At 44.3% G+C, this 144,179-nt stretch overlaps 2 protein-coding genes and 2 long non-coding RNA genes across 4 annotated transcripts in view; 2 read left to right on the top strand and 2 right to left on the bottom strand.

Moving 5' to 3' along the window:
- The window catches only part of sirt2 (sirtuin 2 (silent mating type information regulation 2, homolog) 2 (S. cerevisiae)), a 37,599-nt gene extending 30,480 nt beyond the window's left edge, over positions 1-7,119 (bottom strand). The window contains exons 1-2 of the mRNA XM_087983926.1: positions 7,052-7,119; positions 1,007-1,044 (exon numbers count right to left, since the gene is read on the bottom strand). Of these exons, the coding sequence (XP_087840052.1) occupies positions 1,007-1,044; positions 7,052-7,067 (54 nt within the window). The 5' untranslated portion in view covers positions 7,068-7,119. The remainder of the gene's footprint in view (positions 1-1,006; positions 1,045-7,051) is intronic.
- A 42,814-nt stretch (positions 7,120-49,933) lies between these two features.
- On the top strand, positions 49,934-62,454 carry LOC122542770 (uncharacterized). Its single transcript, XR_015754766.1, has 6 exons — positions 49,934-50,061; positions 54,524-54,548; positions 55,704-55,757; positions 57,544-57,624; positions 60,231-60,335; positions 61,368-62,454. It is a non-coding gene; the product is annotated as an uncharacterized LOC122542770 (long non-coding RNA).
- Positions 62,455-69,658: 7,204 nt separating this feature from the next.
- On the bottom strand, positions 69,659-77,462 carry LOC148135984 (uncharacterized). Its single transcript, XR_015754681.1, has 2 exons — positions 77,104-77,462; positions 69,659-76,490 (listed from the first exon to the last, which is right to left on the bottom strand). It is a non-coding gene; the product is annotated as an uncharacterized LOC148135984 (long non-coding RNA).
- Positions 76,716-87,186, top strand: h3f3c (H3 histone, family 3C). Its single transcript, XM_043680789.2, has 4 exons — positions 76,716-76,830; positions 81,974-82,126; positions 84,901-85,054; positions 86,484-87,186. Exons 2-4 carry the CDS (start codon positions 81,999-82,001, stop codon positions 86,610-86,612), a joined length of 411 nt encoding a protein of 136 aa, XP_043536724.1. The 5' UTR covers positions 76,716-76,830; positions 81,974-81,998; the 3' UTR covers positions 86,613-87,186.
- Positions 87,187-144,179: the final 56,993 nt, after the last annotated feature.

Here is a 144,179-nt window from a genome sequence, read left to right as displayed (position 1 = left end):
ATTAGAAAGTAAGGAATAGGAGCAGGAATGGGCAGTGTGCCTCCACAAGCCTGCTCTGCTATTCAGTTAGATCATGGCTGAATGTTCCATAAGCCTCACCCCCTTCCCTCTCTCTGGAACCTCCTTCAGCCCCACAACCATCCCGAATCTCTGCACTCCTCTAATCCCAGCCCCTTGAGCATCCCCAATTTTAGCCGCTGCACCATTGATGGCTGAGCCTTCAGCTGCCTGGATCCTGACACTCATCAGTTCTCCATCGCTCTCCTCCTTTAAGGTGCTGCTTTATACTTGGTAATTTGCCCTAATTTCACTTTACCTGCTTGGTATCAATTTGGAATTACCACTGGAGTACACTGACAAGTTTTATTTCTTTAAAATCACCACATCAGATTGTACAAACTTATGACTCAAATCATTGAGCTGTACAACATGGAAAGACACCTTTCGGTCAAACTCATCCATGCCAACCAGATATCCTAAATTAATCTAGTTCCATTTGCCAGCACTTGGCCCATATCCCTCTCAACCGTTCCTATTCATGTAGCTATCCAGATGCCTTTTAAAACCAACCCAAAGAAACCCATACATATAAAGAGAAAGCAGGAATCATCAGCAGTGCTTCGTCCGGAGGTTCACTGAAGATGTTACCGAGTATGGTGACAAATCATCTGAAAGTGAACCTTCCAGCACAGTGAGCAAACCTACATCCAGAGCCTTTTAAATGTTATAATTGTACCAGCCTCCACCACTTCCACTGGCAGCTCATTCCATACACACACCACCCCCTGTGTGAAAAAGTTGTCCTTTAGGTCTGTTTTAAATCTTTCTCCTCTCTCCTCATCTTGTAATTAATCCTGACCCCTAAGATATTCATTGTATTTCAATATATAAACCTATGCCGTCTATCTATTGAAATACAATGAATATTTTAGGGATCAGGATTAATTACAAAATTCTAGAGTCCATAAGCTGCATTCCAGAATAAATTAATATACTGTTTCGGTACCTCACTTCCAGAGTCAGCGCCTGTTTTCGGTTCTGAGGCTAAAGAAAGACAAGAAACACATTTCAGATGAGTATTTTGCATCACAGGTAAATTAAAGGGGTTAAAGGCATACCCACTAGCTTCAGAATAAAAATGAATTGACAGCCTGATTTCTCAATTCACTTGCACAATCACATCAACTGGAACAATACTGGTCCAGAATCACAGAACTGTTCGAGAGCAAGAGGCGGCCATTCAGCCCAACACATCTGCATTGACTTTCCAAATGAGTAATTCACTTAATGCTCACCTTCACCCTGCACCTCCTTACTTTTCAGCTTACATAATTCCCTGCTGAAAGCCTCGATTGAACCAGTCTCCACCACACTTTCAGGCAGTGCATCCCATACCTCGACCTACAGTCTACAGCACGGAAACAGACCTTTTGATCCAACCAGTCCATGCCGACCATAATCCCAAACTAAACTAGTCCCTCCTGCCTGCTCCTGGTTCATATCTCTCCAAACATTTCTTATTCATGTACTTATCCAAATGTCTTTTAAACGTACTAACTGGACGCGTATCCACCATTTCCTCTGGTCGTTCATTCCACACATGAACCATTCCCTGTGTAAAGAAGTTGCCCCCATGTCATTTTTAAATCTTTCTCTTCTCACCTTAAAAATGTGCCCTCTCGTCTTCAATTCCCACTCTAGGGAAAATACACTAGCCATTAACCTTCCCTAAACCCCTCACGATTTAAAAACCCTCAATAAGGTCACCCCTCAACCTTCTAAACTCCAGTGAAAGAAGTTCGAGCCAATTAAACTTCTCCTTATAACTCAAACCTTCCGTTCCCAGCAACCACTTAGTAAATCTTCTCTGAACTCTCTCCAGTTTAATAATATCCTTCCTAAAACAGGGCGACCAGAGCTGGACACTACTCCAGAGGAGGCCTCACCGACAATCTCAACATGATGTCCTACACACTATACTCAAAGATCTGAGCAATGAAGGCAAGTGTGCTAAATGCCTTCTTAGCCAGCCTGTCTACTTGGTCAAACATGCTTTTTCTCATATCACATTTGCTTCTTTTGCAAATGGCTTTAAACCATTGCCCTCTCATCTCAGTCCTTTCATTAGAGCCAACAGTTTTTTCCTATGAACGCTGTTCAGATCCCTGATGATTCAAACATCTCAATCAGATCTCCTGTCAGCCTTCTCTTCTCTAAGTAAAACAGTCTGAAACTTCGCCAACCTATCCACAGAACTGAAGTGAAAAACGACACTTCTGTCTCTTTTGGAAAATAACACAATTTCCTCCCTCCCAACCAAACCTTCAAAGAAATGGCAAGAAAAGCAGGATATCCTGAAGAGGATCAGTGGAGAGACAAAATAGTTAACATTTCAAACAATAGGAACAGAAATAGGCCATTCGGCCCCTCAAGCCTGTCCTATCATTCAGTATTGTTACGGAGTGTTCTCCGTAACCCTGGATTCCTCTACTGATCAAAAACTAATCTATTTCAGCCTTAAATGATATGATTTATTAACAAAAACCATGCCACAAAAGTCCTACTGTTCCACATAAATCACATTGGACTCAGAACATTAACACTGTTTTTCTCTCTCCTCAGATGCTGCAGACCTGATGAGTTTCTCCAGCAATTTCTGCTTTCATTTAATCTTTCATGTATCTGCAGCACTTGGCTGTTATTTGAGTGGTGATGGGGCAACTGAAGAAAGAACAGATCAGACCAGAGGAAATATACAATGGGATAAACGAGACTCATTACCAAAGGTTAGTTTACAAAAGGTAAAAAAAAATAGGTTTGATGCAGAGGTAACGTCCTGGAATTGTTGGAACTCAATATGGAGACAGGAAGACTGTAAATTTTCTCATCCAATTCCTAAATCATATTCTCATTGTTGTGATTATAGCATTATTACAGCACAGGAGCAAGACATCTGGCCCATTGAATCTATGAAGAATTTACATTGGCTAACACTAGGAAAACAAGAGGTGGCCAAGGGCAGAGACTGGGCTGGACAGGAGAATTAACTAATGGAACAGAAGGACTTCTAACACAAAAAGAAAAACACTGTGAATGCTGGAAATCTGAAATATAAACTAAACATCATGCTGGAAAAGCATGATGAACAGCATTGATGATGAGACAGAAGAGAGCATAAAGACTTAACACTTCCCAGATATCCTGATCTGAAGTGGATGATTTATCTCCAATTTCTAAAATCTAACATGCAGGCACAGCAAGCTATTAGGAAGATAAATGGTTTGTTGGCATTCATCTCAAGGGGATTGGAGTACAAAAGTAAAAGTAGCCTTGCAACAGTTGTATAGTGATTTGGTGAGACCTCACCAGTAGTACTGTGCACAGTTTTGGTTGCCTGAATTAAGGCAATATACACTTGCCATAGAGGCAGCACAACTGAGGACTCCCAGATTAACCACAGGATGGCGGCATTGTTTGATAAAGAGGGACGAAAGTGGCTGGATCTGTATTGCTGAAGAGTTCTGAAAAATAAGAGATACCTACGTTGAAGCCTACACAGGGACAGGCTGGTAATGACATACCTAAAGCCTGGGAACATTAGCATGTGATAATGGGCAAGCCATTTAAGACTGAGGTGAAGAGGAATTTCTTCACTGAGACAATGGTGATTTTTTGGGGGGATTCTGTACCCCTAAAGAATGTGGAAGCTCAGCCATTGGGTTCTGAAGGAGGAGATGAAACATTAACATTGTTGTCTCTCCACTTCAAGGCCTGTTGAGTTTCTCCAGAAATGTCTTTGTCTCAATCTTTGAGCAGTTTCAAGAATGAAATAGACAGGTTTATAGAGTGTAGGGTCATTGAGTGATGGAGATATGGTTGGAAAGTGACGTTATCACAAGAGATCAGCCGTGGTCTCAGACTGACAGAGCTGGTTCAATGGGTGGAATCCATTCTTCTCCTGTTTGCTCTGGGGTAAACAGCCTTCTCCTTGTGACAACATGCATCACGGCCTCCTCCCTACTGACTATGGCCTCCATAGTCCCTCCCCTAGTAACTAGGGGCTCCAACGTCCCCTCCCCTAGAAACTAGGGGCTCCAACGTCCCCTCCCCTCCCCAGTGACTATCGCCTCCAACGTCCCCTCCCCAGTGACTGTGAGGTCTAATGTCCCCTCCCCAGTGACTGTGGGGTCTAATGTCCCCTCCCCAGTGACTGTGGGGTCTAATGTCCCCTCCCCAGTGACTATCGCCTCCAACGTCCCCTCCCCAGTGACTGTGGGGTCTAACGTCCCCTCCCCAGTGACTGTGGGGTCTAATGTCCCCTCCCCAGTGACTGTGGGGTCTAATGTCCCCTCCCCAGTGACTGTGAGGTCTAATGTCCCCTCCCCAGTGACTGTGGGGTCTAATGTCCCCTCCCCAGTGACTATCGCCTCCAACGTCCCCTCCCCAGTGACTGTGGGGTCTAATGTCCCCTCCCCAGTGACTGTGGGGTCTAATGTCCCCTCCCCAGTGACTATCGCCTCCAACATCCCCTCCCCAGTAACTATGGGCTTCAACGTCCCCTCCCCAGTGACTGTGGGGTCTAATGTCCCCTCCCCAGTGTCTATCGGCTCCAACGTCCCCTCCCCAGTGACTGGGGTCTAATGTCCCCTCCCCAGTGTCTATCGGCTCCAACGTCCCCTCCCCAGTGACTGGGGTCTAATGTCCCCTCCCCAGTGTCTATCGGCTCCAACGTCCCCTCCCCAGTGACTGGGGTCTAATGTCCCCTCCCCAGTGACTGTGGGGTCTAATGTCCCCTCCCCAGTGACTGTGGGGTCTAATGTCCCCTCCCCAGTGACTATCGGCTCCAACGTCCCCTCCCCAGTGACTGTGGGGTCTAATGTCCCCTCCCCAGTGACTATCGGCTCCAACGTCCCCTCCCCAGTGACTGTGGGGTCTAATGTCCCCTCCCCAGTGACTATCGGCTCCAACGTCCCCTCCCCAGTGACTGTGGGGTCTAATGTCCCCTCCCCAGTGACTATCGCCTCCAACATCCCCTCCCCAGTGACTGTGGGGTCTAACGTCCCCTCCCCAGTGACTGTGGGGTCTAACGTCCCCTCCCCAGTGACTGTGGGGTCTAACGTCCCCTCCCCAGTGACTGTGGGGTCTAACGTCCCCTCCCCAGTGACTGTGGGGTCTAACGTCCCCTCCCCAGTGACTGTGAGGTCTAACGTTCCCTCCCCAGTGACTGTGGGGTCTAACGTCCCCTCCCCAGTGACTGTGGGGTCTAACGTCCCCTCCCCAGTGACTGTGGGGTCTAACGTCCCCTCCCCAGTGACTGTGGGGTCTAACGTCCCCTCCCCAGTGACTGTGAGGTCTAACGTCCCCTCCCCAGTGACTGTGGGGTCTAACGTCCCCTCCCCAGTGACTGTGGGGTCTAACGTCCCCTCCCCAGTGACTGTGGGGTCTAACGTCCCCTCCCCAGTGACTGTGAGGTCTAACGTCCCCTCCCCAGTGACTGTGGGGTCTAACGTCCCCTCCCCAGTGACTGTGGGGTCTAATGTCCCCTCCCCAGTGACTGTGGGGTCTAATGTCCCCTCCCCAGTGACTGGGGTCTAATGTCCCCTCCCCAGTGACTGGGGTCTAATGTCCCCTCCCCAGTGTCTATCGGCTCCAAAGTCCCCTCCCCAGTGACTGTGGGGTCTAATGTCCCCTCCCCAGTGACTATCGGCTCCAACGTCCCCTCCCCAGTGACTGGGGTCTAATGTCCCCTCCCCAGTGTCTATCGGCTCCAAAGTCCCCTCCCCAGTGACTGTCGAGTCTAACGTCCCCTCCCCAGTGACTGTGGGGTCTAACGTCCCCTCCCCAGTGACTGTGGGGTCTAACGTCCCCTCCCCAGTGACTGTGGGGTCTAACGTCCCCTCCCCAGTGACTGTGGGGTCTAACGTCCCCTCCCCAGTGACTGTGGGGTCTAACGTCCCCTCCCCAGTGACTGTGGGGTCTAACGTCCCCTCCCCAGTGACTGTGGGGTCTAACGTCCCCTCCCCAGTGACTGTGGGGTCTAATGTCCCCTCCCCAGTGACTGTGGGGTCTAACGTCCCCTCCCCAGTGACTGGGGTCTAACGTCCCCTCCCCAGTGACTATCGGCTCCAAAGTCCCCTCCCCAGTGACTGTGGGGTCTAATGTCCCCTCCCCAGTGACTGTCGAGTCTAACGTCCCCTCCCCAGTGACTGTGGGGTCTAACGTCCCCTCCCCAGTGACTGTGGGGTCTAACGTCCCCTCCCCAGTGACTGTGGGGTCTAACGTCCCCTCCCCAGTGACTGTGGGGTCTAACGTCCCCTCCCCAGTGACTGTGGGGTCTAATGTCCCCTCCCCAGTGACTGTGGGGTCTAACGTCCCCTCCCCAGTGACTGGGGTCTAACGTCCCCTCCCCAGTGACTATCGGCTCCAAAGTCCCCTCCCCAGTGACTGTGGGGTCTAATGTCCCCTCCCCAGTGACTATCGGCTCCAACGTCCCCTCCCCAGTGACTGTGGGGTCTAATGTCCCCTCCCCAGTGTCTATCGGCTCCAACGTCCCCTCCCCAGTGACTGTGGGGTCTAACGTCCCCTCCCCAGTGACTGGGGTCTAATGTCCCCTCCCCAGTGACTGTGGGGTCTAATGTCCCCTCCCCAGTGACTGTGGGGTCTAATGTCCCCTCCCCAGTGACTGTCGAGTCTAACGTCCCCTCCCCAGTGACTGTGGGGTCTAACGTCCCCTCCCCAGTGACTGTGGGGTCTAACGTCCCCTCCCCAGTGACTGTGGGCTAACTCTGCTATCAGCCATTTCAATTCGCCCCTGGAAGGAAGTTGTGGTCATGTCCAGCCTCCCTGCTCCTTTGATTGGCTCAAACGAACCGGAAGACGGCCGCAACCTCGCGTCCATTGGGCTAGAGCGACCGTCAATCAGGTTCCGCCCGGCTCCATGGAGACGGACCAGAGGCGGCTGTTTGACCGGGGGCGGCCCGTGCCTCCCCCGCACAGACACTGACAGAGGCCGCAAGCGCCCTCACGCTGCGGGCCTCCGGCCGCCTTTCACCTTTCGGTTCCGACATCGGCAATGTCTCTCTCTCTCTTCCCGCCGCCGCCGCCTTCGTCTCCCCTCCTAAACTGTTCGACCCCCAAATACTTCCGGGCGGAGGGACGTGGAACCCGAGGAAAGGTTCCGCCCTATGGGTTGGTGTGGTACAGTTGGATGCTGTGCTGGGACCTGACCCTGGTGGCTATGTCCATCCGGTCGATAAGGAAGAGGACAGAGATAAAGATTATAAAGAATACAACGGCTGCGTTAGAGAAAACAATCATAACGTCCATGGAGGGGGGGGGGGAGAAAGCCTAGTGGCACCAGTTTTTTTTACACATTGAAACATCTTGGCAATGCCTAACCTGGGGGTGAGAAGTGATGGCACAATTAGAATTGTGACCTAGTCCCTGCATCTCTGCTCAGGAGGGTGTTGGGGGATGGCCTTAGTTCCAAAATTACCAACATCAAGGAAAATGCATATAATCAGCAAGAGAATCCCATTTTCCGAATCCTAAACAGCTTACCATTAGAATCCCTACAGTGTGGAAGCAGGCCAATAGAAACATAGAAGATTGCAGCAGGAGGAGGCCATTCGTCATGATCACTTATGATCGTCCAAATCAATCGTCTAATCCTGCTTTCTCCCCATGACCTTTGATCCCATCACCCTAAGTGGTAGAAGTAGCCACCTCTTGAATACGTTCAATGCTTTGACATCAACGACTTCCTGTAGTATTGAATTCCACAGGCTACCACTCTCTTGGTGAAGAAATGTCTCCTCATCTCCATCCTAAATAATTCACTCCTAATCCTCAGTGTGACTCCATTCAGCCCAGCAAGTCTACACTGACGCTCTACAGGATTGAAGACCATCCTATCCTGTAAGCCGCCTCCTTGACCTAACCTTTCTTCCTTCCCACCTATCCACTCCACTGACTTATCATAATAAGTTCCTACTTGCATCCACCTATCACTGTCCCACATAACTTACCCCTCCACCCCACCAGCCTCCTCTGAACTCCTTCCCTATCCCCTATTCCGAAACGTCGGCTTCTCCTCCTCCTGACGCTGTCAAGCTTGCTGTGTTCTTCCAGCCTCCTGTTTGTCTGCATTTCCCATGGCTAATCCACCTAGGCTGCACATTCCTGGACAGTATGGGGCAATTTAGCATAGCAATCCACCCTAAACTGCACATCTTTGGATTGTGGGAGGAAACCAGAGCACCCGAAGGAAACCCACGCAGACACGGGGAGAACATACAAACTCCACACAGACAGTCACCCAAGGCTGGTATCGAAGCTGCATTCCTGGAGCTGTGAGGCAGCAATGCTAACCACTGACACCTAGTTTTGGATTCTCCTACCCTGGGGAAAAGACCTTGTCTATTTACCTTATACATACCCCTCCTGATTTTATAAACCTGCCAATGCTCCAACCTATTCAGCCTCTCCCTGTAGCTCAAACTCTCCAACCCTTGCAATATCCTTGTAAATCTTTTCTAAACCCTTTCAAGTCTCCGATTGAAAATTTGGCATTGAGCGCCATGGACCCGGTTTGATTCCAGCCTGGGATAACTGTCTCTGTGCAGTTTGCACATTCTCCATGTGTCTGCGTAGGTTTCCTTTGGGTGCTCTGATTTTTCCCACAGTCCATAGTTGTGCAGGTTAGGGTAGATTGGCTGTGGTAAGTTAAGGATTATATAATAGGGAGTTGGATCTGGATGGTATGCCCTTTGGAGGGTCAATGTAGACCCAATGGGTTTAATGCCCTGCTTCCACACTGTGGGGATTCTGAGGTGGTTTTTATCGTAGTGAGGCATAAATTACCCGTGGTAACACGGTAACTCCACTCCTTCTTTGCAATGCGATTCAATCTTTTACGTCCACTTGTGAGGTGAATGTGTTGGGGATCTTGATTGGTCTTTAATGATCCGCTAGTATCCACAGAAAGAGGATTTCAGATATTTAGTGTAGCTTGCAGCATTTCTCCCTCTTTAATTGGCTGTATAGTTGATGGCCATGCCCAAAACTCTGGGATTTATATAATTCCAAACCTCTTTCCCTCTGCAGAGAGATCTAAAATCTCTCGCCTTGATCAACCATTGGATAATTGCTATAGTGTGCATTGGCTTGGGTCGAATTTCAAACCACAATGATTACAGTTCAAAAGGAAGTCATTCAGCCTATCAAATCTGGTCTTCTCCCCACAAGCCTGCACTTTCTACCATTTCCAATAACAGTCTAGATCCCTTTGGATTACCTCAGTGGAATCTGCCTCCACCACCCGCGCAGCCAGTGCATTCCAGAACCTCACCATATGATGCCTAGAAAAGCATTTTCTAATATTCCTTTCTTTTGCCAAATACTTTAAATCTGTGCCCCCTCTTGTTCTCAATCCTTCTGCAAATAGGCACAGTTTCTCCCCATCTCCAGAGACCAATAAAGGTTTACAGAACAGAAAAAGGCTCAGCCCATCAAGTCTGCACCTATCAAAAATAAAATCACCTCACTGTTCTGCCTCTAACCCTCCCCTTACAGACAGTGTGTTCAAGATACCACCACCCTCTTGGTGAAATTAGTTTTTCCTCAGATCTCCTCTCAATCTTCTGCCCCTTCCCTTAAGTCAATGCTCCCGGGTCATTGATCTCTCCACCAAAGTTCCTCCTGACTACCCTTTCATAATTCGACACATTAATCATGTCTCCTCTCAATCTCCACTGTTCCAATCAATTGAATCTCTTCTTAACTGAAATAATCCATCGTAGGCCACACCCATTTGCGAGTACTGAGATCTGAAACAATACAGAATTGCTAGAGAAATCTAGCAGATCTGGCAGCATTGGTGTAGAGAGAAACAGAGTTAACATACAGAGTCCAAGTGATCCTACTTCTGGTAAAACCCTGTTTCTGGTAAATGGCAGTGACGTAGTTCCTGAACCTAGGTCTTGACCACTCTTTCCACTTGTTTCTTTTCTATTTTTCCCTCTCCTTTTTCTTGTAAATTTTACCTCTTTTACTTTATTTTCCTCTCATTGAAGAGCTCAGTTGCAGCAGCAGGTAGGCCCAGTGTGAACTCGAGGGCTCGGCATCTTGGCAATCTCTGTATCACCGAGATGGTCCTACCACCGACTCATGACGGTTGTGACAGAGGAAAGTTTGGGTTCCTGTCCAATGCATGCTCATGGACACAGTGGCGGAGGGGTGTTTGGGCCCAGTACGGGACCCATCGACAGCGGCTTCATCGGCGAGGTAGGCCTGAAGTGGAGTGAACTTTGGGCCGGTGCAGTTCCTGGCAGCATCAGTGGCATCTGCATCAGAGAATTCCAATAGTGTGGAGCAGGCCATTCAGCCCAACAAGTCCACAATGACCCTCTGAAGAGCATCCCACCCAGACTCACCCCTGCACCCTATCCCTGTAACCGTGCACATCTTTGGACTGTGGGAGGAAACTGGAGCGCTCAGAGGAAGCCCACGCAGACATGGGGAGAAGGTGCAAACTCCATGCAGACTGTAGCCCCAGTCCTGATGAAGGGTCCTGCCCGAAACATCGACTCCTCCTGTTCTTCTGATGCTGCCTGAGCCCCAGTGTTTTTTCCAGCTCCACATTTTACTGACTCTGACTTTCCCTCAGTCTCCAAGTGATGTCACATCCCTCCCATACAGTAGTTTCTAATAACTCCTACCTGTGGACTTGAGTCTCCTAGCTCAGAGGTAGGGACACTACCACTGCACCACAGGAGATCCTGCACCCATAACAGGTTTAGATGTTTCTTGTCCACGAATTCAAAGATAAATGTTCCAGACCTCTGGAGCAGAAGGGGCCTTTTTTCCCCATTGACTCTGTACAGCTCATTAAAAAAACTTCGGCCGACTTTAATTCATTCCAATGTGATCCTTTTAATGCTTAAGGGAAGCAGTACACACAGGACGCCCCGCCTATCCCTTGCTGTGATTGGTCTGTCTGCTCGCACAGGCGTGGATCCGATTGGTTCCGGGTCCTGTCAATCATTATGCGTCAATCGTCTGCTCCCCGAGGCGGCGCCATCTTGTTTCCTCGAACTACCGCCCCGCGGGTTAATTCGCTTCGGGCGCTTTAAAGAAACATCCAGGATCGCGGCTTTTATTAACTTTAAACTGTTGGATAGCGGTTTTCGTTTACTCGGTACGCCCCCACCCACTCCGCTTCGCTTCGCTCTCGTCCCGCGGTGAAATTATGTCCCCTCTCGCGACGTTTCCGGTCCACACCCCACCCGCTCCCGAAGGCCTTCCGGGTAGCGCATGAGGCCGAAGAGCAAGGTTCCTACCTAGAGTACAGCCTGAGGTTCTCTCTTGGTATGGGTTGGCTGGCATATTTCAACAGGTCAATAACATACCGGATAATGAAGTAGAGGATTAAGTAAACAATCAGCGAGATGGCGATCATTGCTGCTGCCCCTTGAAAATAGAAGCAGAACAATGGCAATCCTTACATTTGTCAGAATTGGTGGCCTAATTTGCTTCCCAAATCCTCTTGAAGTCATGGTTGAGCTAAGCCTTGAGAAGGTTGACCTGATGAAGGAGCTGCGCTCCTAAAGCTAGTGCTTCCACATAAACCTGTTGGACTATAACCTGGTGTTGTGTGATTTTTAACCTTGAGGAGATTACGCTTCAGTGACTGAGTTGGGCCCCATATTTTGAGAAGCATATATTAGCTTTGGAGGGAGTGTGTTGCAGGTTGACCACATTGATCCCTGGATTCCCAACAGGAATACTGTCCAGTTTTGGTCGCCCTGTTATAGAAACATAGAAGATAGGAGCAGGATGAGGCCATTCAGCCCTTCAAGTCTGCTCCTCCATACATCATAATCATGGCTAATGGTCCAAACTCACAGCCTAATCCTGCTTTCTCCCCATAACCTTTGATCCCATTTGCCCCCACGTGCTACATCTAACCACTTGAATGCATTCAATGTTTTGGCATCAATTTACATCCCATGGTAATGAATTCCACGGCTCACCACTCTTTGGTGAAGAAATGCGAAGGATATTATTAAAGCTGGAGAGGGTTCAGAAGAGATTTACCAGGTTGTTGCCAGGTATGAAAGGTTTGAGTTATAAAGAAAGGCTGAGACTTTTTTTTTACTGGAGTGTTGAAGGTTGAGAGGTAACCTTGTAGAGGTTTATAAGATAATGAGGGGTCTAGATAGAGTTAGTGGCAGTTGTCTTTTCCCTAGGATGGAGGCTTTCAAGACCAGGAGGCACATTTTTAAGGGGAGAGGACAGAGATTTTAAAAAGGCATGGGGCACAAAGGGTGGTTCACGTGTGGAATAAATTTCCCAAGAAAGTGGTGGATGCAGGTGCAAATACAATGTTTAAAAGACATATGAATAGATTCAGGAATCAATAAGGTTTGGAGGGATATGGGCCAGGATCAGACAGATGGGACTAGTTCAGTTTGGGATTATGTTCAGTGTGGATTTGTTGGATTGAAGAATCTGTTTTAATGCTGTATGACTCTATGATTCTATGACTGTGTGAGTTTTTATCTTCTGGAAATGCCATTGTTGTGTCCCCCTATTAAATGCCCTCTGGAAATCTACAGTGCATTCACCAATCCCCCATTATCAACAGCATGTGTTACCTCATCAAAGAAGTCCCCACAGATTGAACAAGGATGATTTCCCTTTCACCACACCATGTTGGTTCTGCCTAATTACTCTTAACCTATCTAAGTGCCCTGTTATAATATAGAGATATAGAGACATAGAGTCATAAACATGTATAGCACAGAAACAGACCCTTCAGTCCAACCCGTCCATGCAGACCAAATATCTTTACTAATACCTTCTAAGATTTTCTGTATGGCAGCTATTAAATGGCCTGTAGCTTCCAGCTTTCTGTCTTCCTATCTTATTGAATAAAGAATCACATTGGTTGTTTTCCAAGCAGGTATTATGAGGTTAAAAACAAACGTGGCTTAAAAGAATATAAGTTTGGCAAGCACCAGTGGTTAAATTTGTAGGTGGCACGGTGGCACAGTGGTTAGCACTGCTGCCTCACAGCGCCTGAGACCCGGGTTCAATTCCCACCTCAGGCGACTGACCGTGTGGAGTTTGCACGTTCTCCCCGTGTCTGCGTGGGTTTCCTCCGGGTGCTCCGATTTCCTCCCACCATCCAAAGATGTGCATGTCAGGTGAATTGGCCATACTAAATTGCCCGTAGTGTTAGGTAAGGGGTAAATGTAGGAGTATGGGTGGGTTGCACTTCGGCGGGGCGGTGTAATGTAATCTAATCTAATAAAAAAAAATAGAGTCCGATACGGCTCTTCAGAACTCAGGTGGATCTCCCCACAGATGCTGCCAGACCTACTGAGTTTCTCCAGAACTTTCTGCTTCTATTTCAGACCTCTAACACCGACAGTTCTTTACTTTAAAATTAAGGTACTCTGATAAATGAGGTTAAGGCAGATAAATTAAGTCAGGTCACAGATGAGATCTCGAATTAACAGAACAGGCTGAAAGGGCTGAATGACAACTGTGAAAACCCCTGCCGACTTCTCATGAAGTTTACTCTGTTTGTTTATCGATGTTGGTTTGGAGCTTGGACTGGGGAGCTAAAGATGACTTTTGGACTGGGGCTAACAGTTTGTGTTCAAAGCAAAACAGATCAACCAAACTTGATTTATGAGGCCAGACCTGGGAAGTTAATTGCAGGCTGGCTCCTGATCAAAAGATTCTGCAGATGCTTCATCACCAGGAAACAGCCTTACGTTTAAACAGCAGAAGTGTAAAGTTATTAACAAGGTCAGTACTTGGGAATGGGTTCCAGCAGGTCTGGAAGGATCCTTCTGTTCAAGCAGATGGCAGATTTTGAATGATAACTGAAATGTCATGGAAGAGATCATCAATCTTCATGGAATGTTCAGACTTTAAACTAGGTTTTCTATGGAGAAAAAGAAGAGTATCTGGCTAATGATGCTCTAGCAGGAAGATTTAAAAGCTCCCTGCCATCAGCAACTCTTGGAAGCTCAGAGAATAAGAATAGAAAATTGAGTGACAAATATTAGTGGTTTTACCTGAGTGAACTGTAAAAGTGACCCTGATCAACCAAAAAAAAATCAACCAAGAAACCATTACCAATACTTATGCATCATAAAAAACCGTTAAGTTGTCAGTTTTAATTATCCTTTAAATGTGTTGGTCTGTCTTTTATGTGAACGGGGTTGAAAAAAGGTTTTAGGTTTACAGCATAGACAGTCCAAAGATGTGCAGGTTAGGGTGGATTGGCAATGCTAAATTGCCCATAGTGTTCAGGGATGTGCAGATTAGGTGGGTTAGCCATGGGAAATGTACGATTACAGAGATAGGCTAGGCATCTGGCTCTGGGTGGGATGCTCTTTGGAGATTCAGTGTAAACTAGATGGGCCAAAGGCCTGCTTCCACACTGTAGGGATTCTATATAAACAAGATTACTTTGTTGTCTATCTTTGTTCTGCCGAAGTTACTGTATTGTTAAAAAATTACTAACGCTTTTGTTAAGCGACAAGCCAGTGTTGAGTTTCACAATTTATTCAAAAAGTTGAGTTCCTGGACCATGGGGGTCAATTTTGAGGGTCGTTGAAGGTTTTAATTTTACCGTGTTGTGCATACAGAAGTAGAAAGGCTGGTTTGGTTTGGCCATTTGCCTCTGTGTCGCAATACCACCTCCAGCTCACCTGTGCCTGACTCATGAAAGAGTAGATTGCAAAGATTACAGTAACAAAGGTGCTAGTTTTCTCATGTATAGCTGACTAACCTGCTCTCTTGCATTCTCCACGGCTAGCTGAAACCTGTTGGAAAACCTGTTTGAATACTGTAATCCCAGCTGTGATTTGGTAAAGAGACAATAAAACTACAGATGCTGGAATCCAAACTGGACGGTCAGGAGGCTGGAAGAACACAGCAAGCCATTTGTGAAGGGTTACACCCAAAATGTCGACTTCTCCATCTCCTGATGTTGCCTGGCTAGCTGTGATTTGGAAAAGGCCATTTTACCCTGGACATTACACCCTAAATAGGAAAGAGGAGGACTGGACAGACTAGATGCAGGGAGGTTTCCCCTGGTTGGGGGAGTCTACAGGGACCCAATCTTAAGATACGGGATTGATCATTTAGGACTGAAATGAGGAAAGATTTCTTCACTCAGAGGGTGGTCAACCTGTGGAATTCCCAACCACAGGAAGGACGAGACGTTGAGTATATTCAAGAAAGAGATTGTTACAGATATTAAAGACACCAAAGACTTTGGAAGATGGGGGAATGTTTAGTTTGTGTTGTCCAAGTGTCAGCTGTAACTCAGTCGGGAGCACTCTCATCTCTGATTTGTAAAGTTCTGCATTCAAATCTCACTCCAGGCTATGAGAGCAGGCTAGTGAGGACTGCAGAGGCTGGCGCTGGAAAAGCACATAGGTCAGGCAGCATCCGAGGAGCAGGAGGGTCAACCTTTAGGCATAAGCCCTTCATTAGGCAGCACAGTGGCTCAGTGGTTAGCAGTGCTGCCTCACAGCACCAAGGACCCAGGTTCGATTCCAGTCTCAGGTGACTGTCCGTGTGGAGTTTGCATGTTCTCCCCATGTTTATTTGGGTTTCGTCCCACAATCCAAAAATGTGCAGATTAGGTGGCCTAAATTGCCCATAGTGTCAGAGGCGAATATAGGATAGGGGAATGGGTCTGGGTGGATCACTCTCCAGAGGGTTGGTGTGGACTTGTTGGGCCAAAGGGCCTGTTTCCATGCTGTAGGGAATCCATTCTAATCAGGAATGAGGCTTGTGGGCCGGAGGCTGAGAGATAAGTGCCCCTGGCCCACAGGCCTCGTTCCTGATGAAGGGCTTAATGCCCGAAATATGGATTCTCCTGCTCGATGAGAGCTGGCTCTAAGGCTGTGAGTGCTGCATTGGTGGAGGTCATAGAGATGTACAGCACGGAAACATCACATCCTCTGGCAGCTCATTCCATACACGTACCATCCTCTGCATAAAAAAGTTGCCCCTTAGGTCTCTTTCCCCTCTCACCCTAAACCTATGCCCTCTAGTTCTGGACTCCCTGACCCCAGTGAAAAGACTTTGTCTATTTATCCTATCCTTGCCCCTTATAATTTTGTAAACCTCGATAAGGTCACCCCTCAGCCTCCAACGCTCCAGGGAAAACAGCCCCAGCCTGTTCAACCTCTTCCTGGTCAGGTTGGACCGAAGAGCCTGTTTCCATGCTGTACATTTCTATGACTCTATGTGCAGGTCAGGGTGGATTGGCTACACTGAACTGCCCTATTGTGTTCACGAATGGGCATGCTAGGTATCTTAGCCACGCCCATAGTGTCCAGGGATCTGCAGGTTAAGTGGGTTAGCCATGGGGAAACGCAGGGTTACAGTGACAGGGTGGGATACTCCCTGGAGGGTCAGTGTGGACCTGATGGGTTGAATGGCCTGCTTCCATGCTGTAGGGATTCTATTCTATCTTCATAATGGAGCAGCTCAGAGAAGTTGGGCCTGACTCAATGCTGTAATTTTGACATAATACACAAATACTTTACACAGTCAACCTCAATATAAATTCTAATGGAAATAGAAAACAGGACATTGAAACAGAAAGTGAATTTTACTCGATATTCTGGTGCAATTACTTCCTACCCTCCGATTTTACTTGATTTTAAGGAAATATTGAGTTTGGTTTTTGTCTGTATCCAATTTATTTGGGGTAAATATCAAAAGCTCTCTTTGACATTGTGATCCATCATTTATTTCTGTCACTCTATAAAGCATCCAGAGATGTTGGAGGGAACCGACGCTGTAAATTCTGCAAAGTTGTGCCATCGCTCAGGGTCTGTGAGGAATATAGGACTCACGGGAATTGTTTGGATCAAATCATCCCCTGAGGAACGACCCAGGGTAAACCTGCTGGGATATGGGCCAGGTGCTGGCAGGTGGGACTAGATTGGGTTGGGATATCTGGTCAGCATGGACAAGTTGGACCGAATGGTCTGTTTCTGTGCTGTACATCTCTATGATTCTAACTTCCCAAAGTGGGAAACAGTCACCCAATGAGTATTTGCGAGACTGGAGGCATCTGAAGTGGCTGATGCCCATAGTTAAAATGGTTAAGGAAATAACAGACAACTGAAGGAAGGAACCCTTGGAGTGCAGGTTCATGGTTCCTTGAAAGTGGAGTCGCAGGTAGATAGGATAGTGAAGAAAACGTTTGGTATGCTTTCCTTTATTGGTCAGAGTATTGAGTACAGGAGTTGGGAGTACAGGAGTACATCTTGCGGCTGTACAGGGCATTGGTGAGGCCACTGTTGGAATATTGCGTGCAATTCTGGTCTCCTTCCTATCGAAAGGATGTTGCGAAACTTGAAAGGGTTCAGAAAAGATTTACAAGAATGTTGCCAGGGTTGGAGGATTTGAGCTATATGGAGAGGCTGAATAGTCTAGGGCTGTTTTCCCTGGAGCATCGGAGGCTGAGGGGTGACCTTATAGAGGTTTATACAATCATGAAGGATATTGATAAGGTGAATAGACAAAATCTCTTCCCTGGAGTCAGGGAGTCCAGAACTAGAGGGCATAGGTTTAGGGTGAGAGGGGAAAGATATAAAAGAGACCTAAGGGACAACTTTTTCACGCAGAGAGTGGTACGGGTATGGAATGAGCTGCCAGAGGAAGTGATGGAGGCTGGTACAATTACAACATTTAAAAGGCATCTGGATGGGTATATGAATAGGAAGGGTTTGGAGGGATATGGGCAGGGTGCTGCCAGGTGGGACTAGATTGGGTTGGGATATCTGGTCAGCATGGACGGGTTGGACCGAAGGATCTGTTTCCATGCTGTACATCTCTATGACTTGCATTTTTATAGTGCCTTTTAGGACTGACAGACATTTCAAGTCACCATTGTCATAGATAAAATGCAGCAGGCAATTGTTACAGAGACAGGCCCTTTGGCCCAAATTGGTCCATGCCAATCTTGTTACATAGCAAGACTCCAGAAAATACAGGATGATCCTGACCAGATCATCTGATTTTGACAATGTTGGTCAAAATGATTAATGTTGGCTCAAAGCAGGGAGAGGTCCATAGGATCTTTTCCGCTTGCCCCAAACAGGCAGGTACAAGGCCGATATGCTTAACATCTCATCACGCAGAGGGTGGTGCGTGTGTGAAATGAGCTGCCAGAGGAAGTGGTGGAGGCTGGTACAATTGCAACATTTAAAAGGCATCTGGATGGGTATATGAATAGGAAGGGTTTGGAGGGATGTGGGCCAGGTGCTGGCAGGTGGGACTAGATTGGGTTGGGATATCTCTTTGGACTGTGGGAGGAAACTGGAGCTCCTGGAGGAAACCCACACAGACACGGGGAGAATGTGCAAACTCCACACAGACAGTCACCCGAGGCTGGAATCGAACCCGGGTCCCTGACGCTGGGAGGCAGCAGTGCTGACTAGGGATAGGGAGAAACTAAAAAGATTGAGAGTGAGAGGGCGGAGTTGTAATTCAAAGAATTCAAAAGTAATTCAAATCTTTTCTCGCATTGAATCACCCATGTCTGAGATGCCTGTAACTGTGGTGGAGCCTGGCTGACTTGGGGATTTCAAAGAGGGCATTTGATGTACAGGGTTACAGCAGGAAGGCAGGAGAGTGGAACGAAGTGAATTGCTTATTCAGAGGGTCAGTACAGACACGATGGACTGAGTAGCCTCCTTCTGGTGTGTAAACTTCATAAGATCCTACTCCCAGCCCTCTTGATTTCCCCATCTCCTTCTATTCCTTCCTTGTGCTGACTATCCAGTTTCCCCTTACTGTATCACCGAGTCATACAGCGTGGAAACAGACCCTTTGGTCCAACCCGTCCATGCTGAGAATATACAAACTCCACTCACGGCCACCCACGACCTGTACTTTGGTCTAACGTGTCCACTCCGACCAGATATTCAACATCAATCTAGTCCCATTTGGCCCATATCCCTCCAAACCCTTCCTATTCATATACCCATCCAGATGCCTTTTAAATGCTGTAATTGTACCAGCCTCCACCACTTCCTCTGGCAGCTCATTCCATACACGCACCACCCACTGCTTGAAAAAGTTGCCCCTCAAGTCCCTTTTAAATCTTTCTCCTCTCACTTTAAACCTATGCCCTCAAGTTCTGGACTCCCCCAACCCAGGGAAAACACCTTGGCTATTTACCCTATCCATACCCCACATGATTTTATAAACCTCTGGAAGGCCACCCCTTAGCCGCCGAAAATCCAGGGAAAATAGCCCCAGACTATTCAGCCTCTCCCTATAGTTCAATCCCATCAACATCCTTGTATATATTTTCTGTACCCATTTCTATCCATTTCCATTTCCCTAAACCACTCCCTGTGCTAGTCAGTTCTACATTGTTCCCACTCTCGAGATAAGTAAGTAAATTTATGGGGAGGTGATGGCCTAGTGGTATTATTCCTGGACTGTTTATCCAGATAATGTTCTAGGGAACTCATATTTGAATGCCGTCATGGCAGAATTTGAATTCAATCGAATTATGAAATTACGTGTCAAACAAATAACCATGGATCAATTGTCAGGGATAAATCCATCTGGGTCACGCTAGACAATAGACAATAGGTGCAGGAGAAGGCCATTTGGCCCTTCAAGCCAGCACCACCATTCATTATGATCGTGGCTGATCATCCACAATCAGACCCCAACACCAGGGATATATTTCCCTCCCCATCCCTATCAGCATTCTGGAAAGATCACTCCCTCCACGACTCCCTCGTCAGATCCACACCCCACACCTACCCAACCTCCACTCCCGGCACCTTACCCTGCATCCGTAAGAAATGCAAAACTTGCGCCCACACCTCCCCCCTCACTTCCCTCCAAGGCCCCAAGGGATCCTTCCATATCCGTCAGAAATTCACCTGCACCTCCACACACATCATTTACTGCATCCACTGCACCCGATGTGGCCTCCTGTACGTTGGGGAGACAGGCCGCCTACTTGCGGAACATTTCAGAGAACACCTCTGGGACACCCGCACCAACCAACCCAACCGCTCTGTGGCTGAACACTTTAACTCCCCCTTCCACTCCGCCAAGGACATGCAGGTCCTTGGCCTCCTCCATCGGCAGACCATAGCAACACGACGCCTGGAGGAAGAGCGCCTCATCTTCCGCTTAGGAACCCTCCAACCACAAGGGATGAATGCAGATTTCTCCAGCTTCCTCATTTCCCCTCCCCCCACCTTATCTCAGTCCCAACCCTCAGACTCAGCACCGCCTTCCTGACCTGCAATCTTCTTCCCGACCTCTCCGGCCTATCACCCTCACCTTAACCTCCTTCCACCTATCGCATTCCCAACGCCCCTCCCCCAAGACCCTCCTCCCTACCTTTTATCTTAGCCTGTTTGGCACACCCTCCTCATTCCTGAAGAAGGGCTTATGCCTGAAATGTCGATTCTCCTGCTCCTGTGATGCTCCCTGACCTGCTGTGCTTTTCCAGCAACACATTTTTAAGCTCTGATCTCCAGCATCTGCATTCCTCACTTTCTCCATTTAGATAGTAATCTGCCTTCCTGTTCTTGCCACCAAAGTATATAACCACACATTTATCCACATTAAACTGCATCTGCCATGCATCGTCCACTCACCTAGCCTGTCCACGTCACCCTGCATTCTCATAACATCCTCCTCACATTTCACCCTGCCACCCCAGCTTTATGTCATCAGCAAATTTGCTAATATTACTTTTAATACCTTCATCTGTATCATTAATGTACATTGTAAACAGCTGTGGTCCCAGCATGGCACCTTGTGGTACCCCACTGGTCACCGCCTGCCATTCCAAAAAGGACCCGTTTATCACTAATCTTTGCTTCTTGTCAGCGCTTTAGGGAAGGAAACTGCCATCCTTACCTTGTCTGGCCTACACGTGACTCCAGGAGAAAGTGCTGGATGTGGAAGGATCTTCTACATCTACTACAAACCGACCGACTCCCACAGCTACCTGGACTACACCTCATCCCATCCTGCCCCCTGTAAAAACGCCATCCCATTCTCCCAATTCCTTCGACTCCGCCGCATCTGCTCCCAGGAGGACCAGTTCCAAAAACGCACAACCCAGATGGCCTCCTTCTTCAAGGACCGCAATTTCCCCCCCGACATGGTCGGCGATGCCCTCCACCCCATCTCTTCCACTTCCCGCTCCTCCGCCCTTGAACCCCGCCCCTCCAACCGCCACCAGGACAGAACCCCACTGGTCCTCACCTACCACCCCACCAATCTCCATGTACAGCGCATCATCCGCCATCATTTCCGCTACCTCCAAACGGACCCCACCACCAAGGATATATTTCCCTCCCCTCCCCTATCAGCATTCCGTAAAGACCACTCCCTCCGTGACTCCCTCGTCAGATCCACACCCCCCACCAACCCAACCTCCACTCCCGGCACCTTCCCCTGCGACCGCAGGAGGTGCAAGACTTGCGCCCACACCTTCCCCCTCACCTCCCTCCAAGGCCCCAAAGGAAACTTCCATGTCCGCCACAGATTCACCTGTACCTCCACACATATCATCTATTGCATCCTCTGCACCCGATGTGGCCTCCTCTATATTGGGGAGACAGGCCGCCTACTTGCGGAGCGTTTCAGAGAACACCTCTGGGACACCCGGACCAACCAACCCAACCACCCTGTAGCTCAACATTTCAATTCCCCCTCCCACTCCACCAAGGATATGCAGGTCTTTGGACTCCTCCATCGTCAGACCACAACAAAACGACGGTTGGAGGAAGAACGCCTCATCTTCCAGCTAGGAACCCTCCAACCACAAGGGATGAACTCGGATTTCACCAGTTTCCTCATTTCCCCTCCCCCCACCCTGTCTCAGTCAAATCCATCAAATTCAGCACCGCCTTCCTAACCTGCAATCTTCTTCCCGACCTCTCCGCCCCCACCCCAGTCTGACCTATCACCCTCACCTTGACCTCTTTCCACCTATCACATTTCCGACGCCCCTCTCCCAAGTCCTCCTCCCTACCTTTTATCTTAGCCTGCTGGACAAACTTTCCCCATTCCTGAAGAAGGGCTTATGCCCGAAACGTCGATTCTCCTGTTCCCTGGATGCTGCCTGACCTGCTGCGCTTTTCCAGCAACACATTTCCAGCCCTGATCTCCAGCATCTGCAGACCTCACTTTCTCCTGTGGAAGGATCTGCCAAAGGCCTTCCACATCCACCAGAAATTCACCTGCACCGCTACCAATGTCATCTACTGTATCCATTTGCACCATCGGGGAGACAGGACACCTAATTGCGGATCGTTTCAGAGAACATATTTGGGACACCCGCACCCACCAACTCCACCGCCCAGTGGCTGAACACTTCAACTCCCCCTCCCACTCTGTCAAGGGCATGCAGGTTTGGGCCTCCTCCACCGCCAAACCCTTACCATCCGACGCCTGGAGGAGGAACCCCTCATATTCCACCTTGGGACCCTGCAACCACACGGGATCAATGTGGATTTCAACAGCTTCCTCATTTCCCCCTCCCCCCACATTATCCCAGTCCCAAGCCTCCAACTCGGCACGCCCTCCCGACCTGTCCTTCACCTTTCTTACCTATCTGCTCCATGCCCCCCCCCCCGACCTATCACCTTCTCCCCCGCCTTCACCTACCTATCATGTTCTCAGTTACCTTCCCCACCCCCCTCCCATTTATCTCTCAACCTCCGGCTCACAAGCCTCATTCCTGATGAAGGGCTTTTGCCCAAAACATCGATTCTCCTGACCCTCGGATGCTGCCTGACCTGCTGTGCTTTTCCAGCACCACACTCTCAACCAGATGTGACTGCAGACCCACAGCAATGTGGTTGACTCTCAACTGCCCTCTGGGTAATTAGGGATGAGTAATTAATACTGGCCCAGCCCTCATTCCGTGAATGGGATTCTCGACGGGAGTTATTATTTATCATGACTGGTTTATGTTTTATGCACGTGTGGAAACAATCTCTCTCTCTCCCCTCAAACCTTCTTTGGAATATTAGGATCTCGATCAAGTCTCTCAAATGACCTCAGTCTCTTCAATACAGAGTGAAAAGAAAATGCAGGAAAGTAAATCTCACAGCGAGATTATAAATCTATGTCGGCAATCACACAAACAATGCTGAGTGGGAAAAGATTGCATTACTGACACTCCCAATATTGACAAAAACTGGCTTCCCTCCAGGGGCTGTGATCAGTGGGTGAGATGGTAAACAGCTCAACCTCACTATTATTCGCCACCATTACTCAACACTAGTTTAATGTAAAGTTCCCCCCTTCAGCATCGGAGGTCAGCTGTTAATTTTAATCGTCTGGCAAGTCTCCAATGTGACTTATCTGTCACCACTTCTGCCTCCCTGCTGCCTCACAGCAACAACCACCTGCATTTTTATGGCACCTTCAATGTAGTAAAACACTCCCGAGATCCCTCACGAGAGGTGGGGTTGATTATTTTATGCACAATTTGACTAAAAGTTTGCGAGCAGTTTGAAGGAGTGTCTTAAACCAGAGGAGAGGTTATTATGAGACAGGATTAGGCCATTCAGCCCATTGAGCCCACTGTAGGAGATTTTTAAAATTTCATTCACAGGATGAGGGCATCACTGGCTAGATCAGTGTTCATTGCCCACTTCAAAGAGCAATTAAGCGTTAACCACTTTGCAGTGGGTCTGCAGTTACATGTAGGCCAGACCAGGTAAGGATGGCAGATTTCCTTCCCTATCGGACATTATGGGCAACTCAGTGGTTAGCACTGCTGTCTCACAGTGCCAGGGACCTGGGTTCGATTCCAGCCTCGGGCGCCTGTCTGTGTGGAGTTTGCACGTTCTCCTCATGTCTGCTCTGGTTTCCAAAGATGGTCTCTTTCCTATCGGAAAGATGTTGTGAAACTTGAAAGGGTTCAAAAAGATTTACAAGGATGTGGCCAAGGTTGGAGGGTGTGAGCTATAGGGAGAGGCTTAACAGGCTGAGGCTGATTTCCCTGGAGCGTTGGAGGCTGAGGGGTGACATTATAGAGGTTTACAAAATTATGAGGGGCATGGATAGGGTAAATAGGCAAAGTCTTTTCCCTGGGGTCGGGGAGTCTAGAACTAGAGGGCATATGTTTAGGGTGAGAGGGGAAAGATATAAACAAGACCTAAGGAGCAACTTTTTCACACAGAGAGTGGTACGTGTATGGAATGAGCTGCCAGAGGAAGTGGTGGAGGCTGTTACAATTGCAACATTTAAGAGGCATTTGGATGGGTATATGGATAGGAAGGGTTTGGAGGGATATGGGCCGGGTGCTGGCAGGTGGGACTAGATTGGGTTGGGATATCTGGTCGACATGGACGGGTTGGACCGAAGGATCTGTTTCCATGCTGTACATCTCTATGACTCTATGTGGAGGTTAGGTAAATTGGCCATACTTAATTGCCCACAGTGTTTTAGGGATGTGTAGGTAAGGTGCATTAGTTGAGGGTAAATATAGGACAATAGGGTAGAGGAATGGGTCTGGATGGATTACTCTTCGGAGGGTTGGTGTGGACCTGTTGGGCTGAAGGGCCTGTTTCCACATTGTAGGGAATCTATAGTGACCCAGAAGGGTTTCACCCCCAACAGTTGATTCATGGTGGTCATTCGACTCATCATTCCAGATTTTTATTGAATTCAGGCAATCAGAACATTACCAGGGTCACTGTCCAGTGATAATACCATTAGGCAATCACTGCTTCAATTTGTGGATCATGGATAATCTGATTTTGACCTGGAGGGCGTAGGTTTAATTTGAGAGGGGAAAGGTTTAAAAGAGACCAGGGGGAACTTTTTCACGCAGAGGGTGGTCCGTGTATGGAATGAGCTGCCCGAGGAAGTGGTGGAGGCTGGTACAATTACAATATTTAAAAGGCATCTGGATGAGTATATGAATAGAAAGGGTTTTAGAGGGATATGGGCCAAACGCTGGCAAATGGGCCCAAATCAGTTTAGAATGTCTGGTCAGTGTGGACAAGTTAGATCGAAGGGTGTTGTTTCCGAGCTGTATAACTCTATGACTGTATAACTCTGTTTTCCTACCTGACCCCTCCACTCCCCCACAGCTCAAGAGTCTAGCTGTCTGTCGTGGCCTTGAATATATCAAGTGGCCCAGCCCGCTGGGATTGCGACGGAGGCCATCCAAATGAAGAATCCTTCACGATTTCCGTTCTATATGACAGCCTATAGTTTTAGATTATCACTTCAGGAGTGAATTCCAGGCCTGAAGGCTGGGGCAACTGAAGGCAGAGCCATTAACGCCTCCTCAAACATAACTTGGTAATGTTCCGACATAAATAAATAAATTAAACTCTTGGTGAAATAAAAAGAATTCAAATGAAGCTACTTCTCCATGGGTGTGGACAGCAATTGGAATACAATGAAAATCTCATCTATACAAACCCACAGGGTTGGATGTGTGAGTTATTGTAAAAACAATCCACTCAATCCAGCTCAAAACAGAATAGAAGGTGAGTATAACTCTGTACCGATCATTCAGCAACTCCCAAAACAGCTCAAAGATGATAAATATAAATGAGATATGCTGGTGAAAGAATGTTCCAGCACGAATAAACACAGGGAGCAGTTGATGATAGAACTCCCTGGTGTCACAATCACGGAGTGAAACCATAGCGAAGGAACAATGACAGATCAGCGGCCTCACTTCAGGGTTTAGTCAGAGTCATACAGCATGGAAACTGACCCTTTGGTCCAACCAGTCCATACCGACCATAATCCCAAACTAAACTTGTCCCACCTGTCTGCTCCTGGTCCATATCCCTCCAAACCTTTCCTATCCATGTCATTATCCAAATGTCTTTTAAATGTAATTGTACCCACATCCACCACTTCCTCTGGAAGTTTATTCTACACAAGAACCACTCTCTCTGTAAGAATGTTGCCCCCAATGTCCTTTTTAAAACTTGCTCCTCTCAATGAAAAATATACCCCAATTTTTAAACTTCCAGTCCCTTCGGTCTCCACCATTCCCCAAACCCCAGGAACTGGAGATTAATCTCCAGAAGCTTTTTGCTGAGCAAATCCTGGGGAGAATGATCACAGCTGGGGAGTTAGAAAACAAAATTATAGAATCTCTATCGTGTGAAATCAGGCCATTTGGCCCATTGAGTCTCCGCCAACCCTTTGGAACAGCATCCCATCCAAACCTAACCCATACATAGAGTCATAGAGATGTACAGCATGGAAACAGACCCTTCGGTCCAACCCATCCATGCCGACCAGATATTCCAACCCAATCTAGTCCCACCTGCCAGCATCCGGCCCATATCCCTCCAAACCCTTCCTATTCATATACCCATCCAGATGCCTCCACCATTTCCTCTGGCAGCTCATTCCATACACGCACCACCCTCTGTGTGAAAAAGTTGCCCCTTAGCCACTTTTATAGCTATTCAACCTCTCCCTATAGCTCAAATCCTCTGACCCTGGCAACATCCTTGTAAATCTTTTCTGAACCCTTTCAAGTTTCACAACATCTTTCCGATAGGAAGGAGACCAGAATTGCACACAATATTCCAACAGTGGCCTAACCAATGTCCTGTACAGCCGCAACATGACCTCCCAACTCCTGTACTCAATACTCTGACCATTTAAGGAAAGCATACCAAACGCCTTCTTCACTATCCTATCTACCTGCGACTCCACTTTCAAGAAGCTATGAACCTCAACTCCAAGGTCTCTTTGTTCAGCAACACTCCTGAGGACCTTACCATTAAGTATATAAGTCCTGCTAAGATTTGCACATCCCTGAACAATATGGGCCAATTTAGCATGGCCAATCCACCTTAACCTGCACATCTTTGGAGTAAGGAAGGAAACCCACGCAGACATAGGGAGAACGGACAAACTCCACACAGACAGTCACCCGAGGCTGGAATCAAACCTGGGTCCCTAACGCTATGAGGCAACAGTGCTGACCACTGAGCGATCATGCCACAAATCATGAGGTTTATTTTCTCTTATTGCTCGTTTTGCACATTAGTAACAATTTAGAACAGGGTGGGTGGAATGAAAAGATATTTGACAGTTTGGTGATGAGATTAAACCAGCAGGGGTGGGCAATGCCAGTTGATGTTCAAGACCATAAGATGAAGGAGTGGAAGCAAGGCCATTCGGCCCATCGAGGCAGCCCTGCCACTCAATAAAATCATGGCTGACTTGATAATCCTCAAACCCACTTTCTTTTCCCCATAACCCTTGATTTCCTTGCTGATTAAAAATCCATCTTTCTCAGCCAACTGCTGTTAAAACAGCCGCCTGACAAATGAACTTTAACTGCTATACAAAACAAAGTTGTTTCCTTTCATATCTGGGAGCTTCAGCCTTCTGCAGTAAAGACTTTTACAGATTCACTCCCCTTATTGCACCCTAAATTGGCCCATAGATTGGGTTGGGATATCTGGTCGGCATGGACGATTGGACCAAAGGGTCTGTTTCCATGCTGTACATCTCTATGACTCTATGTATGGGTTAGGTTTGGATGGGATGCTGTTCCAAAGGGTTGGTGGAGACTCAATGGGCCAAATGGCCTGATTTCACACGGTAGGGATTCACAGCGCCAGGGACTCAGGTTTGATTCCAGCCTCGGGTGACTGTCTGTGTGGAGTTCGCACATTCTCCCTGTGTCTGCATGGGTTTCCTCCAAGTGCTCTGGTTTCCTCCCACAGTCCAAAGATGTGTAGGTTAGGGTGAATTGGCCATGCTAAATTGCCCCATAGTGTTCAGGTTTGTGTAGGTTAGGTTCATTAGTTAGGGGTCAATAGCGAGTTTTGAGAAGGTTTGTAGCTCAGGTTGAGGTTTTGGATGTAGGTTTGCTCACTGAGCTGCAAGGTTCATTTCCAGACATTTCGTTACTCAACTAGGTAACATCTTCAGTGGGCCTCAGGCGAAGCAATACTGAAAATTCCTGCTTTCTATTTATATCTTTGGGTTGGTGATGTCAGTTCCTGGGGTGATGTTATTTTCTGTGGTGAAGTCACTTCCTGTTTCTTATTCTTAGGGGATGGTAGATGGGGTCAATGTAGAGCATTTGGGTAGGGGTTTAGGTTTGGGTGGGATACTCTTTGAAGGGTCGGTGTGTACTTGTTGGGATGAAGGGCCTGTTTGCACACTGTAGGGATTCTATGACTTTATCTCTGTGCGATCCCTTATTCTGAGAGGGTATCCCTCTGGCTGTAGACTCTCCCACAAAGGGAAACAACCTGTCCATACCTCTCCCTGTCAAAGCTGCTAAGAATGCTGAACCTTGAACTACAGGGCTCAGTATCCTTGCTTTCAACAGCAGTTTCTGTCATGACATGAGCTTCATGTCAGCTGAACCAATCCATTTTCACCCCCTTCTGATCCCCATTTTCAGCTTTTCTCCTTCCCAGTCCTCTGTCTATCTGTCAGGGCTCCATCTCTCCCCACCCACTTATTCCTCCCCCACCCCCATCGCCAGCCCGTAGACCAACTTTCCCGAGCTGCAATCATTTCTAAGGGTCACTGGGTTCGAAACGTTCACTCTGTTTCTCTCTCCACAGATGCTGCCAGACCTGCTGAGTTTCTCCAGCCATTTCTGTCTTTGTTTCAGGCCTTCAGTATCTGCAGTTCTTTGTTTTATTGAAAGACTGAGGGCCAGTGTTTGTGGGGTGCTCGCTGCACAGAGATGATCTTTCACATTCTTTCCGTTAGACCCATGGAAACGCATTTCATGACCTGAGGAACATACCTGCTTTAATGAAAAGCCTGATCAACATGATTTGGAGATGCCGGTGTTGGACTGGGGTGGACAAAGTTTAAAATCACACAACACCAGGTTATAATCCAACAGGTTTAATTAGAAGCACTAGCTTTTGGAGTGGTGTTCCTTCTTGTCCTGATCAATGCAAGCTCTTTCTTTTCACTGACCTTCAGCCCTACTCTCTGGAACACTCTTTAGTAAAACTACTCCCCTCTGTTGTTCTCCCACCAACTTGAGAAAGGTTCTCCTTTCCCAGCAAGCGCTCACTGAGTCTATGGCTTGGCAGTAAATCCTTGGCAACATTCCCATTGGATATTTTCCAACAATGAAGCACCTCCAGGTATTTTGCTCATTAAAAGCAGTCTCTTCAATACACGGCACTGCCTCTCATTAGATGCAGGTGTGCCCTCAATGAAAGCATCTTCTGTGAAAAGAATTAGATCAGCGTGTTTTTCAAGGCGTGAGAGATCGGTTTCCTGATTACCCAGCTTTCTTTCCTTGCAGCTATGGGTGTCTCACTGTTTGCTCGCCAGCATCTTGCTTGTTTGGTGGTTTGGGGAGGTATGTGCTAATAGAACTTTCGAGAACCTGAAGTTCACGACAAGTGACCAGAATCAAAGAGGTTTATTTGAAAGCACTAGCTTTCGGAACGCTGGTCCTTCATCAGGTAGCTGTGGAACAGGACCATAAGACACAGAATTTATAGCAAAGGGTTACAGTGTCGTGCAGCTGAAATAGACAGTAACCTGGTGTTTTGTGATTTTTAATTTTGTCCACCCCCAACCAACCCCGGCTCCTCCACTTCAGAATCAAAGTCTCAACTTTCAGAATTGCCAGTGTCCACTCCCTCCATTGTCACAGAGTCATAGAGCTGTACAGCATGGAAACAGACCCTTTGGTACAACTTGTCCATGCTGACCAGATATCCCAACCTAATCTAGTCCCATTTGCCAGCACTTGGCCCGTATCCCTCCAAACCCTTCCTATTCATATACCCATCCAGGTGCCTTTTAAATGTTGTAATTGTACCAGCCTCCACCAATTCCTCTGGCATCTAATTCCATACACGTACCACCCTCTGTGTGAAAAAGTTGCCCCTTAGGTCCCTTTTAGATCTTTCCTCTCTCAACCTAAACCTATTCCCTCTAGTTCTGAACTCCCACACCCCAGGGAAAAGACCTTGTCTATTTATCCTCTCCATGCCCCTCATGATTTTACAAACCTCTATAAGGTCACCCCTCAGCCTCTGACACTCCGGGAAAACAGCCCCAGCCTATTAGTACTAGAAAAGGGCAGGAGTAACACTAGAAGACTGGAGCATAGCAAATGTGGTTCCCCTGTTTGAGAAGGGGAGTAGAGACAACCCTGGAAATTATAGACCAGTGAGCCTTACTTCAGTTGTCGGTAAAGTGTTGGAAAAGGTTATAAGAGAGAGGATTTATAATCATCTCAATAGGAATAAATTGATTAGGGACAGTCAGCACCTTTTTGCGAAGGGTAGATCGTGCCTCACAAACCTTATTGAGTTCTTTGAGAAGGTGACCAAACAGGTGGATGAGGGTAAAGCGGTTGATGTGGTGTATATGGATTTCAGTAAGGTGTTTGATAAGGTTCCCCACGGTAGGCTATTGCACAAAATACAGAGGCATGCGATTGAGGGTGATTTAGTGGTTTGGATCAGAAATTGGCTAGCTGAAAGAAGACAGAGGATGGTGGTTGATGGGAAATGTTCATCCTGGAGCTCAGTTACCAGTGGTGGACCGCAAGAATCTGTTTTGGGTCCACTGCTGTTTGTCATTTTTATAAACGACCTGGATGAGGGCATTGAAGGGTGGGTTAGTCCATTTCCAGATGACACTAAGGTCAGTACAGTTGTGGATAGTGCTGAAGGATGTTGTAGTTGCAGAGGGACCTAGATAAGCTGCAGAGCTGGGCTGAGAGGTGGCAAATGGAATTTAATGCAGAGAAGTGTGAGGTGATTCACTTTGGAAGGAGTAACAGGAATACAGTGTACTGGGCTAATGGTAAGATTCTTGGTAGTGGAGATGAACAGAGAGATCTCAGTATCCATGTACATAGATCCCTCAAAGTTGCTACCCATGTTGAAAGGGCTGTTAAGAAGGCATATGTTTTGTTAGCTTTTATTGGTAGAGGGATCGAGTTTTGGAACCATGAGGTCATGCTGCAGCTGTACAAAACTCTGGTGCGGCCGCACTTGGAGTATTGTGTGCAGTTCTGGTCACTGCATTATAGGAAGGATGTGGAAGCATTGGAAAAGGTTCAGAGGATTTACTAGGATGTTCCCTGGTATGGAGAGAAAGTCTTATGAGGAAAGATTGTGTGACGTAAGGCTGCTTTCGTTAGAAAGACCAATAAAGGAAAGCATACCAAACATCATTTTCACTTTCCGATCTTTTTCAAGGAGCTATGAACCTGCACTCGAAAGTCTCTTTGTTCAGCAGCACTCCCTAGGACTTTACCATTAAGTGTATAAGTCATGCAGTGTCTCGCATTTATCTAAATTAAATTCCATCTGCCACTTCTCAGCCCATTGACCCAAATGATCAAGATCCCGTTATAATCTGAGGTAACCTTCTTCACTGTCCACTACATCTCAAATTTTGGTGTCATCTGCAAACTTATGCTCACATCCAAATCATTTATATAAATGACAAAAAGTAGTGGACCCAGCACTGATCCTTGTGGCACTCCACTGGTCACAGGCCTCCAGACTGAAACACAACCTTCCACCACCACCCTCTGTCTTCTACCTTTGAGCCAGTTTTGTATCAAATGGCTAGTTCTCCCTGTATTCCATGAGATCTAACCTTGCTAACCAGTCTCCCATGGGGAACCTGGTCGAACGCCCATCTGAAGTCCATATGGATCACATCTACTGTTCTATCCTCATCAATCCTCTTAGTTATTTCTTCAAAAAACTCAACCACGTTTGTGAGACCTGATTTCCCATGCATGTTGACTATCCCTAATCAGTCCTTTCCTTTCCAAATACATGTACATCCTATCCCTCAGGATTCCCTCCAACAACTTGCCCACCACTGACATCAGGCTCACTTGTCTATAGTTCCCTGGCCTATCCTTACCACCCTTCTTAAACAGTGGCATCAGGTTAGCCAACCTCCAGTCTTCTGGCACCTCACCTGTGACTATCGATGATACAAATATCTGAGCAAGAGGCCCAGCAATCACTTCCCTAGCTTCTCACAGAGTTCTAGGGTACATCTGATCAGGTCCTGGGGATTTATCCATTTTTTTTTTGCATTTCAAGACATCCAGCACTTCCTCCTCTGTCATATGGACATTTTTCGAGATGTCACCATCTATTTTCCCACATTCTATATCTTCCATGTGCTTCTCCACAGTAAACACTGATGCAATATACTCGTTTAGTATCTCCCCCATCTCCTCCGGCTTCACACAAAAGCTGCCTTGCTGATCTTTGAGGGGCCCTATTCTCTCCCTAGTTACCCTTTTGCCCTTAATGTATTTGTAAAAATCCTTTGGATTCTCCTTAACCCTATTTGCCAAAGTTATTTCATGTCCCCTTTTTGCCCTCCTGATTTCCCTCTTTATACTTTTCTAAGGATCCAATTGATCTATCCTGTCTATACCTGACATTGTTTCCTTCTTTTTCTTAACCAAACCCTCACTTTCTCTGGTTATCCAGCATTCCCTACACCTACCAGTCTTTCCTTTCATCCTGACAGGAATACTGTATACTGTCTTGGGACTCTCATTTCTGAAGGCTTCCCATTTTCCAGCTGTCCCTTTACCTGCAAACAGCTGCGCCCAATCAGCTTTTGAAAGTACTTGCAGAAAACCGTCAAAATTGGCCTTCCTCCAATTTAGAACTTCAGCTTTCAGATCTGGTCTATCCTTTCCCATCACGATTTTTCCTTAATCAAACTAGTCCCATTTGCCTGTGTTTAGCCCAAATCCCTCTCAACCTTTCCTATCCACGTACTTGTCCAAATGTCTTTTAAACATTGTAACTGTATCACTTCCTCTGACAGTCCATTCCAAACCCACGGCCACCTCCATCTAGAAGGACAAGGGCAGCAGATACATGGGAACACCACCCCCTGCAAGTTCCCCTCCACTCACCATCCTGACTGTGGAAATATATCACTGATTCTTCAGTGTCTCTGGGTCAGAATCCTGGAATTCCCTCCCTAAGGGCATTGTGGGTCAACCCACAGCACATGGACTGCAGCAGCTCAAGAAGGCAGCTCACCCCCACCTTCTCAAGGCGCAATTAGGGATGGGTAATAAATGCTGGGCCCAGCCAGCAATGCCCACATCTCACCAAATGAATACATTTTTTAAAATATGCGCCACCCTCTGTGTGAAACAGTTGCCTCTCGGGTCCCTTCTAAATCTTTCCGCTCGCACCTTAAACCTATGCCCTCTAGTTTTGGAGTCACCTCTCCTAGGGAAAAGATCTTGGCTATCTATGCTCCTCATGATTTTATAAACCTTTATAAGGTCACCCCTCAGCCTCCTACGCTCCAGGTTAAATGTCCCAGCCTATCCAGCCTCTCTGTGTAACTCAAACCCTCCACTTTTGGTAACATCCTTGTAAATCATTGGTGAATCCTTTCCAGTTTACTAATATCCTCCCTGTACCGGGGAAACCAGAATAGTATGCAGCACTCCAAATGTGGCCTCACCAATATCTCTTACAGCTGTAACATGACGTCCCAGTACCTGTACTCAATGCTGACCAACCAAAGCAAGCAAGCCAACTGCCTTCTTCACATGTGGATCAGTGACGCCACACCCAAGGAACTCCGTACTGCATCCCTAGAGTTCGTTCACACTCTGTAGGGCCCTACCATTTGTTGTATAAGTCCTGCCCTGATCTGCCTTACCAAAATGCAACACCTTATAGTTATCTAAATTAAGCTCTATTTGCATTTCCTTGGCCCACTGGCCCAGTTGATCAAGGTCTCATTGTACTCTGAGATAATCCTCTTCACTGTCCACTAGAGCCATAGAGATGTACAACATGGAAACAGACCCCTCATCCTTCAGGCTCTTTGCCTTTATTCCTGATGAAGGGCTTTTGCCCGAAACGTCAATTTTGCTGCTCGTCGGATGCTGCCTGAATTGCTGTGCTCTTCCAGCACCACTGATCCAGAATCTGGTTTCCAGCATCTGCAGTCATTGGTTTTACCTCGTATTATTTCCCCCTCCAACTCTATTTTGATTTAATCCCTGGCCTCTCCTTCACTGTTTTGATCACACAGCACTGCCCTTTGTTGTGAAGGGCAGTGTTTGTCACTGGCCACCCGGGTGTTTTCCTATCTTCCTGGTGGTGGAAATTGAATAAAGATTTGTGCACTTTGTGTCTTTCACTGTGTCTCACATCTGCACACACATACAAAAAAAAATAACCAGGAGGAAAAGAAAAGAAACAGGAGTGTAGCCGACTGCCTGTCCCTCTTCCATGGTTACGTTAGAGCCCGGGTGTCTCTGGAGAAGGACCACGCGGTATCTACCGACACCCTAGAGTTGTTCAGGGAGAGGTGGGTGCCACAGGGAGTGGAGTGTATTATTTCCCCCTCCAACTCTATTTTGATTTAATCCCTGGCCTCTCCTTGACTGTTTGATCACACAGCACTGCCCTTTGAGAAGGGCACTGCTTGTCACTGGCCACTCGGGTGTTTCCTTTCTTCTTGGTAGTGGAAAATGAATAAAGATTTACACACTTGTTTTAAAAAAAAAGCAGGAGTGTCAGGGCTTCTGTTCACTCCAGGGGCTGGTTCTGAGCGAGCTGGGTCAGTGGCATGTACTATGCATGTGTAAACAAAAGGTGACTTGGTGATGGGATACCAGCCTTTGAGGAGGTATTTCACTTCCTGTCCCTAATTGCCCTCACACAGTTGCTCAGCCATTTCAGAGGGTAGTTAACAGTCAATCAGATTTGCTGTAGATCTGGGGTCACATGTAGGCCCCAACTGGGTTAGGACAGGAAACCTTCCTCCATAAAGTGACATCAATGACCCAGATGGGTTTTCACAGTTGACAACAGTTTATCACCGAGACTAGCTTTCAATTGCACGCCTTAGGAATTGAGTAACTGGTTTGGTAACATTCCCCCATTAAAAGCCGTCAATGCAGGATGGTCTCTGACAGACATCACAGGGCGAAGGTGTGGCACCCTGATGAACAAGCTGATCTATTTTTTTCACACCGAGGATGTTTATGATAATTGCACACCTAAATTTAATGTAGGCACTGCCTCTCATTAAATTTGGGTGTGCAATTACCGCAAGCTTGTTCATCAGGGTGCTACACCTTTGCCCTGTGATGTCTATCAGAGACCATCCTGCATTGACACTCTGCAGCTCATCACACTTCATCTGACAGGCCCTCCTGACCTCTTGAGCTGGAAATGTGTTGCTGGAAAAGCGCAGCAGGTCAGGCAGCATCCAGGGAACAGGAGAATCGACGTTTCGGGCATAAGCCCTTCTTCAGGAATGAGGAAAGTTTGTCCAGCAGGCTAAGATAAAAGGTAGGGAGGAGGGACTTGGGGGAGGGGCGTCGGAAATGTGATAGGTGGAAAGAGGTCAAGGTGAGGGTGATAGGTCAGACTGGGGTGGGGGCGGAGAGGTCGGGAAGAAGATTGCAGGTTAGGAAGGCGGTGCTGAATTTGATGGATTTGACTGAGACAGGCTGGGGGGAGGGGAAATGAGGAAACTGGTGAAATCCGAGTTCATCCCTTGTGGTTGGAGGGTTCCTAGGCGGAAGATGAGGCGTTCTTCCTCCAACCGTCGTTTTGTTGTGGTCTGACGATGGAGGAGTCCAAAGACCTGCATATCCTTGGTGGAGTGGGAGGGGGAATTGAAATGTTGAGCTACAGGGTGGTTGGGTTGGTTGGTCCGGGTGTCCCAGAGGTGTTCTCTGAAACGCTCCGCAAGTAGCCGGCCTGTCTCCATCGTCAGACAGGTCTTTGGACTCCTCCATCGTCAGACAGGTCTTTGGACTCCTCCATCGTCAGACCACAACAAAACGACGGTTGGAGGAAGATTGCCTCATCTTCCGCCTAGGAACCCTCCAACCACAAGGGATGAACTCGGATTTCACCAGTTTCCTCATTTCCCCTCCCCCCACCCTGTCTCAGTCAAATCCATCAAATTCAGCACCGCCTTCCTAACCTGAGATCTTCTTCCCGACCTCTCCGCCCCCACCCCAGTCTGACCTATCACCCTCACCTTGACCTCTTTCCACCTATCACATTTCCGACGCCCCTTCCCCAAGTCCCTCCTCCCTACCTTTTATCTTAGCCTGCTGGACAAACTTGCCTCATTCCTGAAGAAGGGCTTATGCCCGAAACGTCGATTCTCCTGTTCCCTGGATGCTGCCTGACCTGCTGCGCTTTTCCAGCAACACATTTCCAGCTCTGATCTCCAGCATCTGCAGACCTCACTTTCTCCTCCTGACCTCTTCCCAACAAACCGCCTGCATTTGGATAGCACCTTTAACTGAGTGAACCGTCACGAGACACCTTTTCAGGAATTTTAACCGATTCCGGCAGCAAAGGTGACCCAAAGGGGCAACATTCAAGGAACGTCACTAGAGAGGGAGGGAGGACATTACAGAGTAACAGGACACTCATCTGAGAGGGGATGGAATTTCATCTCCCAGAGGGTACTGAACATGTTGAATCCTCTACCCCAGACAGGTGTGGAGGCTAGATCACTGAAAGGATTTAAAGGAGAAGGAGATAGATGTTTTTTTGATATAGCATGGAGCTAAGGGATACAAGGAGTTGGCACGGAAAAGGAGTTGAGGCTTGGGAAGATCAGCCATAATCTTATTCAATAGTAGGGCAGTGTTGAAGGGCTGAATGGTCCATTCCTGATCCTTTTGTTTATATCCCAACAGAATTCCATAGAGTGACAGAGATGTACAACACGGAAACAGACCCTTTGGTCCAACTTGTCCATGCCGAGTAGATATCCTAACTTAATCTAGTCCCCATTTGCCAGAAAATAGCCCAGCTCTCTCTGAAGCTTTCCGAGTCATATACCCATCCAGATGCCTTTTAAATGTTGCAATTGTACCAGCCTCCACCACTTCCTCTGGCACCCTCTGTGTGAAAAGATTGCCCCTCAGGTCTCTTTTAAATCTTTCGCCTCTCACCTTAAACCTATGGCCTCTAGTTTTGGACTCCTCTACACTGGGGAATCACCCTATTCATAACCCTCAATGATTTTATAGATCTTTATAAGGTCCTTTCATCAGTCTAATAACAGCTGGGAAGAAGCTGTTCCTGAACCTGCTGGTGCGTGTGTTCAGGCCTCTGCATCTACTGCCTGATGGAAGAGGCTGTAGGAGAGCATTCCCAGGGTGGGAGGGGTCTTTGATGATGTTGGCAGCCTTTCTGCAGCAGCGAGCCGTGTAACTGGAATCCGTGGATGGGAGGTTGGCTTCTGTGATGGTCTGGGCTGTACACACCACCTTCTGTGGTTCCTTACAGTCCTGGGCAGAGCAGTTCCCATTATACACCCAGACAGTACGCATCTGGAATAGGTGATGAAGGTTCGTGCGGCCATGCTGGATTTCCTGAGCTGCCTGAGGATGGAGAGGCGTTGTCGTGCCTTCTTGACCGTTCCCATTGATGTGGGAATTCCTGGACTGGTCGTTGGTTATCGTCACTCTGAGGAACGTGGCGCTCTCCACCCTCTCAACCTCCACTCCGTTGATGTAGACTGGGGTGTGCTCTCCTCCCGTCTTTCTGAAGCTAACGATCAGTTCTTTAGATTTGCAATGTTGTGAAAGAGGTTGTTCTCATTGCACCACCTCACCAAGCCCTCTATATCCTTTCTATATCCTGACCTGTCGTTGTTTGATATCTGCCCAACTACGGTGGTGTCAGCAGTGAATTTGGAGGTGACATTTGTTTAGAAGTTGGCAACAGTGGTGGGTGTACAGGGAGTAGAGTACCAAACTGAGGACGCATCTTTGAGGGGCTCCAGTGTTGAGGGTCATTGTGGAGGAGGTGCAGTTCCCTATCTTCACTGTGGGTCAGAAAGCTGAGGATCCAGTTGCAGAGGGTGGAGCCAAGACCTAGATCTTGGAGGTTTGACATCAGTCTGGAGGCATTAATGGTGTTGAAGCTGGAGCTGTAGTTGATGAGCAGGAGTCTGACATAGGTGGCCTTGTCCAAATGGTCCAGGGATGAGTGCAGGGCTAGGGAAATGGCGTCCCCTGGGGACCTGTTAGATGGGTAGGCAAATTGTAGAGGATTGAGACAGGCTGGGAGATGAGAGTTGATGTGGGCCATGACCAGCCTCCCGAAGCACTTCATGATTATATAGGCCAGAGCCACTGGGCAATACTCACTAAGGCACATTGCATGTGCTTTCTTAGGTACTGGGATAATGCTGATGTTCTTGAAGCAGTTGGGAACTTCAGCTTGTTGGAGTAGGAGGTCGAAGATATGAGTGCTTGGCTGGGGACTCCATCCGGCCCATCGCTTTCCTTGGGCTGAATCCCAGGAAGACCAGGCAGAAGTGGGTCCTGCAGATGCTGGAGATTAGAGTCAAAAGTAGAGTGGTGCTGGAAAAGCACAGCATCCGAGCAGCAGGAAAAATTGACGTTTCGAGCAAAAGCCCTTCTTCAGGAATGGTGAGGGGCTTTTGTTCGAATGTTGATTTTCCTGCTGTTCGGATGCTGCCTGACCTGCTGCGCATTTCCAGCACCACTCTGCTCTTGACTCCCAGGAAGACCAATCTGACGTCTGCAGCAGTGACAGGGCTGTCGAGGTAGGTGGCACCATGTGGAGATTCTGCTTGTATCGAGTATAGAAGGCATCAGGGAGGGACATGTCTTCCAGAGGAAGTGGTGGATGTGGGTACAGCTACAACATTTCAAAGACATTTGGATAAGTCCATGAATAGGAAAAGTTTGGAGGGATATGGGCCAGGAGCAGGCAGGTGGGACTAGTTTAGTTTGGGATTATGGTCAGCATGGACTGGGTGGACCGAAGGGTCTGTTTCCAAGCTGTATGATTCTATGATGTCCTGGGATTCCTTCCAAACCTGAGAGAGTGAACACTTTGGAGCATGGCCATGCGCTCTTTACTCAGTCTGGCATTCTAAACGGGAACGACGTTCCACATTGGGCCAGGCAACAATTAAACACATTTAATAATCTGCTGGAAAATAGCTGGAAAAGCTCAGCTGATCTGGCAGCATCTGTGGAGAGAAATCAGAGTTAATGTTTCAGGGTCAGGTGACCGTTCCGCGGAACTCATTCATTGACTCCATCTCCCTATCTACTTAGGGGTGGCACGGTGGCTCAGTGGTTAGCACTGCTGCCTCACAGCACCAGGGACCCGGGTTCGATTCCAGCCTCAGGTGACTGTCTGTGTGGAGTTTGCACCTTCTCCCCGTATCTGTGTGGGTTTCCCCCGAGTGCTCCAGTTTCCTCCCACAGTCACAAAGACGTGTAGGTCAGGTGAATTGGCCATACTAAATTGCCCGTAGTGCTAGGTGCATTAGTCTGGGGAAATGTAGGAGAATGGATCTGGGTGGGTTACTCTTCGGAGGGTCAGTGTGGACTTGTTGGGCTGAAGGGCCTGTTTCCATACTGTAGGGAATCTAATCTACTTGTAACAGAAATTGCTGGACAAGCTTGGCAGGTCAGGCAGGAGAAATCAGAGTTAACGTTTTGGGTTGAATGACTGGACTTGAAACATTAACTCTGCTTTCTCTCCACAGACCCTGCCAGACCTGCTGAGCTTTTCCAGCAATTTCTGTTTTTGTTTCTGATTTCCAGCATCTAGAATTTTTTTTAATGGTTTTCACATTTAAAAGTCAGTTTGAAGTTCCATAGTGATACTTGAGAAGAACTGAAGCCTTCCAATTGTTGTTTTCAGAATAATACTGATTTCAGAACCAAAGGAAGGGTATCTTGTGTCTCTACCCTGGGACCAGGAGGTTTGGTTTCAAGTCCCCTCCTGCTCTAGGAGGTGCGAAATAAAACGCTGAACAGGTTGGCGAGGAAAAATAGGTCAATAAATTTTAAAAAAACAAGGGAGAAAGGAGTTGCACTGCAGGCAATTAGGATTTGGAAAGTGCTGGCTGGGTGGAGTCAGGTTCATTTGTGGCTATCAAGAGGAATTTGGATAATTTCCTGCAGAGGTTTAAAATGAGGTTAGATAATTACTTGATTAAGAAATCATTCGACTGAATTGCGACAATGATACAAACAAAGCGAATATTCATCATTTGCAATATTGTTACAAACAAGCCTTAAAAATATTAGCAGAATCTCACAATTATATTAGTTTCAGGTATGGATAATTATGTGCAAAATGCAGTCTCTTTAACGTACAGTTTGGAAATGCAGTCTGCATTCTGGATTAAAGTCCATGAGACATAGGAACAGAAGTAGACCATTCAGCCCATCGATTCTGCTCTGCCATTCAATGTGATCACGGCTGATCTGATAATCCTCAACTCCACTTTCCTGCCTTTCTCGCATAACCCTTGAATTGAGTGCATTTTCCACCATTTATGTACTATTCATGAGTTTTACCAAGTGTGGATCACACTGTCTCACAGTCATAGAGTCATAGAGATGTACAGCACGGAAACAGAACCTTCGGTCCAACTCGTCCATGCCAATCAGATATCCCAACCCAATCTAGTCCAACACCCGGCCCATATCCCTCCAAGCCCTTCCTATTTATATACCCATCCAGATGCCTTTTAAATGTTGCAATTGTACCAACCTCCACCAGTCAACTTGTTCTGTACCTTACTTCTCAAATTATATATTAGCTCCTTAATTCTGTCATACAATTACTTTTGCATGGTTATAGCCAAAGAGCCCCGTGACCCTTCTTCCACTGGATCTGAAATGTTAACTGTGCTTCTCTCTCTCCACAGGTGCTGCCAGACCTGCTGAGTTTCCCCACCAATTTCTGTTTTTATTTCAGATTTCCAGCATCTGCAGTTATTTATTTTACCTATGACACATATTCAATGTACTGATTGTGTCAAAATTCTTTAAACACAGCTATCGGAAAGCTGTTGTTAAACATGAAAGGGTTCAGAAACAACTTAAAATGATGTTGCAGGGATTGGAGGATTTGAGCTATAGGGAGAGGTTGAATAGGCTGGGGCTGTTTTCCCTGGAGCGTCGGAGGCTGAGAGGTGACCTTATAAAGGTTCATAAAATCATGAGGGGCTTGGAGAGGGTGACTAGACAAAGTCTTTTCCTCAGGGTGGAGGAGTCTAAAACTAGAGGGCTTAGGTGAGTGGGGAAAGATTTAAAACTTTTTCACACAGAGGGTGGTGCGTGTATGTAAGAGCTGCCAGGGGAAGCAGTAGAAGCTGGTACAATTACAACACACCACAGCATGGCATGGTGGCTCAGTGGTTACACAGCGCCAGGGACCCGGGTTCGATTCCAGCCTCGGGCACTGTCTGTATGGAGTTTGCACATTCTCCCTGTGTCTGCGTGGGTTTCCTCCGGGTGCTCTGGTTTCCTCCCACAGTCCAAAGATGTGTCGGTCAGGTGGATTGGCCATGCTAAATTGCCCATAGTGTTAGGTGCATTAGTCAGAGGGAAATGGGTCTGGGTGGGTTACTCTTTGGAGGGTCAGTGTGGACTTGTTGGACCAAAGGGCCTGTTTCCACACTGTAGGGATTCTAATCTAAAAGGCATCTGGATGGGTATATGAATAGGAAGGGTTTAGAGGGACATGGACCAATTGCTGGCAAATATGACTAGGATTTGGGATATCTGGTCGGCATGAATGAGTTGGACTGAAGGGTCTGTCTCCGTGCTGTACATCTCTATGACTCAATGACTGCTCTCACAATAGAGACTGATGGTGAGTTTAATCTGAGAGTCACCAGGCCTCAGGTAAGGGGAGAGGTCATGAAGATGGGACTTGCATGACGATCTCAGCTTTGCTGAAAAACTTTATATCTCCCTCAAGAGTAGAAGGATCACTTTGAAGAAGAAAATTATGAATGGTTTTGATTTGGCAAAGGAGGGGAAAATGAAAACTAGTGACCAGACCACACAGAAATAACACATGACACAAAGCTGACAGAAAGCTGATGGGGCGTGTTTTTATTTTAATTCAGTGAGTTGTTACAATCCGGAAACTTCCATTTGAAAGGGTAGTGAAAGTAGATTTGAGTCGTGACACGCAAAAAGAATTGGTTCTGGACATAAAAAAGGGAACATTACAGGGCTGGAAGGAACAAATTGATGACCGGTCAGGGATCTACCACAGTGGCTCAGTGGTTAGCACTGCTGCCTCACCTCCCTAGAGACCTGGGTTTGATACTAGGCTTGGACAACCGTCTGCGTGGAGTTTCCTCCCACAGTCCAAAGAAATGCAGCTGTGCTAAATTGCATGCAGTATCCAGGGATTTGCAAGCTAGGTGGGTTAGCCATGAGCAATGCAGGGATAGGGTGGGATGCTCTTTGGAGGGTTGTTATGAGCTGCTTCCACACTGTGGGGATTCTATGATTCAGCACAGCGATGATGGGTTAATGTCTCTAAAGCTATACAGCTCTAAGATAGACTCAATCTTTTGTCTCTACATTGGTCTGCAGAGGTTGGGCAGGAAGACAACAAATTATAATTTGACCTCAGGAAATCTGAAAAGGTATCAGCAATTTTTAAAGTCAAGTGAAGGTGATAACAGTTCAGTTAACAAAACATGAATGTACTCATATTTTCATTTCTCACTTATTTATTCTTTCATGGGGTGCGGGAATTCCTAGCTTTTTATTCGACATTGAACTAGGTCAGCGGTCTTTCAACACCAGGCTACAGTCCAACAGGTTTATTTGAAATCTGGAGTACTGTATCCAATTCTGGTCATCCAGTTACAGGAAGGATATTATCAAGCAGGAGAGGGTTCAGAAGAGATTTACCAGGATGGTGCCGGGTTTGGAAGGTTTGAGTTAAAAAGGAAGGCTGGATAGGCTGGGACTTTTTCCACTGGAGTGTAGGAGGTTGAGAGGTGACCTGATAGAAGTTTATAAAATAATGAGTAGTATAGATACAGTTAATGCTAGGATGGGGGATTTCAAGACTTGGGGGCACATTATTAGGGTGAGAGGAGAGAGATTTAAAAAAGACATAAAGGGCAAATATTTTACAGAGAGTGTTTTGTGTGTGGAACGAACTTCCAGAGGAACTGATGGACAAGGGTACAATGACAACGTTTAAAAAACACTTGGATAAGTACATGAATAGGAAAGGTTTGGAGAGATATGGGCCAGGAGCAGGCAGGTGGGAACTAGTTTAGTTTGGGATTATGGTCGGCATGGACTGGTTAGACTGAAGGGTTTGTTTTTGGCTGAATGACTCTAGGACTCTATGTCCCTAAATAAATCTGATTATCAACGATATGACCACACCACCATTTCTCTCAGGGAGAGCAAATTTATTGCAAATATTGTTTGAGAAACATGCCAAAACTACGAACATATGTGTTTAGCTTGGCTTGTCTCTGTGCCAGAGAGAACAATGTACTTACGCCTTTGATTGGAATGTTTTAATCTAGAATGTACTTTTTTTCCTCTGTGTGAGACAATTTACAGAGGCCCAGTTTGTTTGTTCCACTTGAGTCAAGAGATTCCCCAACAGTAGGAGTTGAACAGAAGGAGGGATTGTGTTTATAAAGTACAGCCTCAAATGGTCTCATAGGCATCGCCTTTACAATTCTACCCTGTGTGTCCTGGCCAATATTCCTCGCTTCAACCAGTAAAAACAACAAAACTAAATCTGAAAGAACTGCAGATACTGGAAATTAGAAACAAAAAACAGAAAATGCTGGAAAAGCTCAGCAGATATGGCAGCATCTGTGGAGAAAGCAAAAGGTCGACCTTTCCTTCGTGAGAAGTCAAAGTTGAATTTCTGCTCAGTTTCTGTTTTTGTTTCAGATTTCCAGCATCCGCAGATATTTGCTTTTCTTTGGCCCACTGCCCACCTTCTTTACAAAGACACATCCCAAACAGAAACTGGACAAAGGACTCTTCCCAACAGAGCCTTCTCTCTCCAGTCTCTCCTCATTCGACAATGAGTCAGAGAGGCATACAGCACAGATACAGACCCTTCATTCCAACTCATCCAGGCCGACCAGATATCCTTAAAATTATCCTAAAATAACCTAAAATATCCCTCCAAACCCTTTGTATTCATATATTCCATCCATTTAAATGTTGTAACTGTACCATCCTCCACCACTTACTCTGGCAGTTCATTCCATACACACACCACCCTCTGCATGAAAAAGTTGCCCCTTAGATCCCTTTTATATCTTTCCCCTCTCACCCTAAACCTATGCCCTCTAGTTCTGGACTCTCCCACTTCAGGGAAAACACCTTGTCTATTTACCCTATCCATGCCCCTCATGATTTTATAAACCTCTATAAGGTCACCCCTCAGCCTCCATCGCTCCAGGGAAAACAGCCCCAGTCTAATCGGCCTCTCCCAATAGCTCAAACCCTCCAATTCTGCCAACATCCTTGTAAATCTTTTCTGAACCTTATCAGGTTTCACAATATCCTTCACATAGCAGAGAGACCAGAATTGAACAAAGTATTTCAAAACTGTCCAAACCAATGTCCTGTTCAGCCGCAACATATTGCCCAACTCCTGTACTGAGCAATAAAGCCCGGCAGCATCAGGAAGTGGAGAAGTTGACATTTTGGGTATAACCCTTCTTGAAATCCTGAAGAAGGGTTACATCCAAAATGTTGACTTCTGCACCTCCTGATGCTGCCTGCCTTGCTGTGTTCCCCCAGCCTCCTGCCTGTCCCTCCTAATGCTGCCTGGCTTGCTGTGTTCTCCCAGCCTCCTGCCTGTCCCTCCTGATGCTGCCTGGCTTGCTGTGTTCTCCCAGCCTCCTGCCTGTCCCTCCTAATGCTGCCTGGCTTGCTGTGTTCTCCCAGCCTCCTGCCTGTCCCTCCTGATGCTGCCTGCCTTGCTGTGTTCCCCCAGCCTCCTGCCTGTCCCTCCTGATGCTGCCTGCCTTGCTGTGTTCCCCCAGCCTCCTGCCTGTCCCTCCTGATGCTGCCTGGCTTGCTGTGTTCTCCCAGCCTCCTGCCTGTCCCTCCTGATGCTGCCTGGCTTGCTGTGTTCCCCCAGCCTCCTGCCTGTCCCTCCTGATGCTGCCTGCCTTGCTGTGTTCTCCCAGCCTCCTGCCTGTCCCTCCTGATGCTGCCTGGCTTGCTGTGTTCCCCCAGCCTCCTGCCTGTCCCTCCTGATGCTGCCTGCCTTGCTGTGTTCCCCCAGCCTCCTGCCTGTCCCTCCTGATGCTGCCTGCCTTGCTGTGTTCCCCCAGCCTCCTGCCTGTCCCTCCTGATGCTGCCTGCCTTGCTGTGTTCTTCCAGCCTCCTGCCTGTCCCTCCTGATGCTGCCTGGCTTGCTGTGTTCTCCCAGCCTCCTGCCTGTCCCTCTTGATGCTGCCTGGCTTGCTGTGTTCTTCCAGCCTCCTGCCTGTCCCTCCTGATGCTGCCTGCCTTGCTGTGTTCCCCCAGCCTCCTGCCTGTCCCTCCTGATGCTGCCTGCCTTGCTGTGTTCCCCCAGCCTCCTGCCAGTCCCCCCTGATGCTGCCTGCCTTGCTGTGTTCCCCCAGCCTCCTGCCTGGCCCTCCTGATGCTGCCTGCCTTGCTGTGTTCCCCCAGCCTCCTGCCTGTCCCTCCTGATGCTGCCTGCCTTGCTGTGTTCCCCCAGCCTCCTGCCTGTCCCTCCTGATGCTGCCTGGCTTGCTGTGTTCTTCCAGCCTCCTGCCTGTCCCTCCTGATGCTGCCTGCCTTGCTGTGTTCTTCCAGCCTCCTGCCTGTCCCTCCTGATGCTGCCTGGCTTGCTGTGTTCTCCCAGCCTCCTGCCTGTCCCTCCTGATGCTGCCTGGCTTGCTGTGTTCTTCCAGCTTCCTGCCTGTCTACTTTGGATTCTCTAACTGAGCAATAAAGGCAAGTTTACTATCACCTTCTTCACCACCCTGACTACATGTGACTCCACCTACAAGGAACTACGAACCTGCACTCCAAGATCTCTTTGTTCAGCAATACTCCCCAGGATCTTACCATTAAGTGTATAAGTCCTGCCCGGATTTGCCTTTCAAAAATGCAACTTTACATTTATCTAAATTAAACGCCATCTGCCATTTCTTGCCCTATTAATCCTTCTGATCAAGGTCCTGCTGTACTCTGAGCTAATCTTCAACACTGTCCATTACACCTCCAATTTTGGTGTCCTTTGCATGACCATACCCCCTATATTCACATCCAATTAATTTATATTAATGATAACAATCAGTGGACCCAGCAGCACCCTGATGTGCAGAGTGACCTGAGTGTCCTTGTGCTTGAATCACAGAAGGTTGGTGTGCAGATACAACAGGTAACTAAGGAGGCAAATGGAATTTTGTCCATCATAGCTAAAGGGATTGAATTGAAAAGCAGTGGGTTTAATGTTGCAGCTGTATAGAATCCCGACAGTGTGGGGAGAGACTCTTCAGGAGAAAGTGAGGACTGCAGATGCTGGAGATCAGAGCTGAAAAACGTGTTGCTGGAAAAGCGCAGCAGGTCAGGCAGCATCCAAGGAGCAGGAGAATCGACATTTCAGGCATAAGCCCTTCAGCCCAGCAAGACCCCACCAACACTCTGAAGAGTAAACCACCCAGACCCATTCACTTATCCTATTAATCTACTTTTACCCCTGACTAATACACCTAACCTATACATCCCTGAACACTAATTCACCTAACCAATTCACCTAACCTGCACATCTGTGGAGACTGTGGGAAGAAACCGGAGCACTCGGAGGAAACTCATGCAGACACAGGGAGAATGTGCAAATTCCACACAGTCACCTGAGGCTGGAATTGAACACAGGTCCCTGGCACAAAGAGGCAGTGGTGCTAACCACTGAACCATCCAGGTCACTCCAGATTTCGAGAACGTCAGTCTGATCTCCCACCCCAGTTATACACTCTTCCACCTGTTGGGCAGAAAATAAAGAAGTTTGAGTACATGTACGAACAGATTCAAGAACAGCTTCTTCCCCTCTGTTACTAGACTTTAGTATGGATTTCTCAAATGTTAATATTGATCTCTCTCTGTGTTCTCAGTGGCTGTAACACTGTATCCTACACTCTGTTCTGTTACCCTGATGCACTTGCATGGTACGATCTGCTTATAAAGCACAAGTGACAACACTTTTCACTGTATCTCGGCACATGTGACACCAATAAATCAAATCCCCTCTCTGAGTAAAATCTAATTGCACATCTTTGGACTGTGGGAGGAAACCGGAGCACCCGGAGAATGTGCAAACTCCACACAGATGGTTGCCCGAATCTGGAATCAAACCCAGGTCCCTGGCACTGTGAGGTAGCAGTGCTAACCGCTGAGCCATGGTGCCACCCTGTAGGGCACTGGTGAGGCCACAATTGGTGTACTGTGTGCAGTTTTGGTCTCCTTACTTGAGAAAGGATGTATTGGCATTGGAGGGGGTGCAGAGGAGGGTCACTAGGTTGGTTCTGGAGTTGAGGGGGTTGGCTTATGAGGAGAGACTGAGTAGACTGAGATTATATTCATTGGGATTTAGAAGAATGAGGGGGGATCTTATCAAAACATATAGAATTATGAAGGGAATAGATAGGATACAAACCGAGAAGTTGTTTCCACTGGCAGGTGAAACTAGCACAAGAGGGTAGAGCCTCAAAATGAAGGGTTTAGGACTGAGCTGAGGAGGAACTTCTTCACCCAGAGGGTTGTGAATCTGTGGAACTCCCCACCCAGTGAAGGAGTTGAGGCTACCTCCTTGAATTTTTAAAGCTAAGATCGATAGATTTTTGAACAGTAAAGGAATGAATGGTTATGGTGAGGGGGCGGGTAAATGGAGCTGAGTCCACAGAAAATCAGCCATGATCTTATTAAATGGGGGAGCAGGCTTGAGGCACCTAGTTCCTATGTTCTTACATCTGGTCAGCATGGATGGGTCAGACCGAAGGGTCTGTTTCCATGCTGTACATCTCTATGACTCTATGACACTGAACTCTGTCTAGGGTGAGTATAGGCACCAAGACCACTAGATGGGTTTACATCCAGATTCAAAATAAATTCACATTTGCCTGAAATGGTGTGGGAGGAGGGCACATATTCAATCCCAGCCGGTCAGGCAGCATCCAAGAAGCAGAAGAATCAACAATTCGGTCATAAGGCCTTCATCAGGAATGCTTACACAGTAGGGCTTTTGCCCGAAACATCGACTCTCCTGTTCCTCGGATGCTGCCTGACCTGCTGTGCTTTTCCAGCAACACACTCTGGACTCTGATCTCCAGCATCTGCAGACCTCACACTCTCCTACACATTCAATCCCACATGGCAGCCGTCAGATGCGATGTTTTTTTTTAAAAGTGTGAAATATTAATGTGAAATACAGTACTGTATTTATGATTTATGTGGCTGGATGCCTAGAATTACAAAGTTTTTTTTTATTTCAAAAATATACTTTATTCATAAAATACTTTGATGATCTGTACAACTGGACATGCCATACATATGTAAACATTCCATTTGTTTGCATACCGAAAACAGAGTAATCATTCCTATTTACAGGTCTGTACGATTACATTTTTAGCTGAGGTGTCAGCAGAGCCCAAATGACTGCGCAGACCCCCTGTTCTTCTTAGGCAGGTAGATGTTACACGGTGGTCTTTCCCCACCGCGCCTTGGCGGCAGCTGCCCCAAGCTTCAGCGTGTCCCTCAACACGTCGTCCTGGACCTTGGAATGTGCCAGTCTGCAACAGTCAGTCGGGGTCAACTCCTTCAGCTGGAAGATCAACAGGTTTCAGACCGCCCAGAGAGCGTCCTTCACCGAGTTGATGATCCTCCAGGCACAGTTGATGTTTGTCTCGGTGTGCATCCCGGGGAACAGGCCGTAGAGCACGGAGTCCCGCGTCACGGCGCTGCTCGGGACGAACCTCGACAGACACCACTGCATTCCTCTCCAGACTTCTTCTGCATAGGCACATTCCAGAAGGAGGTGTGTGACAGTCTCGTCCCCCCTGCAGCCGCTTCGAGGGCAGCGTGCGGTGTGGCTGAGTCCGGGCGTGCATAAAGGATCTCACAGGCAGAGCCCTTCTCACCACCAGCCAAGCCATGTCTTGGTGCTTGTTGGAAAGTTCTGGCGATGAGGCATTCTGCCAAATGGCTTTGACAGTCTGCTCAGGGAACTGCTTGATAGGATCCGCCCTCTCCTTTTCCCGAAAGGTCTCAAGGACACTACGTGCTGACCACTTCCTGATGGACTTGTGGTCAAAGGTGTTTTTCTTCATAAACTTCTCCATGAAGGACAGGTGATACGGAACAGTCCAACTACTCGGAGCGTTCCGCGGCAGCGAGGCCAGGCCCATCCTTCGCAACACCGGGGATAGGTAGAACCTCAGTACGTAGTGACACTTCGTGTTTGCGTACCGGGGATCCACGCACAGCTTGATGCAGCCACACACAAAGGTGGCCAAATAACCTCACAGAAGTGATTGATATCGTTCAGGCTTTGAAAATTTGATACTCCCGTCCTGGGCTGGTATCATTTCGCTGGATTCTGGATCAGTGGTGCTGGAAGAGCACAGCAATTCAGGCAGCATCCGACGAGCAGCAAAATCGACGTTTCGGGCAAAAGCCCTTCATCAGGAATAAAGGCAGAGAAGGGCTTTTGCCCGAAACGTCGATTTTGCTGCTCGTCGGATGCTGCCTGAATTGCTGTGCTCTTCCAGCACCACTGATCCAGAATCTGGTTTCCAGCATCTGCAGTCATTGCTTTTACCATCATTTCGCTGGAGCAATTCCAAGCCAGATCGAGCCACTCGTCAGAGGGGGGGGACTCTACTATATCTACAAGACAGTATTGACCACGATTTGAAAGAAAATATAGATTGATCTGTCCCTGTTTGTATTTTAAAGTTATTTAGCGTCAGTGTGCGATTAACATCAGTAAGAGATACCATGAAGCTAGGTAATGCCCCGCCTATCCCTCCAGCACCACCCCCGGGGCTGCCTGTGGTCTCGGCCCACCCTCTATAATATGGAAACATTTCGCGTCCCACTCAGTTCGGTGTTGGTTTCAGCTATACCGACCAAGTCACTGAGTGCTAGTGCTGGGTTTGAGCCCACGTCCTCTCTACTGCAACAATGGCCCTCCGAATTGAAGTGAAATACGGGTAAGATCGAGACTGAGCTGATTCAGTAACGTTTTGCCCCATTATTCTCCTCTTTCTAAGCCATCTCACCCTGTCTGCCCAGCCGATTCTCTTCCCCTCCAGCCCTACCCTCTGTCTTTTAGGCGGAGGGTGGGTACTGCAGATGCTGGAGATCAGAGTGTGGTGCTGGAAAAGCACAGCAGGTCAGGCAGCATCTGAGGAGTAGGAAAATCGACGTTTCGGGCAAAAGCCCTTCATCAAGAAATGCCTCTTGTCTTGTTCGCGACTTCACCTTTCCCCGCTCTCTTCTCCCATCTTCCATACAATCCACAACCTCCCCAATCGTTTCTTCCACTACCCTTCTCTCTCTGTCCCTCACCCCCCCCCCCCCCCCCAGGAGAAAACCAGAAACTTCAGTCACCCCTGCAGCTGTAATTATTTGTATTTCTGTGATTGCATTACTGTCTACGCACTCCTTTCTTTTTTTAAATTAAAAAACGTATTTTATACAAAACAGAAAATGCTGGAAAACTGCACATCTGGCAGTATCTGGAGAGAGAGTTTGCGAGTCCAGTGACACCTTTCCAGAGACTTTTCTCGTCAACTTCTGTTTTTATTTTAGATCTTCTGCGCTTGTTTGTTTTTTTTCTTCCAGTGTTTTGTAAATATCTCGGCTCCCAGCTGCAGAATGTATTTAACGGAAATTCCGCTCTAATTTAGTGCGTTTTAAATGTACCAGGGTCAAGTGTCCCGAAGGAGATGAAATCGAGTGACTTGAGACAGTGGTATATCTTTTCAATATAATTATTAAAACATTACTAATATAGTGACTATAAACCTGTCTCAATCCTGGAGAGAATTATTTAGAAATTTTTTTTAAAACAAAACTTGGTGTATTTAAAACCCATCTAGATGGGTATATGAATATGAAGGGTTTGGAGGGATATGGGCCAAATGGGACTGGATTCGGTTAGGATATTTAGTTGACGTGGACAAATTGGACTGAAGGGTCTGTTTCTGCTGTACATCTGACTCCATCCCCTTCCAGTGGAATCACTAGCAAGACAAGCATTTGCTATTCATTCCTAATTGTCCATGAACTAACTGACTCTGGGCAGTTAGGAGTCAATGACATTGCTGTGGGCCTGGAGCCACATGTAGGCCAGACCCCCAGATGGCAGATTATTTCTCTAACAGGACACTAATGAACGAGATGGAGGTTAGAACCATTGTCAAGGGTTATAGAGATGTACAGCATGGAAACAGACCCTTCGGTCCAACCCATCCATGCTGACCAGATATCCCAACCCAATCTAGTCCCACCTGCCAGCACCCGGTCCATATCCCTCCAAACCCTTCCTATTCATATACCCATCCAAATGCCTCTTAAATGTTGTAATTGTATCAGCCTCCACCACTTCCTCTGGCAGCACATTCCATACACATACCACCCTCTGCGTGAAAAAGCTGCCCCTGAGGTCTCTCTTATATCTTCCTCCTCTCACCCGAAATCTATGCTCTCTAGTTCTGGATGCCCCAAACCCAGGGAAGAGACTTTGCCTATTTATCCTATCCATGCCTCACATAATTTTGTAAACCTCTATAAGGTCACCCCTCAGCCTCTGACGCTCCAGGAAAAACAGCCCCAGCCTGTTCAGCCTCTCCCTATAGCTCAAATCCTCCAACCCTGGCAACATCCTTGTAAATCTTTTCCGAACCCTTTCAAGTTTCACAACATCTTTCCGATAGGAAGGAGACCAGAATTGCACGCAATAGTCCAATAGTGGCCGACCCAATGTCCTGTACAGCCGCAACATGACCCCCCAACTCCTGGACTCAATACTCTGACCAATAAAGGAAAGCATACCAAATGCTGCCTTCACTATCTTATCTACCTGTGACTCAAGGAGCTATGAACCTGCACTCCAAGGTCTCCTTGTTCAGCAACACTGCCTAGGACCTTATCATTAAGTGTACAAGTCCTGCTAAAGTTTGATTTCCCAAAATGTAGCACCTTGCATTTATCTCAGTTAAACTCCACCTGCTACTCAGCCATTGGCCCATCTGATCAAGATCCCATTGTAATCAGAGGTAATCTCCTTTGCTGTCCATGACACCTCCAATTTTGATGTCCTCTGCAAACTTAGTGACTATACCTCTTATGCTCACATCCAAATCACTTGTATAAATGATGAAAAGTAGTGGACCCTCTCTGATCCTTGTGGCACTCCAGTGGTCAGTCTGAAAAACAACTCTCTTCCACCACCCTCTATCTTCTACCTTTGAGCCAGTTCTGTATCCAAATGGCTAGTTCTCTCTGTATTCAGAGATCTAACCTTGCTAACCGGTCTCGCATGGGGAACCTTGTTGAATGCCTTACTGACGTCCATATAGATCACATCTACTGCTCTGCCCTCTTCAATCCTGAGGTTTTTTGAAGTAACAATTAAGTTTGAGACATGATTTCCCACGCACAAAGCCATGTTGACTATCCCTAATCAGTTCTTGCCTTTCCAAATACATGTACATCCTGTCCCTCAGGATTCCCTCCAACAACTTGCCCACCACTGAAGTCAGGCTCACAGGTCTATAGTTCCCTGGCTTGTCCTTACCACCCTTCTTAAACAGTAGCACCACATTAGCCAACCTCCAGTCTTCTGGCCCCTCACCTGTGACTATCAATGATACAAATACCTCAGCAAGAGGCCCAGCAATCACTTTCCTAGCTTCCCACTGTTCTGGGGTACAACTGATCAGGTGCTGGGGATTTATCCACTTGTGTTTCAAGACATCCAGCACTTCCCCCTCTGTAATGAACATTTTCAGGATGTCTCCATCTATTTCCCTACATTCTATACCTTCCATGTCCTTCGCCACAGTAAACACTGATGCAAAATACTCGTTTAGTATCTCTTGCAGCTCCACACAAAGGCTGCCTTGCTGATCTTTGAGGTGCCTTATCCTCTCTCTCGTTACCCTTTTGTCCTTGATGTATTTGTAAAAACTCTTTGGATTCACCTTGACTCTATTTGCCAAAGCTATCTCATGTTCCCTTGTTGCCTCCTGATTTCCCTCTTAAGTATACTCCTACTGCCTTTATACTCTAAGGGTTCATTCAATCTCTCCTGTCTATACCTGATATAGGCTTTCTTTTTTTGTGAACCAAACCCTCAATTTCTTTAGTCATCCAGCATTCCCTACACTTACCAGCCTTTCCTTTCACCCTGACAGGAATATACTTTGGATTCTAGTTATCTCATTTCTGAAGGCTTCCCATTTTCAGCCATCCCTTTACCTGCAAACATCTGCCCCCAATCAGCTTTTGAAAGTTCTTGTTTCATAACTGTCAAAATTAGTCTCCCTCCAATTTTAGACCAGATCTGAAAGTTTAAATTCTATCCTTTTCCATCACTATTTTGAAACTAATAGAATTATGGTCGCTGGCCCAAAAGTGCTTCCCCCACTGACACTTCGATCACCTGCCCTGCCTTATTTCCCAATAGTAGGTCATGTTCTCTAGTAGGTACATCCACCTACTGAATCAAAAAATTGTCTTGTACACACTTAAGAAATTCCTCTCCATCTAAACCCTTAACACTATGGCAGTCCCAGTCTGTTTGGAAAGTTAAAATCCCCTACCATAACTACCTTATTATTCTTCCAGATAGTGGAGATCTCCTTACAAATGTTTCTCAATTTCCCTCTGACTATTAGGGGGTCTATAATACAATCCTAATAAGGTGATCATCCCTTATTTCTCATTCCATCCAAATAACTTCCTTGGATGTATTTCCAGCAATATCCTCCGTCAGTACAGCTGTAATGCTATCCCTTATCAAAAACACCACTCCCTCCTCTCTTCCTTCCCTTTCTATCCTTCCTATAGCATTTGTATCCTGGAACATTAAGCTGCCAGTCCTGTCCATCCCTGAGCCATGTCTCTGTAATTGCTATGATATCCCAGTCCCATGTTCCTAACCATGCCCTGAGTTCATCAGCTTTCCCTGTTCGGCCTCTTGCTTTGAAACAAATGCAGTTTAATTTCAGTCCTACCTTTTTTTGTTCTCTGCTTTTATCCCTGACTGTTTGACTTGCTTCTGGTCTCAACTGTACCAGTCTCTGATTGATCTTTCCTCACTATCTCCCTGGGTTCTTCCACAAACCCCCCCACTTTATAATTTAAGTTCTCCCGAGCAGCTCTAGTAAATCTCCCTGCCAGTATTAGTCTGCTTCCAATTCGGATGCAATCTGTCCATGTACAAGTCAATTCTACCCCAAAGGAGATTCCAATGATCCACAAAATGTGAATCCTTCTCCCATACATATGCTCCTCAGCCATGCATTCTCTGCTCTATCCTCCTATTCCCGGCTTCATTAGCTTGTAGCACCGCGAGTAATCCAGGGGGACAAATTTTTCAATGAATTTAAAATTCATGGCCTAAAGAATTGTTTATCTCACTAATTGTTTTTCTTCTTGCTCTAGTAACTCCTGAGGTTATGAGACACGGGTAAGCAATTTATAGTCTTTATGTAAAACTGTCAAATTTATTTAGTCAACAGTGCAAAAAGGAGTACTGCATTGTTACTGCCCGTACCTCTATTGAGTTGGTTAGCTTAGTTGGATGGACTTGTAGCTTACAATGCAGAAATAGCAAAAGTGTAGGTTCAATTCCTGCACTGAGGTTACCTTGAAGGACTGTCCTTCTCAAGATCTCTTGCTGAGGCATTGTAATCCACTGGTTAAGCCGTCTCATGAAGAAGAGTAACTTTACCTGTCTGCAAGGGCTTCTTAGATTCCAGGAATGAAAATAATGTTTCACACTGCTGTAAATGCAATGTATAAAATTAAGAGGCTTAACATTATAGTGCTTTAGAATTTGAGTTGCAAGCTTTAGGGGGAGTGAATTGCATGGAGATAGAGAAATTTGCTAATTTTAAAGGGCTTCGAAAATTGTTTAGCCCAGTGAGCAATCTCCGTTTCTAACACTGATCAACATTTAGGGCATTAACAAATCCAGGGATGTATTAGATCAGCTATGATTGTATTGACTTGTAGAGCAGGTTCAAGGAATCAAAACCACTCCCTCCAGCTCCCACTTCATTAGTAAATGAAAGCCTTTCAGCCTACTGGCCTGACTTCTCAGTGGGTGAGAAATCTTGAGGTGGTCCCTACATAAATTCAAGTTTTGTGTTCTGTAAATAGTGCTCATCTTCTGTGAACAAACATTGAATATATTTATTTCAAATCAGTTTTAATTTTAATCAGTATTCATAATTTTAAAATACTTTGACTTATTTAAAATAACTGCTTTCAAGAGTTTGTTTTAAAGATTGAATCCTTATTGGTGGACAGCACAGTGGTTAGCACTGCTGCCTCAGTGTCTGAGACCCAGGTTCAATTCCTGCCTCAGGCAACTGTCTGTGTGGAGTTTGCACACTGTCTGCGTGGGTTTCCTCCAGGTGCTCCAGTTTCCTCCCACAGTCCAAAAATGTGCAGGTTAGGTGAATTGGCCATGCTAAATTGCCCATTGTGATAGGTGAAAGGGTAAATGTAAGGGAATGGGTCTGGGTGGGTTGCTTTTCGGCAGGTCGGTGTGGACCTGTTGGGCCAAAGAGTCTGTTTCCACACTGTAAGTAATCTAATCTAATCTATTTCCTTCTAGTTCCAAAGTCTGAAAAAGGACTTGGAGGAAGAATTTCCAGATCAACTGGAAATCGTAAGTGAAGGCTTGACCGAAAATATTCGGCTTGAGTTGATTGCTATTTAATGTTGTTTTAACTTTGAACTTTTTCTCAAAACAAACACTAGTAATGACACTTGGACTTCAGTAAATCTCATTGCCTTGATCAAAAATTGACCAGTTAATATAGTTCTAAAGAATATATCTTTTCTAGCCTAATACCAAGTTCAGGTTGATAACAGTCCTATAAAGTGCCTTGGGTGCTTTCACACCACAACTGCTAATAGAAATGTAAAAAGTTTGACTTGCATCTGCCTGCTTACAATTAACCTATACAGCACAGACAGAGGCCCTTCGGTCCACCTTGTTAATGCCAACTAGGGATCTTGAATTAACCTAGTCCCACTTTCCAGTAGTTGGCCCATCATCCCTCTGAACCCTTCCTATTCATATTCCCAGCTGGATGCCTTTTATAAATGTTGTAATTGTCTGAGACAAAACAAACTTTAATATTTCTGTTGTGGTTCTGTTTGCCGAGCTGGGAATTTGTGGTGCAGACGTTTCGTCCCCTGTCTAGGTGACATCCTCAGTGCTTGGGAGCCTCCTGTGAAACACTTCTGTGATGTTTCCTCCAGCATTAATAGTGATTTGTATCTGCCGCTTCCGGTTGTCAGTTCCAGCTGTCCACTGCAGTGGCCAATATATTGGGTCCAGGTCAATGTGCTTATTGATTGAATCTGTGGATGAGTGCCGTGCCTCTAGGAATTCCCTGGCTGGTCCTATAATAGTAGTGTTGTCCCAGTCGAACTCACTCATGTTGCTTGTCATCTCAGTGTGTGGCTACTAAGGATAGCTGGTCATGTTGTTTCGTGGCTAGTTGATGAAACATGACCAGCTATCCTTAGTAGCCACACAGATGACAAGCAACATGAGTTCGACTGGGACAACACTACTACTATTATAGGACCAGCCGAACAGCCAGGGAATTCCTAGAGGCATGGCACTCATCCACAGATTCGATCAATAAGCACATCGACCTGGACCCAATATACCGGCCACTGCAGCGGAGAGCTGGAACTGACACTGGAAGTGGCAGATACAAATCACTATAAATGCCAGAGGAAAGATCAGTGTTTCACAGGGGGCTCCCAAGCACTGAGGATGTCACCTAGACAGGGGATGAAACGTCTGCAACACAAATTCCCAGCTCGGCAAACAGAACCACAACGAGCACCTGAGCTACAAATCTTAACTTTATTTCTAAACATCGTCTTTAGTCGTAGTGCTTTTTAAGTCTCTCTCTCTCTCATGCTCTCCTTGCTGACTTCTCAGCAGAGTCCTAGAGACAGCACTAACAAAATGGTGTGACAGCTAAAAGTTCTGTGGATAGAATGTTAAATACTCATTTTAATAAATGCTTTGGTTTCCTTTGGATTCCTCTTCCACCTGAGTTTTTTGAAAACTAGATTGAACAGTACACTGTCTAAAACCAAAGCAAACACTGTGTTAACTCTGGTGCCACATTACAAATTTTCAATAGCCTAAAAGGAAATTTCAAATGAGGATGAGTGGACACCTATGTAGATACATGATTCATGTTCTGACAAATTTTGCTAAACACTTCAGAACTTTTAAATCAAGTTGATGATCAATTGAAATATCTGCTTTTACAATATTGCTGACTCTTTTGATTTTTGCATTTCAAAACCGGGGTCCTCTCCCAGTGTAAGATGTTGATTTAACATTATACAAGGTATTCAATTTTTTTTTTTCAAAAAATGTTGGAGTTGATGTATTATTTATTTCAATTTGTTCTCTTCAGACTGGAACTAAAGTCTCAGGCAAAACAGATGATTTTGAAGTTTACTTGCAGGACTCCAAAATGCTTCTGCATTCTAAACTGGTTAGTAAATATTTTTCTGCCTTTGTACATAGGGGTTCTCCAGTGGATTCATAGGATTGTGCTGTGTAATCCTTCACTGAGAGCTGAAGATACCTGGGCTGCTTATTGGGTGTCTACACCTCTCAATAGAGTTTAAATCTTTTCATTCTCTCCTTGCTGCACACTCCTGTTGAACATTTACTTCTGGATTTAGCACAAAAATAGTGCTTAAGCTGACAGGGATGCCTTTTAACTTGCCTCATTAATGAATGACCACAAGTTTGAAATGTGACACATCAACCACTGACTAGAAACAAATGAAATTTTTGAAGAAGCATTACAATCTCTAAGGTGTGGAAGTAGGCAATTCAGCCCATCAAATCCACAATGACCTTCCAAAATAACATCCCACCCTATCCCTGCAATGCCCATGGCTAAACCACCTAGCCTGCCCATTCCTGGATACTATGCACAATTTAACAATCCACCCTAACCTGCACATCTTTGAACGGTAGGAGGAAACTCAGGAAGACATGGGGCAAACATGGAAATTCAGTCACCCAAGGGTGGAATCAAACCTGGGTCCCTGACATGAGGCAGCAGTGCTAACCACAGCCATCCTATCTATGAAACTAATCCAAAGTATCAGTTCCAATCCCACCCTGGCAGTTTGACATTCCATATTTACTTTTCAAAACTTGGAATCAAATGTCCAGGACATTTTGTCTTTAAACACCTGTTTCACAAATGTAGTTTTGAGGTTTCTTGCTTTGCTTACTCAGACTTCTTGGTTTTTTTGGAAGGTGTGGTGTTAGCTTTTTTTGTAGTCAGTTCTTGACTGATTTTAGGCTAGATGGCAAAAGCACATCAAGAGGAAACCACTACCATGGCAACTGGGGATAGGCAATAAAGACCAGCAGACACCTACATGCTGAGGAGCAGTTAAATCCCACTCTTCAGTTATCCAGTGTGTTGCCATGAGTTTTGCATTTTACCATAGACTCCTGTATAGATTGATCTCAAATGCAAATAGACTCCTTATTTTGGCTGAAAACTCTTTTCTATTTTCCATATCTTGTGTATAAGTCAACCCTACTAGATTCCGTTACAAACCTCTTACAAAGGAAACTGCATGTTCCATTAACCCACTTAAACAAAATCACATACATTCATATTGATAACTCTAACTCTATTGGTTGCTATTTGTTTGTTTACCACATTGTCTTTGGCAGTCTGTCCATGTTAAGTTACAATTTTAATTGTGCCATTATATCTGAATATAAGTGAGCTATGTTAGCTACATATATCGTCAATTCTTTGACAAATTTGTTAATGTTGCTGAGGTTCATAACTAACAGACAAGAGTAAATGGGAAGGAAATGGAAGAATTTGGCAAGAAAGTTCAAGACACTTGATGAATATTACATTCTGATTAAGTGTGCCATTATACCAGGCCATGACTATGTTGAACAGTGTGTTTTGCAGGATTTCAATGAATCTTTGACTTGTTAAATTTTCATACTGCTATCTTTACCCAATAATTGCCTTTACCATAATTCATTGTTTTTCTTTACCTGGGATTGATTGTGATCAAATCTAATTTTGCTAAGAATTCAATATTTTGAACTGCAGCATGAATTTCAGCACAACTTTTTTGTCTGTATATTAGTTGACCCTCTAAACTGAACCTTTAAAAATACTCAATTCAACTTGTACATGAGTATACAGTGTTTGCAAATTATCTCACTAAGTAATAGAGACTCCCTCTTATGTTCTCCTGGTGGGGAATGCACTAGAGGACTTCACACTGGCTCACTCCTTCATTATGTGATTACCTAAGTCTAGTTGTGAAAATGTTCCCACGCAAAATATTTTTGCTCCAAGCAAACTTTGATAGCCTTGAATGAGTTGTCACTAAATTTTATAGTGATGTTTCTGTGGGCCTTTTATCCACTGGGACGATTCTTCCCAAATTTATTTCTTCAATCCCATTTGAGGCTTCAAAAATTGTCACCTCTCCTTGGCAAGAGGGGGTGGGTAGAAATTGGAAGCCTTTCAGGTGGGGACAAAGTCAGAGCTCCCCAATAGCCATTGATGCCTCTTTATAGAGCTTGTGACCCTCTAGTATCAGCTGGGAACTTCAATGTCAGCCCTGAACCCACCCACCCTAAGGAAGCATTTCACTCTATCTGAAACAAACATGATCCATTTCAGAAGTCAGACTGCAGATGAGTATTTTAGATAGCTTTCAATAAAGGTCCTGGAACTGCAAAACTAATCTTTTCTACTGTCCAAACTCTTTCCTTTTTTAAAAAAAAGTATCCCTTCACTTTCAAAAGATTTTTCAAAAGGGTTGACTTGAGTCTAACGTTTTTTTTTCTTCTCAAAACTCACTAATATTGATTAGTCTCTCCCCTTCCCAGACCCTCCCTGTACTTCCAGTACATGGTTGGGGAAAAAAAATCAGTACTATAAAAACCTAATTTTTTTTAAATTCCAAGTTAGAATTGTTTGCTATTTATACTCTCTTTTTCTGTTCCAACTTTAAACTTAATCAACTTTTTACCAATTTAAAAACCATTCCTATGAACTCAGTCAATGAATGCATTTTTTTCTTTTCTCCACAGACAGGAGATGGCTTTGTTGACAACAGTTCCAAGCTTGACAAACTCTTTAGAAAAATTCAAGCAGCTCTCGACTCTAACAAAAAGTAAAAGCTGTAATTACATTGGGTGAGACAGCAATTTTAAAACTTACTGGTGGCTAAATATGTTGATTATATTGAGCTGCTGTTTCAGGAAAGTCCAGAGTGGTTACTAACTGGTTAGCACAGGCTATCTCGTGTACAGTCATTAAAATTGTGTCCCAAGCGCTACTATTTTCTCCCTACACTTCTCGTCCTTTATGTCCACTTTCAAGGAACCCCTTGTGTTGCCACACTGTCCTAATACTGAAGCGGTATTGACAAGTGTTAAATAACTACTTCTGGGTTTGATCATCTCTCTGGCCAGAGAATCAAATTTGTGACTCCGGATTAGTATGTACAGGGGCCAGGGCCAGTGACACTGACACTCCACAATGTACCTGGACTCGCTCGGTTTATCTCATAACTAGTACATATGCAAAGGAATTGAATGAAACAAAGGACGAGTCAACTTTTTCCAATCGGGACATTTTTTGTTGTTTTTGGATTGTGCAAACACTGCTAACCCTTGACAAATCAAAAACCTGTGTAAAATGAGACAACAGGTATCATTCCCTCGCATGTAGGAATGGCTTAATTATTCCATCATGCTGTGCCATTCTAGATCAGGACCCAAGGGGCAAATTTTTCATGCAGAGGGTAATGCGTGTATGGAATGAGCTGCCAGGTGGAAGCTGGTAACGATTACAGCTTTTAAAAGGCATCTGGATGATACATGAATAGGAAGGGTTAAGAGGGATAGGGCCACGTGCTGGCAACTGAGACTAAATTAGGTTAGGATATCCAGGTGGCACATAGTTGGACTGAAGGGGGTGGGTGAGAAAAGAATTGGAACAATGTCTCTCCAGCAGAGAGCTGGCACAAAGTGGGCTAAATGGCCACTGTCTGTAATACAGCCACTTGCAATCATGGGAAGTATTGCGGGTTAAGTCCAAGTTGGCAATTCACAGGCTGGGCATCTGTGCGTAAATGGAAAATTTGATTAAAAGTCAACTGTAGTTTTGTTCCTGTAACACTGTCTGATCTGAATGTGCTTATTGTTTTCTTTCCTTCAATGTAGTTGAACGTCCTTTTGCTTTGTTCACTTCGGCTGAACACATAATGATGGTGATGGCTGAAATGCCTGCAAAGGCATGGCTGTTTCCTGATGTCTACGTGGGATGTCGCAGTGACCGAAGTTATCTGGGGTTTGGCCTGTGGGTTTCAGTCTTAAAATGTTTCTTTTTATGCTTTGCCACTACACCACAGTGGTGAGTTTTCCTCCTGCAGTGCAATAGCAAACAATTCAAACAATGTTTACCCTTTGAATTAAAGGGCATAGCCATTTTTTTAAGCAACCTGCCATATGTTTTCATTTTGTAATCCTTATTAATTAGGAAGTATGACCTGTTAGCACGATTAGCCACTTTATTTCTGTAACTGTTTGATTATTTAGAATCTAGCCCATCCCCACAGAGCAGTTCCCTAATTCTTTAGTCGCTTTGTAAAGCTAGTCTGCAAAATGTGCATTGCCAACCCTACAATCTTAGTCTCCCACAAAGATACCTTGGGAGTCCCCTTTTATGGGGCTAAACGATAGGGTTTGTAAAGCAGTTGAGGTACAAAGTCACAGGGGGAACAATCCTTTGGAAAACTAAAGTTGTAGTGTAAACAGTCTGAAACTTGGCACACAGATGGTTGTGATGGTAAAATTAAACTTTTTTGATTAAATACCAAGACCAATGGTTTGGAAACAAATGCACTGAATGTACTAACCAATTTTAACAAGCAGGCTTGCATTTTGACTTTGCCTGAATTCTACTTCCACTGTGCCACTTGATATTGTATTCAGTTTAAATGTATGAAAATTTAGATCTCCTCTGGCACAATGGCCTAGTAATAGTGTGGGCCAGAGAAACAGTCAGCAGGGTGCTTTAGTAAATGTTGTTTGATTGAAATAATGCAACTTCCACTGGATGGCCATTAGCTTTGCTGTCTGTCACTTCTGGCCATGTTGATGCTCTCTTCTGGGTGGCTTTAAAGGAATTATTATTGGTGAACTGTATAATCTTCTAAAAAAAAATCAACATTTTGTTTTTGGAACAACCAGAAGGCAGTTTTATTAACCTGTATCTTGAACAATAAAAACATTGTTGATTTTACTTGTATTATCCTTTGTTCACTTGTGCAATGTTTTATTTTCTGTAATTGTAGCTGTATTAATGTGCTTTGTCTTATAGCAGCAAGCTTTATATTCTACCTTTTGTGGTTCTAGCAGCAAAACCAGTTAGATTTAAGAAACCTAGTCTTGATTTGCATGTGTTAACAATAAGTAAATGGAGAATTGTGCTCTGAGCTTTAATAGCAAGCAAAGCTATTGGGTTTCAAGCTGGTTCTTTTCTCCTTTTTTTTTTTTTTCCCCTTGCCATCCTGTAAGTGAATGTTGTTGGCCAGACCAGCATTAATCATCCATTCCTAAAACTGCCCTCAGGCCTAGAAGTCAAAGCACTTTGTGGCCTTAAGACATATGTAGGCCAGACCAGGGAAGAATGGCAGTGTTCCCTAAGGGCATTAAGCAAACCAAATGGGGCTTATCTGACAATCAACAATGCATTCGTGGTCATGATTTAGACACTTAACTTAATTCCATACATGAAACACTTTTTTTTAGAAAGGGTAGTCCCTCATGTCACTCTTTAAATCTTCCCCCCTCCTTTGCCTCAAAAAACACCTGGTTTTGAACTGTCACCACTTTAGGGAAAAACTGTCATTCATCTTACCTATGCTGATCATAATTTTAAACTTCAATAAAGCCATAGTCACTTATGGCACAGGAAGCAATTTGGCCTATGAAGCCTACACTTGCTGAACAAGGAACAATCTGTTAACGCCCACTCTCCTGCTCATACTTCAGCTTTGACTTTTTATTCTTTAGGTGCTCACCAAATATTCTCCCAGAAATGGTTGAAATGTTTCTACTTTTATCACACTTATTTATGGGACTTCTGCATCATTATTTTTCTTTTCAGAAAATGTTGTTTTATGTTGTGGTTCTGCTAGCCAAGCTGGGAATTTGTGGCAGACGTTTCGTCCTCTGTCTAGGTGACCTCCTCAGTGCTTGGGAGAACTGCAATGGACAGCTGGAACTGACAACCAGAAGCGGCAGAGACAAATCACTATAAATGCCGGAGGAAACATCACAGAAGTGCTTCACAGGAGGCTCCCAAGCACTGAGGATGTCACCTAGACAGGGGACGAAACGTCTGCAACACAAATTCCCAGCTTGGCGAACAGAACCACAACAACAAGCACCCAAGCTACAAATCTTCTCAGACTTTTGAATGTTTTATTTCCCCATTCCCCAAAATCTTAAATTTGTACAAATCAAGCTGGTGGCAGGTTAGGCATAATTTGAGCTCCTGGGCCTGTCTGCTCCTGGTCACCAAGCTGATTACCTCTTCCTCTTGTCTGTGACAGCAGAGGAATGGAGCATTGGCAACCAGTGAAGGAGTCCCCTTAGGATCCAGTCACCAGCAGCACAAGTAGGGGGGTCCTAAGGCCCATTAAAAAATCTGCAGCAGTAGATGATAAGATTTTTAAAGTATTTTCTCTTATGTGCAATACTTCAGTGTGGCTACAATTGTAACATCTCACTACTATCTTAATGATTTTTATTGTCACAAATCATTTGATTCTTCTTTGCATTAGATTGTTCCTTGTACTATGTTTTCCTTCCCCAGATTGTGGAAGTTTGCCAAATCAAATCTCCAATTTCCTTTGCTCTAAAATTTTGGCAATCCCAAGCTGATCTCTTATTTTGGGACTAACCTAAGCTGGATATTCAGTATAATCTCCCTGATTTACATACCTAAAACATCTTCATGTCGCTAAGGTTCCTGTAGGCATTATCAATCACACCCAATAGGTCCTGCCACTTCTAAAGGTTGACATCTATACCCACAGATCTCCTAGCCTTCAAAGCCTGCTATGGAGTCTATATTGCCCCTCTGTCAAAATACATCACTTTGCACTTCTCTGCATTAAATTCCATCAGTCATGACTAGCTTATTAGGTCTAGTCATAGATGTACAGATCATTCAGTCCAACTTGTTCATGTCAACCAGATATCCCAACCCAATCTAGACCCACCTGCCAGCACCTGGCCCATATCCCTCCAAACCCTCATATTCTTATACTCCATCCAGATGCCTTTTAAATGTTGTGATTGTACCAGCTTCCAGCAGCTCATTCTGTACACGTACCACCCTCTGTGTGAAAGAGTTGTCCCTTTTTATATCTCTTCTCCCCCCCCCCCCCCCCCGCCCCAAACCTATGCCCTCTAGTTCTTGACTCTTTCCCCCCCCTCCCTGAAAAGACAGTGTCTATTTATCCTATCCATGCCCCTCATGATTTTATAAACCTCTCCAGTATAAGGTCACCCCTCAGTCTCTGATGCTCCAGGGAAAACAAGCCCAGCTTTTTCGACCTCTCCCTATAGCTCAAATCCTCCAACCCTGGCAAAATCCTTGTAAATCTTTTCTGAACCCTTTCAAATTTCACAACATCTTTCTGATAGACCAGAATTGCACGCAATATTCCAACAGCGGCCTAACCAATGCCCTGTACAGCTGCAACATGACCTCTCAATACTCTGACCAATAAAGGAAAGCGTACCAAACACTGTCTTCACTAAATCTACCTGTGTCTCTACTTTCAAGGAGTTATGAACCTGCACTCCAAGATCACTTTGTTCAGCAACACTCCCTAGGACCTTACCTTTAAGTGTACAAGTCCTGCTAAGATTTGCTTTTCCAAAATGCAGCACCTTGCATTTATCTCAACCCCATCTGCCACTTCTCAGCTCATTGGCCAATCTGATCACGATCCTGTTGTAATTGGAGGTAACCTTCTTTGCTGTCCACTTCACCTCCAATTTTGGTGTAATCTGCAAACTTTCTAACTATACCTCTTAAGCTCACATTCAAATCATTTATATAAATGATGAAAAATAGTGGACTCAGCAATGATCCTTTTGGCACTCCACTGGTCAGTGTGGAATTTTGAAATCTTAATATGTATACCAAGATTGGACTGCTTTTACATGGATGAAAAGCAGTAGTTGTGGTAGTAAGAGCAAGTGAGGACTGCAGATGCTGGAGATCCAGCACCACATCAGAATGTGGCGCTGGAAAAGCACAACAGGTCAGGCAGCATCTGAGGAGCAGGAGAATCAAAGTTTCAGGCATAAGCCCTTAGAATATCACTGTCCAACTGTCTCCTGTCTGATAAACTACAATGTACCATGATTTAATGCTTCCTATCTTTAAGCTAATTTTCAAAAAATCCAACTGGACTCTTAACAAAATTGAGGTATATGAAATAGGAAAATAATAAGCCTTTTGTGATACCTTTTTGATATGTATTTCAACTAAGTATCACATCAATCTTCTCCATTACTTCCTAAAAGTTCAATTAGTTGAGAATGGGCTGCTTTTTTAAAATAAATCTGTGCTGGCTCATCATCATTGAGACATCCTTTCAAATGATAAGGCTTTCATATTTGTCATTTTCCAATCTTCTGACATCTTCCTCTATCTGGGAAGCTTGGGTAAATAAATTAAGGCCAATCCCCTCCAGTATCATTAGCTTACTTTCTTAAGCATCTTGGGATGCAAGCTATCTGGACCAGGTCACACTTTAACTGTAAGCATAGGCCACCTCACAGTAGAGTCAAAGAGATGTACAGCATGGAAACAGACCCTTTGCTCCAACCTGTCCATGCCGACCAGATATCCCAACCCAATTTAGTCTCACCTGCCAGCACCCGGCCTATATCCCTCCAAACCCTTCCTATTCATATACCCATCCAAATGCCTCTTAAGTGTTGCAATTGTACCAGCCTCCACCACATCCTCTGGCAGCTCATTCCGTACACATACCACTTTCTGCATGAAAAGTTGCCCCTTAGGTCTCTTTTATATCTTTCCCCTATCACCCTCTACTTCTGGACTCGCCGATCCTAGGGAAAAGACTTTGTCTATTTATCCTATCCATGCTCCTCATAATTTTGTAAACCTCTATAAGGTCACCCCTCAGCCTCCGACGCTCCAAGCAAAACAGCCCCAGCCTGTTCAGCCTCTCCCTATAGCTCAAATCCCCCAACCCTGGCAATATCCTTGTAAATCTTTTCTGAACCCTTTCAAGTTTCACAACATCTTTCCGATAGGAAGGTGACCACAACTGCACACAATATTCCAATAGTGGCTGAACCAATGTCCTGTACAGCCGCAACATGACCTCCCAACTCCTGTACTCAATACTCTCACCAATAAAGGAAAGCATACCAAACACCTTCTCACTCCACTTTCAAGGAGTTCTGAACCTGCACTTCAAGGTCTCTTTGTTCAGCAACACTCCCTAAGACCTTACCATTAAGTGTATAAGTCCTGCTAAGATTCGCTTTCCCAAAATGCAGCACCTCGCATTTATCTGAATTAAACTCAATTTGCCACTTCTCAGCCCATTGGCCCATCTGGTCAAGATCCTGTTGTAATCTGAGGTAACCCTCTTTGCTGTCCACTACACCTCCAGTTTTGGTGTCATCTGCAAACTTACTAACTGTACCTCTTATGCTCACATCCAAATCATTTATGTAAATGACAAAAAGTAGAGGACCCAGCACCGATCCTTGTGGCACTCCACTGGTCACAGGCCTCCAGTCTGAAAAACAATCCTCCATCACCACCCTCTGTCTTCTACCTTTGAGCCAGTTCTGTATCCAAATAGCTAGTTCTCCTTGTATTCCATGAGATCTAACCTTGCTAATCAGTCTCCCATGGGGAACCTTGTCGAACGCCTTACTGAAGTCCATATAGATCACATCTACTGCTCCGTCCTCATCAATATTCTTTGTTACTTCTTCAAAAAACTCAATCAAGTTTGAGACATGATTTCCCATGCCCAAAGCCATATTGACTACCCCTAATCAGTCCTTGCCTTTCCAAATACATGTATATCCTGTCCCTCAGGATTCCCTCCAACAACTTGCCCGCCACTGAGGTCAGGCTCACTGGTCTATAGTTCCCTGGCTTGTCTTTACTGCCCTTCTTAAACAGTGGCACCACATTTGCCAATCTCCAGTCTTCCGGCACCTCACCTGTGACTTTCAATTTTTCTATTATCCATTGCCTCAAATCTCTTCACTTCTATCAATATTTTGTTGTACGTACTGTGCAAATAATGCAAAGAACTAAGTATCTTACGCTTGCCCTGCTCTTTAAGTCTATATTCCGCCTCTTTTTTTTCCCCCAACATACAATTCACTCACTATTTACATGGTGATATAACTTTAGCGTTCTCCTTTTAAAGTTTTGGATTTGGGTGGGTTGCTGTTCGGAGGATCGGTGTGGACTTGTTGGGCCGAACGGCCTGTTTCCACACTGTAAGTAATCTAATCGAATCAATCTGTTTGAATGTGCTATGACACATTCTGCGGGCATCTCATCCTCAGGTGGAACTTTAACCCAGACTTTCTGGCTTAGATGTAGGTACATGACCACTGTGCCATGTCACAGTGCCCTCAAGTTTCCATTTATGTTGCTGTCAATGCATTGTCTTAATTTGTCTTTGCCAATCTTTATTTTCCTCTTCATCTTCTCAACCATAGTATTTTGAGCTGGTCCTTCAACAAAGTCTTCATCTGACTTGCATTGCTTTCCCTAAATTTTTTGTTTCATCATGATCTCTCCTTCTTCATTCAAAGAGCTCTGACTATTGCTCATTATCACCTTTTTGAAATGTACCTAGATTTGATCTAATGTATTTCTTTGTTGAAGATTATCTATTGATCCATCGGTTTTTCCTGTCAACCTCTGCAGTTTACTCTGGCTAGATCCCTTCTCATCACACTGCAATGAGCTCTTTGCATTCAAACATTTAGATTTTAGCAAGGAACAGGCAACAATGTCTGTTGCATTCATCCATTAGCTATTCTGATTGAAGCTGAACCAATGTTACTGTTTTCTGAACTCAGTAATTCAACTATTTCTCTATTTAGCAGCCTTTTTAAACTTAGAAATTATTAAATTTTAATAATAATGACTAATTTATATTTAAAATGGATGATATTAGGATTTAGATGGTGTTCTGCCTTCTGAACTGAAGTTCTGGATTTCAATTCCACTCTAGGATTCCATGGACATTTGAAGCATCCAAATTGGTAATTATCCTTCTAGATTAGATTACTTACAGTGTGGAAACAGGCCCTTCGGCCCAACAAGTCCACACTGACCCGCCGAAGCGAAACCCACCCATACCCCGACATTTACCCCTTACCTAACACTACTGGCAATTTAGCATGGCCAATTCACCTGACCTGCACATCTTTGGACTGTGGGAGGAAACCGGAGCACCCGGAGGAAACCCACGCAGACACGGGGAGAATGTGCAAACTCCACACAGTCAGTCGCCTGAGTCGGGAATTGAACCCGGGTCTCATGGCGCCGTGAGGCAGCAGTGCTAACCACTGTGCCACCGTGCCGCCCACTTCTACGTGACAGGCACATGGTAAGAGCGAGAGAAGCTTCTAGTTGATGTGCAATGGGCCTCATCTGGCTTCAAGGTGAAACAATGTAAACAAATGGCAGCACAGTGGCTAGCGCTGCTGTCTCGCAGTGTCAGGGACCTGGGTCTGATTCCAGCCTTGGATGACTGTCTGTGTGGAGTTTGCACATTCCCCCTGTGTCTGCGTGGATTTCCTCTGGGTGCTCCGGTTTCCCCCCTCAATCCAAAGATGTGCAGGGTAGGTGAACTGGCCATGCTGACTTGCCCTTGTGTTCAGGGATGTGTAGGTTAGGTGCATTGGTCAGGGGTAAACATCGAATAATAGTGTAGGGTCTGGGTGGGTTACTCTTCGGAGGGTTACTCTTCGGAGGGTCAGTGTGGACTTGTTGGGCCGAAGGACCTTTTTCCACTCTGTAGGGAATTCAATGATTAAAGTGCTTCGCCAACCCGGTTGTTGAAAACTTTCCGAGTCAAAGCCAACATTGTAAAAGGTTCTAAATAATACAATCCAATCGATATGAAAACATACCTATCAAATTAAAGCAAATTTTACCTGTTACAAATTACGTACTCCAGTTTGCTGACCTATCAATATAGGATATCAGGAAAACTACATGCTCTCTATCTAGTGACTTGCAGGCCCAAGTACCGCTGCAGAATAGAGCAGCGAATTGACCCGCAGAATAGAGCAGCGAATTGACCCTCCCCCCTCCGCTCTTCAATCATGCATAACTTGAGATTATTAATGGCCAACTTGGCCAGACCTACGCAGCGAGGAGGAAATTTACCTTGACGCCATATCACAATACACCCAGGAGAACAAAGCCTTTAATGCTGTGACAACAATAACACAACAGAGGAAAAGCTGATCTCCTAAAAATGACAATGGAAACAATGCACAAGATCTGATTCAGACACAAATGTTGCCTCATAATTGGACTAATGAACCCTCGCACAAATCTGTAAACAGTTGAGATTCTAAGTATGTCAGGAATATTTCTGTACAATCTGAAACTTTTCTGAATGCAACAAATTTCTTTATAAATTCTCATTAGGTGATTTTTTTTTGGTTCATTCTTGCCCATCTGTAAAGATACTGAACCATCCCTACAAGGAATATTAATACATAGTCAAAGAAACTGGACATTATCTACAGCACTGATTCAAACTGGCCAATGCCACTGTTTTTGCTCTACATCAGCCTTTCTCTCACATATGTTCTTCTACTTTTATCAGTAGGAGAGGTGTTTGTGGGAAATAGATGAAGGTGTAAATCAAAAACACAGATTTTGAGAAGGATTTGGCAGGTAGGAAGAATGCTGATGACAATTGTTAGCAAACTGGACATAAGGACCCTCGGCTAATATTAGAAAACCAGATAGCATTGTATGGAACACTCAAATGAAAGAGCTTGTGAAGGTAGGGCAGTAAAGACCATGGAAAGTTTCAAAATATAATGACTTCATTTTAAAAAAAACAATATATCAGATGGTAGGAAGGCAGCAGAGATGTGAGAAAATATGCAATAAAATTTAATTGTAGGTCAGATGTAGGTTTCAGTGGAGGTAATGTTATGGTAATTGTGACAATGCCGTCTCTTTAAAGTGGTTATTTTGTCCTTAAACAACAGGCTGTAAGGCAGAGATGTTGAGCTGTCTCTAAGAAAGTAAACAATTTATGAGGCCTTTGGGTTTTGTTTTAAAAGTTGGAACAATAGACGCAGCTGGGAGTGGCCAGCTCTTACAAACCATCTTTCTAGTTTTCTTTTTTAGTTTTAATTAGAAGTCTTTGGGTTCTCGACACAGTTGGAAGCTTCAGTGAATGTCTCCTAGTTGCTACTTTCTCTGAATTTTCTTGGTTTTTTCCTCCTGGATTGGGGATTTGCATGTGAAAACCTATGTCTGAATGTACCTTTTTCCAAAGGGGAGTGTTTATGGGATATTAATATATCGGAACATCATAGTAGGTACTATATCTATTATTCAGTTCAGTTTTCCAATAGTTATTTAAATTCCTCTTTCTTTTGTTTGTATTTTAACAATATCACTTAAATAAATTGTGTTTTGCTTAGCATCGAGTAGTTTGATCAGACACACTGCAACTTGAACATAGCACTTCATTTCTATCTTTAAAATAAGAGAAAATTAGGGTCTTGGCTACTTTCTTCAAATATATTGGGGGGTCTGGTCTGGTCAATAACAGTAAAACAGCAAAGATCTTGAAAGGGACAACAGAGAACAACAGACAACAGAGTCTACTTTTCAAAGACAATGAGTAATCCTTATGAGAATGATAATGATGGCAAGATCAGTGAGAACTAAGGGAGGTATCTTGCATGATCTGAATTTGGATGATCAAATCATACAGCAGATTTGCAAATTGTATGCTGCAGTCATGGTGAATACCAGAAGTGGAAGATTGGGTTATATGGCTGTCTAATTTGAAACCGAAGAAACCAGTCAGAAAATTCACTAAGGCAGCAAAGCAGTTGGCAGTCAAGGAGAGGAAGTTGGAAGCAGAATATGTGAGTGGGAGGAAACTGATCTGGCAAGATCCATGGGTATTATATTTGGGCAGGAAGCAGATAATGGATCAGAGGTATTTTTTTCAATTATGAACTCACAAGGGTAGTTACACAATAATGAAGTCAAACATTTACATGGGTAGATGTGTATAAAATAGTGCACTCACTATTGACTCAACTAAAGTCAAACTCTGCCTGGATGCTTTCTCCCTGCTTTGCTCAGGTATATCTTTGTGTCCTTTTAAACCAAACCCTCTTCAGACATCCTTTTGAGCATAATCAATTTGGCTTCCTATGGTGATTGATGGGTTTCATCCTCACCAGCTCTTCCCCATGAGATTCAGCAACAACAGCCCTTTTCTTGTTCTTGGCTTGGCAGCACCTTTTATGAATTAAACATTTTAGTTTCAGTGACGAGTCTACAAATCCATCTTTTCCTATGTCCATGTGTTAAAGTTCATACTGACTTTTTCAGGGCTCCTGAAATAGAGCCATAAAGATTTGGTCACATAGAGAAGAACTTCATACCATTCATAGGGCGTTGTTTTGTCTTACATTAAAATAGAGTTTAAAACTTAACCCTTTTAAACTTTCCAAATCAGTGTGTTTCTTGAATTTTCTTGCCCACATCTGTTTTTTTAATTACTCCACAATTAATGACAACCCACAAAGGATAGATTGCCTAGAACACATTGCCAGAGGTGGTGGTGGTGGAAGGAAACACAATAGCAACATTTAAAAAGCACCTAGACAAATACATGAATAGGAGGGGAATTGAGGAATACAGATCCTGTAAGTGAAGACAGTTTTAGTATGGAAGGGCAAAACGTTGGCGCAGGCTCAGAGGGCCGAGTGTTCTTTGTTTCCAGCTTTATGGCCTAGGCTCTGGTCTTCCCTGTTTAAAATTTTCTGCTGCCAATGACAATCTTCTACTTTGGAGGTGCTACGCAAATGTGGGTTGATGTTATTACAATAAAGCTTCCAGCATTGAGCAGTGGTAAAAAGCTGCACTCATCAGGCTGTAACTGTGCTAAAGCAGCACCACATGCTAGGCAGTTGCCGAATACTTGGTTCAGCTGGTGTCACATTTCCTCTTAATAGTATTTGCATGTAGGGTTAGCTGAATTGCCACAGAATCTCCAATGTTCCAGGACCTGTTAAGTTTGACCGGTTATCAATTAGTAACAGGATAGCACCTACAACATCAACAAGAACATTGCGCTGTACGTACTTTAATCTTAATTAATTATAGAGCTAGGTTTGCCATCTTTAAGAAATGATATGCTTGGCTACTTCAGGGCAATTAAGTGTCAGTCATGTTGGTGTGGGACTTAAGTCATATGTAGACTGGCTAAGGATGGCAGGTTTTCTTCCTGAAAGAACTTTTAATGATTCAGTTGGGTTTTTAACAATAATCTGAAAAACTACATGGTTGCTTTTTGCTGGTACAGATGTTTGAATTCCAGATCTCTAAATTTCACAGTGAGGGCTTAACACTCATTCTCTGAATTTAGTTCAAGTCTGTTACTTTTATGATTTAGATGTTAGATTTTATTTTACTCCTATTCAGCTGTGATCTTGCCTTCTTCAGCATCTTTTATCATTAATGGCTTTATAAATGGCCCAAAATAATTAAATCTTAAAGAATATCAGTTTTCCAACATGTCTTTATACCTTTACCAAATGTCTCCAATTTGCAGCTCCAACTCTGCTATTACACTTTAGCTTGTAATAGTTTAATGTTAACAATAAGGGACACTTGTTACAGTTTACATATCATTATCTTTACATGGATTATATTCTTCAAGTGTATTTTTGCAAATGTATTTTTCAAAATTCCTTTCTTAACAATTGTGATAAGTGTATTAATTCCAATATTCCCTCTCTCCATTTCCAGTAATGAAATAAAGGATTTACATTTCATTTTCCTTCTTATTGAAGGTCTTCATTCTATAGTGCATAGTTTAGCAAGCATTGGCCATTCTCTTGATACTTTTGCAGAGTCCACCATTCACGGGTATGCCTATGTCAAAGCATTATTCAAATATCCAGATGTAGTCAATAGTATCACTGACCATCAGTGTTCTTGAAAACAACACGGTCTGATAGGCTGTGTCAATTTGTAAATCCTTCCAAATTACCTGCCTATGGCAGGCAGAAAGAGCAGAAGAAACTCTTGAACCATATGGTGGGGAAAATGCAGATAGTCTCCCGTCACTTTGGGAGGAGGGGAGAGGGTTTGTTGGACAGTGAGTATGGATCAGAATTATGGCAACAGGTGGGGGTTAATCTTACCAACTGGGTTGATTTGATACCTGTCTTTATGATAGGATCTGCTTTTGGGTACAAAACTGAAACACCAGCAACAATGGCGCCAGAAGATCAAGGCAAAATTCATGGCTGCTCCTCAATCTAATTAATATTAAATTTCAAAGTTCAAAATTGGAATTTGCACAAACATGTACAGAAAATATATTTAAAAGCTGGTGTGCAATAAATCAATGTTTGAACTTTTCATTTTTGTTACAAGGGACAATTTAGAGTATAAACATTAACACATCTACATATTAAAAACAATACATACTTTGTCAGCATTTCCATTAAAAGCATTGATAAATATTTTTTTATGATATATGCATGTAATTGCCACTCCAGCAGAAGCACTGAAACACTGGCCAGAGACTCTAATTGACAAATTTACTTCGCCAGTTTAGAAATGCAGTGTATGATTTTATAATCACAATTTAAAAATAATGGAGAAAACACTGAGGCTGAATTCCATCTTTATGCCCTAGTCATAGAAATGTACAGTGCAGAAACAGATCTTTTGGTCCAACTCATCCATGTCAACTAGATATCCTAAATTAATTTGGTCCCATTCGCCAACGTAGTCAGAGATGTACAGCATGGAAACAGACCCTTTGGTCCAACCCGTCTATGCTGACCAGATATCCCAACCCAATCTAGTCCCACCTGCCTGCACCCGGCCCATATTCCTCCAAACCCTTCCTATTCATATACATTTAAAATGCATCTGAATGAGTAATTGTACCAGCTTCCACTACTTCCTCTGGCAGTTCATTCCATACATGCACCATCCCTTGCTTGAAAAATGTTTCCCCTTAGGTCCTTTTATAAATCTTTCCCTTCTCACCCTAAACCTATGCCTTCTAGTTCTGGACTCCACTGCTCCTGGGGGAAAGACCTTGTCTATTTACCTTATCAATGCCCCCCTCCCCTTGTTCTGTTACCTTAGTTTCACCCAAAAGCATGATAGGTTTTCAGCCCACATATGCAACACTACGGGAAAATACTAATAATTTTAAAATTGCCAATTAATTTCAGACTTGTAATTGGAATGATTCAATTAACCATTATAAAATAATTGCTGTTCTCAACAAAACTGAATTTCAAAACAAACAATTCTGTGCTTTTGAGTTAAGGGAACTTTTTTTACAGGTATGTTTAGTTTTGTAGTTCTTCCTACTTGGAGGGTAGTGTCCCAGTTTGCAATTGAGTTAAATGCTAGCAAACATGTTCTTCAAAGGATATGAAAATTTTATTCAAAATCAGCATTCCAAATATAAATTTATGGACCCTCAGAACTTCTGGAAAGCTATAGAAAATATTTGTTTCAATTCTAGGTTTAATTAGATAACAAACTTTTGGAAAATGCCAAATGCCTTTGAGTTTGGGCAAACTTTATAACATGCATAACATTTTATCTTGCAAGATTACGGAATGAAACGGCATCAGGGATGGGATAGATGACTGAGGAAAATCATACTGGACTTAAAAGTGTAGAAAAATACTGACTCCACAGTGAAGAGTCTTATTGAAAGGTTAATTCTTCCTGTCATTATCTGGGTTTCAGTTTCACCATAGTAGATGGCAAAATCAGAATTCAACAAAAACTTTGAAAAGAAATTGGTCCCATCTGGATCACCCTATCCCTTAGAGAAGGAGATCTGTCATTCTTACAAGGTCTTGCTTACATGTGACTCCAGGCCCATAGCAATGCAGTTGGCTCTGGTCTGCCCTTTGGGATGTGCAACAGATGCTGGCCTAGCAAATGAAGCTCATATCCCATGGATGAATGGAAAGTTGATCACAAGATGATAAAACATTGGATGAAAAAAGGAATTAAAAATGAAAGAAGTGTTGCCTCATGAGAAGATCATCCTTTGCGAGGAAAACTGAGGTGAGGAAATGCACCCAAAAAACCCAAATAAACACAGTGAGTCAAACATACTAAGTAATAGAGGAGAAATTGGTTGACTTATGAGATGAAGATTCCATTTAGCTTAAGGGAGGTGAAAGGTGTGAAAGAAAGGAAGGAAAACAAAGTGTAACTCTCAAAAAGTCCCAACAAAAACAGCAGACAAGTTATAATTAATAAGGAGAAATGCAAGACCTCCAGGCCCAAAAATTAGAGAGTTGGGGCAAATGAAAAGTTATTAATCAAAGAAAATCAAACAAACAATGGAAAGAAGAAAAAAATTGAGGGGGTAAAACAAAATGAAGAACCGCATCCCAATAAAATGAAAATTTGGGCTCAAATATAGGAAAAGGGAGAAGTTGGTTGGAGCATGGAACGATTAAAAAAAACCTCTGCGACTGACCCCAAGAAATGAAAACTTGGGGCAACTAAAAAATGATGAGGAGAAATTGATTGGAGTAGGGAGTGATTTTAAAAAAAGGCTGCCCCATTCAAAAAATTTTAAATTGTGCCACAGAAACAAACAGCATAGGAACAGACACTTTGATTGAACCAGTCCATGCCAAACTAGACTAGTCCCACCTGCCTGTTCCTGGCCTATGGATAGATTAAAAAAACACAGGACCTCCCACAAAAATAAAAGAAAGTTGGGCCAAGTGATCAAAAAGGGAGAGAAAATGGCTGCTTCGCATGGGTGAAGCAACATACAAAAAGGCCAAAATATCCAAAATGGAGAGAAACTGTTTTAAAACCAAAAGATCCACAAACCCTGCAAAACATAAACAAAAGCTGCTGAAAAAGCTCAGCAAGTCTGGCAGTATCTGTAAAGATAAATCACGTTTTGGGTCAGGTTCGGATGAAGTGGAGTTGCTTTCCATGGGTGAAGAAGCATGACGTGGCTGGAGGAGAGAGGAAAGAAGAGACCAAAATAAAACGAAACACTCAATAAAAGATTTTTAAAAAAAAAACATAAGAAAGGAGGGCGAGTGGTAACGGTTGGGGCAAAGTTGGCCAAGTTTAGGGCCTCTTGTCTGCTGGTGGCCTGGCCTGGCCTGGGCGCGCGGTGCACTATGGGCCTGTCACCCCCCACCCCCCCCTTCCTCCTCCTCCCCCCCCCCCCCCCCCACGGCCGCCATTTTCTCAGCCCCACAGACCGGCGGCCCTTTTGTCTCGGTCAGACCCGGACTCGGCTTCTCCTTCCGTGGAAAAAAAATCAAAGGAAAAAACAAAAAAAAAGAGGTGCGCTTTCCCTTTTATTTTTTTTTTAAATTTAAAAAAATTCTCTCCCTCCCGCCACCTTTAAAAAAGTGTGTATTTGAACCGCCGCGGGCCCATCGTCCTCCTCCGGGCCCCCGGGGGTTGCTGTGGTGTTGAGGTGGAGGGAAAGCCCCCCCTTTTTTTTCCCCTCCTCCTTTCCTTACCTTCTCTCACCCGCCGGACTTTTACGAGGGTTTGTTTTTTGGTAAATATTTTTTTTTTGACGGGAGGGAACGAAATTTAAAAAAAACTTACAGCATAGTTGTCGACGGGAAACCGTCGAGAACGTTCGAGAAGGGAAGGGCGTGGGGAAAACGCCTCAGCGCCCGATCGCGAGTCGAAATTAAAATATTTTTTTTAAAAATCCCACTGAAGGAATTAAGCTAAAAAGGTTCTCTTCAGTTGAAGGGGGGAAAAAAAAACTTTTGTAGCTCTCTTCAGGAAGTCTAAAGACCTTTTTTCTCGGTCTCTGAGAGGAATTGGTCGAGAGCTTGTCATGTTTTTTTTTTGGTCGCTTGCTTTTGTTTTTTTTTCCTCTCTCTCTCTCCGCTCCCGCCGCATTCGGCTCTTCCCCCTTTCTGCCATAGCTTCGCCTTCATGTTTCTCGCACTCGCCTGCGCAGCCGCCCAACCGACCCCGGGCTTTAAAAAAAACCGCCCGCCCAGCACCGCCCATCCCGGCAGGCAATTGGTCGCTGTTGCGAACGCCGATCGCCGCGCCCATTGGGCAGCCCTCGCTGTCCGTTACCCAGGCTCCGGCACGCGTCCCACCCTCTTCCTCAGTCGCCGCGCTTATTGGCTCGACGCCGCCGTCCATCGCCCGCCGCGGGTTGCCCCTGGTTACTAGACCGAATCCGACCGCCATGGCGTACCGCCCACCTCCTCAGCGGCCGCGTTGATTGGCCCGCGGCAGCAATGTCTATCATGCGCCTTCTGCCAACCCTGGTTACTCACCTGCTGTCGACGGGGCGCAATTGGTTGCTGTTATTCACGGTGTGTGAATGCGCACCTCACCGCTCTGCATCATGGTTGTTGTAGTCCTTTTCTGTCCTCGCTGTAGTGGAGGCGGTGGCAAGGGATGCTCTGTGTCGGTCGCCATGCACTCTGAGCATTGTAGTTCTATTATGCATCCGTTGGCATATTGATTTCCTTACAATGCACTACATTACTCAGCATCGTCTTTGAATGATGCGGATCAGTTATCATAAGAACAGATGCAGACAAGACTTGGAAAACGTATAATGAACATTATCAATTGATCAGTGAATGTATGATTAGATTAGTTTAGATTCCCTACAGTGTGACAATAGACAATAGGTGCAGGAGTAGGCCATTCTGCCCTTCGAGTCTGCACCACCATTCAATATGATCATGGCTGATCATCCTTAATCAGTATCCTGTTCCTGCCTTATCCCTATAACCCTTGATTCCACTAATTGAGAGCTCTATCCATCTCTTTCTTAAATGAAACCAGAGACTGGGCCTCCACTGCCCTCTGAGGCAGAGCATTCCACACAGCCACCACTCTCTGGGTGAAGAAGTTTCTCCTCATCTCTGTCCTAAATGGTCTACCCTGTATTTTTAAGCTATGTCCTCTAGTTCGGCACTCACCCATCAGCGGAAACATGTTTCCTGCATCCAGAGTGTCCAATCCTTTCATAATCTGAAATAACGGTCCTTCGGCCCAACAAGTCCACACCAACCCCCCCGAAGAGTAACCCACCCAGACCCATTTCCCTTTGACTAATGCACCCAAACGCTATGGGCAATTTAGCATGGCCAGTTCACCTGACCTGCACATCTTTGGATTGTGGGAGGAGACCCACGCATGCACAGGGAGAACGTGCAAACTCCACACAGTTAAAAATCACACAGCACCAGGTTATAGTCCAACAGGTTTAATTGGAAGCACACTAGCTTTCGGAGTGCCGCTCCTTCATCAGATGGTAGTGGGTGATGAAGGAGCGTCGCTCCGAAAACTGGTGTGCTTCCAATTAAATCTGTTGGACTATAACCTGGTGTTGTGTGATTTTTAACTTTGAACACCCCAGTGCAACACCGGCATCTCCAAATCAAAACTCCACATAGACAGCTACTCGAGGTTGGATTCAGACCTGGGTCCCTAGTGCTGTGAGGCAGCAGCATTGACCACTGAGCCACCATGCCACCCATAGAAGTGCTGGCAAATGGGTCTGGATTAGTTGAGGATATCTGGTCAGCATGGATGAGTTGGACCAAAGGGTCTGTTTTCGTGCTGTACTTTAGTGACTTTATGATTTCTTTCAACTTTGCAGTTTGCAAAGTGAAAATAATGCAGTGTTTGGTCACTGTTACAAATATGTCTTTGTATCTCAACTGCTTCGTGAGCATAATACAATGGACGTTCCTGTTGGTCAGGATCAAGTTGGTCAAGTTTTCCTAGTGGAAGCTTGAAAGTGAAACAAACAAAAACATAAATTGTTGAAGGAACTTGTAATGTTTGGCAGCATCTGTGAAGAATGAAATAAAATTAATGTATTAAATCCAGTGACCCTTCTAGTCTCGAAATGTTAACTCTTTGCATCTCAGCAAATGCTGCTAGTCTTGCTGCATGCCTCCAGCAATTTATGTTTTTATTTGTTTTAGATCTCCAGCATCTGCAGTTCTTTGTTTTGTATTAGATTTGAAAGTATTGTGGGAGAGGATGTTTCTTTAGTCGCAGATCAACTTTGCAAATGCTAGGTTTGGCAAGAAGGCAATAATTGCAACTTTGAAGTTTCTTTAAGAAACTTATTTGGAGGATTTGCACATAACCCATTTAATTGTGAGAGATTTTATTCCTTTTTCCCTTCCATCAAGAGGATTCTCCAATGTATATGGGTCATGAACTCTTTTAAAAAAAAATCAGCAGAAGAATTTCATACCTTTTCAGATGATGGCCCAATTTTCTTTTGAGAGCAACAACTGAAATTTGTCTCATCTACATTCTTTGCTACCGCATTCCAGATCTTAATCACTTGGCCATGTAAAAAAAATTCTTTATACTACCTTTGACATATCTTTTACCATTTGCCTTCATTTATTGTCCTTTGCTTCTCGATCCTTCAGCCAAGTGAAACAGTTTCGCCCCATCTATTCTGTTCTGACCCCTCTCAGTTCTCAACATCCCTGTCAGTTCTTTAGAAGAGATGAGAGGTGATTTTTCTCTCTCTGGAGTTTCTGAGACTGGAACTTTGCCTCAGAAGGCGATGGAGGCAGGATTATTAAATATTGTTAAGCTAGGAAATAGATTTTTGTTAGCCTTGGGAGTAAAAGGTCATCGGTGGTAGATGGGAATGTGGATTTTGAAACACAAACAAATCAGCCTTGATCTTATCGAGTGAAGGAATGGGCTCAAGGGGCAAGGTAGCCTGCTCCTAATTTGTATATAAATATGTGTAGGTGTTCAGCGGAGTGCCTATTTACAGCAGAATATAGTGGATCCATCTTGTCAGCCACATAGTCTGCCGCCTTCTTACTAGTCTGGCACTAGCACCAGAAGCATAATTACTCTGGGTCATTTTGGTGCAAGAACTGCATCCCCTTTGAAAGTCCTACAGTCTCTTATACAGGCCATTTGTTCCTATTATTAATCTATTTGCTAAAGACAGTTTAACAGAAGTAACCACCTATTGTATGTATTAGAAAAAGCCTATTTTTGGAAGGCCTGCTTTGTTTAATCACTGACCTGTATCTTGTTCTGTAATGTTGAATTTCCTTACATAGTTGTTTGCAGATATTTAGAGATATAATTGTTTATCAATTTCCTGTATTTTGCATTGCTGGGCATTCCTCTGCAAGCCATCCAGAATCTTGTTGATGTAATTGGTTCCTGCTTAAATAATGCTTTAGTTTTAAAATACTTATCCTTATCTTTACATTCCTTTATGACTTTGCTCCTCCTTTTGCCTGTAGCATTTGGCTTCAGATATCCTTGGTGCTCGACTTCTGGCCTTTTTGAACTCCATCACTGGTGGTAGTGCCTTCAGTCCCTAGATTCCAAGCTCTGGAATTTTCCCAACCCATCTCCTCTTTTGCTTCCTTTCCTCTTTTAAGACATTCCTTAAAACCTCCCTCTTTCACCTGCCCCACATCTCTCCATGTACCAAATTTTGCCTTGCAATGCTCTTCTGCAGCTCCTTGGAGAGTTTCATTATGTTAAAGGTACTATATAAATACAAGTTATTTGTGAGTTGAAACTTTATGTATATTTATATGTGTTATGCATGAATATGACAGAACAAGTTAGTCACTTAAGAGTTGTGAAAACGATCACAGTGAGAAAATCCCCTTTTTTTTAAAGATTAGATTACTTACAGTGTGAAAACAGGCCCTTCGGCCCAACAAATCCACACCGACCCAACAAATCCACCCAGACCCATTCCCCTACATTTACCCCTTCACCTAACACTACTGGCAATTTAGCATGGCCAACTCACCTAACTTACACATTTTTGGACTGTGGGAGGAAACCAGAGCATCCAGAGGAAACCCACACAGACACGGGGAGAATGTGCAAACTCCACACACAGTCGCCTGAGGTGGGAATTGAACCCGGGTCTCTGGTGCTGTGAGGCAGCAGAGCTAACCACTGTGCCACCTGTCTTTCAGTTTTGCATAAATAGTTATAGTTGCTAGCAATTTGCCCTTTTTTTTGTTTTAGAGTTGGATTAGAGTCATAGTTGCAAAGTAGCAAAGCTGACAAAGCAATTCCAAACCACCTCTCCCCAGCGTGCAGAATTTAACTGCACAAATCTTGTGCAACGTAGCATCAGCGGGAGGACTGTATTTATATTTATGATGAGCAGACTCCACCTAGTGGCAACATCAAGAATTGTTAAATTTGAGTTGATTGCCATGAAGGAGATGCTGGGATTCAAACTTGCTATTTTCCATTTTATTTTCCAAGAGAATTGTTCATAACACGAAACTTTACATCTTGAGATTTTATTGTGGGCCAGCTCCATTTCAAGTACCTTGTATTTTTGTCAATTCCTCACTAACTCTGCCATTGTTTCCCAGTGCAAAGTTTATATGATCTTGCAGCGATTCAGAAGTTTCTCATTTACAGACTATGTTGAATATTTCTCCCTTTGCTTTTTGCACAGCACCTTGGCTTGAAAATTCATTGCAATGGCTCGTACTAAGCAGACAGCTCGTAAATCGACTGGAGGCAAGGCCCCACGCAAGCAACTTGCAACTAAGGCAGCTCGCAAGAGTGCCCCATCCACTGGTGGAGTGAAGAAACCCCATCGTTACAGGCAGGTTTCATAATTGTGACATTGTCTAGGTTCTGCTGTGTTCATTTTGAAAGGAGGGTCACAGTGTGAGGATATTCCACTGTTCACTGCACTGTTTCACCTGCTTTTTATTCTGTTTTGGAGACTAACACCCTATTGTTATAGAGGATAACTCACAGAGGTACCTGTAAAATATCAGTTATGTATTTGACTTTCATTGAACCTGCACCTTTATTAAACAAGGTGAGTGGATGAGAGGAAAGTTAGGCAGGCAGATGGACTTAGATGTTGATCTCCAGAAAATGGCTTGCAAATGAATCTCACTGAAAGCTGTTCCTGAATGATGGGCTGCAGTGTTACTGTGCAAGTTGAGTTTTGAAGGGGTCATTGGGTTTGGACCAGTCTTAGAACATTTAGGTTGACCTAGGGAAGGCCTGTTGAACCATTCAAACAGATCATGACTGATTGTCTACCTCAATGCTATTTCCCCCACTACCCCCATCTATCTTGATGTCTTTAGGACCCAGAACAAGTTCAATGATTGAGCTACCACAACCTCTGGGTCGAGAGTTCCAAAGACAGAATGTGGTGTCAACAGCACTGAATTGGTCCTAAATACAATGAATGCTATCGATCTTACTGGGAGAGATCTTGCAAAAATGGTGTTAATGTTAGGGCAGACTTGCACTGGAGGCATTAGGAGTCCCTTATGCAGTAAAGCAGTCTGTGCTGATGGACCTACTTATTTAACAACGCGGCTTTATCAATAATGGCAAGTCACATCAGCTCCAGAGCAAGGATGATTCACACAGGACATTTGAATCTGATTTTAACAAAAAGAAAATCCCATGCCGTCTTTTTGGTATTAATAGAAATATCCTACTGCGATTTAACATTGCTGGAGCATAACTGAGAGGTTCCCATCTTGCCACGTGTATAAATAGCGGCATTCATAGTCCTGGATGTCTGTTTAGTTTTCATATTTGCACCACTCACCATTCAGTTCCACTGTCTATAAAACACAAGTGAGGAAAGTGGAATATTCCCTAATTATCTCATTGCATGCACTTCCAACAACTTGAAACTCAACAAGTTCAAGAAGCCCATTTGACTGGCATCCCTTCAGTTTGTGCCATCTGCAGTTTATGCCATCTGCAAGATGTTAACTCACTAGCCTCCTCTGATAGTTTCATTCAAATTTGCAATCCCAAACATCTAGAAGGAATGACAGGAGGATGTAAATACCCCACCTGCAAATCCTTCTTCAAATCACATGTCATCCTGATTTGGAAATATATTGCTGTTCATTGACTGTCACTGGGTCAAAGTCCTGGAACTTTCTGACAGCACTATTTACATATGAACAGGTCTTGACTTTAGTATTGCCTCATCCAGAGTCATGTAACAGAGTGCCAGTATTTCTGACTTAAAAATCACAAAACACCAGGTTATAGTCCAACAGGTTTAATTGGAAGCACTAGCTTTCGGAGTGCCACTCCTTCATCGGGTAGTTGTGGAGGACACAATTGTATGGCACAGAAATTATAGCAAAAGTTTACAGTGTGATGTAACTGAAATTATACATTGAAAAATACCTTGATTGTTTGTTGTATAATTTCAGTTACATCACACTGTAAACTTTTGCTATAAATTCTGTGTCTTACAATTGTGTCCTCCACAACTACCCGATGAAGGAGCAGCGCTCCGAAAGCTAGTGCTTCCAATTAAACCTGTTGGACTATAACCTGGTGTTGTGTGATTTGTAACTTTGTACACCCCAGTCCAACACCAGCACCTCCAGATCAGTATCTCTGACATTCACCCTTTTTTTATCAGGGCTCCCTGATTGGACCAGATTAACAGCCCCAATCAGCGAACTCATTTTCAATGATTTCCAGTTGCCTCACCTCATTACAATCACTACACCTATGAGGGTGGGTAGCTTCCCCCTCCAACTCTATTTTGATTTATTCCCTACCCTCCCCTTCACTGTTTGATCACACAGCATTGCCCTTTGATGTGAAAGGCACTGCTTGTCACTGGCCACTCGGGTGTTTCCTTTCTTCCTGGTGGTGGAAAATTGAATAAAGATTTGTGCACCTTGTATCTTCCACTGTGTCTCACACCTGTACATGCACATAACATGGGGGCTGTGGGAAAAAATAAGTGGGAGAAAATAAAAAAAAACTTTTTAAAAATCAGGAGTGTCTAAAAAAAAAAGAGGGTGGGTAGAAGCTGAGGTGATCAGTAATTTAGAAGTAAACTGGATATGGGCAAGTGACAAGAGTAAAGTTGCAGGCTACAGATTTGGCAGGGGGATTAGAAATGACTCGACTGTAATACAAAGAACCAGAATGGTCTCAATAGACTGAATGGCCCTTGTGCTGTTATGACGCTAAAATGGCAGTATTTGAAACTAAACAGCCTCCGACCATCACTGCTTCCACCGCCGCCACCACCACCACAATTATCCTTATTTGGGCCTTCAATAGGCCATGTTACTTACCTCCAGCCTGATTTATGGCACTGTTTCATGAGATCCCCAGCAACACTGTTGGGCCCAGAGAGTTGCCAAGCAATCAGACAGACAGCAACTCATTCAGGCAGGACTTAATGCTCAGGTGGGCGTGGAAGGCCTGCAGGATTTGATGTGGGGAGTATGTTCCCATTGACCATTTTGAAGGCAAGTTTTATCTGAAAAGTTCTGTCCTTTTGTTTTAAATAGTTGCAAGACCCACTATTGTAGATTTTTAATAAAAACTAGATGTAACTAATATTTCTTTTTCCTTTACTAGACCTGGTACTGTAGCTTTGCGTGAAATCAGGCGATATCAGAAGTCCACAGAGTTGCTGATTAGAAAGCTGCCTTTCCAGCGTCTTGTGCGCGAGATTGCGCAGGACTTCAAAACTGATCTGAGGTTCCAGAGTGCTGCCATTGGGGCTCTGCAGGTAAGCACCTGCTACTGAGGCTCTATGGGTAAGCATTTGCTATTGGGCTCTGCAGGTAAGCACTCCTGCTACTGGAGCTGTGCAGGTAAGCACTCCTGCTACTGGAGCTGTGCAGGTAAGCACTCCTGCTACTGGAGCTGTGCAGGTAAGCATTCCTGCTACTAGAGCTGTGCAGGTAAGCACTCCTACTACCGGTGCTCTGCAGGTAAACACTCCTGCTACTGGAAATGTGCAGGTAAAGCACTCTTGTTATCAGTGTTTTGCAGGTATGCATTTCAATGCTGTGCAGGTAAGCACCTGCTGCTGGGATTCTGCAAGTAAGCACACCTTGGTTCAGAATAAGATTAGTGATGAAGAGGCTGAAGTGCTGAAATGCTCCATGGCCTCTGAGTCCTCTGCTGCTGGGTGAGGATTGTGTTGTTAAGAAGACGACACATGGAGGACAAATGGCATAGATTCACTTAGGATGAAGCCTAATAACACAAGGCAAAGGAATGGAAAACTGCTAATGAGAGGAGTGATGAAGCCTCATGACCTCCCTGCTCTTGTATTTGGCATAAACCATTTAGGTTAAATGGCCAGTTTCTGTGCTGCTGTATCTGTATAGTGTAGCTGGTTGCTTGCTTTCTGATACATCAGAAGTGTACAGAGAACTTTCAGTCGTAGAGTTATAGAGATACACAGCATGGAAGGAAGACTTTCATCCACATGTCTTTGAAAATAACCAAAAATCTATCTATTTCAGTCTCCTTTTCCAGCACATGATCCATAGTTTCTATGCAATGGCACTTCAAATGATCATCTAAATACTTCTTAAACGTTGTGAGGGGTCCCACCTCTAAACCTTTTCATGTAGTGAGTTCCAGATAGCCAACACACACTGGGTGATATTTTCTGTTAAATCCACTCTAATCCCTCTCCTATACCTTAAGTATATGCCTGCTGGTTGATGCCTCTATGGGGAGAAGTTTCTTCAGATGCATCTCATTTGTGCACCTCAATCAGGTCCCCCTTCAGCATTCTGTGCTCGAAAGAAAACGTTCCCAGCCTACCCAGTCTCTTATTTAAATCACTCCATCCTGGTGAATCTCCTCTGCACCCTCTTTAGTGCAATCATATCTTTCCTATACCATGCTGCACATTGTACTCCAGCTGTAGCCAAACTAATATCTTATGCAGCTCTATTATAACTTCCCTGATTTTGTATTCAATGTATTGATTAATAAAGACAAGCACCTCACAACAACCTTGTCCAGCTGTCCTGTTGCCTTCACAGATCTATGATCAGGCATACCAACATCCCTTAGATCCACTGGACCCTAGGGTCCTACCATTCATTTTGTACTCTTGCCTTGTTAGTCCACCCAAAATTAACCTGAGATAAGCCCATAAGAGTGATCCAGTGACTGCTTTCCTCCCTATTTTGCAGGAGGCCAGTGAAGCATACCTGGTTGGTCTGTTTGAAGACACCAATCTGTGTGCTATCCATGCCAAACGTGTTACCATCATGCCGAAGGACATACAACTGGCACGCCGTATTCGAGGGGAACGTGCTTAAAAGCGAAAGAGAAAAAAAGAGAAAAATCATGTTTTGCCATGGGTCCTCTATTATTAGCAAAAGGCTATCATTTTTTTTCTTATTCTTATTCACAGTAGGCTGCAACATCGAGCATATAATCTTAATTGTTTCAAAAAGAGGTTTTAGGTCTTCTGTATTTGTAAGTCCGGGGGATAAAAAAGGAATCTTTGTTGTGATGTTAACTAACTTTCTGTGGTGTTTTTTGTAAAATTTGTTTCTTTTTCATACCAGCAAACATTTTAAAATAAAGGGGAGAATTTATACAATACATGGTTTTGTAACAAAACCTAATTTACAGTACAATACTCTGAGCAGGAAACACTCGGACCTGCTTCTATCAAGCAATCTGTAAGATATGCATTCAGATCACAATGCATTTTATTTTTGTGCGTTTTTTTTCACTTATGTTTGATAATTCTGCATTCTAGGGGTAGGCATGATATGTTTTTTTTTTCTATTGCAACCTTAAATGTCACAAGATGTTTGATTCTGATCTTTGTAATTTCAAAATTTTCCCATGAAAAGTAATATTAAATAGATATGAAAAAAAGTATATCTTAAATTTGGCTGGTCATTAATTGATGGGAGCTGGCTATTGCTTATGGCATAAACTGTGTCTCACCTGATGTTTCTCTTTTGAGGATAAGTGTTGTGCATTTTGTGAGGAAATGGCCTTAATTAAGGTCATACAGAGATCAATTTGACACTTCTGCAGGTAAGCACTCCTACTACCAGTGCTCTGCAGGTGAGCACTCCTGCTACTGGAGCTGTGCAGGTAAGCACTCCTACTACCAGTGCTCTGCAGGTGAGCACTCCTGCTACTGGAGCTGTGCAGGTAAGCACTCCTACTACCAGTGCTCTGCAGGTGAGCACTCCTGCTACTGGAGCTGTGCAGGTAAGCACTTCTGCTACCAGTGCTCTGCAGGTAAGCACTCCTACTACCAGTGCTCTGCAGATGAGCACTCCTGCTACTGGAGCTGTGCACGTAAGCACTTCTGCTACCAGTGCTCTGCAGGTAAGCACTCCTACTACCAGTGCTCTGCAGGTGAGCACTCCTGCTACCAACAGCTGACATTTGTATAACATTTGTTCAACTTGATGAGATTCCCAAGGTTCTTTATGACACCAAGCCACATAAGGAGATATTAGGTCAGATGACTAAAAGTGGTAGATTTTAAGTGTCTTAAAGGAGGAAAGTGAAGTGGAGAGGTTTAGGGAATTACAGAGCTTGGGACTTAGGCAGCTTAAGGCCACCCAATGGTGGAACAGATATAACAGGGAATGCAAAAGAGGCCAAAATTAGGAGAATGCAGATATAGAATCATAGATCTGTACAGCATGGAAATAGGCCCTTTGGACCAACTCATCCACGTCGATTAGATATCCTGAATTAATCTCGGTCCCATTTGCCAGCATCTGGCCCATATTTCTCTAAACCCTTCTTATTCATATACCAGTCCAGATGCCTTTTAAATGTTGTAACTGTACCAGCCTCCACCACATCCACCGGCAGCTCATTCCATACAAGCACCATCCTCTGCATGAAAAAGATGTCCCTTTTAAATCTTTCACCTCTCACCTTAAGCCTATGCCCTCTAGTTTTGGACTCCCTACTGTTACGACACGGGGTAAACACCTCCTGTTAATTTAAACCTGCAGACAAATGATTTAACCTGTGCTGTAATCTGTTAAAGAGGAGAAGAACTATCCCAAAGTCACTATTTAAAGCAAAAATTAATAACTTTAATTTTTTTAAGTCTAACAGAGAATATTTAACTAACAATTATTTGCCACTCATTTATCTAAACCTATCTTTTACCTTCCCCTCTACAATACTGGTCTGATAAAATCCCCAATTAGGATTTACAGAAAAATTCAAATTTCAAAACCAGCCAGCTGTCGAATCTTCTCCTGGTGTCTTCCTGTGTAGATTTGTTCTCCAGGTCGGTGTTGATCTTTTCCCCTGCGCAAACTCCTTCTCCAGACAGTTACTTCTTAGAGAATTCTTACGAGCAGCCTACATCTGTTGGTCTTTTGGCAGTTCTCCCCCAAATGTTCAATTTTTCCCAGATTTATACCCCAAAGCATTGGTTTGTTTCATTGGTTTTAATATTGCCAAAATACCAAAGTCAAACTTGATTGAGTTTAGTATCTTGGGGCATAATTTAAACTGATTGGCTGAATCTGAATTTTCTTTTGTCTCTTAGCAACCCAGGTACTGCTAGCTGCTGGACCAAATGTTACATTGTAAATTCTCCATAACTCTGTGCTTGCTAAGTCCTTCAACTCTCTTAAAGGTACAATATCCCTTACACCTCCATATCACCACCCTGGGAAAAAGACCATGGCTGTTCACCTTATGCATGCCTCTTATCATCTTATAAACCTTTGTAAGGTCAGCTCAATCCGTCCAATCCCAGCAACATCCTTGTAAATCTTTTCTGAAGCTTTTCAAGTTTTAACAACATTTTTCCTATAGCAGGGATACCAGAATTGAACACAGTATTCCAAAAGTGACCCAACCAATATCCTGTACAGGATATCCCAACTTTTTTGTACTGAATGCACCGATCAATAAAGGCAAGCATGCCAAACATCTTCACAACCTTGTCTAACTGCGACTCCACTTTCAAGGAACTATGAACCTGCACCCCAAGGTCTCTTTGTTCAGCAATACCCCCCAGGATTCAATCATTAAACATTTAAGTCCTGTCCTTGTTTACCTTATCAAAATGCAACACCTCACATTTATCTGAAGTAAACTCATCTGCCACTCATTGGCCCATTAGTCCATCGGATCAAGGTCCCATTGTTCTCTGAGATAATCTTCACTGTCCACTACATACCTATATTGGTGATACCTGTAAATGTACTAACCATTCCTCCTAGATTCACAACCAAATCATTTATATAAATGACAAAAAGCAGTAGACTCTGCATTGATTCTTGCGACACACAGCTGGTCATAGACCTCCAATTCGAAAAACCCTCCACCACCACCCTCTGTTTCCTGTCTTCAAGTCAATTTTGTATCCAAATGGCTAACTCTCCCTGGACCTCATATGAGCTAATCTTGCTAACCAGTCTATCATATTGAATGTCTTGCTGAAGTCCATATAGACAATGTCTATCACTCTGCCTTCATCAATCTTTATTGTCACTTTTTCAAATGCATTGTTCCTGGCATTGTCCCTGCAGCCCAAGATTCTGTGGTTTGGGATTCTGTGAGGTGTGTGCTTCTTGTTCTGGGAGTCTGAAGAAAATGGTATAAGCAGAGTTCATAACGTGTATCCCTGGTTTTCTTAGAGTTACCATGCCGTGGTGCACTCATCTTAACGCTGAACTTAACCACTGCAATACTGAGAGAGGGCTGCATTATCAAAAGTGACATTTTTCAGAATGAAACCTTGAGCCATCAGCTCCCTCATTCAGACATATCACAGATGCTGTCAGAACTATTGGGTGTCTCCAGCACTTTATGTTTTTGTTTTAGATTTCCAGCCACTGCAGTTCTTTGTTTGATTTCATGGCATTACAGCGAAGAAGCGTAGAGAATTCTCCCCAGAGTCCTGGCCAATATTTATTCCTCAACTAAATACCACAGCAAAGGCCTCTCTGATCATCATCGTACTGCTATGTGTGGTAGCTTGGTGGGTGCAAATTAGATGCCTTTGGGCAGCAAATTCTAGAACAATTTTTATATAAGAGTACTACAGAGGAACCTCGATTAGATGAGTGTCGATTATTCGAATTGTGAATTATCCAAAGAAGATTTCAAGGTCCCGCAAAAACGTTACATCAAAGAGATAAGTGTATTCAGATTACCTGTACTGAAAAACATGCGAAAACGTTGGCAAAAACAAAGAAACACCAGCAGCTCAAGCATCAGCGACTGGATATTTTTTAGGTAAGAGTTAGTTACACAGCCCTTCGCAGTGTTTTACAATATTTCCATCACTTAACTGGGCCGTTGATGAAAAAAATGGCCGAGAACATAAACACATGTGTGAGGTGGTGCTTCTGTCTTTCTGTCACGAGACTGAGTTCCTGGAAACTGACAATGCTCTTGCAATCGTAGAAGCTGTTCGGGACCTTGTTTAATGCTGGGATTTCATATACAGCACAGTATTTATGTGACAGTAAAGGCTTAATCTTTCTCAGTTTAACATGTAATTTGCAGAATGCAAAGATTAGTTTGTTTAAATAGCAGACTCATTAAAACTAGGAGAAAGTGAGGACTGCAGATGCTGGAGATCAGAACTGAAAAATGTGTTGCTGGAAAAGCGCAGCAGGTCAGGCAGCATCCAAGGAGCAGGAGAATCGACGTTTCGGGCATAGGCCCTTCTTCAGGAAGCTTTTCCAGCAACACAATTTTCAGCTCATTAAAACTATAGATTTCAACAAATTCTCTGGTTGCCCGAAACGTCGATTCTCCTGTTCCCTGGATGCTGCCTGACCTGCTGCGCTTTTCCAGCAACACATTTTCAGCACAGCATTGGATCAGTATGGCTTTCCTTGTTTAAGGTAAAATCGATTATCCGAATAATCAATTATCCGAATGAAATCGTGCCCATCCATCTCGTTCGGATAATCGAGGTTCCTCTGTAAATGCACTGAAATAGATTTGTTCTGCCAACATTCCAGAAGAGGGCACCAACAGCAAAGTTGGGATTATTCTTTTTAGTTCTCCTGTACTATGGATGCTGGTAATCAGAAATAAAAACAGAAAATGCTGAAAAAAAAACATGCAGATTTGACAGCATCTGTGAAAAAACAAACTGAGTTAACGTGTCAGAGAGCTCCTGTGTCAAGGACTGGAAAACATTGCAATGTAACAAGTTTTAAGTAAGTGCAGGATGTGGTGAATAGGGAGACATCATATCTTCTATTCAAATGAACATTTGGTAGTACAGGAGTTGAGTCTTGAAACAATAAAATTTTGTCAAAGCTTCCAGCCTTGCACCCATCAGGACAAGAATATAAAAGAAAAGGACAATAATCTTTTTGAAACAATGTAAGAATAGCTGATTGGTTGGCAAGTGGACTCTGATTGGTTAAAGTGGAGAATGCCCCAGTTAAATGTTATTTGATAGTTAATTGTCAAACTTTGTTCATTCTAAAGTAAGAATATTGATTGACTGGTCAGGACATAGTCCTGAGAAATGAACTACAGAATGATGGTGGCTTGTTTGTTTAGTTGATAAAGTCATAGAGATGTACAGCACAGAAACAGACCCTTTGGTCCAACTCGTCCATGCCGACCAGTTTGGATTCCCTTTACCACCCACTTGCCCTTGTCTTAGGATTGGGTGGTTCTGGTTGTTATTTTGCTAAGTGCAGTGCATGCTACTGTGAAGATATTATGGCTTTAAGAGGTATATTTGGTCCTGATTTTTTTTTAATCAAGCAAGGTTGATACAGAGGCAATGAGTGGTCTGCTCAATGCCAATAAACAGCTTGTGAGTCTTTGGGTTTTTTTAAAAAGTTGGAACAATAGAAGCAGCTTGAACGGGTGGAGTCAAGTTCCACCCATAGAACCAGGGATTTTTAGTTTTAGCTTTTAGTAGCAGTTGCTGGGATCTTGAAGCTGGATGTGGAAGCTCTTATTCCTCTCTCAGTTACAGCTAAAAGCTGGGGTTCTCTTCCTGCTAGAATTACATGTGAGACAATCTATTTCACTGAATTTGTCTCTGTCAAGGATTTATGGAATGTTACTACACTGGAACAGTTAATTAGTAGTAATGTATACATTATTTTGTTAAGCATTTCAATAGAGATACAGTTAAGCCAATCCTTTTTTTTTATTTTGTCTGCACTTTAACTGTAGTATAAAAATAGAATGTGTTTTGCTTAAAGTTGAATAGTTTGGCAATTGAGTTGCATCTCGAACGCAATGCCTTACCTGTACCTTTAAAGTAAGAAAAAGTTAGTGTCAAGGCTATCTTCTTAATAATGTTTTGAGGGGGTTTAGTCTGGTCCATAACAAATTGGTAACTCTTATCAGGATCATAAACTCTAATTCCAGATTGCGTTTGGATTACTGGACTCAAAGGCAATGCGTGGAGTCATAGAGATGTACAGCATAGAAACAGATCTTTCAGTTCGACTTGTCCACGCCGACCAGATATCCCAACCCAATCTAGTCCCACCTGCCAGCACCCGGCCCATATCCCTCCAAACCCTTCCTAATCATATTCACATCCAGATACCTTTTAAATTCTGCAATTGTACCAGCCTCCGCCACTTCATCTAGGAGCTCACTCCATATATGTACCACTCTCTGCGTGAAAAAGTTGCCCCTTAGGTCTCTTTTATATCTTTCTCCTCCCACCCTAAACTGATGCCCTCTAGTTCTGGACTCCCCCACCCCAGGGAAAAGACTTTGTCTATTTATCCTATCCATGCCCCTCATGATTTTATAAATTTGTATAAGGTTACTCTTCAGCCTCCAACGCTCCAGGGGAAACAACCCCAGCCTATTCAGCCTCTCCCTATAGCTCAAATCCTCCAACCCTTGTAAATCTTTTCTGAACCCTTTCAAGTTTCACAACTTCTTTCCGATAGAAAGGAGACCAGATTTGCACGCAATATTCCAACAGTGGCCTAACCAATGTCCTGTACAGCCGCAGTAAGTGTTGGTGTTCTTTTCTCAGGTGTTGCATTCTGTTAGTTTAAATAGGCTGTGCCTTGCGTAGAAATGGCTCATTTCAGCCACTGAGAATTTCCTGGAGGTGGAAGAAGTCACTTCGAGAATTTTACAGAAAGTGAGGAAGGCAAAGCTTTTGAAACTGGCAGTCAAGCTGGAGTTGGGGTTGCTTTTGTCTGTGAGAAAAGGGGAGATAATTGCAACATTAGCTTGCTATGTATGATTGCCAGATACGCCATTAGAATAATTGTAAATGGCTTAAATTCAATTGCAAATGATCATGAAAAGAAAATGAAATCGTTTGAAAGCAGAGGAAAAAGGGAAAGGAAGGCCCTCACAAACGAAAGGGAGAAAGAGAGAGTTTTTGAACTACAGAGGTTGGAAATGAAAGCTCAAAGTCCTTATCTTATGCAGCAGCTTCATGATTAAAGATAAGGAAGTTGAAGTTTAATTATCAGAAACTGAGTTTGATCAAATAATTGAAAAAGAAAGAACAAGTGGAGGATAAAGTGGGTATTTTTAGTTTAGATAAATTAATTGAATTCCAATGGAAAGTTGAAAAACTAAAGCAGTTGTAATCAAAGCAGTAGAATCTGAGTGTATCTCAGAATGTTACTATCTTTAACATGAAGTCATGATGAGGAAATAGAGGCAATCACATATTCAGGCAGATGAAAAATGAGCAGAAGTTCATCAAGTTGTATTTCTGGTCATAGCAAGGATGAGTTGCAGGTAGCACATGAATTAACAGTAGGAGGTCATTTAGGAGTAAAGAAAACTTAAGCCAAAATACAAAAACATTTTTACTGGCCTGGACTGCATCAGGATGTGGTTGTCTTTTGCCAGGTATGTCATATGTGTCAGGTAATTAGAAAAACACAGGCAGCAATAACGTCAGCAACCTTAATCCCCACTTCTGCATTTGAGGAACCTTTCATGAGAGTCTTAATTGATTGTGTACGACCCCTACTGAAAACAAGAAGTGGGAATCAGTATTTGTTGACCATAATGGATGTAACTACTGGATATCCACAGGCCATTCAATTCTGCAGTATCATGGCCAAAAGTATTATAGAAGAGTTCTAACGGTATTGACCAGATACAGACTGTCCACAGAAATACAATCAAATCAAGGGTCAAATTTTACATCAATATTATTCAAAAAAGTTATGGATAGCTTAGGAATAAAACAATTCAAATCCAATGCCTAATATCCAGAATTGCAGGGAAAGTATTCAAACAGTGACATCAATCTTTTAAGATCTTGTTGAGGGCTTATAGTCAAGACTATTCAGAGAAGAGGGATGAAGGAATTCCATTTGTTTGTTTTGCAACTAGGGATGCACCAAATGAATCCACCGAATTCAGTTCATTACGTTTTCAGCATGAGGTGAGAGGACCACTGAAATTAGTTAAGGAGAAATTAATGAGTCAGAGTTCAGAGACCACATATTTGAACTATATTTGTCAGTTTTAAGGAGAGATAAAATAGAGCAGGTGAATTGGCTAGACAGCATTTAAAAGTAGCACAGCATGTGATGAAACTGAAAGCAGACAATTTTTTAAAATTCACAATTTTGCTATTGGTAATAAAGTCTTAGTATTACTACCAGTGGTAAGTGAACCTCTAAAGGCAAGGTTTAGTGGGCCTTATCAAATCAAAAGGAAATTCAGTGACATGAATTATTTGATAAGAACATCACATAGAAAGTAGTCTCACAGAGTGTATCAGCTGAATATGTTCAAAAGGCATTTTGATAGCGAAGGAAAGCAAAAGGAGAATGTGTTACTGATTATAACACAAAGTAAAGAATCAAGTTCAGATGATTCTGAATTGGACATTCCTCAAATTAAATTAGACAATGAGGAAGTTCTCAAAAATTGGGATAAATTATTGAGTTACCTTTCAGAGGAAAATTGAATAACCCGAAAGAGTGATTACAATCACATTGGGATAATTGTGGGGGTAAGTTGGGAAGTACTAATCTGATTATGCAGGAGGTGCTGTTCCATTTAAATAACATCCTTAAAGACTTAACACTCAAGTTGGCACAGGTTGAGAAGAAGATTGAACACATGCACAAAGACAACATAACCAAGGAGAATTGCAGTGAACTGAGGTCACCCACAGCAACGCTGTCATGTGTGAACTGTCACAAAATCAATGTAGTTACAAAATCTGATTCATATCCTATTTCACATTTGGAAGACTGTGTTGAGAAGGTGGGGCAAGCAATTTATATTCCTAAGTTGAACTTACTCAGAGGATACTGGCAGGTAGCTTTATCTGAAAAAAATGAAGACAATTTTAGCTTTCGTGACACTGAATGCACTGTACCATTTTTAAAGTTTTTGGTCAGAAAAATGCACTAGCCACATTTCAAAGGCTAACCAATACAGTCATTTTGGGATTACCCAATTGTGTTGTGTACATCGATGATCTGGCGATTTTTGGTCACACATGGAAGGAACATTTGCAGCATCCATCAGAATTCTCTGATTGACTTTAGGAGAAAGGCTTGGTGACAAACCTGGCCTTGAGTGAATTTGCGAAAGCTCAAATTACGTTCCTGGGCTACTTCATTGGACATAGACAAATGACCCCATGGGATGCGAAAACAAAGGTTATTGGGGAGTTTCCCATACCATCAACAAAGAGGGGAGGACTACAGTTGTGGGACTGAGTGCTTTTCATCACAAAGTTTGTACCAAATTTTAGCAGTGTGGTTGCTCTATTGACTGACTTGTTGAAAAAGTGCAGAAAATTTCAGTGGACAAAGCATGTCAGAATCATTTGACAGCTTGAAAGCTGTGCTAACTACTGCTCCAGTGTTAACCACATCTAATTATGCAAAACCATTCAAGGTGACTATTTATGCGAGTAGTGTGTCGGTGTTGTACTCTTGCAAGAAAACGATGAAAAGAAAGGAAAACTTATTGGGTATTTTTCCAGAAAATTTAACAATCATCAGCAGAAATATTCCACAATTGAGAAGGTGACCTTGAGCTTGATGTTGGTGTTTCAACATATCAATATTTATACTGCCAGTAATGTGTCTGAGACGATCGTATAAACTGATTGTAACCCCTTAAAAGTTTTTTGAAAAATTTAAAGATAAAAATTTCAGTCTGTTTAGATGGAGCTTATTATTGAAGTCATTCAATTTGAAAATTATACAAATAGCACGAAAAGAGAACATATTTGCCAACACGTTGTGGTGGCTTTGATGAATGAAACCAAAGGAATTGGTGAGAATGTACAGATTGATATAGAATGTAATAGTGAATGTTTTCATGCTTACAGTTATTATAATGTATATGTGTATTGTAGTGTTCTAATAGCAAAGGACTAAAGGTTTTAAAAAATGAAGCCATCTTTGTATACTGATGATTCATTTTTTAAAGGGGAGGAGGTGTGAGAATAACAATGCTTTAAGAGGTGTATTTTGTCCCGGTTTTTTAATGGAGAGGTTGAGACAGAGGTGTCGAGCAGTCTGCTCATAGTCAACAAACAAGCTTGTGAGGCCTTGACTTCTTTTTAAGTTGGAACAATAGAAGCAGCCTGACTGGTTGGGATCAAGCTCACACAGCACCAGGACTTTTTGTTTTAGCTTTCAGTAGTAGGGATCTTAAAGCTGGATGTGGAAGCTCTTATTCCTCTTATTGTTACAGCTAAAGGCTGGGGTTCTCTTCTGCTGCTAGGTTTATAAGTGAGACAATCTATTTCACTGAATTTGCCTTTGACACGGGTGTGTTTATGGGATGTTACTTTATTAGAACAATTAGTAGTAGTTTGTGTGTATGTATATATAAAATTTTGTTAAGCATTTCGATAGAGATAGAGTAAAGCCAATTCTTTTATTTTTATTTTGTCTGTCTTTTGTCATGTAAAACTAAAGTGTTTTGCTTAAAATCGAGTAGTTTGAGCAACCAAATTGCTTCTAGAACACAATACCATACACTTATCTTTAAAGTGAGAAAAAGTTAGGGCAAAAATATATTTTCTTAATATAGTTTGAGGAGGTTTAGTCTGATCCATACCACTACAGACTGTATAAATAATTGTAATAACAAATGCTGACTAAAACAGATCACCATCAACATTTAGGATCTAAATTAAAATAACACATCCGCTTTAATTTTCTTCCTTCCTTACCTTAATGTACTGACTCCCTCAGGTTTGAAGTTCTACTGCTGCCAGATAATGGCCATCTCCAACAAGAGAATCTAACCATCTGTCTTGACATTCAGAGGCATTACTATCACAGAGTCCTTCATCATCAACACCCTGGGGTTGCCACTGACCAGAAACTCAAATGGAATTATATCGTGGCTTCAAGAGCAGGTTAAAGGCTAGGATTTCATAGTGAGTAAATGACATTCTATCTTCCAAAGCCTGCCAAGCATAGCTACAATTCAGGAGAGAGATGGCATACTCCTCACTTGGTTGGATGGGTTCAGCTCCAACAACAATCAAGAAGCTTGACGCCATCCAGGCCAAAGCAGCCCCTTTGATTGGCACCACATCCACTCTGTCCATCACTGATGCTCAGTAGCAGCAGTGTGTACCATCTACAAGATGGACTGCAGAAGTTCACCAAGGGTCCTTACACAGCACCTAAAAAACCTGCAAACTCTACCATCTAGAAGGACAAGGGTAGCAGATACATGGGAACACTACCCCTTGACAGTTCCCCTCCAAACCACTCACCATCCCAACTTGGAAATATATCATCATTCCTCCAGTGTTGCTGGGTAAAAATCCTGGAATTCCCTCCTCAATAGCACTGCAGTTCAAGAAGGTGGCTCACCTCCACTTTCTCAAGGGACAGTTAGGGATGATCAATAAATTGTAGCCAGCCAGTGGCACATTAATCCCACAAAAACATTTCAAAAACCGTTTGTCAGCCGACTGTTCATTGTGCAGCAGTGAAGTCAGGGATCACTCAACGGGACTCTTTGACAATGGGGACTGTCCTAGCTGACACCCATGCTGCCAACATGAGTTGCTTCACAGAAAAATGAGGAACCAAAGATTCAGAGAAGAATGAAAAAGAAGTAAAAGAGATAGATTTTGGGAATGCTTCTTAAATGATGACAGAAAATTAGACAGACTAAGTGATTAAGAGAAAGGGTCAAGGTAGCAGATAAGTTATAGTTGAGGATTAGGAACAGAAACTCTAGCTGCAGGACACTGAGTTGAATCACGGTGTCCCTGGTAATACCTTGGCCAGGATTGCCCTGGGACTCTGATAATGTGTGACAGACTCTGACCCAATCTCCCTTCTGATTCAGACCATTGTGAATTCAAGTCTCACTCCAGGACAGGAACATAAAATTCCAGGCTAACTCTACCGCTGCAGTGTGGAAGGTTCGGGCAGAGACCAAAATTTTGTGGCTCCCAGCCTGATACAAGTATAGCAGGCCCCGCTCCTCATGAAACACAATGGGTCCCCTAGGGACCTGATGTATCTTCCTTTCCCTGACCCTGATTGGATGTGCCATTTTCTCAGTTGAGACACCAATTGGAGGCCCTCTCTCAACTGATACGAGAGAAATGAATTATCACCTTGCTTAATGTGGGATTTTGCTGACTGCAGACTGGTTGCTGAATTTCGTACAACAGTGATTACACTTCACCAAATTGTTTCATTGGGTGTACGTTTCTTTGGAAAATATAAACATGGTCTTAGGGGCAGGAATTGGTTTCTTGGCCCCTTGAGCCTGCACACCTTTTCGATAGGATCATGGTTTATCTAATTGTGGCTTCAACGCCACATTCCCGTTTACTCTCCCAAATAACCACTGACTCCCTTCTTAGCCAACAATGTACTTACCACTGCCTTAATGATATTCACCTCCACCACTCCCTGGAGACAGAGTTCCAAAGAGTCACAACCCTCTGAGAGAAAACTAAAGTGCCACTTCACCGTCTTGAATAGGAGGCCTCTTATTTTTGAATTGTCAGTCCCCCAGTTCCAGTCTCTCCCACAAGAAGAAACATCTCATCAGCATCCACCCTGTAAAGGGCAGGCAATGGTCTAGTGGTATTATTGCTGGACTGTTAATTCAGTGACCCATGTAATGTTCTGGGGACCTGGGTTCAACTCCTGCCATGGCAGATGGGGAATATGAATTCAATAAATATCTGGAATTAAGTGTCTAATGATGACGATGAATCCATTGTCATTGTTGGAAAAACCCATCTGGTTCACTAACGTCTGTTAAAGAAGGAAACTGCCATCCTTACCGAGTCTGGCCTATATGTGACTCCAGACCCACAGAGATGTGGTTGATCCTTAATTGCTATAAATGCTAGCCTATCGAGTGAAGCCCTCATCCCGCAAACGAGTTAAAAAGAGTTCCTCTCAGGATCTTAGTGGATCACAGCAACAGAAATGTTAGATTTTTCATTCTCCTGCGATTATGGTCTACACCGCAGTGCCAGGTAAAGGGAAGAGGACCAGAGATCTGTCCTGCCCCTCCTCCATTCTGCCTTCTACATTTACATTGGCTGTCATTCACAGAACTGGATCCCATTCAAAGTGCAGTGACTCCAGGAGAGATGGGAAAACCATTGAGACAATTCTAAAGTGCATTCTGAAGACGTCGATGTCTGCTCAGCTTAAAGGTCGGCCGCCACCTCCAAATTGCCCAGTGTCCTTCACCATCCATTTGCAGTGCCCTGCCTGAGGTGAGCAGATTTACAATAACATCGCTGCTGACATACAACTCCTGTAATCCTCTTTAAGCAGGGCTAAAAACAGGACTGCACCCTGCCAGTTCCACTCTAATGTAATACCCCACTGTCATTAATAATCTATCGAACTGCTTAATCCTCTCTCCATGCTCCATAAAGCCTCTCTGCTCACATTGGACGCATTCTAACCTTTATCTAAGTGTGCCTCTTGCGTTTTAAAATAGATTGATGGAAAACTATTAAGGTTCTGTAAGATAATGGGAGCTGTTATCACGTTCCACTTCCATTTTCATGTTGCCATGACTATTTGGGTCTGAGTTTTCAGTGGTGTGACATCAGGCCAGCAGAATAGGAAATTGGAGCAGGAGAAGGCCATTCAGCCCCTTAACCCTGCTCCACCATTCAATTAAATCACAAACTTGATCTCAAATGGAGTAATGGTAATGTTACTGAAAAGGAAATCCAGCACTTCAGAAAGGGATGTGGGTTTGACTCCCAATGGGGTAGGATGAAATATTCTGAAATAAAAAGCTAATGTAATGGTGACCATGTAACCACTCTTGACTGCTGCAAAAATCCTATCTAGTTTGCTAGTATCCTTTAAGGAAGGAAATCTGTCATCCATGGGTCTGGCCCTCATGTGACTCCAGATCCATAGTGATGTCTAACCAAAACAGAAATTGCTGGAAACAACTCAGCAGGTCTGGCAGCATCTGTGGAGAGAAAGCAGAGTTAATGTTTTGGGTTCAGTGATCCTTCTCCAGAACTCTGCTTTCTGAAATGGCCTGAGCAAACCACTCAGTTCAATGCCAAGACATTTAAGTGATGAGCAACAAATACAAACCTGCGCCCACACCTCCTCCCTCACCAAACCTGCGCCCACACCTCCTCCCTCACCTCCATCAAACCTGCGCCCACACCTCCTCCCTCACCTCCATCCAAGGCCCCAAAGGAGCTTTCCACATCCATCAAAGTTTTACCTGCACATCCACTAATATCATCTATTGTATCCGTTGCTCCCGATGCGGTCTCCTCTACATTGGGGAGACTGGACGCCTCCTAGCAGAGCGCTTTAGGGAACATCTCCGAGACACCCGCACCAATCAACCACATCGCCCAGTGGCTCAACATTTCAACTCCCCCTCCCACTCTGCCGAGGATATGGAGGTGCTGGGCCTCCTCCACCGCCGCTCCCTCACCACCAGACGCCTGGAGGAAGAACGCCTCATCTTCCGCCTCGGAACACTTCAACCCCAGGGCATCAATGTGGATTTTAACAGTTTCCTCATTTCCCCTTCCCCCACCTCATCCTAGCTTCTAACCTCCAGAAACTCGATCCCCTGACCTGTCCGGACTTGTCCGACCTGCCCAGCTCCTTTTCCACCTATCCACTCCACCCTCTCCTCCCTGACCTATCACCTTCATCTCCTTCCCCACTGACCTATTGTACTCTATGCCACTCTCTCCCACCCCCACCCTCCTCTAGCTTATCTCTCCATGCTTCAGGCTCTCTGCCTTTATTCCTGATGAAGGGCTTTTGCCCGAAACGTCGATTTTGCCTGTCCTCGGATGCTGCCTGAATTGCTGTGCTCTTCCAGCACCACTGATCCAACAAATACAGGCCCAGTCATGAAGGCCCATGTCCCATGAATGAATAAAAAGTAATCTCCACTCTCCTGACCTCCACCCCCAGTCATACCCCTTAATAAAACAATAAAACATAGGAGCAGACATAGGCTATTCGGCCCATTGACCCCACTCTGCATTCAATTAAATCATGACTGATCTGATAATCCTCAATTCCATTTCCTTACTTCTCCTCACAACCCAGTGATAAATCACTGATTAAAAATCTGTCTGTCACAGCCTTGAATATACTTCATGACCTAGCCCTGACAGCCTTCTGTGGTAAAGAATTCCACGGATCCATTATCCTCTGAGAAATTCCTCCTCATCTCTGTCTTAAAAGTGTAATGCCTTACTCTAAGATTACACACCCTGCCTAAGATTACACATCCTAGACCCTGCCACAATAGGAAACAACTTTTCTGCATCTACAATGTCAAGTCTCGTAAAAATCTTGTTGCTTCAATAACGTTTTCTCATTATTCTAAATTCCAATTAATACAAGTCCAATCTACTCAACCTCTCCTCGTAAGACATGCCCGCCATATCTGGAATCAGCCTCCAATGTCAGTCTATATTTCCTTAGATGGAGTTTTAGCAAAACCTCCCCATTTTTATTCTCCATTCTCTTTGAATTAAAATTAATGTTAAATTAATTTCCTTGTCCATCAAAAATCCAACTCATCCATGAATTAGTTTAGAGGTTTATAAAGTTATGAGGACCATGGTTAGGGTGAATAGCCAAGGTCTTTCCTCCAGGGTAGAGGTATCCAAAACTAGAGGGTTTAAGGTCAGAGGGGAAAGATTTAAAAGAGACCTAAGGGGCAACTTTTTTCATGCAGAGGATGGTGCGTGTGTGGAATGAGCTGCCAGAAGAAGTGTTGGAGTCTGGTACAATTACAACATTTAAAAGGCATCTGGATGGGTATACGAATAGAAGGAGTTTAGAGGGATATGGGCCAAATGCTGGCAAATGGGACTAGATTAGGTTAGGATATCTGGTCGGCATGGACGAGTTGGACCAAAGAATCTGTTTCCATGCCGTACAGCTCGATGACATTGCCTCCAACACCATCAGAGGTAGACAATTCCTCTTACTCATGACTGTTCAGAAGTAATTTCTAATCTTGTCATAAAATGGAGACCTCTATGTTAGTTTCTTCCACAAGAAGAAACATTGTCCCCAAACCTATCTTATGCATTGCCCTCATATTTCGATAAGATGCCATTTTACTTTTCTGAACTCCAGTGAATATAGGAGCAACCTGTTGAACCTCTCCTTGTGCAATCAGCCCTTTATTCTATGCAACTTTCTCTATGGAAATGTTGTTTATCATTGGTACAAGCATCTAAGTCTAGAGCATGGCTTTCCAATCCTTTACTCACCGTGACCCCGTTTTGAGGTGGATGGCGGAAGGGAATCAGAAATTTGGGTCCTGTCAAGAACTCGTTCCAAGTATCATTGCTGCCCTACAGTTTGTAACCCCAAAGTTTCAGCTGGCACCCATCCACTCCCCTAACTTTGGGGAATCCTAGTCCAGAAGAGTTCGATAGAAACAGATTAAAAGGAAGACTGGCAGGGAGTGCCACTTTTTCTGAAGTGCTGTCTTTCAAGTGAATTGATAAAGCAAGTCTCCATCTGCTTGGATGTAAAAGATTCCTTCGCACTTTAAAAAAAAGCTAGACTGTGGCACCAACATTATCTAAGCAAACTAGGAACAGAGGCCATTCAGCCTCTTGAGCCTGTTTTAGATTAGATTAGATTACTTACAGTGTGGAAACAGGCCCTTCGGCCCAACAGGTCCACACCACACCACCGAAGCGCAACCCACCCATACCTCTACATTTACCCCTTACCTAACACTATGGGCAATTTAGCATGGCCAATTCACCTGACCTGCACATCTTTGGACTGTGGGAGGAAACCGGAGCACCCGGAAGAAACCCACGCAGATACGGGGAGAATGTGCAAACTCCAAACAGTCAGTTGCCTGAGGCGGGAATTGAACCCGGGTCTCTGGCACTGTGAGGCAGCAGTGCTAACCATTGTCAGTCAATGGGATCATAGTAAATTTTTGTACTAATTCCATATATGCATCTTGGCCCTACATCCCTTAATACATTCAAAATAACAAAATCAAACAACCCCATTGTTAAGTTTAACAATTGATTGAGTGTCAATTGTCATTTGTGGTTCACAGCTCCAAATCTCTCCCACCGTATGTGTGTAATTGTTTCCCACTTAAACTCCTGAAATGTCTGGCTTTAATTATTAGACTGTTGTTAGTCCTGGACTCCACACCCCCATAGCCAACCGATGGAAATTATTTCTGTATTGTATCAGTTCCCCGAAATAAAAATTAGTTAAATCAGTTCCTTATTCTTACAAATCCCAGGGATACCATTCTAGTTTGTGTAATCTGTCCTTGACACCAATATCTGTAGGTAGTAACCCTGGGAAACCAATGTGTAAAAACAGGAAGGGGCCTGAGGAAGGTTCACTGGACCCAAAATGTTAAATGCCTCTGATTTCTCTCCACAGAGGCTGCCTGACTTGCTGAGCGTTTACAGCAATTCCTGTTTTTGTTTCTTATTTACAGCATCCACAGTTTTTTGTCACGTCTTTTTGTGTAAAAACAAAGACTTGGTTTAGTACATCATCCAAAGAACAGTATTTCAACAGGACAGGATTCCCTCAGGATTGCACTGGGAGTGTCATCCTGGACAAAGTAGCCAAGACCAAAGTGAGAGGAGGGAATTGATGACAAGTGTCAAGTGCTCCTTTGTGAATGAACTTCTCCCTCTTGTACAGCTTTACAACTGAGAAACAGCATCAAACCCTGAACTGTGTCAGGTAATTACTTCATATTTGAATATTCCACTAATTATAGTAACAATTAAACAGAGCTTTCATTCACTACAGAAATTGGCACAATCTTTTGATTTGGCAAAGCCTCTGGCCAGGAACCAAAGCTCTTTTATAAAGGAACTGAGATGAGTTTCCATAGAAACATTCACAGCAAAAGATGGTAAAATATGGCACCTCTGGACACCCTAAAGCATTTTATAATCAAATCAATTATTTCCTCGAAGTCTGATCACTATTGCTGTATCGGAAATGTGATAGGATCTGAAACACAGAAATGAAACATTCTCAAAGTAGGGATTTCCCCTAGTGTTCTGGCCCAAAATTTAGGTATTCTTTGAAACAGATTATCAGGTCTTTATTATTTGACTTTCTTTGGGAACTTGCTGTGCATCATTTAGCTTTTTATATTCTCCCATGGGATGTGAGTGTCACTGGTGAGGCCAGAAGTTGTTGCCTGTCCCCAATTGTCCTTGAACGAAGTGGTTTGCCTGGCCACTTCAGATGACTGTGAAGAGTCAACAACATTGCTGTGGGTCTGGACACATGTAGGCTCCTACTGGACAAAGACAGCAGTGTTCTGAAGAAGGCAGCTCACCACCACCTTCTCAAGGACAACTAGGGATGGGCAATAAATGCTGGCCCAGCCAGCGATGCCCTCATCCCTCGTCCCATGAATGAATTAAAACAAATTATCTCGGACTCAAAGCATTAACTGTACTTCTCTCTCCACAGATGTTGCCGGACCTGCTGAGTCTCTGTTTTTAATTAAGGGCAGGTCTCTTTCCCCAAAGGCTGTTAATGATCCATGTGAGCTTTTACATTAATTGATAATAGCGTCATGGTCACCATTGCTGATTCGAGTTTTCAATTTCTGATTTATTAACTGAACGTAAGGTCTACCAGCTGATCCAGTGGGAATTGAACCCACATCCCCCAGAGAATTAGTCTCAGCCTCTGGATTATTAATTCATTGACATTTTCTCTCGAACCTTGTCTCTCCCAGCATGACATGGGGGTACATCAGCCTAGTTTAGAGTCATAGAGATGTACAGCATGAAAACAGACCCTTCAGTCCAACTCGTCCATGCTGACCAGATATCCTAACCTAATCTAGTCCCATTTGCCAGCACTTGGCCCACACCCCTCTACACCCTTCCTATTCATGTTCCCATCCAGATGCCTTTTAAATGCTGTAATTGTACCAGCCTCCACCATCCTCTCTGGCAGCTCATTCCGCACACACACCATCCTTTGCATGAAAATGCTGCCCCTTAGGTTCCTTTTAAATCTTTCCCCTCTCACCCTAAACCTATGCCATTTAATTCTAGAACCTCCCACCTTGCTTATTTATCCTATCCATGCCCCTCATGATTTTATAAACCTCTATAAGGTCACCCCTCAGCCTCTGACGCTCCAGGGAAAACAGCCCCCTCGAACCCTCCAACCCTGGCAACATTCTTTATTGAACCCTTCAAGTTTCACAATATCCTTCTGATAGGAGGGAGACCAGTACTGCACACAATATTCCAAAAATGGCCTAACCAAAGTCCTATACAGCCGCAACATGACCTCCCAGCTCCTATACTCAATGCTTTGACCAATAAAGGAAAGCATACTAAATGCCTTCTTCACTATCCTATCTACCTAAGACTCCACTTTGAAATTGTTGAGTTTAAGTCTCTGGTGTGGGACTTGAACCTCTAACCTTCTGATCCAAAGGTCAGAGCACTACACAGCTGACAAATAACTATGAGAGGCATGAATTTGTCCAACTTAGAGCAATGTTAAGTTTGAAGCTAATTATCGCAATAACATTCTGGAACTTAAACCACACATGAGCAATGCCACTGGAGATGTAATAATCTAAATTCTAACAGTCAATAGATCCTTTATTAAACAATTCTAAATCCTGATTAACCCTGATTAACTGTTCATCTAAGTGGGTCATTATGTGTTTAGCTCCATCAGTCAGACATACAAGAGAATCATTGAATCACACAACACAGACAGAGGCTGTTCACCCCATCATGCTTCTGCTGACTCCTCATTCATAGAACATAGAACATAGAACAATACAGCACAGAACAGGCCCTTCGGCCCACGATGTTGTGCCGAACATTTGTCCTAGCTTAAGCACCCATCCATGTACCTATCCAATTGCCGCTTAAAGGTCACCAAAGATTCTGACTCTACCACTCCCACAGGCAGCGCATTCCATGCCCCCACCACTCTCTGGGTAAAGAACCCACCCCTGACATCTCCCCTATACCTTCCACCCTTCACCTTAAATTTATGTCCTCTTGTAACACTCTGTTGTACCCGGGGAAAAAGTTTCTGACTGTCTACTCTATCTATTCCTCTGATCATCTTATAAACCTCTATCAAGTCACCCCTCATCCTTCACCGTTCCAACGAGAAAAGGCCTAGCACTCTCAACCTATCCTCGTACGACCTATTCTCCATTCCAGGCAACATCCTGGTAAATCTTCTCTGCACCCTCTCCAAAGCTTCCACATCTTTCCTAAAGTGAGGCGACCAGAACTGCACACAGTACTCCAAATGTGGCCTAACCAAAGTCCTGTACAGTTGCAACATCACTTCACGACTCTTGAATTCAATCCCTCTGCTATCACCTGAGGCGTAGGTATGTTCTTCTACCTGTCTGGTAACAGGCCTGAGGTATGTTCTTCAAAATAGCATACCTGTCCTTCAGAGCAAGGCTGACATTTGCTCATGCCAAGAACCAGCTCAGGAGTCTTTTAACACGGGCAGCTTTTCAAAAATGATGCATTCATTGATCAAGCAAGTGGGATCTTGGCCTAATGCCTCCTTCAGTCTTGTATAGGAATGTACATAAGCCTCAGCCCTTGAGTGGCACTCAGACCCAGATCTTTATGATTCAGTGTGTTACCAGCTCTGCCAAAACTGTCAGTTGGATTGACTGAACTTCTACCGGATGAACAAACTGACAACGCAGCACGTTTGGTTAGCTGATCTCTCACACAAAAGCTACCCCCCTGTGTTCTCCACCAAGAGCTTTAGCTCACCCTTCCAGCAATTTATTCACTTAAAAAAAATAATTGTCAGTTACTGGTGATCTCATTGTGTGCAATAAAGCTAAGCAAGAAACATGAATTATTTCTGGTATGAAGTGTTGACCTAGCTTTTCATTGAGGGACACACATCACTCATCATTTGGCAGAACAATCATTTGGCCTTTTGCAGGCAGATTATATGGACACAGTAAGATCCCATAAACTGCAACGATTTGACTGAGCAGTTAATCTGTAAGGAAGCTATCTCTCATCCCACAGGGCACTGGCACGTTCACACCCTAGAGTATTGTGTCCAACATTTGTCACCCCACTTGGAGACATTTTCACTGGAAATTGTTCCAGGAAAGGTTCTGGGATGAAGGAAAGCTTGGGGCCTAACCTCTTAGAGTTTAGAAAAGTGATAGATGATCTTATAGAAATGTATAAAATCTTAATGGAGCTTGACAAGGCTCCTGTACATGGAACTTGAAGGCCAATGTACCAGTTGCTTTCTTCACTTTCTGTTGCACCTGCATACTTATTTTCAGAAACTGGTGTGTGAGGACACCCAGGTGTCGTTGCACCTCCTGTTTTTGCTGCTAAAGTGGATAACCTCACACTTATCCACATTTTCCTCATCTTCCACGAATTTGCCCACTCAACTTTCTCTATTGAGTCAGGTGTTACGGGGGAGTAAGCAGAAATGTGGAGTTGAGGATCCAATCAGATTGGCTTTGATCTTATTTGCTGGTGGTGGTGGAGGCTGGATGGGCCAAATGTCTTACCCTTGCTCTACATTCCCTGTAATTGTTCCTGGCAGCGTGCAGATCCTCCCAGTGGCTCCTGCTCCTATTTCGAATGAATGTTGGTGAGCACATGAATTCTCCACAATGTGATGGCTTTCACAAGAAATGACTCCACTGAGATAGAATCGCGTTGGCCAGTCATTTTGCTGCAAATTTTGCTGGCAACCAGGAGAGATTCTGAGTGGCAAAGCTGACCTTTACTGCATTTCTTAATTTAGACCAAAGGAATCAAGTAAGGTGGCAGTAGGGTGGGAAAGCATGCAAACTCCTTCTTGAGGGCAAATCAAAGAGATGGGCAGAAAATGTCAGCCCAGTCAGTGACATCCATACTTCATGAATGAGGAGAAGTAAGTGACGATGCAGGTGCATGATCATATTGAATGGTCAAGGGCTTATGGCAATTTCCTGTCTGCTAATAGGAAATGGACAGCATGTTGGCTCAGTGGTTAGCACTGCTGCCTCACAGCACCAGGGACCCGGGTTTGATTCCCGCCTCAGCCAACTGTCTGTGTGGAGTTTGCACATTCTCCCTGTGTCTGCTTGGATTTCCTCCGGGTGCTCCTGTTCCTCCCACAATCCAAAGATGTGCAGGTCAGGTGAATTGGTCATGCTAAATTGTCCGCAGTGTTAGGTGCATTCATCAGGGGTAAATCTAGAGTAGGGGAATGGTTACTCTTTGGAGGGTCGGTGGAGCTTGTTGGGCCAAAGGGCCTGTTTCTACACTGTAGGGAATCTAATCTAATATCTAATGAATAAATCCCCAGTGTGAACACAATCTAAATAACAACAACTTGCACAAACACAGCAACTTCGATATTGTAAAGCATCCAGGAGAAATAATCAAACAGGACTTGATACCAAGCTGGCAGCACAGCCAAAGAGAGGACTTTTAATGATCATCCTGTAACTATCTTTCTCGTTTAAGAGCACTCCACTGCACAACAATTTGAAAACAATTGCTGTTTGTCCCCGGCCTTAATCCCAATTTGATGTTGACAGTGTTGAGGTTTATTTACAACTCGTTCTGGGTCGTTTTTAATCCCCTCTGAGGAGGATTTATGGGTAAGTCACATTCAAAGATTTTGCAGGGGCCATATGGTGTTTTTTTGGACATTTACTAAACAGAGCTATGATGGTTTCATCTCAGCCCTGGAACCCCTCCCTCCCCCCCCCCCCCCCAGACCAATGGAAAAAACACCAAAGAGGGAATTAATCGACATACACTTAGAATTCCTGGTAAAGCAGTCGGCAACCGTTAGCTGCTCAAAAACTACACCAAGATTGGAAACAATGAGGGCAATGCATGAAGATGGAATTGCACTTATATTCAACATAAGTGCATATGCTTGACGGTGCTTTTGAAATGTAGTTTCTCTTGGAGACCAACTTGTGCATTGCTCCCACAAACAGCAGTGTGATGTAGCTTGAGGGATAAATCTTGGCCACGTCACCAGAAAGAGAGAGAGAGAGAGAGAGATTCCCTGCTCTTCTTCGAAACAGTGGCCATGGGATCTTCTGCCTTTAGCTGAGATTACATTTAGTTCCACTCTGTCATCCGGGAAACAAAAGAGGCTCTGTTAACGATGCAGCACACCTTCACTGCTGCGTGCGGTATGTCAACGTAAAATTTTAACTCAAATTTCAAAGAGTTGGATTCCAACATAGGAAATGAGGAGGCCGTTCAGCCCCTCAAGCCTCATCTGCCATTCAGTGTGATCATCTATAATCTAACTCCATTTACCCACCTTTACCCTCATATCCCTTTGGATAACAGACCTCAAGTAACAGACCTCATGGGCGGCGCGGTGGCACAGTGGTTAGCACTGCTGCCTCACAGCGCCTGAGACCCGGGTTCAATTCCTGCCTCAGGCGACTGACTGTGTGGAGTTTGCACGTTCTCCCCGTGTCTGCGTGGGTTTCCTCCGGGTGCTCCGGTTTCCTCCCACAGTCCAAAAGATGTGCAGGGTCAGGTGAATTGGCCATGCTAAATTGCCCGTAATGTTAGGTAAGGGGTAAATGTAGGGGTATGGGTGGGTTTCGCTTCGGCGGGTCGGTGTGGACTTGTTGGGCCGAAGGGCCTGTTTCCACACTGTAATGTAATGTAATCTAATCTAATCTAAAAAGTAACCTCGGATTTCAACTGAGCAGTTGATCGAGCTTGTCTTTCGGAGAAGACAGATCTGGATTGTTTTTGTGCGTGTAGAAATATTTAATTTCTGAAAAATCTGGGTGTAATTTTTAGGGTCAGTCCCATAGCCCTAAATTCCCACAATCTGAAAAAAGTTGTACTCAAAACATTAACTGTTTCTCTCTCCACAGATGCTGCCAGACCTGCTAAGTTTCTCCAACATCTGCAATTCATTGTTTTATTTATATGAGTAGAAAGCAGGTGTTCTTGCATTTTCAAGCATGTATTGGAGGACAGGACACAGGACATAGACAGTGTTCAGTTCAACTGACAGTGTCATGTTATTAACTGCACTAGGTACTGACCCCACTAAATACTGATGTACTGAGTACAGTGCATGGTTGGCGGTCTGCTGTGGTTAGTTAGCAATCTTGTCTCTGTCTTTGGGTTCATGTTAGAGCAAGACAGCAAAATCCAGGCTGATGTTCCCAGTGCAGTACTAAGGGAATGCTGCTCTGTCAAAGGTATGCACCAGCTTCGAGGTAAGATGCTAAACTCAGGCATTGTCTGCAATCCCAGGTGGATGTTGTTTGAACAAGAACAATGCTAGGTGCAAAGAGGTGATGGCAGTCTGGCATTCTTGTCAATATTTATCCCTCCCTCAACCAGCCAACATCAACATAAACAAATTATCTGATCACCAACACATTGTTGTTGGTGGGAGCTTGCTGTGTGTGCATGTTATCAACAAAACACTTTCTGCAAATGAGGGAGTCAAGAACTATGGAGCTGATCCTAACACAATGACAATGCTTTAGATGCACCACGTTGTCCCTAAATCACTTTGAAATATTCTAAGTTTGTGCAAGGTATTATATAAATGCAAATTCTCTTACTTTTTGTCAATGAAACCCCCGCCACTGTCATCTGGTTTTGTAATGAAGCGTTTTGCATTTCTTAAATGACTCTTTCGATAAAGGAGAGGCAATTGTTCTCTCTCTCTCACTTCTCTGGATCTAACAGGCATTCTTCGGCCTGGTAAAGGTTTGTTTCTTAATCGTTGGCCCCATCTTTGCAAATTTTAGAAGGTGATTTGTGAAACGTGGCTCCATGCATTATACTGCAACAATGGCGCTACAGGAATACAGTCGTTGTTGCACCAGCCATAAGGTCCAATGGGAACATCACTGCAGGGACGGGCTCATTTTAAGTGATGTGGAGCATTCCTCTGAGGGACAAGAACTGGGAACAAGCACCTTCCCAGAATTCCATCTCTGCTGAATGATAAAATTCCTTTCTTTTCATGCTTAACTGAAGTCAGTTCTTCATAGGCAAGTCCAACCATAACAATAAATCCCAATGAAAGAAAACATATGCTTTGTCCTTTACTAAATCCTCTTAAGAGTTGGAACACCAGGTCGGCGATCTGCTGTTACTCACTCGGCTGGTTTGAACTTCATTAGACCAGGCACTGCTAAGGTGTGTGTTCAATGAACTGGGATCTCTGCTCTCAGCAAATGGAAAAATTAATTAGGGGTTTAGTGTTTAGACAAAACAGGTTCAGGGCCACATGTCAGAACCTGCACACCCCAAAATCCAGATCTGAAGTTTATAAAACAAAAGAATTGCGGATGCTGCAAATATGAAACAAAAACAGAGAATGCTGGAGAAACTCAGCAGGTCTGGCACCATCTGTGGAAAGAGAAACAGAGTTAACGTTTCAAATTCAATCTGACTGTTCTTCAGAGATTCTGAAGAAGGGTCACTGCTCCTGAAACATTAACTCTGTTTCTCTCTTCAGAGATGCTACCAGGCCTTATTAGTTTCTCTGAAGATTTGAAGTTAAATGGAATGAGAAATATTTTTGTCCATGACTGCATCCTGTAGTATTTACTCAGATGACCACTGCTGGTGTCTTGTATATTTGTCACCTCTATCTGTGGATAATAATTGTTGAAAGTAGTTTCACTGCTACCGATCTTCTTTTGTCTTGGGTCTATCTAGTGGTGAGTGTAAAGTGACCACAGAAGTCACTCTGTCCTTGGACTAACAAAGTTGGCAATAAAGTACAACTCCATTGGGTCCAGCACCATGACCAGAACTGTGAGAGTGCTGAAAAGCTAAAGTAGGACTCCCTGTCTGGACCCAGACATGATGTGTGACACCAGCCGAAAGGGTGGAGGAAATGTAGCATGAACGTTAACCACTTCAGAACCATTACCTTTTTTTAATTTCATACTCATAAGTGCTATCAGGTACAACTGAGTGACATTCCCATCACCAAAATCACTGTGACTAGCATTAGCTCATAGAGCAGATTCTATGGCACAGATCATTTGATTTCTGTCAGTGCAAAGATATATACAATTTTCATGAGGGGGAGTTCAGATATGCATTGGCTGCACTGTTTAAATGGTGGTACAGTTTTTAGAGGCTGAATAGCTTCTTCTTGTTCAATACAACTTGCATCCTTTTGTAGGTTAGGTGCCTTGGTCAGGGGTAAATGTAGGATAATAGGTTAGGGGATGGGTTTGGGTGGATTACTCTTTGGAAGGTCGGTGTGGACTTGTTGGGCTGAAGGCTTGTTTCCACACTGTCAAAATTCTATGAAGGCAGCCCACTACCTTCTCAAAGGGCAATTAGGGACAGGCAATACACTCTAGTCCAACCAGCAATCCCCATGTACCATGAATGATGTTAAAAAAAAACACTGATGCCTTGTAGGCAGTGGAAACTTTTGAATGAGTTCCATAGTATCTTTAAGAGAGTAAAACATCTGATAGAGGTTCACAGTATCCATTATTAAACTAAATTTGAAATGAAGTCATAGAAGGACTGGTGACCAGAATTTTGACTAAAATGGTGGGTTTTGGGCAATTCCTTAAAAGAGGAGGAGAAAGTGGGAGAGAGGAAGAGAAGGCTTAAGGTGAAATTTAGGGCCTTTTGAGAACCTCACTGATAGTTCACAGTGGTCCTTCCTGACTCCCCAGTTGGGATTAAGTTGACTAAGTAAGTTTCTGTGGCCATTGAAATTGACCTGTTAGTGCCTTGAAAGACCTCACTGAGGACAAGCATCCAGGAATTTCAGGACAGATATACATTCTTCACTCAGTGACAAGTGAAGTGTGTTTGCAGATTGAGGAAGTAACTCAATCCATATCAGTCATCAGACCAAAAACGGATTAAGTTAAACCGACCACTAATCCTGACTCTCTCAAAACAAGAGAACATTAGACTTTCGACATACTGTCGCCACGCCCTGCTCTTCATTTTACACATCCTCCCAGACAGATGTTTATTTGTTCACAAGAAGGACACCTTCTTTCTCTCCGTAGTTTTGTTGTTGATAACTTCCATTACCCTCACAATAATGCCCAACTTGAGGCGTGGTGCCATCTTGTAGGCATTGCTAAGAACCCACATCATTTATGGGTGGTACCTTCCTGCTCAGTATTGGCCGTAGTCTCTCACTGACCTGTACCACCTATGCAGCCATGGCCTCTACTCTGCACTCTATCTCTTTCTGAATTTGCTTCCTCCCCTGTGCACATTGTGTCCAATGCTGGCTGTCAATCTCTAGGAAGGAGGCAAGTCTTTGGAGACTAGGCTCAAGAGATTTACTTGACTGAGATTGAGGAACAGGACTCCTGCAGTTTGGCTGAAGACTGGGATTTCTCTCTTGTGAATGGGTAATATTTAATGGAGATGTTCCACATCGTGAAGGAGTGTAACAAAGTCAACAAAGGACAACTATTTGTTGGGGCTGGGGACCAGAGGACACAGACTTAAAATGATTGGTCGAAGAACACGAGACAGATTCAGGAGAAACAGTGTGGGTAACCCAACATCACATCCAGACTTTTTATTCCCTCATGGGATGCGGGCATCACTAGCAAAGTCAGTATTTGTTGCCCATTCCTAACTGCCCTCGAACATTGACTTATTCAGCCATTTTAGAGGGTAATCAAGAATCTGGAGTCACATGTACACTCAGAGTGCGTAAGGATATTAGTGAACCAAAGAGTTTTTAATGACAACTGGTAATTCCATTTTTCTCTATTGGCCGTGATGGGTTTTGAACCCTTGTCCCCAGGATATTTGTCTATGTTGCTAGGTGATCAGTCCAATCACATACAGAGGGGAAAGACATAAAAGAGACCTAATGAGCAACTTGTTCATGCAGAGGATGGTACGTATATGGAATGAGTTGCTAGAGGAAGTGGTGGAGGCTAGTACAATTGCAACATTTAAGAAGCATATAGATGGGTATATGAATAGGAAGGGTTTGGAGGGATATGGGCCGGGCACTGGCAGTTGGGACTAGATTGGGATGGGATATCTGGTCGGCATGGACGGGTTGGACGGAAGGGTCTGTTCCCATGCTGTGCATCTCTATGACTCTATGACATACCACAACACCACCACATCACTGTGCAGTGGCTCCAGATGGTGGCTCACACATACCTTCTCAAGGGACAGTTAGGGATGGGGAACAATGATGAGGAACGGGCAATAAATGCTAGCAAGGCCAGGATGAACAAAAACAAAACAAGCGCTTGTATGGACCAGAGTCAGGATGATACCTGACTCAACAATGATTCTAGTACAAGCATATGGATTAGGAGCAGGACTGGCCCATCAGCCCCTTGATCTTGCTCCACTATTTAATAAGGTCACAGTTAGAGAGACAGAGTCTGTTTTGGTGGTTAAATGACCTCCTGCCACTCTCTGTTCAGGCACATGACAGCAACTGCCATTTAATTGGGAAAAAAAACTCCACTTGGGCCCAGATGCATTGGAATTGACAAGAATGAGCAGTGATCTTATTGAAAGATAAAAGGACACTTGACAGGGTCAAACGCTGAGAATGTTTCAGCTATGAGAGAAATAAGAACTGAGGGTCTCAAATTAAAAATAAAGAATCGTTACATTTTTCCTACACTCTCCCTGGCTGCATTTTGTTTGTGCCTTCTTGGATTTGTGCTCAGCAGGGCAGACTCACTTTTACCTTTTGACACTTAATATTTACATCTATCTTATACTTCTATCGCTCCTTTACCAACATTATCACTGCCTTAATCTTTTGCTCTGGACACACTTGCAATCTGTTCCACTCGCCCATCCTCCCGTTTCTATCTACAGCATAAGACCACTTTCCAGCTCCTTTCAATACTCTCTCTCCACAGATGCTGACTAACTTGATTTTCTCAACACTTCCTTCTTTTATGTCAGAGTTTTGGCATCTGCAGGGCTTTGCTTTTATCCAAGTTGTGGGACTTGATCGGCATTGATGTAACCAAGAGCCAAAACAGACTGTGATGGGCTGACTGCCCTTTTGCTGTGTCATACGCGTCTAAAGTGCTGTCAGAGATGGCAAGAGGAAATGAATGTTAAACTCTCATCTTCCAGATAACTAAAGGAATAGTAAGTCTAAAACCAGGTCATCAAAACACTCTCGCTCTGAAATTCAACCAGCAAATCAGCACAGCAAGGTCCGTCCTCTCTTGAACAGGTGTCAAAGGGAGGGATTAGTGTAGTCCTTAGCTTATCCTTACATCGACATAATTATCTGTGCTTTGTTCAGCATTTAAATTGACAGCTTCAGCAGATACTGTCCTCCTGACATAGCCCATCAGCAGTGATCTCTTGCTTACACAAAAAGGAGACGGGGTTACTTAAATCAGTTCGTATGTTATCCCCAGCTCAAGATGGAAAATGATTTTTGTGGGTAATGTCCAACATCATTCTGCCTCCATGCCAAGGCGATATAGAGTATAACTCCAGGTCCGGTTCATGAATTTACTGGTTTCGGGTCAAGCTCCTAAGAAGCTAAGATGACCTTGCTGACCTGCTGGTAAACCCATGATAGCCGAAGCACAGTTGCTCGGTTGACTGGCACAGACCCGATGGACTGAAGGATCCTTTTCTGGCTGTCAACTTTTATGGCTCTTGTCCCCCATGTTAGGCAATTATGGGTTGAGCTCTCATTCTCTGGGCACAATAGAGTAGAGTGCTGGAACAGTGCCTATATGTTGGGGGTGCTATCCTTTAGATAATATGTAAAAGTAAAGTCACAATAGCTCCCTCTCGCTCTCCCTCACTAGCGAAAGATGACTAGAAGTGGTTTAACCCGAGAGTCACCACGTCTCAGGCAAGGGGAGAGGTTGAGAAGCAGGGTCCTCCATGGCATCTTCAGCTGGTGCAGGAATTAAGCCCACACTGCTGTCTTTACGCTGCTTCAGAAACCAGCCATTCAGCCAACTGAGCTAACCCAGGCAAGGTGTACGTGAAGAACAATCAAATCCCACACCACTATTTCAATGAAGTGCAAGGTTGGGTTACGGTCCTCAGGGGTGTTGAGATGTCCTCCAGTGACTTGGCCGATATTTTCTCCTCAAACAATGTTGACAGATCGTTGTCACAATGCTGTTTGTGGGAGCTTGCTGTGCAAGTGTTGGGAATCAGTGTTCCCTAAGCGTAGCAGAATCGATGTTTCGGGATTAAGCCCTTCCTGATGATACGTCGATTCTCGTACTCCTCGAATGCTGCCTGACTTGCTGTGCTTTTCCAGCACCGCACTCTCGACTCTGTTCTCCAGCATCTGCCGTCCTTTTTCCTAATCAGTGTTTCCTGCATTATAACTGCCACTGCGCTTAATTGGCTGTGGAGCTTTGCGCAAAGTTGAATATGGGCATGATGCAAATGCAGAACTCTCTGACCTGCTGGCTTTGCAACTGTGACAATTGATCAGCACTCCCCAATATCTAAAAAGCAGTTGCTCTCTGCTTGACCCAGAGGTGTAGCTATTTTAGTCAGACACTTGGTGCATTTGTGCCATTACAGCTGGTTAAATACAATACTACCCTAACAGCATTTGGACCTGGTTCCAGACACATTATCTATGAGCAATGCCACAGGAGGCAATGTGGTGATATAAAATGCATAATTAATAATGAGCTGCTGATTATTAATCAGTAAGCATACATTGGCTGTGTTTCAGTCACTGTTTTCTCCACGTAGATGTTGCTTCGTGCCACCATCTGTCGGCTAAGAAATTAACTCAAATTAATAAAATAACCTCCATCAGCTTTGGCCAGGTCCCTAATAAACATAATTGAATAATAATCATCTAACATGCATTTCCCAAATCGAATTACTTTCAGAGTGTGGCAAAGCAGTAAATCTGTACCAGTAATGTCTCTGAAATAACAGGAGCTGATTAATTTGTTTCATGAGAAGGGGGGCATCCGCTAGACTTGACAGGAAATCTAATCCAGAGATTGTCAACGTCCCCTCGGAAATGACACCTTGGCTTCAAATATCAGTCCAAAAGAAATTTCACTTCCAACAAATTCCAGCCTTTTTTAGAAACTTGTTCATAGGGCATGAGCATTGCTGGTGAGGCCAATATTTATTGACCAAGAATCAATCCCATGGTCACAGAAGGTCATTATGCAGCCAAACAAATCTAGAGAATGCAGGAGAAACTCAGTACCTGTGAAGAGAGAAACAGAGTTAATGTTTCAAGTCTGATATGACTTTTCTTCAGTTCTGATCAAAAAGGGGATTTACGCAGAGACACAAAGGCATGGCAGAAGTATGGAATGAATACTTTACCAAGGAGGTAGATGGAGCCTGGCTGAGGTGTTAAATGAATACTTTACTAAGGAGGTAGATGCTACCCAGGTTACAATGACAACACTCTGTCACTAGAAAACTCAAAAATGATACGGGAGAAAGTTTGGCTAGAGTTTTGATTCTTAAAGATGACATAACACCAGGAACAGATGAACTGCATCAAAGGATATTGAAGGATTTGAGAATAGAAATTGCAGGGGCACTCGCCATAATCTCTCAGTCTTTCCTAAATTCAGGGGAGGTGCCAGAGGACCAGAGAATTGCTCATACTGATTACTTATCAAAAATGGTTAGAAGGATAAGCCCAGAAATTACAGACCAGTCAGTTTAATTTCAGTGGTTCAGTTCTGAATAAGAGTCATACCAGACACAAAACATTAACTCTGCATTCTCTCTCCACAGATGCTGCCAGAACTACTTAATATCTCTAGTATTGTGTTTGTTCCCAGCTTTCCAGCATCCATAGTATTTTGCTTTCAAGTGTCAACCTCTTACAAGTTTAAAGACTACAAAAGAAAAAAGCTGAATATATGATTTTAAAATTGGGATTGAATTATATTTGATTTAATTCCTTCCCTAACAACACCATGGGTGTCCCTACAGCAGACAGACTGCAGTGGTTGAAGAAGACATCTTTGCACCACCTTCTCAAGGGGCAATTAGGGCCGGGCAATAAATTCAATGATATCCATATCTTGTGAGCAAACGAACATAACATTTTGAGTCATACTAGACTCTTTACAGATGCCACCCGACCTATTGAGTTTCTCCAGCACTTTGTTTTTATTAAAGATTTGCAGTATTTTTGCCTTTGTGTTGAATAACAAACTAAACCCTTCCAATATTGGCAGGCAAGGGAGAGATTCCTGGTTGGCCAGTAGCTGTAGTGCCAACAGCCTCCTCCACTCTAGTGGGCAGCATGGTGTCTCAGTGGTTAGCACTGCTGCCTCACAGCACCAGGAACCTGGGCTTGATTCCCGCCTCGGGCAATTGTCTGTGTGGAGTTTGCACATTCTCCCTGTGTCTCCGTGGGTTTCCTCCCACAAGCCAAAGATGTGCAGGTCAAGTGAATTGGCCACAGTAAATTTCCCAGAGTGTTAAGTGCATTAGTCAGAGGGAAATGGGTCTGAGTGGGTACTCTTCGGAGGGTCGGTGTGGACTTGCTGGCCGAAGGGCCTGTTTCCACACTGTGAGAATCTAATCTAATCTAATCATGAAAGAGTCACCCTCATTTCAAGTGATGTCCCATTTGCACACACTCTCCAGGGAATAGATCACTCAGGGATCTTGTTAACAATTCGCTTATAATGGGCTACAATTGATGTGGGTCAAGAGTGTGGTGCTGGAAAAGCACAGCAGGTTAGGCAGCATCCAAGGATCGGGAGAGTCGACATTTCGAGCATAAGCATTCCTGATGAAGATCTTATGCTCAAAACACCAACTCTCCTGCTCCTCGGATACAGCCTGACCTGCTGTGCTTTTCCAGCACCACACTCTCAACTCTAATCTCCAGCATCTGCAGTCCTCACTTTCACCTACAATTGATGTGGGTTAGTGGAGGCTTGCTAGATAGCACTCTTGCCATGAGGAGGCCATGGGTACAAGCCTCACTGAAAGTGTATGAATCAATGTTGACATACACTGAGGGATCACTGCATTGTCAGAGGTACTCTAATTGGGATTAGATGTTGAACCAAGGCATGGTCTGTCTTCTCAGATGAATGTAAAAGATCCTATGGCCACCATTTCAAGAGAGAGAAGGTGAGTTCCTCCTCATGTCCTAGCCAATGTTTATCCCCCCAGACAAAAACAGAATGTCTAGTCATTATTGCCTTGCTGTTTGTGGGGGTTTACTGTGCATATACATCTGTGTTTCCTACATTACAACAGTGACTCAGGAAAAGAACCGGCAAAGATGAACATACTTGTCGTTCTGGTGCACTGTTCTGAGATATGAGAAACGAGTTGAACCACTATGCGTCATTCGCAGGTATTACTAATTTCTCTTTCTGGGTTGGGAAATCCAGTGGTTATGAGGGGTGCTACATAAATGCAAGCCTTTATTTGAACTGCGAGACAATTTTGTTTGGAGGGAAGGGCCAAGTTGAAGATACAAGGTCAGACCAAGTTGAAGATGGAAAGTCCTGCAATAATCAAAAGAGAACATTTCACTTGCATTGAATAACTGGGTATATTTTTCAGGATTTGAAATGCCATTTATAGCAGTCAGTCAGGAGGCAGTTGATTGGCCTTTTTCACTTTTTAAATGCAATAGAACCAGTATAACCTGATACAAGCAGAGACTGGATTTTGTAATTAAAGCCCTTTTCAGTACAAGCAGTAAGTATTAATTATTGGTTTTATGTTTCGTCCTTTCTTGAACGGAGCTTTCTTTTCATTAGCCATTTGCTTGTTGTTTGAGCAGTGGGGGATGGGGAAAAGGTTGGGACTTTTCCTTACAAAGGGTAGAGGTTTAGAGTGTGAGATTTGATGCTGTGCCAGAGGCAGAGATCAAGAAACCATGGCCCTGTTGCTGAAGGTAGAGAAGATGGGCGAATATTTCTTTTGCTCTAACTCTGCTCCACACTTGCAGTCACTTTTGTTCGCGTAAATTGGATTTTACAAAGGATTGGATTTACAGCAATGTCTCATGCTGAGGTTGGCTTTGGCCTATCCATGTTGCCAAGTTAAAACAGTGTTGTGTTCCAATGGACAAATGCAGCTCAGAAATCAAGAAACATTTACCTTCATCTCATGGCGACAGACCTTTTCATTTCTACACCACCATTCACAGCCATCTGACATCCCAAAGAGGTTTTTCAGCTAAAGAAGGATTTGTTGAAGTTTTCACTGTTGGAATGTACAGCAGGCCAGGCAGCATCCGAGGAGCAGGAGGATTGACATTTCAGGCAAAAGCCGTTCATCAGGAATGATTCCTGATGAAGGGCTTTTGCCCGAAACGTTGATTCTCCTGCTCCTCGGATGCTGCCTGACCTGCTGTGCTTTTCCAGCACCACACTCTTGACTCTAATCTCCAACATCTGCAGTCCTCACTTTCTCCACAATTGTAATGTAGGCAATACTATGGCCATTTTGTACAAACAGAAGTGCAATAATTTTAAAAACACTTTCATGTGATGTGGATATCGCTGGCTAGACCAGAGTCTATTGCCCATCGGGGTGGTAGCTATCTTCTTGAACCACTGTAGTCTGTGTAATGTAAGGCCTACAGTGCTGTTAGGGACAGAGTTCCAGGATTTTGACCCAGTGACACTAAAGGAACAGCGATATATTTCCAAGTCCGAATGGTGAGTGGCTTGGAGGGGAACTTGCAGTCAGTGGTGTTCCCATGAATCTGCTGACTTTGTACATCTGGATGGAAGAGTTTGTGGGCTTACTATCTAAGGTACTTTGGTGAATTCCTGCATCTGGTAGATGGTACACACTGCCTTCACAGTGCATAAGGGGTGCAGGGAGTAGATGTTTGTGGATGTGATGTCTATCAAGCAGGCTGCTTTGTCCTAGATGGTATCAAGCTTCTTGTTGTTAGTGCTGAGGTAAGTGGAGGGTATTCCATCACTCTCCTTACTTGTGCCTTGTAGATGGTGGACTGGCTTTGGGGAGTCAGGAGGTGAGTTGCTTGTTGCAGGGTTCCTAGCCCAGCTCTTGTAGCTACAATATTTAGAAAGCTAGTCCAGTTGATCTACTGTTATGCAGGGGGCATTTCTGTATCTTCAGCCAAAGTATGTGTTTGGGTGGAGGTACTGTACTGCTCAGCACTGTCTATTTATACTCACACTGGGGCCTGGGGAGTGGCAGACTGGGCATGTCAAAGGCTGTTGCTAGTGGATTTGCCCTTGCCCAAGGTAACTGAATAAGGGAGTTGAAACTTTATTGCTGGAACAGCACAGCAGGTCAGGCAGCATCCAGGGAACAGGAGATTCGACGTTTCGGGCACAGGCCCTTCTTCAGGAATTCCTGAAGAAGGGCCTGTGCCCGAAACGTCGAATCTCCTGTTCCCTGGATGCTGCCTGACCTGCTGTGCTGTTCCAGCAGTAAAGTTTCAACTTTGATCTCCAGCATCTGCAGACCTCACTTTCTCCAACTGAATAAGGGAACCTATTTGGGCTGCATTTTGGAAAGGATGAAAAGGGGCCATTCTGGTCTTATGTAGAAAAGTAGAGAAGGCATTTGGTATGTTTTCCTTTATTGGTCACTGCATTGAGAGTGGAGTTGGGAGGTCACGCTGTGGCCACTTTTGGAATACTGCGTGCAATTCTGGTCTCCCAGCTACGGGAATGATGTTGTGAAACTTGAAAGGGTTCAGAAAAGATTTACAAGGATGTTGCCAGGGTTGGAGAGTTTGAGCTACAGGGAGAGACTGAATTGGTTGGGGCTGTTTTCTCTGGAGTGTTGGAGGCTGAGGGGTGACCTTATAGAGGTTTATAAAATTATGAGGGGCATGGATAGGGCTAATAGACAAGGTCTTTTCCCTGGTCAGTGAAATCCAAAACAAAAGGTTTAAGGTCAGAAGGGAAAGATTTAAAAGAGACCAGAGAGGCAACTTTTTCCACATAAATGGTGGTGCGTGTATGGAATGAGCTGCCAGAGGAAGTGGTGGAGGCTGGTACAACATTTAAAAGGCATCAGGATTGTTACATGAATATAAAGGGTTTAGAGGGATATGGAGAAAGTGAGGACTGCAGATGCTGGAGATCAGAGCTGAAAATGAGTTGCTGGAAAAGCGCAGGATTCCTGAAGAAGGGCTCATGCCCGAAACGTCGATTCTCCTGTTCCTTGGATGCTGCCTGACCTGCTGCGCTTTTCCAGCAACACATTTTCAGCTTAGAGGGATATGGCCAAGTGCTGACAAATGGGACTAGATTAATTTAGGATATCTGGTCAGCATGGACGAGTTGGACCGAAGGGTCTGTTTCCACGCTGTACATCTTTGTGACCCAGGGTGGTCATGTACAAAGAAAAAAATTACAGCCCAGGAACAGGCCCTTCAGCCCTCCAGAGTTGAAAGGATCTCGGCCCAGCGGCTACACACCACGGAACGAGCTGGCAGGCGGCACAGCAATATCTCAAAGGCGCGAACATAACCTTCCCCCTCTTCCAAATTCCCTCGAAACCATGGTTGTGAGATGCCACCCCCGTAAAAAAAAATACACCGAGTTTGCAGACGCAGCTCTGTGTCGAAGGCCTCACCTCTGAGTCAGGGGTTGTGGAATTGCAAAAGAGTACCTCCGATAGCATTGCACTCCTTCGGTGGGGCTGGCGCTATTGGGGCGGTGGGGGAGGAAGCACGTGACCGTCCCACGTGAATGTCACGCAGGCACGTTCTCACGCGGCGGCCAAGGGCCACCCATTTGAAACCACGCGACTCGGCGGCTCTTTCGAGAAACCACAGCTCCTGGCAGCAAAGGTGGAGCCTCATCCTCTGTAAGCCTCTTAAAACACACACAAAAATAATGGAACGAGAATTAAGTGGTTTGGAGCCTTGGGGTTTAATGTGGTGACTCACCTACACAGTCAATTTCTGATCTCCTGCTCTCTAAGGGCTGGGTCCAAACGCTTGAACTTTGACCTTGAGGCTTACATCTCTAAATTGTCAAAATCCCTCACAATGCCTATTCCCTTCCTAACCACTTCCCCTCGCCTTTTTTTGTATCCATGACAATCATCTTTACCATTGCCACAGCCCCACCTTCCCCATTTATCACATCGTTCCTTTCTAAAGACCACCCCTCCACTTCCATTTTCAGACACCTGAACAACAAATCCAGCCTGAGACTTTCACCTGCAGAACTGAGGGAGTGTTGCGTTGCCAGAGGCACCAACCTTGCGATGGGATTTAAAGTTGAGGTTCCCCTGTTTGCCCTTTCATGTGCGGGTAAATGACCCCATACCATAAAGTTGTTGAATCGGTGAATCTTGTTGTAAAGAGAGATATATCAGCGAAGAATTCCATTTTTGTTCATCACAAAAATGCCAAATGTCAAACAATCACAACAATTTATTCTATACCAGGAAAGGGTGCCGTGGGATGGCGCAGTGGTTAGCAGTGTTGCCTCACAGCGTCAGGGACCCAGGTTCGATTCCAGCCTCAGCTGACTGTCTGTGTGGAGTTTGCACATATTCCCCCGTGTCTGCGTGTGTTTCTGTCCAGGTGCTGCGGTTTCCACCCACAGTCCAAAGATGTGCAGATTAGGTGGATTGGCTGTGTGAAATTGCCCATAGTGTCCAGGGATTTGTAGGTTAGATGGGTTAGCTCTGGGAAATGTTGGGTTATGAGAGGAGGTGAGATGGTGTGGACTTGTTGGATTGAATGGCCTGTTACCACACTGTAAGGATTCTATTATAATTCTGCGTCTTAGCGCAGGGAAGTGGCGTTATGCAGTGGTTGCTGTGGAGATAGGCCTCAGGCTGGATCAGGAAAAGAATTACCCAAATTGAACACATAAAGATTGAAAGTGTTTTCCACTGGGTTTTCAGATGTAATTCAGCCCCTTTGCTGAAGGCTGTTTAGAAGTCAAGAAACATGTAGAGACAAAATAAAGGCAGCATTAGCATGGCTTAGTTGGCGACAGACTGTATTTTCTTCCTCAATATCAACCATATTATCCAACATGTTCCCATTGATAGATTTGACAGCTGCATGTTGACTGGCCTTGACAAACCTTTGTAGAAAATCACAAAGTTTCTATATTACAAATGGGCCTGGATTACAATTTATCCGTAAGTTTTCATATGATCTGTTTATATCCTCATCAAATCTTGGTATACTAAGAATTAACATACACTGACTGAGCAGAGCAGAAAATTTTCAAGCAAAGAAAATTTATTGAACTTTTCACAAATGTTATTGTCCCAATGCGATTCACAGTCAACAAATTTCTTTTGAAGCATAGTCACTGTTGAGGTACACGGCAAGATCCCACTAGCTACATAATAGTGACTGAATTCTCTGGTTTATTTTGGTGTTGCTGTTTGTCAAAAATCTTTTTGCTTAAGTAAAGAGTTGTTAGGATTTGTAATTCAGTACCATGGGGATAGCGATATAAAGGATCAATAGTAGCCTTTGAATGGGAATTCGTTAAATACTTGAAGGAGATGAGATTTCGGGAATGCAGGGAAATGGGTGGTAGCCTGGGATTAACTGAATTGCTCTTGGAAAGAACTGGCTCAGATTGTGTGAGGTGAATGACCTCTTTCTATGCTCATATGGGGAAATGATGATTTGGTTAATGCTGTGGGGATATGGGTTCAAATCCAATCATGACAACGGATAGATTTAAATTCAGTTGGTAAATCTGGAATAGAAAACTGATCCTTTTGCTGGTGGCCATGAAAATATCATCAATCGTTATCGAAACTCATTTGCTTCACAGATATCCTTTCGGGACGGAAATCTGCCATCCTTACATGTTCTGGCCTACATGTGACTCAGACCCGTAGTAATGTTTTTGACTCTTAACTGCCCTCTGAAATAGCCGAGTAAGTCATTCAGTTCAAAGGGTAATTGGGGATGGGCAACAAATACTGGCATTGGCACTGATGCCCATGTCCCTTGGAAGAGTAAAGACTAAATAAAGAATAAATAAAACGTATTAGAATCGAAGATTCAGGGAGTGGTCAGGAAGGTAATTCAAAAAACGCCAGTAAATGGTAGAGAGCAGGATTTTGACTCTGATTTTCAGTATGCCAGCTGTATCCTGTCTAATTGCTGCTGGAAGCAAAGTTTTAACAGTGTAATCCTATGTCGCTCCAAACAAAGCTGTCAACACAGATTGGACCCTGAGACCTGTTCATTAAGGAGAATATCAGAGATTGTCATTGTGCTCTACACAGTGGAGAGAAAAAAAGCGAGGTTGTTCAATTCAGATTTTAGCAAAACAGAAACGACATGCATTTACAGGAAATCGTCTGCATTTAGAAAGCTTGTCTTTAGCTCTCGACTGAACTTTGATGCAAAACTAAAATGCAGTGTCGTTTGGACAAATACATGACAGATACAGTGTCATGTGGGTAACCTCTCTGGCTATGTCGAAAGCATCTTGAAACCCATTGTACAGAGAACCCCCAGCTTCTGTTGCGACATTACAGATTTCTTACAGGAACTCAACAACCACAGGCTAGTCGAACCACAAACCTTCTTTATCATAATGGACATTTCAGTACTCTACCCCAGCATCTCTCACAATGACAGCATTGCGGCAACTGCCTCAGTACTCAATACCAATAACCCCTGCCAATCTCTGAGCACTGTCCTACAATTCATCTGCTTTATCCTCGATCACAACGTATTCACCTTTGACAATCAGTTCTTCATCCAGACACACGGAACAGCCATAAGGGCCAAATTTGCACCTCAATATGCCAACATTTTCACGCACAGGTTTGAACAAGACTTCTTCTCTATGCAGGACCTCCAATTAACATTATACATCAGGTACATTGATGACATTTTCTTCCGCTGGACCCATGGCAAGGAGTCACTGATAAAACTACATAGCCATATCAACAAGTTTCATCCCATCATCATCACCATGGACTACCCTCTAGTATCCATCTCATTCTTGGACACATGCATCTGCACCAAGGATGGGCACCTCCGCACCTCAGTCTACCACAAACCACGGATAACCTCAAGATGCTACACTTCTCCATGCTTCCACCCGAAACATATTAAAATAGCCATCCCCTACAGACAAGCCATATGCATACACAGGATCTGCTCTGATGAGGAGGAACATGACGGGCACTTAGAAGTACTCAAAGATGTCCTCACAAGAACGGGGTACGATGCTCACCTCATTGACCGCCCGTTCCGATGTGCCACAGAGAGAAACCGTAATGACCTCCTCAGGAGCCAGACACGAGCTGCAACAGACAGGGTACCCTTCGTTGTCCCCAGTGCTTCCCAGAAGCCAGAAAACTACGCCATGATCTTCGACCTTGTGACACATTATCATTGAGGATGAGCACTTCGCCAAGACCTTGCCTGCGCCTCCACTTCTCGTCTTTAAACAACCACCAAACCTCAAACAGACCATTGTTTGCAGCAAAGTGCCCGGCTTTCAGGACAACACCATACAACTTTGTCACAGCAAACACTGCAAGACGTGTCAGAGGTTCAACATGGATACCACCATTACGCATGGGGACACCACCCACCATGCACGCGGCAGGTACCCATGTGGTAACATTGTCTATCTCATACGCTGCAGACAAAGATGCCCTGAGGCATGGTACCCTGGCGAGTCCTGAGCAGAGGCTACAGCGATGGATGAATGGACACCCCACAGCAATCAACAGACAGGCGTGTCTCCTCCCAGTCGGAGAACTCTTCAGCGGTCTGGGACATTCGACCTTTGGGTGACCATCCTCCAAGGCAGACTTCAGGACAGGCAACAACACAAAGTGACCAGGCAGAGGCTGGTAGCCAAGTTCGGTACCCATGGGGATGGCCTCAACCAGGACCTTGGGTTCATGTCACATTACAGGTGACCCCATTGCACTGTACACACACACAGACATGCACACACATTTCTACAGACCCATACACAAGCCACAAGCTCTCTCTCATACGCCCACACATACACACCCGCACACGCACCCTCTCACAGACTTATACCTCTTTACGCTCACACTCACACACACTCTCTCACAAACACTGATACCTAACCCCACCCCCCACCCCCGCCACACACATACACACACACATAAAAGTTTGTGGGGTGAATTCGTACTTGCAGAATTACATTTTATTTTGCTCAAAAACTGCATGAATCCATACAAGATTCTGTAAATCCTTTTTTTTAGAAATAGAATCAGTCTGAACGTTGGGGCACCTCATACTTTCAATGTATTATCTGGGCCGACATGGCACCTATTGTTAAAGTTCACTTGAGAACGTAACTTTAAAAAAAAGTTCTGGGATTTACTTATGAACGAACTGAAACCAACATACCCATTCTAAAAGATGAGAGACTTAACAAACAGTCCAGGTCTTTTTCAATATACAATTTCAGTTGCATCACACTGTAAACCTTTGCTGTAAATTCTGTATTTTATGATCTTATCCTCCACAATCACCTGATGAAGGAGCAGCGCTCCAAAAGCCAGTGTTTCCAAATAAACCTGTTGGACTATAACCTGGTGTTGTGTGATTTTTAACTTTGTACAGCCCAGTCCAACACCGGTCCCTCCACATCATGTAAAAGTAAAGATGTTATGTTTCAGTTATACATAGCATTGGTGAGACCACATCTCAAATACTGCGTACAGTTTTAGATTAGATTACTTACAGTGTGGAAACAGGCCCTTCGGCCCAACAAGTCCACACCGCCCCGCCGAAGCGCAACCCACCCATACCTCTACATTTACCCCTTACCTAACACTACGGACAATTTAGCATGGCCAATTCACCCTGACCTGCACATCTTTGGACTGTGGGAGGAAACCGGAGCACCCGGAGGAAACCCACACAGACACGGGGAGAACGTGCAAACTCCACACAGACAGTCGCCTGAGGCAGGAATTGAACCCGGGTCTCTGGCGCTGTGAGGCAGCAGTGCTAACCACTGTACCACCGTGCCGCCCGTGATTTCCTTGTTTAATGAAGAATGTAAATGCAGTGGTAGTGGTTCAGAAGAGGTTTACCAGATTGATACCTGGAATTCATGGGTTGTCTTATGAGGAAAGGTTGAACAGACTCAGCTTATTTCCAATGGAGTTTAGAAAAGTGAGGGGTGTCTGGATTGAAGTGTATAAGATCCTGAATAGTCTGGACAAGGTCATAGGATCATAGAAGCACAGAAGGTGGCCCACAGCGGTCATCGAATATCCATTAATTCTAATCCCACTTTCCAGTACTCGACCTGTTTGCTCTGCCGTTTCAAGTGTTCATCTGAATACTTCTTAAAATGCAAATTGTACTTTTCTGAAGTTCAGGTGAAGACAGAATCAAGTTTGATTTGTCTCCTTTTGGTACAAAAGCAACAGATTGTATTTGTTTAGCACCTTTAATGCAGTTGAAATGGGCTAGGCCAGACCACTCAAAACATTCTTAAGCAGGCGGCCCAGACAATAACTTTGCAATTTGTTTCGCCAAGCGTACAGTGAAAATTACCCGGAGTAAGTTAGCGAGGTTGACTACTAGATTTTAAAACACAAAAATGTATTCACAACATTACACAATGAAACACAAAGAACAGAATAAAGAATTCCTACAGAACTCAGTCTGTCCAAACTGGACTTTATTATGCTGTTCCAAATATACACAACAGTCCCAATAAGCAAACTCCCTTTAAAACCCAGTATAAATAGAACACATGCTTACAGGTTGAAGTTGAAGGGCAGGAAGAGAGAGAAAGAGTTTCCACACAGCTCACTGTTGAACTCCTCACCCGTTCAAGACTGAACTAAATTGCTCAACTAGAGAGCTGACCACCCCCACCCCCTCCACTTACATTATACAGGTCATTTCTAAAACATGACCACTTTGGCCTGAAGTCTCATCTGTTTACATATAAACAAAAGGCCTCTCAAAATCCTTTTCAGCTCTGTACCAAACCAGACTGATTGGAGCCCGGTTTGGTTTATTACCCCTCTGAAAAAAATTAAAGACAGAGTATCCTTGAACCAAGGAACAGTTCTTAGAAAAAAAAGGGACTAGTTTTGGGGCACAGTAAAACAACATTTCTTTTCAACAGGAGCTACATCAATGCAGGTAACACCCCAAGTTGTCTTAGGAGTGTTTATCAGACAATTGAATCCCTACAATGCAGAAGGAGCCCATTTGGCCCATCCAGTCTCACCCAATCCTCCAAAGGACATTCCACTCAGACCCAGACCTAGTCCCCCCCACCCGATCCCTGTAATTACCATGATTAATTCACCTAATGTGCACATCCCTGGAGACTTTGGGACAATTTCACATAGCTAATCCACCTAACCTGCACATCTTTGGACTGTGGGAGGAAACTGGAGCACCCAAGAGGTATAGGGAGAACATGCAAACTCTACTCAGACAGTCAACCAAGTATTCAAACTTGGGCCCTTGACACTGTGAGGCAACAGTGCCAACCACTGAGCAACCGTGTCACCCTAATAGTTAATATCACAGAATAACATAAGGAGATAGTAAGAAAACTATAGGTTGGAATATAAAAACATCTTTAAGGAGAAGAAAGATAGAGAGGAGGAGAAGTTCAAGGGGGGATCTCCAGAGTTTAAGGCCTTAGGTAACTGAAGGCCTAACCGCACTTGAGCAGAGAGAGTGGGGGCAGAACAGGAACTGAATGGAAAATAGTTCTGAATGGAGTATCGTCAAGGGCAGGCTGGAGAAGATGCAAAGCTATTGAAAACACAGTTTTGTTCAGGTTCTGCCTCACCAGTATCAACAATACAGGCTTAATGTGGAGTGTTAACTAAGGCAATGGATCTTCATTGTTTCCACATTGGCTTTGTCAAGAAGCTAACACACTCTCTTTTCAATTTCGATTAATTTACAAAGAGTTGACATTCCACTCAACTGGGTACTTTAGGTCCAAATAATTACTGTGATTGCTGAAGACTAATAGTTTCCCAACAGGCTTTCAGCGGTGGCTGAAGCCTTTAGGCCATGAACTGTGATTTTGCTTTCCGTAAATATTCAATGAATTGTTTTTTCTGCATGGCCCAATTTTAACATTCTTTTCCTCTAATCTTCACAAACACTGCAAAGCTTTCTCGCCTGAGAAGATCCTCACACCCGCTTGACCTAATCCCTTAGGGATCCCCTCAAAACCACAGGGCTGAATGCAGCCAACTCTTTTGGCACACTGTCATTCTGGAAATGTCCGTTTTGCAGTCCAAGTCGCAAAGCTCGAAAGAAAATGGGAATGAAAGTGTGAAAAGATGACATGACTTTAATGCACTTCAGAGCACCTTTCAGCCAGTCAATCATTTGTGAAATGTAGTTTGTTCCTTTTGAGCCACCACGGAACAAATGGTTTGCTCGGCAGAGAACTAGGATGGCCTCAGTGGGCTGAATGGTTTTCTCCTTCACTGTTGTGAAATAGGAACAAGGGGAGACCATCAGCCCATTGAGGCATTCTGCCACTCAATGAGATGATGGCTGATCTGATAATCCTCAATTCCATTTTCTTGCCTTTTCTACCTCAGCCTTGAATATATTTAATGGCTCAACCTTGGCAGTTCTCTGCGGTAAAGAATTCCACAGATTCACAACCATCTGAGGGAATGAGTTCCTCTTCATCTCTGTCTTAAATGTGTGACCTCTTATTCTGAGAGTATGTCCTCCAGGGGAACCAATCTCGCTTCACCTACCCAGTCAAGTCCCCAAAGAATTTTGTATGTCTTGAATGGTTCAATTTTTTTTAGCTTGGACTGACTGTGAGCCATGTCAGAAGCTGTCCTGTTAGTATGAATGGTGTGCACAGTATCTCTCTTATGTTTTTAGTTAAGTGTCACAAACCAGAATTTGACCTTAGGCTACAGAGGACACCAGTTTTAATGTGGTTGAGAGGTAAATCTGAAAGCAAGACAGTTTAGATGGAGGCCACTCAGCTGATCAGGTCTGGCCCATTTGAAGAAGATTTAATTGTGTGCTGAATGATCCGGAAGAGCTTTGATCAAACTATTGAGCAGCAACTTTTTCAGTGGCAGGAGAGTCGGTAACCAGAGGGACACAGAGTAAAGATAATTGGTAGAGGAACCAGATGGGATGTGAAGCAGTGTTTATTTTACACAATTGTGTTGCCATAGTCTTACCCATAATGTAGAGGTGCTGGTGTTGGACGGGTGGACAAAGTCAGACGTCACATGACACCAGGTTATAGTCCAACAGGTTTATTTGAAATCACAAGCTTTCAGAGCACTGCGTCTTTGTCAGGTGAAGTGATTTAACCTGAGCGCCCCCACCATACCTCAGGCGTGGGGAGAATTTGGAAAAAAGAGTCCTTCGTGGTAACTTCAGCCAGTGATGGGAATTGAATCCAGTCTGTGGGCATCAGGCTGCTTTGCAAATCAACCATCTTGCCATCGAAGCTAAATTAACCCCCATTTTACGCAGTGTATTGTTGGGATCTGGAATGCCCTGCTGAGAGACAGTGGAAGTAGATTCAATAGGAACTGTCAAAAGGGAATTTAATAAAATCTTGATTGGGGTAAGACTGGAGTGGGGGAATGATAGGATTCATTGGATAATTTCACCAAAGAGAGATGATGGCCCAAATGGTCTCCTGTCTCCACACTTGATTCTAAGATTGGCTGCAACTATCTGGCCTACTTATCCTTCCTCTGTTAGACAAGCATACAAGTTATGAACAAGAGTGGATCATTCAGCCCTTGGGGATCTGCTTCACCATTCAATAAAATCATGGCCGACTCCCCACATTCCTATACCATCCCCCTCCCTTGATAACCTTTCACCAATAACCTATTCACTTTTCTCTTCAAAATATTCAATTTTTTTAAATGCATAATAAAATGTGTTGTTGCCACTTTCTTTGGCTTCTGTTTCTTTTCTGATCTTACTTTTCCTCTTTCTTTTCTTTCATCCTTGTCCTACCAATCCCACTACCCTCTGGATGCGTGTCGTGTGATCTCTCTGCAACCCCGTAATGTGCCTGTGATTGTGGGTGAATTAAGCAGTAATGTTGACTGGATGTGCATGAGCAAATGTTATGGACTGAATTCTGTAATTAAACCTCATCGGGAGAGTGCTGCATTCGAGGCAGATGTGCACATATTTCTCATCCGTTACTGTACCTAAGCCGCATATACTGGTTCCAGTCTAAATTCCTTCACCAAAAGCAATAGAGCATCTATTCATTGCTGGGCAGCTGATGAATAGCAGTGACATTCAGCCTATACATACCCCACGCTAATACCCTCTAAATCCATATGGGGCCTTCCAGCTCCCCACCGTCTGCCTCCCACCATGCCTCAGATCTGGCGCCCATGTGACATTGCTCATGTGGTCCCAGTCATAGAGCCAGTTGGCACCAGGTCCCCTTTAACAGGGAACAAAGAACAAAGGGTTCGATTTTGAGAGCTTGAATACATAAAAGGAGCCTGGGTACGTGCATGATGAGAGACAGATGCTGAGACCCTTTTTCTCTCTCTCTCTCTCTCTGTCTTTCACTCAAAGGTTTGCTCACATGATGCTAATGACCTCCCAAAAGGGAAAAAAAAATTAATTGCTACTAATCTGAATAGAGGAGGACTGAAATGTTAACACTAATCCAGGCTTCTGGCCTGCATTCCTGATCTTGAAGCTTTACTCCAACAGGCTTGGTAACGTACAAAATAAAAGTCCATCTCCATTTGTCAAAGATGATATTCTATAACCCACCACCTCCCCTGTAACTGGCCTTTCGCTGTAGTTTAGCAATAGCAAAAGGTTATTCAGCCCCTTTAGCCTGCTCCGCCGTTCCATGCAAATCTGTCTAATCTGCATCTTAACTCTATCTCATAGAGTCATAGAGATGTACAGCATGGAAACAGACACTTCGGTCCAACCTGTCCATACCAACCAGATATCCCAACCCAATCTAGTCCCACCTGCCAGCGCCCGGCCCATATCCCTCCAAACCCTTCCTATTCATATACCCATCCAAATGCCTCTTAAATGTTGCAATTGTACCAGCCTCCACCACATCCTCTGGCAGCTCATTCCATACACGTACCACCCTCTGCGTGAAAAAATTGCCCATTTGGTCTCTATCTGTCCATTGTTGATCTGTATCACTTTTGTATTGTATTTGGCTTTAAATTTAGCATCTCTGGCAAGGTGCTTCAAGATAAAAATTCCTACACTGCCTTTGATGAGTTGAGAAAGGGGTTTTACAGCCAACAAACGATTCTAGAGGGGTCTGACATGGTGCCTCAGTGGTTAGCACTGCTGCCTCGCTGCACCAGGGACTTGGGTTTGATTCCACTCCCTTGGGCGACTGTCTGTGTAGTGTTTGCACAGCCTCCCCATGTCTATCTGGGTTTCTTCAGGGTGCCCCACTTTCCTCCCAGGGTCCAAGGATATGCAGGTTAGAGTGGATTGGCCATGCTTAATTGCCCCATAGTGTCCTGGGATGTGCAGGCTTGGTGGATTAGCCGTGGGAAATTGAATCGAATTGAATTTATTGTCATGTGTACTGAGGCACAGTGAAAAGCTTTGTCTTCTGAGCAATACAGGCAGATCACGGAGTGGTGTGGGCTCAATGGGCTGAATGACGTGCTTCCAAACTATAAGGCTTCTTTTTTAAAAATAAATCTCAGAATTGTTACAGTGCAGATGGAGTCCACTTGGTTCTGATAGGTACTGGTGCAGCTGCCAATTTGCACAGAGCAAAGTCCCACCGGCTGTAAAGAGACAAGTAACTCAGATAATCTGTATTCTGATCTTTGAGTTGGAGATGAATATTGCAATGAAAGCAAAAATACCTTGGATATTGTAAATCTGAATTAAAAACAGAAATGCTAGAGAAACTCAACTGGTCTGGCAGCATCTGTGGAGAAAGAAAAACAGAGTTAATGTTTCAAGGTTGGTATGTGAGGATAAATATTGGCTGAGATTCTACAGAGAAAACTTCTGCTTGTCTTTTCAACACAGCAGCCATGGGATCTTTACCTGCACCCAAGATGGGGATCCTCAGTCACTCAAAACCCTGCACTGCATGTGGTCAAACAACAGAATCTGGCCATGCAAAGGCTATTTTGTCATAGAATCCCTACAGTGTGGAACAGGCCATTTGGCTCAACAAGTCCACACCAACTCTCTGAACAGTATCCCACCCAGACCCATTCCCCTAACTAATGCATCTAACCTGCACATCCTGTAACACTATGGGCAATTTAGCACAGCCAATTCACTTAACCTGCGCATCTTTGGACTGTGGGAGGAAACTGCAGCACCCAGAGGAAATCCACACAGACACAGGGAGAATGTGCAAACTCCACGCAGACAGTCACCCGCAGCTGGAATCGAACCCGGGTCCCTGGTGCTGTGACGCAGTAGCACTAACCACTGAACCACTGTGCTGCCAAGGCTGTTGAGTCCTTTTGACCTGACTGTTTTCTGGCATACAATCCCACCCTGCACTATTTCATGGCAGTGAAGGTGCAGCATAAAGACAGGTTGTTGTTGTTCACCTTCTTCCTATACTCACCTGCTCCACAGGCTTGAAATCTCTGCCATTCCAAACCATTTAAGGTCTCACTTATCCCAAACCTGTCTTGTGATTGAGACAAATGGGCCACAGAAGAATTCAAATCAAACCACAACTGAGCTTGCATGTTGTTTTTGGTTGCATAATTTTAATTTCAGTTAAGGCAGCTTTATAAGCAGTGAGCTATAATTATATCCAGTGCCTTCAGCTATCTGGGTCTTAAGCTTTGAAATTTCCTTGCCTTATCACCCATGATTGAGACGCCTGACATAATAGCACATTGTGTGGCTCAATGTCACATTGAAACTGTTTTAAAGATAGCATTTTGAGGCAGAGGAACCAGAACAGCATTAGGCCATTCAGCCCATCAACTCTGCTTCCATAAGTGGCCTGAGTTTGAACCTTACATTCTTTTTGGCTAAATGCAAGTTGCGTTGGGTTTTTGATGAAAACGCCGAAGGCACTGGATATAATTCTCACCACAGTATTTCCCACCATATCTTATCATGTACTTGAACATAGAATGTAGGAGTAGCTGTAGGCTATTCAACTCTATAGATCTACTCTGCCATCTAACTCAGTACACTGCCCCTGTTCCCTACCAAATCTGCCCCATGGCACTTTGTGTCTGATTCCAGCCTTATCGAACCATGTGCCATTCCAGAATGACTTGCCACTCAGCAGATATCTGCCAAAAGGCCACTATCCCTTGTGCCAGTGCTGACTTCGGGAGGCTGCTATGCACCAGGCAAATGTTGGCAGTCTGGCATTGCCTCTCACAGGCAACGTCATGGTACATTAGCCATCTTGCCCACAGCATACAACCCCTAGTCACCGTTTTAATCACTGAGCCAAACCTGTGACATCCTATGGGAAGCAAATCCTGTTCTCTGGGTCTCACTACCCCATGAAATATTCTGACCATCCACCTGAAGAAAAACAGGTCAGGAATTCAATCACACAAGACCCACCATAGAAACTCAGGGGAACATGAGTTTTTCAAGCGAGCAATGACTGAACCACCATATCATTCATCTTATTATTACTCCTTAAGGAATCAAGGCAGGGAAGGGCAACTCCTTTGGTCTTAGAGTATGGAATCATAGAGATGTATAACACAGAAACAGACCCTTTGGTCTTCAAAATGGAGCCATGAAATCTTCCTTCTCCACTTGAGAGAGAAGGTGTAGCCTAATTAATTTAGCAGATCACCCACACAGTGCAGAACTTCTGACAGTGCAGCCCTCCCTCAAGGCTATCCACTTTGACTTTTGCTCTCAGGTCCTAGAGTGGGATTTGAACTCATTGTAACGGAAGGTGGTGGATCTCATTGCCAGAGAATGCTTTAGGAAGCCAAATCATTGAGTGTTTTAAAGACAGAGTAAAATAGGTTTTTGATCATTAAGAGGATCAAGGGTTACTGGGAGAAGGGTTGAGAATTGTCTGCCATGATTGAATGGCAGAGCAGACTCGATGAGCCAAATGGACTAATTCAAAATCTCATGGTCTCATCACAAAACCTTGTTCTTTATATTTCTAATCTGTGTTTCCTGAGTATCATTTGTCTTTGTATTTTAAACTCCCAGGCCTGTCCTAGCCTCTGCCCCATTCTGTCAGAGAAGGTTCACGAGGATAATCCCTAGTCTGGAGGGATTGCCTTATGAGCAAAGGTTAAACAGTTTAGATCAACTGGAGTTTAGACAAATGAGAAATGATCTCAGCGAAATATCTAGGATTCTTAAGGGGTTTTATGGGTTAAATGCTGAGGGAATGTTTCCCCTCATGGGAAAAATCTAGGACAAGAGGGCACAATCTCAGAATAAAGGGGTGCCAATTTAAGACTGAGATGAGAAAGAATTTCTTCTCTCAGGGTTATGAATGTTCAGAATTCCTTGCCACAGAGAGATGTGGGGGCAGAGTCCTTATGTATATTTAAGGCAGAGTCAGACATATTCTTGATTTGCAAGGGAACTAAGGATTGTGGGGGAAGGGCACGAAAGTGGTTGTAAGGAATATCAGCCATTATCCTATTAAATGGCAGAATAGGCTTTGAAGAGCCGAATGGTTTACCCCTGTTCCTATTTCCTACAGTATGTCAATCCCTGTGTCGGTTGGGCCACTAAGTCTCCGGTTTTGTACCTTTAAATCTACATCTTCCCACATTTAATGAATCAGATACACAATGCAGATACTTACAGTTTCTTCCATTCCCTGTTTTTCCTGGAACATGTCCTCAGCATGAAGGCAGAAGATATAGCCTGAAGGCTGATACCAAGGCTGACAAGGAAGCTCTGACATGTTTACCACCTGCCGTAGGAAAGATCTGCAAGTTTTGGAAGATTTCCTAAGTTGATATATTACTCTTGCAGTGAAGTTATGAATGTAACATCCTCAACTATCAAGCGGTGAATTGCGACCCAAACCCAAAACTTGGGGACAAGGACAGTACCGACTCTAGTGCAGGACCGCTGCATTCTCCTTCTTTTGCATGTGTGAAAATGAAACTTCCCTTCGTCGCTTCTGGGATTATTGCTTATTTTTTCACCCCTGTTTGTCAATTGAAGGGAATTTCCTCTAAGAATAACCCATGTAAAAGAAAATATGTCATAGCAATGCTGGATCACTGGGACCTGGAGCCAATCCTCTTATTCTAGTTACATTCAATAAAACATGTTGCTGTGACAAAGAGGTTATGTCCTACATTACAAGACCAGCCTCTGATCTATATTAACCTCACTTTGTTATCTCATCCACATGTTGTCCTCACTTCCTCAGCTTGTTTTTTTCCCTTTTGACAAAGGAGTGCGTACGAGAGAGAGAGAGAGAGAGAGAGAGACAAAGAAAATGAGAGAAGTGGAGCCATAGTGAGGAAGAAGAATGAGAAAATTCAGGATAGAAACAGAAAGAGAGTGGCACAGTGGCTCAGTAGTTAGCACTGTTGTCTCACAGTGCTAGGGAACCAGGTTCGATTCTACCCTCATGCAACTATCAGAGTGGAGTTTGCACATTATCCCTGTCTCTGCGTGGGTTTCCTCTGGGCCCTCTGGTTTCCTCTCACTGTCCAAAGATGTGCAGGTTAGGTGGATTGGACATACTGAATTGCCAATATTGTCCAAGGATGTGTAAGCTAGATGGATTAGCTATGGAAAATGCAGGGTTTCAGGGATTGGGAGGGCTGCTCTTTGGAGGGTTAGTGTGGACTTGATGGGCTGAATGGCCTGCTTCCACACTGCAGGAATTCTATGAAATGGCTAATAGGTATAGCACATCAACTGGTCATAAAACTGTTCAATGTTAATGTACTGTCCATCATGGATTAACTCATTAATGGTCCAATTATTAACAAAATGGTCACATGCAGGTTAGTAATAGGAGCAGTTATGTCATTTCTTAGATCCCATCTTACATAGTACACACACACTCCTCCATAACTAACTATATCTCCATACCATTGTTGTCAGTGAATCAAAATCCTGGAAGTTCCTCCCTAATAGTACTGAGGGTGTGTCTCCACCACATGGATTGTGGGAAGGCAGCTCAACACCACCTCCTCAGGGGCAACAATAATTGGCCTAGCAAGGTATGTCCAAATCCCATAGCTGTTTTTTTTAAAAAATATATTGCTTCAGAGGGTGGTAAAGATAGGAAGCCTCAAGACATTTAAGAACTATTTAGATGAGCACTTGAAATGCCGTAACATGCCAAGTATTTAGGCTAAATACTGAAAAATAGGATTAAGAATGGTTATATCTTTGATGAAGACTCTTGTATCATAATGGAAATGTCCCTATCTGATCCAGGAGGCCTGGATTAAAGTCTCACCTGCTCCAGAGGTGTGTATTAACAAACAGATCAATTAGATTATATCGAGATACCTGATGATCAGTCTGGATATGATGGACCAAAGAATATTTATTCATGCTGCAAAAATTCTACAAACTAAATTTCTAGTTTACTGTTATATACACTAAGAGAGGGCTGAGACCTGTAAAAACACAGGTGAAATGTGAAATTATCTTGTATTTCATAGAGTAGAAACCGTTAATCCCTGGAGGACTGAGTGGTGGTTATCTGGCAATTTGGGTTTGAACGAACAAGTTCCTGTGAAATCCTTGCCCCACAGGTCTGGACACCTCTGTAAGCTAAACGGGTGTCCTCTTTTCTATCTGGGTCCTTGAAAATTTGGACTGTGGTTTAACACGTATTCCATGTTTACTCTGTAGCTCTTTGTCTCCTTTAAAAAAGGGATTAGCAAGCAGAGAGAAGACAAAAAGTCAAGAGGAGACTAACTAGGCCTTAAGTTATTGGGGGTTGGGAATAGGGAAAGAGGTTTAGATAATAAACCAAAGGCCTCACAGTCCTGAGCTGATCGTATGAACACAGTTAAAAAAACAGCAAGGCCCCAGGCCTAACTGCCAAAGCCTGGATTAGGCCGACAATGATTTAGAAGCTCCAGTTTTCATTAGTGTTCAAAGTAAAAAAAATAGGATGAGCCAGCCCAACGTCATTAAATTGTTCATTTGATTCTGGAAATCTCTCAGCCCACGCAGCAAGTGACTTTTGTCTCTTTGCAAGCTGATAATTAAGCCTAGCTCCTCATCGCGCCTTGGTAACTGGCTTTCTTATGACAGGTGTCTTGTGACTTATGTTGAGTGCAAATAGCTTTATGTGGCTCCCTGCTACCTGTCTTGTTTTAGAACTGGTCTAACCAGTAGAGGCAGCACCCTCCCCACCTAGTCCTTGTCCCTTGGCAAACAGACCCTGTACTGAATGCCCTATTTTTCTGTCCATGTCCAACTGTAGATGGCTCAGTAGATAAGACTTTATTCACTTTTCAAGTCTAAGCTTGTGGGGTCACATCCTGGGATGTACATGAAGATAAAACCTGAGCTGGTATAACTGCCACATACAACCCCCCCCCAAAAAAAAATTGGGAGAGCTGAGTTGACTTTTGCTTTCTAATATATCTCCCCAGGGTTAAAGGTGATCACTAAAGATAGCCACCACAACCTGCAGATGCTCGTATGACCCTCCGTCCCCCCCAAGCCCTGATATCAGAAAGCCTCTGCACAAGCAAGAGGAATTTGGTTTTAAAGATGTATTTGTGGGATGGGGGCATCGCAGTCCATAGTTCCCCTTGAGAAGATGGGGGTGAACTGCCTTCTTGAGCCGCTGCAGTCCACCAGCAATGGCGATATATTTCCAAGTCAGGATGGTGAGTGGCTTGGAGAGAACTTGCAGGGGGTGGTGTTCCCATGTATCTGCTGCCCTTGAGCTTCTGGATGGACGTAGTCCTGGGATTGGAAGATACTTTGGTGAATGTCTGCAGTGCATCTTATAGAAGAGCCTAGCTCAGGACACTCTCTGTGGCATGGTGTGGGTTGGAAAGCCCAGAACGGGCATCTGGCTACAGCATGCTGTAGCAGCAGTTAGGGAAAAGTTGGACTCTCTTTAAATTATCTTTGTTTAATGTTTTATTCTGTGAATGGTGCTTATGTATGAGCAATGGTACACACTTTTCACTGTATTTTATCTTGAATGCACAATATTGGAGATTCAGATAGTACACACTGCTACTTCTCAGCGTCAGTAATGGGGGGAGCAGATGTAGTGCCAATCAAACAGGCTACTTTGTCCTGGATGGTGTCAAGCTTCTTGAGTGTCGTTGGAGCTGCACCCATCCAGGGCAAGTGGGAAGTTTCCATCATTCACCTGACTCATGCCCTAGAGATGGTAGACAAGCTTTGAGGAGTCAGGAGATGAGTTCCTTGCTGCGGTATTCCTAGCTTCTAACCTGCACTTGCAGCCAATATATTTATGTGGCAAGTTGAGTTGAGCTTTTGGTCAATGGTTATCCCCAGGATGTTAATAGTGGGTAAATTCACTGATGGTAATGATACCATTGAATACCAAGGGATTTTGTTAGATTGTCTGTTATTGGTGATGGTCATAGCCTGGCATTTATGTGGTGTGAATGTTACTTGCCATGTTTCCACCCAAGCCTGGAAATTGTCCAGATCTTCTTGCATTGAAAGATGGACTGCTTCAGTATCTGAGGAGTCACGAATGGTGTTGAACATTGCGCTATCATTGGCTAACATCCTCACTTTTGACCTTATGATAGAGGGAGGTTCATTGATGAAGCAGCTAAAAATGGTTGGGCCTAGGACATTACCCTGTAGACCATCTTCCTATCTACCAGTTTTGCTAGGACCTCTTGAATCCACGCTTGGTTGAGTGCAGCCTTGATGTCAAGAGCTGTTGCTCTCCCCTCCCCTCTGGAATTCAGCTCTTTTGTCCATGTTTGAGCCAAGGCTGTAATGCGGTCAGAAGCTGAATGGCCCTGTTGGAACCCAAACTGAGCAGGTTATTGCTGAGCAAGTGCTGCTTGAAAGCACAGTTGATGACGCCTTCCATCACTTTACTGATCGAGAGTAGACTGCTGGGGTGGTCATTGGCTGGGTTGGATTTGTCCTGCTTTTTGTGTACAGGATATACCTGGGAAATTGCAACGTATGTCGATAGAGAGTGAAAAGTAAAGGGATCCGAGATCCACGAGCGAATGGAAAATGGTAGGCAAAGGCCAAGTCCAAACTGGCAAAGACCAAAAACGCAGCAGCCAAACAGACAACAGCAAAAACAGCATAATCTTTCTGGGTTTGAACGATGTGGGCACTGGTGAAAAATTTGGGAGAATCATGTGAGATCTTGAGGGAGACCTTTCATGCTGTCAGCACCTAATGAGTCACATTCTCCAACCAATTCCTGGACATCAAGACAAGATTCTCACTAGGGAGAGGCTTTTAATAGTGATTATCATCAATTTGATGCATTAATACATATTCTCCCATTCACCCACCCACCAGATAGAAAAAAGACATTGAGAATTCCCAACACGAAGCTTTGATTGGGTACATAGCGTCTAGAGCTCATCTTCTGCTCCTCCAGACCCCATGGTGAACATCCAGCCCCAGCACCTCAAGGCACACTCCACATCTGACTTGTGTCAGCCACTTGGCATTATTATGGCACAATCATTGATCCACTTACAGTTTGCTTCTGCACCTCAATGCTGCACTTCGGAGCATACTGGGACGTCTCACTGAAAGGCTGCTGCAGGGATTCTCTGTACACAGGGACAGGCACCCAGCTCATGAATTGGACCAGGCTGCATCTCAGCACTGCTTGCTCACTCTCTTAGTGCCCAATCACTTTGTGCATAGCTCAGTTGGCTGTCAGCTGGTTTGCAATGCAGAGAGACGACAATAGCATGATTCATATCATGCACTAGCTGAGGTTGCCACGAAGGACTCTCCTTCTCAATCTCTCCCCTGGTCTGAGATGTGGTAACCCTCAGGTTAAACCACCGCAGGTCATCTCTTTCTCTCTCTAATGAGTGAGCTGCCCAATGGTCTGGTAGGACTGTGTTGTCTTTCCCTTTAATTTTTACTTGAATGCTCATTCCATCCTTGACTTGCCTTGCTTTTTATTGCTTTGACCCCTCAGTCAGGCCTGAAAGGCTCGCAGTACTTCTGTTCAGTGCAGACACAAAGCCAAGGGGGTGGGTATTTTGTCAACGGGCACTATACTATACTAATCTCACACCTAAAACATATGCCAGCAAGTACGCTGCACTTACTGCAAGCAACCTACCCTGTTGCAAAGTCTAAGGGGAGTAGTCCTCAGATAAGTCCAAGGAGTTGGTGTTCAGTTGGTGAGTCCAGTCAGTCAAGCACAGCATCCGATCTTAGCCCAGGGCCGTGGGCACCACTTGAGTGGTGAAGGTGGGGCGATCTGTACCTCTACTGAGGGTCATGGTAATCATTGGGGATTATCTAACTGAGTGACTCGAGGGGACCATGAGCAATCCTGGGGAATCTGTCCACTGAAGTCATGAAGGATGGAGTTAACAGGGGGCATTGCTGCAGGAGGGATGGTGGGGAACTCAGTTGGGGGGATTGCAAATGGTGCTTGATGCACACTTAATTGTTAATCTGATAACTGAGATTAATAGATTATCATGACAAAAGCACACAATTAGGAAAGAAAATGGTGTATGGGCCTTTATGAAGAAGCAAGGGGAATATTAGAAGAATCTTTATTATACAGCAAGTAGTTAGGGTCTGCAATGCATTGCCTGGAAATGTAGTGGAGACAGGTTCAATTTAGGCATTCAAGAGGGCATAGGCTGGTTATTTGGACAGTTATGTGCAAGGGTATGGGGGAAGGGCAGGAGGTTGGCACTGGGTAATGATGCCCATATGAACAGTTGGTGCAAGCGCAGTGGGCCAAATGGCCTCCTTCTGCATTATAACAATACCGTAATTCTGTAAAGGTGTCTTGTTTCAATTGTATACAGCCTTGGTGTGTCTGTTCCTGGAGCGTTGGTTGCAATTTCGGTCCCATTACCTAAGGAGGGATATACTTCCCCCAGAGGGAGTGTAGTGAAGGATCACCAGACTGATTCCTGGGATGAAAGGACAGTCCCATGATGAGAGATTGAGGAGATTGGGACTGTATTCTCTGTGAGAGGGCTATGAGAGGTCAGCCATTAAGTGTGCTCAAGACAGAGATCAGTTGGTTTCTAAATGTTGGAGATATCAAGGGATATGGGGATAATGGGGGAAATGGTGCTGAGGTAGAAGATCAGCCAAGATTCATTTGAAGGGTGGAGGAGACTGTTGGGGACATAAGACCATAAGACATAGGAGCGGAAGTAAGGCCATTCGGCCCATCGAGTCCACTCCGCCATTCAATCATGGCTGATGGGCATTTCAACTCCACTTACCCACATTCTCCCCGTAGCCCTTAATTCCTTGTGACATCAAAAATTTATCAATTTCTGCCTTGAAGACATTTAGCGTCCCAGCCTCCACTGCACTCTGCGGCAATGAATTCCACAGGCCCACCTCTCTCTGGCT

The sequence above is a fragment of the Chiloscyllium plagiosum genome, unplaced genomic scaffold (assembly GCF_037043375.1).
Source record: "Chiloscyllium plagiosum isolate Xiang-an unplaced genomic scaffold, Cpla_swu_hap1 HiC_scaffold_47, whole genome shotgun sequence".
Taxonomy (NCBI): Eukaryota; Metazoa; Chordata; class Chondrichthyes; order Orectolobiformes; family Hemiscylliidae; genus Chiloscyllium; species Chiloscyllium plagiosum.
The sequence above is the reverse complement of the archived record's forward strand: the minus strand, read 5'-3'. Positions and strand labels throughout refer to the sequence as shown.

What these genes read in the sequence shown, in the direction of transcription:
- h3f3c (XM_043680789.2), top strand. Translation starts at nt 81,999, where the DNA reads ATGGCTCGTACTAAGCAGACAGCTCGTAAATCGACTGGAGGCAAGGCC. An exon ending in AAGAAACCCCATCGTTACAG is followed by an intron (nt 82,127 to 84,900) that starts GCAGGTTTCATA and finishes TTCCTTTACTAG; the next exon opens with ACCTGGTACTGTAGCTTTGC. An exon ending in CTGCCATTGGGGCTCTGCAG is followed by an intron (nt 85,055 to 86,483) that starts GTAAGCACCTGC and finishes CCTATTTTGCAG; the next exon opens with GAGGCCAGTGAAGCATACCT.